This window comes from Acomys russatus, chromosome 13, assembly GCF_903995435.1.
Source record: "Acomys russatus chromosome 13, mAcoRus1.1, whole genome shotgun sequence".
Taxonomy (NCBI): domain Eukaryota; kingdom Metazoa; phylum Chordata; class Mammalia; order Rodentia; family Muridae; genus Acomys; species Acomys russatus.
Window position 1 is genome coordinate 69467523 of NC_067149.1, and position 144179 is coordinate 69611701.

The 144179-nt window shown below is 47.6% G+C and overlaps 1 protein-coding gene across 1 annotated transcript; it reads right to left on the reverse strand.

The window, feature by feature from the left end:
* Positions 1-7112: 7112 nt before the first annotated feature.
* Pthlh (parathyroid hormone like hormone) lies at positions 7113-70727 on the reverse strand. Its single transcript, XM_051155696.1, has 6 exons — positions 70057-70727; positions 69737-69861; positions 63889-64305; positions 16037-16097; positions 9277-9366; positions 7113-7433 (listed from the first exon to the last, which is right to left on the reverse strand). The coding sequence occupies exons 2-6, from the start codon at positions 69838-69840 to the stop codon at positions 7113-7115; spliced, it is 993 nt and encodes a 330-aa protein (XP_051011653.1). The 5' UTR covers positions 69841-69861; positions 70057-70727.
* Positions 70728-144179: the final 73452 nt, after the last annotated feature.

The following is a 144179-nucleotide window of genomic DNA, read 5'->3' on the forward strand; positions in this document are numbered from 1 at the left end:
CTTGGGAATGATTTATTCTAGTGAGCTCCTAATCATTTCATATTTATCTGCTGTATTTGCTGTGCTTCACCTTTAGAGCTATTCTTAGTAGAGTTAACATAACAATAAGATTTTCTCCATAGTCAGGCATTAAAAAACCCTTTTCTGTTTAAGTAAAATCCTGCTGTGACGTTATATTAGGACACCATTATGTTTTGGGTGTTTTTTCTTTCTCCCGTCCCTTAGGTCCCAGAATAATGACTCATGAGATTCATTAAATAGTATACAAATACCTAGCCCATACAGCTAGACTCATCTCTGACTGGCTCATAACTTAAAATAGCCCATTATGCTACTAATCTACGTTCAGCCACGTGACCGGCTACCTGAGCTCAGGCACCATGTATCTGTCTTCCTCACATCTGGGCAGCGGAATCTCCCATGCCTGGCTCTCTCCCAGAATCCCTTCTGCCTGCCAGAAGTCCTACCTGTTTCCTGCCTCAGCCACAGGCCATACGGTTTGTTTTTAATTGGCAAGTGTTGCATCCACACAATACACAAGAGATTCCTTCTGCATGCTGTTTGATCAGTTCTCAATAGTGCGCTCTCTCTTTCTCTCTCTCTCTCTCTCTCTCTCTCTCTCTCTCTCTCTGAGCCCAGAGTCCAGTATACACCAGCAGGACTTACCATTTATACCTCCAGGCTGATGCTAAATTATTTAAACTCATTTGTTTGCTGGAATTTGCAATCCATTTTTTTTTTTTAAGAAAGAAAAGGAAGTAGCATCAATATTAAGATGTCTTACTGAACTAGTTTTGAGAAGAAATGAGGTAACAGGAAAAAAATTGAGAGCACGCTAAGATAAGTCAATAGTCAAGTCTGTTCTCAAGGAGACTCTCCAGAGTTCTGTGTTATTGTTGATATTTTAGATTTTATGAATGTTGGCCATTTTCTTTAAACCAAGGTGTTTGTGTGCCTTGTGTTTTTGAGTAGATCTGTTGGTGCTGTTAGGGTCCTTTAGGCAAGCTTGGAGATGGACAAACCCAGGAGGGAATCTCAGAGCCATGGTTACCGTCCTCCAACCCTACAAACCCAGGAGGGAATCTCAGAGCCATGGTTACCGTCCTCCAACCCTACAAACCCGGGAGGGAATCTCAGAGCCATGGTTACCATCCTCCAACCCTACAAACCCAGGAGGGAATCTCAGAGCCATGGTTATAGTCCTCCAACCCTACAAACCCAGGAGGGAATATTAGAGTCATGGTTACCGTCCTCCAACCTGTGAATGTTTGCTATGAAAACCTTACAATGTAAAAACAAAAACAAAACCAAAAACCCCAAAACATTACAACATGGCTGGGGAGATAGCTCAGAGGTTGCGTGGTTGCTATGTAGGTACCAGGCCCAGTAGGAATTCAGATCCCAGCACCCTTGTAAATGCTGGACGCTGCAGGCAGAGACAGGGAACCCCCAAGAAACTAGCCATATGGTTGAGCCCTGGGCTTATTGAGATCCTGCCTTAACGAATAAGACAAAGACCTTGAATCTCCAGTTGGCACTCACACACAACTGTGTTCCTACACATGCACCACACACTACACACCACACACACTGTACACACTACACATGCCCACACCCACATGCAATGCACGCTCATACACACTCGCATATACATGCACACACAAACCACATGTCACACACCACAAATGCATACCACTCCCATACCCCCATGCATGCACACACATGCACTTGTGCCACACACACGTAAGAAAACATGGAAGAAGAAAAGAAAGGGCCCTTTGAGGTGTGCCAGAATCGGAGAAATTCAAGCGGGAGTTTCTTCACTTTTCAGGACATGGGGCTTTGGCTCAGAGGTGAGGTGCGATGGCATTCTTGAAGCTGACAGCAGTGAAGGCTGGAACCTGCTTCTTGGCTGTGCTAGGTCCACTGCCCCCAGTGTGCTCTGTACCAGCGGTAGGATGCTGAGGCAGATTAGGTGACGTCCCATTCCGGTGAAATAACAGTTCTCCCCAGTTGCTTATTTCCAATGGAAAAGCTTTCTTTTGAAAGAAATTTTGAAACCCCAGTGGACTTTAATGATTATCTGTTGCCACTGGCTCATTAATGTGACAAACACCCTATGCTCGATCTTCGCAGAGCCAGGGAGGCTGGAGAGGTGGCTCGGTGGTTAAGAGCACTGGGACTAGGGTTTGGGTGCCAGCACCAGTGTGTGACCATCTGCAACTACGATTCTGGGGCCGTGATTTCCTATTGTGAGGCACCAAGCACACCACATAGATGCAGGCAAAACAATCACACACAAAATAAGTAAATCCAATACAAAATTAAAAGTAGGGTAAATAAATTAAAAGTCTGTCTTTAAAAACTTACAGCCAGGCATTGTATCCTATACCTGTGATCCACACCAGTATTCTGGAGGCTGAGGCAAGTGGGTGCCTGCAAGTATGAGACTAGGACTAGCCTGGGATAATAGTAGATTTCAGGATAGCCTGGCCTTCAGTGTGAATCCCATCTGAACAAACACCACCCAAACCCTTTAAAGCGTTTGTGCTTGTACTGAGCATGTGCGGAATCTTTTCATCTTTGTTCCTCAAGCTGTGTGGTGTGGCAGCCATTTCTAGGATGATGCGTTCTGTTCTGTTAGCATAAGCCAGCCATCAGTTTAAAGCGCCCAGGGGAACGGGCAATGGTTGCAGGCACTGACTGTGGGAGCCACAGGTGTCCTAACCCAGCTCTTAAGGAATGAATGGATGTTGTTGAGATATTAGTAAGAATCTTTACTTTTGCCTTTAGTGTTTTCTGAGGAAACAGTAGAAGAATGTGTAGGTCCCAAATGGAGGCTAAGAAGGCGAAAATTCCAATCATTAACCTTCCATTTTCTCCTTGTGCCATCACAAGGGTTCCAGGCAATCGTGTTTGGAGCAGTATTGTCTTGATAGCCTGATAATGCCACCACTGTGCTGTCGAACATTTAAAAACCATCTTCATGGGCCTGGAGAGAGGCTCAGGGGCTAACAGCATGTAATAGTCCTGCAGAGGACACGAGTTCCGTTCCCAGCACCCACATGGTCACTCACAACCTTCTCTGGCCTTCTCCTGGGCCTTCCTCTGGCTCTGCAGGCTCCTGCTAGGAAGTGGCACACATGGCTCACACACAGGTGCACACCCCTACAATGAAACAAGTGACTCCTCGAAGGCCTGCTTTAAAGCACAGAGGCTGGGAGTGTTGCAGTTGCGATTGTAGCGACTTCATGGGTAAGATCCTGGTATCTGATTTACAGGTGATAAGATCTAAAGCTTATTTTATTTCTCCCTGAAGTTTGGGCTGGCTGCTTCCCATAGCAGCAGCTTCTCACCTCTGGTGAGAGGAGGCAGTGATGAGATAGGCTTTTTTCCCTGAGGCCCAGAAAGAACTATCCACCCGGAGCTCCATCCTACTGAACAGGGCTTTTAAAACCACCTAAAATCATAGACTGACCTTCGTACAGAATTCAAATACATCTCAAAGTGAGGATTGCTTTCTTTGCACAGGTTTGAACTTTTCACTGGGTCAGGTTCCCTGATGCACCATGTAGCATGAAGCTGGCCCCAGGTCCCCCCCTCCCCCTTCCCTCTCCGTCCCCACCCCCTCCCTCGCTCCCACCCCCACTTCCACCCCCCCCCTCCCACCCCCACCCCTGCTCTCACCCCAACCCCCGCCCCCACTTCCACCCCTGCTTCCCACCCCCTGCCCTCACTCCCACCCCTGCTCCCACCTCCACCCCCCCCACTCCTACCCCGCCCCCACCAACATCGTGGGCTTATGCCCTTGCATAGTGTTTTTGCTTGTCTCTGTCGACCACACAAGCACTGCCTGGGTTGTTTTTTTGTGTGGATTCCTCTTCAGTGTGGACCTGAAAGCTGGCGGCAGCCCCTCAGTGCTCTCACTAAGGGGGAGGAGGGCTGCATGGCTTGGATTCCAGCCATATGCTCAGAGGCTGGGACTGTGACGACTCATCCATGCATGTTGTGGCTCAAGAGGTAGAAAACAACCCAGGTTTTGTCAACACTACTAGGCCCCGCCCCCCGTGTGTCTGTGTGTGTCTGTGTGTCTGCGTGTGTCTGTGTGTCTGTGTGTGTCTGTGTGTCTGTGTGTGTCTGTGTGTGTCTGTGTGTGTGTTGGGGACGGGGAAATTACTTTTCTGCCTCCTTATTACGGCCTCATCAACAAACTTTGCTTTCTTGTTCTAAGCCGCCTTTCCCAGACTCAGTGTTATTTATTTATTTTTTTTTTACTGTGTATCTTGCTGTGATTTGAATTTTTGTCCCTAAGAACTCAATGTGCCAGGCTCTCAATCTTCAGAGTCGAGTCATATGGCAAATGTATTCTCAGACCAGATCTTTTTGAGTTCTTTCCTCATGAATGAATTCATTTATTGGTAGGTTAATGTATGTCCCAAGTTAGCTTTGTCAATTTGACACATCCTAGAGTTATTGGAGAGGACAGTTTTGGTTGAGTAATTGACTATATTAGATTGCCTTATCTTAATTGTTGATTGGTGTAGGAGGGCCCAGCCCTCTGTGGGCAGCACCATTCCCTGGGCTGAATAAGAAACCCAGCTAACTGTGAGCCTGTGAGTGAGCAGGAGAGAGGGAAAGCCGACAAGCAGCGGTCCTCTGTGGGTCCTGCCTCAACTTCGCTCAGTGACGGATCGCAATGTGGATATATAGAAGCCGGTATGTCCTCTTCTCGCCAAGTTGCTCTTGGTCATAATGTTTAATTAAGAAGCTAGAACAACAGGTTATAAAGAGAGTGGTTTTGTCCTAACGATGAGCTCTGTGGCAGGCTGCTTCCAACTCACCATGAATATCAGTATACACACACACACACACATACACAGACATCACACACACACCACACACACATGCACAAACACACCATACATACACCCCCCCCCCACACACATACCCCACACACACATACACAGACATACCCCACACACACACCACACACACAGACATCACACACACACCACACACACATGCACAAACACACCATACATACACCCCCCCACACACACACATACCCCACACACACATACACAGACATACCCCACACACACACCACACACACACAGACATCACACACACACCACACACACATGCACAAACACACCATACATACACCCCCCCACACACACACATACCCCACACACACATACACACACATACCCCACACACACACCACACACACAGACATCACACACACACCACACACACATGCACAAACACACCACACATACACCACACACACATACACACACATACCCCCCCCCACACACGCATACACAGACATCACACACACACCACACACACATACACACACATACCATACACACACCATACACATAGCACACACACAGCACACACACCCCACACCCACACCACACACACAGCATACACACTCACATACACACCACACACATACCATACACACCCAGACACACAGACACACCACACACACACCATACACACACCCTGCACACATACACACACACTCAAATACACATGCACCACACACACACACATTACCACACAGACACACACACACACACACACACACACACACACACATTCTCTGATTGTGTGTAAGATTAAGAAGTCCCTTAGCAGATGTGGCCCCATATTGCTGACCCTGCCAGAATCTAGCACTGTGAGAAATAAGTTTCTTTTCTGTATAAGTTACCTAGCCTCAGACTTTCTGATATCAATAGAAGACAAACTGAGACAGGGTTTGCTTTTAGAATAAGACTTAGACTTAAACTATGGCAAAGTTTAACTCTGGCAAATAATTGTCATGTGTTTTCTAGAAAAGATAGGAAATATATGAAGAAACCAGAATCTGATCCACAGGGTGATTAATTCAATCATTAAAAAAATGTCATGGGCACCCATCATCCACAGCATCATCTTAGGTGCTGTTCCTTGTGAACAAAGTCTGCTCGCCCCAGATAGGGAGCCGGTGACAGACCAACATGTGGGTAGCACGAAGGTTCAACTTGGTGCACCAGAGAGTTTTACTGTGCTTACTTACCAGAATATGGGTCAAGGGTAAAATTACAGGAGCAGAAATGACTCAGAGACAGCTGCGTCCCTTAAAGCCCACCCCAGCATGGGTGACAGCTCATGCCGGCTGGGACCAGGGAGCACACTGCACAGCTTGCACTCAGCTCAGGGTGTCCTTTCCCAGTGCACAGCCTCCCAGGCAGCCTGACTGGTCACTATTTACCCAGACTGCTGGATCTGAGCTGCTTCTAAATAGCTCAGCTTGCCTGAGAGTGACGTTTTGCCTTTACTGCTTACATAGGCTAGGGGAAGGAGGGCCCTAGTAAGTCTGATCAGCTTCAGGCACTTCCTGAAGCTATTCTGAGTGGCTCCTTTTTTCTGTTACAGAGCTCTCCTGTGGGACGGTACATCCCCTCCCCTGAGAGCATCTTGTCTCCTCTCCGGCTCACGTCCTGTGTCTTAGAGGGAGAGAAGAAGTTTCCTTCTAAGATGGAAGGATTTAGTTTAACCTTGAAGGAACCTGCCACACAGCCTGCACTTAGTAAATTGAGCTTGTTTCTTTAATATTATGGCCTCAAACCTCCAGGTTTGAGGGAAGCTTTCATCTTCCAGGTCCCATTGTCTGGCTGGTTAAATGCTCTGGCAGGAGGCTAGAGAGAGGAGAGGGAGTGTGGATCATCAGACAGCCTCGCCTTAGCTTGGGATTGCAGCTCCTGTTAGAGCAGAGCTCCACAGTCTTCCCTCAGTGGTTCCTCAAGACGAAGGGCGTGACCGCTGCCACCATTACCAGCCTGGAGGCACTGCACCGTCCTTGAAGGTATGCCTGTCCTGCTTAAAGTCTTAATTATGGCATCTTCTAATGCCCGCTTCCTTCAAAATGCCTGACTCATTGTCAGCTCACACTGAACACATGCCAGGAGCGGCTATTAACACATCCAGACATCCTGCTTGATTTGATGGTCTCCTAAACCTACATTAACCTTGACAAATGGAGAAGCTGCGTTTGGGAAGGTCTTGTAATTTCCCCAGAGGCTGTAGAGGGAGTTACTGGCAGAATCAGGAGCTGTTCACTGCCAGCCTGTTAAACGACCCCCAGGGCTCCCTTTCTGGTGTTCGCGCACAAGCAGAGGAGGGCTGCCCGACCCTCTCTGTTCCTTTTCAGACATCAGTGCCAATAGCTCTTTCTTGTCGATCCCGTGAAGATATGGGAGTAAGAGCATGCATCCGCCTGCGTTAGCTACCAGGACCTCTCGGAATGCGTGAGCCCAGGTCCCAGTCCGTAGGATACGTCTCATTGCCAGGGAGGTTGGCAGACGTAAGGGCTTCTCTCTCTCTGCAGCCTCACCTTCCACATCAGCAGAGCCAAGAGCAGAAGTGATCTGTGGTGACTGCATGGGTGAGTGCAGATGTGAGATTGGCACACAACAGCCCACACTTCATGTGGCTTGGGTGACGTGAGTTTCAGCGTGGAGGTTCTGTTTATGTCTGCCATGCTCCTGGGCATAGCGGCCAAGGGTGGTCGCACCACAGCCATGACATCACCGCTTTCCCTCTCAGAGGATCTCCAGGGTGCTCTTTGCATATTTGTTTAATGATTTTTTTTCTATGCCTGCTACTGGAGTTTTTAAGGTCAAAGCCTGGGCCCCGACACCTTAACAAGCTAGCTTTGGCCACCCGTCCTCAATAGGCCAATTAAAGAGACAAATAACAGCAAAAGGCAGAGAAAGGAGATTTGTCCAATGTGGAGACACCGGGAAGAGGAACAGACAGCCCAGTGACCGGCCCCCTTCCCCAGCCTCATATAAATTAATCTTTTAAATTCATTTCTTAAGCTTGCCAAGCAAAGAACAGATTAAAGGATTTTTTTGTGAGTATTTAACAAAAGCATATTTTTAAAATTTAGTTACTCTTTTAACGTAGGACATTAGTTTTCATTTCTTTGTTGGCAAGATTTGGCGATATAGCCTTTTTCTGTCACAGGGAGAGCTTATTGGTCCTAAGTGATGCTGTCGGTGCAGTTGAGTTTTCTGTGACTCCTGTTGTGGAAAAGAAATTTAACATAACAATATCTGACAAACATGTACACCCATCACTAAAAATTATTGCGACCTTAATGAAATGACACATAAATAAGTTGCATAGTCAAGAATATTTCTAGAAAAGAATGGTAATAATCTAGTGGTTTTAATGTATATTGCCTAGAGATATCTTATTTGATATAATTTTTTTTATTTCTTTCCATTTTCTTTGCCTATTTAAAATAATTTATAAGTTCTTTCGAGAATCTTTTGAGGGGAGATCTATCAACAGGTACGCAGTTGATATAAAATTTTATAATGTAACAACACTTTATGACTAAATGTATTCTCATTTTGAAAGGTCTAGGACGTAGGTTCAGGGGGAAAGAAATTGGTTAGAAAAGTTACTAGCAAAAAAAAAAAAAGTTATTAGTGCCATGGGAAGACAGACAGACAGACAGACAACAGCATGGCAGGGACTCAGAAGAAGAGTTAGGGCTGGAGAGGTGGGAATGGAGGGGTCCTCTCTTCCTAAGCTCCCCCAGGAGGAGGGGTTCACAGTATGAGTCCATAAACAAGCTCTCCTGTCCCTGGGCAGGAGGCAGGGAACAAAGTGGGAGCCAGACAGACAGCCACCAGCACCCCAGTGTCAAGCAGTCAGCCCTGAAAATACACATACAAGCAACGTTAGAAAGTCTCAACAGGCTACATTTAGGAATGTGTATGTATATTAAATACATATATACAATAACGATAGATAAAAAAAGAGGTCATGAATCTGAAGAAGAGTGGGAAAGGGCATATGGGAAAGTTCGGAGGAGGAAAGAGAAGGGAGAAATGGAATTAAAATACAATCTCAAAAGTAAAACAGCATCTATTAAAATATTACCCAGGAGTTATAAACACCAGGCCGATGTAATGAACCTTATGAGTGTCTAATAACACACTTGCAGGCTGTTCTAGCGTAGCCAGAGGGCTGGTAGGGACTGTACTTACCCTCGCCTTCTAAGTCACTGAGGTCCCAGGGGGTTGGGGCTCATGCCTAGACAAGCTCTGCGTCTATGCAAAGTCACCTGTCCTCTTGTCCTCGGCGGCCACGGAGAGCACACTCTGAGTTCTGAGCAGTGTCCAGTCTAGACAGGGGAGGAAGTTTGCTCATGATGGCTAGGGGAAGCCACGGCCAGGCCAAGCAAGGCCTTCCACGTAGCCTCACGTACACGGACGACGGGTAAAAGAAGGCTCGGGGAACCTCGGAGTCCTCACAAGCCACAGTGACCCCGAAGGACCAGAACCTCACCTGGCCCTGCCAGCATAAAAACACGAATGAGTTCTGACTCCCACGTGGTCTTAGCCCCAGCAGAAAAATATAACCAGGATTAAAATGTTTACCAGCTCAGGGGACAGCAGACCACTAGAGATTATACTTAACACATGAGCATTATTACTTGGGTAACTATTTCTCACTGGCAATTTTCTTCATCACACACACACACACACACACACACACACACACACACACACACACACACGTATGTACATATATACACACACATATATGTATATATATTGTATAATGTAGTGCACATATAATGCAATAGGGCAAGTCAGTGCAGAGGCTTCTCCATTGTCTATTCTTGCTGAGGCCATTTCAGGTTTGACTAGAATTGAATCTCCTTGACAGGGAATCCCGTGGAAAATGACCCAGCACTACTCTAGGAACCTGAGGGCAAGATGCCCAGCTAGCCACTTACCTTAGCTGCTGTTAAACTGCTTGCTCTTGCAAACCTCCCTCTGGGGCTGCTGAACAAGGTAACAGAATATGGATTTGAAAGCCCTTTGATCTAAATGCTCATGGCTACAAGGTCCCCATACCTGAGTATTAGTTCCTGCTGACTGCAGTAAAGACTTTCAATTGGCTATAAGCTGTCTGAGTGCCATCCCTGGTGGGCTCCCCACAACAATCCAGCCCAGATATAGGATAAGACTTCCCTTGCCTTACTTCAGCACTGCAGTGTTTATCTGAAGCTGGCGCTAAGGCCATATGGGCCAGGTGAGGTCACTGGGGCTTGTGAGGACTCCCAGGCTCCTCGAGCCTTCTTTACTCATGTCCACCTACGTGAGGATAAGGAAAAGATAAGAAGATAAGTATCTTTTTCATACCAACACAGAATCTAAACGCTACATTTACCAACTATGGAACACAGGCTCTTTCTGGAAGATAGCGTCTCACAGCTGTGACATGCCTGTAACTACCAATGTTCCCTGATTAGAGGAGACAGCTATGCACTCTGTTGTCAAACTCACAGGTCTAGGAAAGTAGATAAAAGCTTAGGTCCAGGCATGGTGGTACACGCCTTTAATCCCAAACAATGAAGGCAAAGTTAGTTTGTGGAAGGAAGCACCAATGTTTGAAAGTGATATCAAATTGAGTGGCAGAACAAAAAAAGATGAATCAGAGCAAGATTTGGCAGAATAGGACATGCCCAATTATCAGGAGAAGAGAGAGGAAAGGGAAGCTACTTAAGGGGCAATGGAGAGAGAGAGAGAGAGAGAGAGAGAGAGAGAGAGAGAGAGAGAGAGAGAGAGAGAGAGAGAGGAAGGGAGGGAGGGAGGGAGGGAAGGAGGGGGAGAGGAGGTAGTTTTACCAGGACAGAAATGGAGAGACATTGCAGAGAGAAAACTCAGGTGAAGACAAAATGTGCCAAAGAATGAGAAGAAGAAGCCAGATTAGAAAAGATTGCTGGAGTTAGTTTGAGGCCAAGCAGAACAATTCAGAGGCCGAGGGAAAAAAAATCCAGATTGAAAGATTGAATAAGTCAGCTGGGAGAAGAGTTAGAGCCAGAACAGCTGAGTTGAACCAGCAGCCCAGAGCTCAGTAAGAACTAGAAAGGGTGAGCTTATTCAGTAAGTCTCAGAGGCTGAAAACTTTCTAGGCCTAGGTTAGATTGTAAGGAGGCTAGAAGCTTCCAGAACTAGGCCTAGGTTAGCAGAAGGAGGCAGTGAGCCTCCCAGGTATCAACTGAGCCAGGAGAACAAAGTTCCTTCTGCAGCTCAATGGGTGAGGTGAGTGCCTGGGGCACACAGAACCCTGAGGCCAGTCCTGTTTTCCTTCTCCCTTTTTTCTCTCACCTTAGCTCTCTTGCAGGTGTTATCTCTGTCACAGCTCTGCCCTGTGTGTGCCCCTGTTTCTGATTGTTTGCACACCTTTTCCTGGTCACAACTTAATTTGGCATGTATGCGTAAAAGATGCCATGGAAAGCAGCTGCTCTGGGAAAAGGAAACGCTGATGATGATGGTGATGATTTGCAGTGCTGGGGATGGAACCCAGGGCCTGGGACATGCCAGGCCAGCCCTCTGCCACTTGCCTCCCTGGTCCCTTCTTGTCACTGTTTGCTGTTTTACAGTATGACAGGCCTAAGCTCACACACCCATCACAGGAGGAGGGGACTTCTAAATACAATCAACACTAGGCCTCTGACCGTCCAGCCAGTTATTTTCCATGCTCAGGGCTTCCCCCAGCTGCCCTGGCTTGTGTGCACTGTAGGTTGGGTTTCTAAGGTTCGTATTGGAAGTTACTCTTTGGGTTTTTCCCTTGGCAATTTCAAAGGCAGGAAGGAATTTCTCACCTCCACAGTTCTCCTCTGCTGCAGGTAAGCAATTTAGCGGCTGTGGGTGCAATAACTCAGTCGTCAGAGGGTGTCTGATGCATCGTCAGTTAAGATGATCCACTTTAATGTTTTAAGGTGGTTAATTTTTAAATTTAATTAAAAAGTGTGTGTGTGTGTGTGTGTGTGTGTGTGGTGTGCAGGGACTCAGGGGAACCAGAAGAGGGCATGGGGTCTGCTGGTACTGGAGCTGCAGATGATTGTGAGCTGCCTACCCTGGGTGCTGGGGACTGAGTCCTTCAGAAGAGAAACCTACCAGCCTGGTCTAACAGCTAAGCCTCCTACTTATGTAGCTTAAGAAATCAAAGTCACCGATAAAGTCACCTGAAAGAATGTTGCCCACGTAGAGGTTGGTGGTGAGATGCACATTGCCTGGGAAAAGTTATTTTCAAATAACTTAAGAATATCACCTCTTAGCCAGGCGGTGGAGGCACATGCCCTTCATCCCAGCACTTGGGAGGCAGAGGCAAGTGGATCTTTGTGAGTTTGAGGCCAGCCTGGTCTACAAAGTGAAGCCAGGACAGCCAAGGCTACACAGAGAAACCCTGTCTTGAAAAAGAAAACAACCAAACAAAAGAATATCACGTCTTAAATATATTTGGATAGTAGAGACTTCAGAGGCTTATCTGGTTAGCTCAGGGGTAATGGGCAAAGCTTGGGATCCTGGTTCACAGAAGGAGGCCAGCAGCATTAGAGGACGCCAGTGAAGACAGACACTGGGTTTCTGCAGCCAAGCCCGAGGATCATCTGTGGTTTCTCCCCTTTTGTTGCTCTCAGGTACAATGCCATCTCTGAAATTCATCTGGTATTTCCCTGTCCTCACAGCTACAGTAACACAGGACTCACTGATGTTCTGTTCTGTCGTTTGTGGCCCCAGGACAGTGAATGGTCAGGGTCTTACACTTTTCATGCTGCTATGAAAATACCACGCACTGAATGCCTCGTAAACCACTGCAGAGACCACAGCTCCCAGTTCTGGGGCCTGGGAGGTTTGGCAGCAGGATGCTCGCGTGTCTGGTATCTGGTCCTTGGAAGCCATATTTTCACCTCTTGTTCTTCCTCATGAGGAAGGAAGGAAGGAAGGAAGGAAGGAAGGAAAGAAAGAAAGAAAGAAGGAAGGGAAATTTCCCTGTGGCGTATTTTACAAGGGTTCTCAGTCTATCTGACCTAGTCACCTCCTAGAGGCCCCATCATCGCCCTTGGGGATTAGGGTTCAATACAGACTCCCAGGGAGAGGTCCCTTCAGTTCCTAGTGTCAGTCCCTAGCAGAGATGTTTCCTGGCCCTGCCTTCCGAGGTCCCTGGGGGACGGCAGGTTCTTCGCCTTGTTTGCACCCTTGCTGCAGAGACATGTGACCTGCTCACAGCTGTTGCAGTGAACTTGGCTCACGGTTTGAGAGGGCCCAGCCCATCCTTGTATGGAGGGGATGGCAGGCTTATGGCTGTGGACTGTGTGCCTGGGACTTCTCTCATCACAGCGGACTCAGAAGCAAAGCTGAGCTCATCCCTGGTGCTTGGCCCTCAGCAGCCTGCTTCCTCCAACTAGGATTTACATCCTAAAGGTTGCACAGCCCCTTAAAACAGCGCTGGAACCTGGGATCCAAGAATCCAACATACCAGCCTTGTGCTGACTAGCTTGTTTTATCAACGTGACACAAGCTAGAGTCATCTGAGAAAAGGAAACCCCAGATGATGAAATGCCCGTGGGCAAGCTTTTAGGACATTTTCGTGGCGGATGATTGGTGTAGAGGGGGCCATCTCACTGTGAGCAGGGCCATCCCCGGGGAAGTGAGCCTAGGTGTGTAAGAAAGCAAACTGAGCAAGCCGGGAGGAATGGACCAAATAGCGGTGCTCTTCCACGCCGTCTGGTTCAGTTCCTGCCGTGAGCCCGTTTCCTGACTCTCCTCAATGATGGATGTGAAAGTTGTGAGATGAAGCAAGTCCTTTCCTTCCCACGTGGCTTTTGGTCATATTCTTTATTGTTACGACAAACCCCTAACCAGGAGGAGCCTCTAGGGGACATCCATACCGAAGGCCAGCACTCTGACCCTGGTCCCCAGGGGCACATGGCCGCCTCCTAGTGAACAATACACGTAGCCCAGTCACACAGGCTCTCATCGCCTCGCCACTTCCGCGCTGTCAAAGTACAGATTTAGAAGTCTCTCGAAGACTCACGGTAACTTAACTGAAAGCCCGTGTACGATGAAAACACGAGTTACTTACTTTCCGCACATGACGGCACAAAGTAAACACGCCCCCATTTCAAAGAGGAGGAAAGACTGGAATGAAGCAAGTTTAAAAATGCACAAGAGCAAACCCAAGGCCCCGAGGGCGCATGCTCAGAATCCGATGCTCTCGATGACGTCACACTACGGCTCCAGGGGGCTCTGCTGCATGCAGCGCAAGTGCTTCACGGACACTACGCTTGCAACCTGGGGTCTCCACGGCAACCCGGCTTCAGATTTCAGCTCCACCCATGTTCAGCCCACTCAGGAACTCCACATGGGGCACTGACCCCTTGGCGCGAGCCTCACTTTTTTTACTTTGTCCTGTTCTGCTGCCAGGTTTGATGTAGCCTCTCACCACCCGGGCTGTGGCCTCGGTGCCCCTTCAAGGCTGAACATGGGGAAAAAACTTGTCTTTTGGCACTCCTCAAGCGAGAGCTTTGGCGGGTTGTTGTTGTGTTTTAGTCACTCCCTTGTCATGCAAGTCTACATTTTTGCACCCTAGAGCTTGTGATGGATTGACTCTCTTGCCTTTGAGAAACCTTTCCTGGTGTCCGGTTGCATAGCGTGTGCGCTCTTTAATGGCATCGATCTCAACAATCACAGCCACGTGTCCTCCCCAGCCATTTCTGAAACCCCAGTTCGAAGTCCTCTTCTCACTAACCTGCAAGCTTTTGGACATGTTTCTACACCTTCCCGCTGGGGATCTGGATAATCCAGTGACCGGCATCCATGGCACAGCTGTGGGCTTGGCATTTCTCCTGCCAAAGAGTCTAGCCCCTGCCCTTTGGATTCAGCCGCAATCAGACGTTCAGGGCAGGCAGTGTGGCAAGGTTATTTGCCAGCACGTCACAAGAACGGCCTCTAGCCACGCCCCCAGAAGAACCCTTGTTACTGTACGGATTGGTTTGAGTTTGAAGAATTTTGAAGAATTGACGCAAGTTTCACCACCACCACCACCACCACAACAACACAGCGGTACCAGAATCAGACGTGGTCACGTGACTTGCCTGTACCGGCATCGGCAGCTCTGACAGCTATTGTCTTCAGGGCCCGTGTCTAATGGGGCACTAGAAAGTTTTATGTGGTCTCCTTTCCTTCTTTTTTCTTTTATCGTGGTCTTTTTAATTTATAAGGTTCCTGGGACCACTCAGACAGGATCCTCCATCTTGACCCAGTGGCCATCGGTTTGTATTTAGGATTTCCACACAGAAATCCTTGAATCTCATACGCCAACCTGCACAGACTTGCAGGCCACCTGCCTGACTAGTATGGAAAGTTGCCCAGGTGTAGCATGTGGCAGGCAACGACAGAAGGGAGCTGAGGCCTTTAGAGAGTAAGTGAGAGGAGGGTGAAACTGAACTGCAAGCAACCTTTTAAAGGGGTTCTAGAAGGCAGCAGCCAGGGGGGTGGTTTCTGTGGGAAATGAGGTTCTGGTGAGGGCGTGGCACGTGAGCTGGATCAGAAAGTTTGCCGACCAGGACAAACGGAGACCATGAGCAGGTTCAGGAGCAGTTGGAGAGGGAGAGAGATAGGTGTTCCTAGGATGCAGCGTCCATGACTCAGCCACAGAGAGTGCGAGGAGAGAGAGCGAGCAAGCGAGCTCGGGGCTGAAGTTCCCGGCTTTCACTGTTGGCTAGATGCCTCATATGCATGGGAGCTTCCTAGATACTTCCAGACAAAATGACTGCAATCGGCTTCATTTGCCAGGATAGAGGAATATGGAAAATCCATGAAAAGTATGTGTGCGCACCACATGCTTCTGTCTGTCTTGTATACATGCACCCATGGGTCTGTGTGTTAGAGTTGGAGAAAAAAAGGTGAAATCTTGAAGATTTACGTTTGCATTTGGTGGTGTTGTTTATTTTCCAGATACAGTTCTAGCAAGGAAAATCAATATACACATATACATGGATATATATATTTAGATATTGCTAGCATACAGGCAAATGAAAATGTAGGATACCCAATGCCAGAGTGCAGACTGAGGAGAAAAGGTTGGGGCAGATGGACTTTCATAAGGACTCAGGGAAAGAGAAGGAAGCGTCTCTGGTGCTTGCAGGCACACTCAGGTATAGTCTTACTGCAGGTGTGACCAGGCTCTGAGAGGTGGGGCCCAGGGCGTTAACGTTCTTATGTTTGAGCCTGGGGAGAATAAGAAGAGACGTGGGTTTCGGATAAGAGTTAAAAATAAATAAATAAATAAATAAAATTGCTGTTACCACAGCAAATTGATGGTGCATGCCTGTAATCTCAGCAGTCAGGACTGCTGCTGCAGGAGCACTCATAAATGTGAGGTTAAATAGCAAAACTCTGTCTCAAAAAGCCACCACACAGCGCTGCCCCCCCCCACATATACACACACAGACACCGCACACACCTGTAATCGCAACACTCGAGAGGTAAAGGCATGAAGTTCAAGGTCATCAGCTACGCTGCAAGTTTGAGACCAGCCTGGGCTCCATGGAACCGTGTCTCAAAACACTAAAACTTCGCTCCTGCCACCACTGTCACCACCACCCTGTTAGCCGAACTTTTCTTGCCGCAAGTCGAGATACACTGCCAGAGAGGTGTTCGTCAGCTTGTGTATTGTGCTGCTCGGAAGCTGTGACCTGCCTCTCGCGGCAGCTGTGCAAGTTAGGATACCTGTTTGCGTTTCCGCAGGAAGAAAACTGCTCCCTGAAGTCAGTACTGCGCTTACTCAGGGAGTCATTCTGTGAGCCATTTGAGCCCTGGGCTAACGGGTTCCCAAGTCAGGTGTCACACCAGCACCTGTGTTCTTTCTAAAGCTCTGTTCCGAATGGGAGGATCAGACAGGGCAGGAGGAGGAGGTGTGTAAGTAGCTCATCCGACAGACGTTGGAGGAGACAGGACTGATGATGGCAGCTGACATCTTTGGGTTTCTCACCACACGCTAAGGGGTGGGGTGTTTATAAATGAACCCAGCACCTCGGTGTAGTTACGGGTGCTCCCAGGCTACTGGTGAGGAAATGGGCCTTCCAGAAGCCTGCGCGCGCCCGCCTTCCGCTCCACAGCTGAGGCAGAGGCAGCTGTCCCTCAGGCACTCTGACAGACACCAAAGCTCAGGCTCTCTTAGAGCCTTGGAGAAAGCTCATGGGATTCGGAATGTAAGGGAGAGCCTGGAGCTCTCAGAAAAAGAAAGAAAGAAAGAAAAAAAAAAGAAGTAAAAGTAAGAAATGTAGGCTAACTGTCTGAGTTGATGGTGTTGGGTGCAAAGCCCTGCCTGGTGGTGTTAATTTTCTTCGTGAACCGATACGCGGTCACCAGCGGGGAACGAGAGGATGCGGTTGCCTCTACGGCCCCTGGTTACTCCAGCCGCTGCCACTGGACCCCTGCACAGGGCCGGCTCTTCAGGGACTTCCTCTCCACCCCTCACTGAATCCGATGGTCTCACTTCTGCACCCAGCGTATCCTCCTCTGTTAGGAACTTCCGTAGTTGTGGCCCCGCCTCCCCATTCTAGGTCTGAAGAAAGAGCGAACCCTGACCTCTGGCCTGTTTCCAGCTCCAGTTCGTGCCTGGTGTCCAGAACACTGGTGGCTAATCTTTAAAAAAGTGAATGGATATAGCCAAGGGGTGGCGCACCCACGCCTTTAATCCTGGTACTTGGGAGGAGAGGCAGGTGGATCCCTGAGTTTGAGGCTAGCCTGGTCTACAGAGTGAATTCCAGGACAGCCAGAGCTACACAAAGAAACTGTCTAGAAAAAACAAAAAAAGCAAAACGTTGAATAATAAGTGAATGACCCAAGGCTCTGTCGCTAGCGCGAGTATTACAAGATGCAGAGCATCCTTTAAACTTCCAAGGTATTTTGTGGATGAAAGGAAATCGTCTTTAGCTCTCACCTATGAGTTTTTCACACTGAGTGGGACTTCATGTGCCAAGAGATCATGCCATGTTTCTAGGCCTTGGACATCATGACATCATGCTAAGGACTCAGCTCTTAATTTTAGGAAACAGATGAAACTTGACTTAGAAAAAGTAAAATTATATTCCGGAATGAAAAAAAAATTCCCCTGAGACAGGGTTTCTCTGTATGTAGCCCTGGCTGTCGTGGAATCACTCTGTAGGCCAGGCTGGCCTTGAACTCACAGAGACCCATTTGCCTCTGCTTTCCAAGTGCTAGGATTAAAGGTATGCACTGTCACTGCCCAGCTGGAAAGAAACTTTTAAAAGTAGTTTACGTTAACTAGTGCTTTCGAGGTGTGTGAGGGAGGACCATCCAATAGCTTGAAGAAACGCAATAAGGTGTGTGTGTGTGTGTGTGTGTGTGTGTGTGTGTGTGTGTGTGTGTCCTGATGTGAATGAAAATATATGACAAGTGTAATAAGAACTTGTTTTCAGTGCCAGAAACCTGAGACTTGTAGCTGGCTTCACTTAGGAAGAAGGACACAGGGGAATATTTTTAGAAGATGTCTGAGAACTGAGGGTCGACTTATTCACAGATGTGTTAGCTGGTGAGAGAAGTGCATTTGTTGCTAGTCTCTGCTAGAGGGCAAACACTTATAAATAAATACTATTTCACTATGTGGGGGATTGACATGCAGAAGAGAAAAGATATCAGGCTCTCTCCTCGAATGGTACGTGGCTGCCGCTCGGCCTCCCTTCGCCAGGGCTGCTGGAGTCTGAGCAGCCTCACTTGGCAAATGTGGCCTGGGTGCTGATCTCAAACACACCCATTACTCCCTCCCTCACCCTGCCCCCCTCTGCTTCTTGCCTCTCTTCTCCTACCCAGGCTGTGCACAACGTCTGTGGACTCACACCTGGGAGCTTTCCACTGAGCCTCACACCATGGTTGTTCCCAGACAGGAAATCAAAATTGCTCGTTCTTTCTTTTTAAGGACCAGGTTGGGTGGGTCAGATGTTGAAATTCCCCACAGGCTCATGTGTTTGCGCATCTGGTCACCAGCCAGCAGAGCTGGTTGGAACTTGAGACTGTACGGCTTCCTTTTTACCCTGTTTTTTTGTTTTTTGTTTTTTTAGTGTGGACACAATATGAGCATCTAGCCTCTTGTTCCCTCGACCATGCCCTCCTTTTCCGCTACTGTGTCTTCTCAGCTATGATGGGTTTTGGTCCTCTTGAACTGTGAGCCAAAACAAACCCTTTATAAGTTGCTTTTGCCAGAGCATTTTATCACAGAAAAACAAAAACAAAAACAAAAAACCAGTAACTAAGACCAAAATGTTTTTAACTGTAGTTTTTTTTCTTAAAGATACAGGTTGGTTTCTTCTTCTTCTTTTTCTTCTTCTCCCTCCTCCTCCTCTTCCTCCTCCTCCTCTTCCTCCTCCTCCTCTTTTTTTTTTTTTTTCTCCTCTTCTTAAGACATGGTGTAGTGTATCCCTCATTGGCCTTGAACTGGGGATCTTCCAGCCTCCTCTCCCTGAGTGCTGGGATTACAGGTCAGCGCCATCACACCTAATAAGATAATTATAACTTTCAACCCCCAATTTTAAAAAATATGCAGCACCTTCACAACCATTGTGCTCTGGTGTGATCTTAGTGTCCCCTGGCCTCCGACATTGCTGGGTGGTGGGGCTGAGGGTGGCAGGCATCTCTGTGGGGCCTTGACTGATGTGTGTGGATGGTGGATGCCCAGGAGTGACACTGCTGGGTGACGGACGCAGACCTGCTTTCACTGTCTCTGGGAGGGAACAGTGTTCATAACCCTCCTTGCTGTGCGCCTGCACTTCTGTACCATCCTCTGTGAGGTCTGTGGCCGAGGGTACCGAGGTAGGATGAGGACCCACGGCAGACCTTGCCCCACCCACACTTCCCAGGACTGTGGCCTTATTCTCTGTGACACAGCTTTGACTCCAGTCCCTTCCCTGACATTCCTCAAAGACCCAGGGAGCAAAGCTGCTGAAAACCGGGGCCACTGCAGCTAGTGGGTCACGGTAGTGCGCTGATGTCTGTATGTCTCTCCATCCATCTCAGCTGGGCACCATCCTTCCACCAGGACCTTTCCCCTCCCTATCCCCGTATCTGTTTTGTGGGCCCAGTCTCTGGTCCGCTACCCCAGAGTGCAGCTTGGGTGCTCCAAGCCCACATTACTCTGCAGTGGGGGATGCAGCTCTGGACTCTCCCACAGTCCTAGAGCAAACACTGATGAGCTCAAAAAGGCCTGCTAACACACGGCTTTACAGACAAACGGGAGACTTGGTAGGTTTCAAAAGCAATGGGAAGTGTCCCCTTAGGTCCGGTTCAGCTTGTCCAGGTCTTCCCATGTCCACTGTCCACTCTCCTTCCTCACTAGGAGGGCGTGCTTCCAGACTCAGAGACACTGCTGTCATCGGCTACCGGAAGAAATGTAAGGTTTTGTGGAATACAAATTCCAGATAGAATTTTCTTATTAAGTTATCCTCTCTCCCTCCGCTCCCTCCCCCGCTTCCCTGCCTTTCCTTTCCTCTCTCCCTTTCCTTCCCTTCTCTCAGGCACGGTCTCTCTATGGAGCCTAGGCTGACCTCAAACTTTCCATATTTTTTACCGCAGCCTCCCAAGTAGCTAGGGTTCTGGGAACCCAGCCCGTAGCTTTTTTTTTTTTTTTTTTTCTTTCCAGTCCTGAGTCTGAAATCTGAAAGTCAGACAATTCTGTTTCCTTTTCACCGGGCAGGTGACCTGGACAGCACTCTCTGTCCCTCAGCCTCTGTAGTTGTGAAACAGCGACTGCAGTTCTCCATCTGAGAGTTCCGCTGAGGAGCAAGCCTACCAGGGATGTCCCCAGCACAGAGTGAGAGTATTTCCAGCATTTAAAAGTAAAGATGAATGTGTTTTTCTAGAAAAATGTACACATGCAATATGCATTAAAATTCAAAACATTGAGAGGATAAACAAAGTTTTCCAGTTATGAAGAATGGGAGAGGACACATATAAATGATTATCATATGATTCAAAACTGTGGAACCATTTCCCATAGCCAGATAACAGAATTAGGTTAATAAAACCAATTCTTAGACAGTAAAGATTAGATGAAGCAAAATCGCATTATGTCTGGAGTTTTGGCAGAGAATAACTGTATGGAATGCCTTTAAGCGTGGCCCTGAATGGGGGCCCCCAGTGGGAAGCACGCTGAGCGGAGGGAATAGAAAATGGCGTTTCTATACATTGTTTCTGAAAGTTCTCTGGCTGGTTGATGTCGGTCACCTGCAGGTGGAGAGGCCAAGGCAATGCTCAGTTGTGTAACATTGTCAATCACGCTGTGCTCGGATAAAAGTAGTTAAGAGAAAATCCCAGTTCTCTGAATATCTACAAGAGGAGTTTGTTTTGAAAGAATGGAATCCTATCCCCTTAGAAGCCTCAGCAAACGCCAAGCTAGCAGCAAACGCTCTCCTATCTAGACTATAGTGTCTAAATATCACAGCAGTGGGAGCCGTGGCCCTCAGTAGAAAAGCCTGGTGCCACAAGACAGAAAGGGAGTCCCGGGCCTGGGTTCCTGGACAGAACTGCGGCACCTGGGGTTTCCCGAAACACGGAGCTTCTCAGTGGTGCAGTGACTCTTCCACTCACGCCTGAGCTGATGCTCACAGAGCAACCGTGCTGGCTTCCTGGATGCTGGTGGATGGGACCTAGTTTCTAGCAGAACAGAAGGTTTGGTGTCACAGACTTATTGCCACTCCCATGGGGCATTTGATGGGTTCTGGGGATCTGAATGCCGGTTGCCATGTGCTCACATGGCAGACCCTTTAATTCTTGAACCATTTCGCTTGCCCAACACCTACCTTTTAAATGAGCAAGTATTTGATTATGGAAGTACTTTTGGTCTTGAGTGGAGACAGGTGTAAAGTTGTACTGTGTGGCCCAGTGCAGCTTAGGTCACAGCCTTGTCTCTGCTGGTGAGTGCTTCCTCTTGGCTCAGCCCCTCAGCCACACAGCAGTAGTTTGTCCTTTTAGGGACTTAGCAGAAGGGCTGAGCTTGGGGATTACCAGCTTCTTTGAAATCTACTGAAAAATTTGGAACTCCTCCTGGGAATAATTCATATACTCGTACACCCACAAATTTTTGCCTAAAATGACATGGGATTAAAAAAAATTCACTAATATATTTTGTAGTAAAAGGAACCATGAAAGTGCAGTGTGTGTCCCTTGAATGAATTTATTAGTAAGTGTTCCTCAGGCTTCCTCAGGAAAGCACAGTGCTGGTGTCTTAGCTTGGTATACACTCCTGTGATAAGGGGGAGTGCTGCTGACTGGCTTGCCCCCCATGGCTGCTTTCTCCTACACCAGAGGCCCAGCTGCTCTGGAGTGGTCCCCCTGCACATTCAACACTAGCTGCAGATTTCCCCCATAGGCCTGCTCACAGCTCAGTCTGAGGGAGGCATTCTCTCAAGCGAGGTTCCCTTTTCCCAAATAACTAGCTTGTGTCAAATTGATAACAAAACAAAACAAACAAGAAACCAACCAAACAAACAACGCCCCCAAAACCCCAAAAAACAAAAACAAACTAAACAAAAACAAACAAAACCCACAAAACCCCAAACCAAACCAAACAAACAACCCCCCCCAAAACCCCAAAAAACAAAAAACCCCCAGCACAGCTGGCTCTAATGATGCTTTCTGCAGCCAGAACAGCACCATGTAATATTATAAAAGTCAAGAAGAGGCTGTGCAGTAGGAGGAGGCTAAGCTATACCACAGGGCGGCTTGTTTCTTCAAGTGTCAGTATAGAGGGTAGGTGACTCGAGATGTCCCCATAGACTCATGTTTAAACAGCTGGCGGTGCTGTTGGAAAATGACAGAACCTTTAGGAGGAGGCAGGGAGGAGGGAGGAGGGAGGGGGAGGGAGGAGGAGGGGGGGGAGGGAGGAGGGAGGAGGAGGGAGGAGGAGGAAGGAGGAGGAGGAAGAGGGAGGAGGAGGAGGAGGAGAGAAGAAGACTCCTTCTTCCCATCCTCCTCCATCAATTTTACGTTTGGGGAAAATCAGGAATCTGCACAACCTACGGACCAGTGAGGAAGGTAGGAAGATGAAGGCTGCTCCCTGTGAGGGAGACTCTGTGACAAAGAATGCCATGTAGGGTTTTACTGCTGAGTCCTCTCGAGATCAGCACTGCATTGCTTGGACAGAGAAGTTAGGTAGATACTCTGTTTACCTCATGGCCTTTGCCCCCTGCCTCACTGGATGGCTCTTCAGGGCGTCTCTAGCAAGCAAGGTCATGGCCTTGTGCTATAGAAAATGTACTGACTGGCTGTGGCCCGTCCCAGGGAAAGGTGTGCATCCCTGAGCGAAAGACTGAAGAGCTGATGGCCGATGGCTGGCATCACACAGCTGACTGGGTCGCACACTAGGACGGATGCTCAGTATAACTCAGTGCCCCTGCCGATGCTGGGGAAGGTTTGAGGAAACCTAGAATGACTTTTGCTTTCCTGTCCCCTGTGAGTCCTTACAGTAATGCTTGAAAGGTTAGTCATAGTGAAGTGTGGGGGAGGGGCAGAACTGGGGTCTCAGCCGTGGGGAGGCCGAGGCAGGAGGGTCAAGACTTCAGGGTTGTCTTTGGCTCCCTGATGTGTTAGAGCTAGCTGGGGCTACACGAGACCCTACGTCAGCATCACCCTCCAAACAGACCAAGCAAAACCGTTTTGGTTTTTTTTAGGCACCAGAGACACAAATATTTCTTAATGAAATGGTATCACAGATGGGATTTACTTCAAAATAGTATGTATAAGGGGAAATAAGAGGCAAAAATTAACTGTGAGTTGGTAATTGTTGAGTTTGGTGATGGTATGAACTTTAGAATACTGTTTTCTACGCTTCAGATATATTGACGTTTTCCACAATTAGAAAAGAAAAAGAAAGATGATACAGTTACAGTTTTCTAAATACAAGTCTGTCCACACTACAGCTTCCATAATGAGATTTTTTTCTCTGTTGGGAGGAGGTTGCAAGTATGGTGGATGTAGAGGAGATGAGCGGGACTGGGGTACATAATGTGAAATTCACAAAGAACCACGAAAAACATAACAAAACATGAAGAGGCCTGTCAGCAGGCAACTGGTGGGCTTCCTGTGACTAGGGGTCAGCGCTGTCTAACCTGGCTCTTCCTTCCCGTGTACGTCTTATGAGGTAGGCTGTCCCTTTAGATCTGAGCTTCGCAGTGAAGCTGGTAATGAGCCAGCTACTTTGGAGAGGGTCGCACCTGGGTTGGAATGAGGGACCAACCAGAGCCCTGGGAAGCAGAGTGTTGTTAGGTGTCAGGCCAGACCACTAGGAAAAGTCCTGTGGTCACCTTAAAAGTGGCGCTGACACAAGCAGTACCTGGATGCAGCCTCTGCGGCCTCCCATGCAGTCAAGCTGTCTGCCTTTTCAGCACAGGCTGACTTCTCTCCTCTTGGAAGGTGCGAGGTGCTGCGGCATGTGCTCCAGACAAAAGAGATTTTTTTTTTTTTTTGTTCTTGGAAACAAAAGGTTTGTACATCCTGTTTCAGAATCTGTACTAGATGAAGCCAAGTTAAAAATAACAGAGTATTAATGTCTGCATCTTATTTCTTAAAATGAAATTCTTACCCACAGAATGTTTCCTGGATGTGGTCTCTAATGACTGTCATTTATCCGAATTGAGACATCATGTCATTGTGTAAAGTGGGTCATATGAACCACAGCAAGAAGTGTGTGTGTGTGAGTCTGTGTGTGAGAGTGTGTGTGTGAGTGTGTGAGTATGTGTATGTGTGAGTGTGTGTGAGTGTGTGTGTGAGTGTGTGTGAGTGTGTGTGTGAGTGTGTGAGAGAGTGTGAGTATGTGTGTGTGTGAGTGTGTGTGTGTGTGAGTGTGAGTGAGTGTGTGAGTGTGTGTATGTGTGAGTGTGTGAGTGAGTATGTGAGTGTGTGTATGTGTGAGTGTGTGAGTGAGTGTGTGCGTATGTATGAGTGTGTGAGTATGTGTGAGTGTGTGTATGTGTGAGTGTGTGTATGTGTGAGTGTGTGAGTATGTGTGTGTGTGAGTGTGAGTGAGTGTGTGAGTATGTGTATGTGTGAGTGTGTGAGTGAGTGTGTGAGTGTGTGAGTGAGTGTGTGCGTATGTATGAGTGTGTGAGTATGTGTGAGTGTGTGTATGTGTGAGTGTGTGAGTGAGTGTGTGAGTGTGTGTATGTGTGAGTGAGTGTGTGCGTATGTATGAGTGTGTGAGTGAGTGTGTGAGTGTGTGTATGTGTGAGTGTGTGTATGTGTGAGTGTGTGTATGTGTGAGTGTGTGAGTGAGTGTGTGAGTGTGTGTATGTGTGAGTGTGTGAGTATGTGTATGTGTGAATGTGAGTGTGTGTGAGTGTGTGCATATGTATGAGTGTGTGAGTGTGTATGTGTGTGAGTGTGAGTGAGTGTGTGAGTGTGTGTATGTGTGAGTGTGTGAGTGAGTGTGTGCGTATGTATGAGTGTGTGAGTGTGTATGTGTGTGTGTGAGTGAGAGAGAGAAAGGCTGAAAACCTTTGCTTTTAAAGTTTTAATTAAGCTTGTAACTCACACAGCAATCTCCCTTGTGCACCCCACATCTGTCACTAATAATTGGAAAATACAGTACTGCGTAGGCTTTGTGTCACTCCATGTGGGGACTCGTCTCCAGCAGAAGGGTAAAGGGACATCTGTTCTAGGCAGCACTGCTCCCGGGGCCTGGTTTGGCTCTTCTTGTTTGGACTAGATTCCTACCAAAATGGAACGTGGGCCTCGGATCGTCCAGTTAGCCTTGCGTGCGTCTTGCCCTTTGCAGGGTGTGTCTCTTCTCGCCTTCCTTCCGGGTCCCTGTCTTGGATGTTGGCCAGAACAAGGTGCGCACCCACTGGGAGGCCAGAAGAAACTACAGGTGTCATGGAGTTTCTGAGGAGTTCAGCTTAGACATGGCTGTGCAGCTCAGGGGATACTGATGCCCAGCTGAGCAACATGGCTGCCCGCCATTATTGCAGACGCCCTGGCTGTCATTAAGGCAGTCACTGGAGCAGACAGTGGGTTCTCCCAAATGAACTCCTTAACCTGGAAGCACTTTGCATTGACATCATATCCTGGTGGGCAGTCTTCAGTCCTTTGCTTACGCGAGTCCTTCACTCTCCTGTCGGTTCCCTCTTCCACATTCCTGTTTATCCACCCTGTGTCATGTCACTAACTCCCCATGGCTAGCCGGAGTGTGAACCCAAGGAACCGGCCTTCATCGATGCTTCCTTGTTTTTGTCCAATGAGTCTGCTCCTTGCAACCCCACTCGATCCACCGTGGCAGTGGCATGTCACCCCTTTCCACCATTTATTCCAAAGGGATGGCAGGATGCAGTTGTTTTTTTTTTTATTCTCTGACACTTTCATATGTGTGTATGATGTGTTTGACCGTGTCCGTTCCCCAGTCTTCTCGTCTGCCTCCCCAGGATCCTGCCGCATTTCCTTCCCAACTCCGTGCCTTCCTTATTGGTATACTGTCGCCCATGGCTTCCTTTCTGTACGGTCATGATATCCTAAAGTCTTTGACCTCAAAAAGCAAATCTGTGCATGAGTCAAAGAAAAAGAAAACCTTTTTCCCCCCTTTGTAATTTGTTCTCCAGAAACTTACAGCGGCCGAGGTGCTGGTGGTGGAGAGAAAGGAGCCACACACCCTCCAGAGAGACGTCGCCAGTCACCCGGCTCCTCTAGCTTTGTAGTGTGGGACCCCCACATCCCAGAATACTACCAGCCAGGGCCAAGTGGCCTTCAACACCTAGTCCTTTGGGAGGATGTTTGGTATCTAGCCACGACACCTGAGGGCTGAGCCAGTCCACTGTAAGTGCTTTTCATACACCGACTAATTCAACCCTCACAGGTCAGTAGAGGCAGGAAGAGAAGGGTGCTGAGGCATAGAGACGTCAGTTAGGATACCCAAGAGGACACAGCCGGCCCTGTATGGCAGCGTCAGAGTTCAAGCCTGGCAATGCTCCGATGCACAGGGTAGCATATACTTGGCTCCGTGTATGCATGTGGGAGTGGGTGTGCTTGCCATGTGGAGGCCAGAGGGTAGCCTAGGTGTAGTTCCTCAGGCGGCCTCTACCTTGCTTTTTGAGACCGGGTCTCTCACTGAACGTAGAGCCCACCGATTCAGCTGAGCCGGCTTGTCAGGCAACACCAGGGACCTGCCTGGCTCTGCCTCTCCAACACTGGAATTACAAGCATTTGCCACCACAACATCTGCCTTTTACACAAATGCTTAGGAACTAAACTTAGAACTTCATGGCCGGCAAGGCAAATGCTTTACCAGTTGAGCTCATCTCCCTGGCCCTGTCTGCCTCTTTATACTAAAAAATTACTCAAAGATAGGTATTTTAGATTTTACTTGTTGCGTGTGGGTGTGTGTTCCTGTGTGTATGAATATGGACCATGTGCATCCCCGGTGCCCGTGAGGGTCAGAAGAGAGGGTATCAGATGTCCTGGATCCTCTGCAGGAGCAGCAAGCGCTGCTGAGCCACATCTTCAACCCCTCAGTGACGAGTGTTTTAAAGAAAACACAGGGCTCTGATGACCTTGCCAGTCAGAGACATGTTAAGTGACAGTTAACACTCCCCGACACATAGGCTCAGCTCGGGGAGGCTGACAATACCTGTCCCCCTTCAGATGGGACAGCTGAGATGCACAAGGCACTGACACACAGAGGCCGGCTGGCATCCGGTGCAGCCCAGTGCCCGGATGGACTTCCCGAGGACAGTTATTCGAAAGCCCTTGGGTTTATTTTTAGTTGCCTGCAGAGTCCTTCCCAGAGCACATCTCAGCAGTGTCTCTTCCTGACACGCCTTCACTTTTCCAAAATGGAGAGACACTGAGCCCTCTCTCCTCCACACTAAAACGTCTTTGTCTGAAACCACACATGTCGATTTTAAACAGAAAATAATATGAAAACACAGAGATTCCTTTATGAGGCTCCTGCAGCGCTCAGCCCCAGCGTCCCTGGATTTACGACGTGCTCTTCCCTTCCCACCTTCTCAGTGCTGCTCTCCCACATTTGAAGGAGAAATGATCAAGAGATTTGTGCAGGGAGTAAATTTATTCTGTCTGGAGCCGGGTGAGGTTCCAAGTTCACCACAGCATGGAAAATATAAATGCCGTGCGCGGGAACTGGCCAGGCTGAGGGCTCGCACCCTGTAACCAACATGCCCTGCTCACAGTCAGGGGGCTCTTCAGAGAGATGGTAGGACCACGGTGCTTCTCAACGCCCTCCTCTCTCGAATGAGAGAGAGTGGCGAGCTTTGGCGGTGACAGACACTGTTGAGGGGCCAGCTGGGGCATATTGAGGAGGTAGCTCACTGCTGTCTTTCACAAAATTAAACTGGTGTCATTTAATCATTTTCCACGTGGAGGCCTGCTGGAGGTCAGGGAGATTGCCTCCCAGGTGTGTTGGGTACCCTGGCCCTAGTGCGGTCTCCTCCCAAGTGTTGTGTGCATGTCTGCTTTCTCCTATCATAGCAAGAAACATCCTTAGCCGTGGGACTTGATGCCACAGCAGGCTTACTTGGGGCTCAGTGGCCACAGAATCCTCCCAGCAGAAGCAGACTTTTAAACTATTCTATTAGTACAGGTCAGTTGCGTGAAGTGGATGTGGGTTTTGTTGTGCGATCTTCGTGCATTTAACCCTTTGACCTCTCTACCATGTCACACTGGTTCCCAGCCTCTTCCTGAACAGCACTCCTACCTTTACACCTTAAAAAAAAAAAACCCAAAACAAAAACAACCTCTACATCTCATGTGTGGCAGAAAACATAAAATATTTGGACTTCTGAGTCTGGTTTATTTTGCCTATTATGAAGATATATATTTTATATATTTTCATGAAAGTGACACAATTTTATTCTTTTATATTGCCAATGATACTCCAATTTTTTTTTTTTTTGAGACAAGGTTTCTATGTGTAACAGCTCTAGCTATCCTGGAACTTGAATTGTAGGCCAGGCTGGCTCTAACTCACAAGAGATTCACCTGCCTCAGTCTCCTGAGTGCTGGGATTAAAGGCATGTGACACCATGCCTGGCCTAACAACACTCCAATGTACCACATTTTAAAAAAATGTATTATTATTTTCTGTGTATGAATATTTAGCCTGGACGTATGTGTGTGTACCACGTCAGTGCTGGGTTAATGCCTGTAGAGGTCAGAGGTCAGATCCCCTGAAGCGGGCGTTACTGATGGTTGTCAGCCTCCATGTGGGTGTGCAAAGAATAGAACTGTGGACTTGTGGGGAGCAAATGATGTCTGAATGAATGAGTTTGTTGTTGACATGGGCCCAGGCACCTCAGGGACTTAAGCCTCCGACCCATGGTAGTGGCAAAGCTTTTCTCCCCTGCGTGAGGCTCAGAGGGATGGCAAAGCCTGACTCTGGCCGAGTGTGAATGGAGGTCCCCCTCCCTCACACTGAGCTTCTGGGGTGCTGAGGCTTCTCGTCTGACAAGCCTAGATCACTCGAACCCAGTGTTCCTGTGTGAGTGTGCCTGTCTGCCATTTCTTCATGCCTGCCTCCCTCGGTGACCCTCGTCTTGGTTCTAGGACACAAGCTGTGCAAGGACAAATTAGGGTCCTTTGCAAGGGCAACAAGTTCTCTTAAGTGCTGAGCCATCTCCCCAGCCTCAGCGTTTTTTCTGTTCTTCCCTCAGTGGGCATGTAGGCTGACTCCATAACTTGGGTATTACGGGCAGTGCTGCGTGAAGAGAGGCTCCTTCTGTAGTGAGCAACACACCCAGACACTGCTGATGGTCACTAGAGAGTGCTTTTATCTTCCCTCACTGAGGACTCTCTCTCCATTTCCATGGTGTCTAGATGGACTGAGATCGCACCAGTGCCGTGTGAGCACCGCTCTCTGCTGGCGTCCTTCCCTCCCTCCAGCGATACTGGCTGAGACGTGGTCTCTCTGTAGTTTTGATTTACATCTCCCTGGTAGATAATGATGTTGAGCACTTTTGCGGCGCATGTTGGCTATCTGCCCTGGAATTGTCTGCTCATTCTGATCGCATTCATTGTTTCTTTTGTTGTTTGGCTTCTCGGGTTCTCTGTAAAGTCTGGACACGAACCTGTTGGGTGAACAGCTGAAACCCTTTTGTGCTGCTCTGTAGAGCAGGGTTCACTCTGGTGATTGCTCCCTTTGGCACACAAAGACTTTTGATTTGATGTAAAGCATTCATCAACCATGTTAGTACTTTTCTGAGCTTTTAGAGTCTTACGCAGAAGAATCCTCACATACATGTCTGCTTGCTTTCCCTGCTGTCCTTGGCAGCTTTGTCTCCCATCGTCTTCAGTTGAGTTTTGTGCAGCGTAAGAGATGAGGTTCAGGTGTGTTCTATATACAAATAACCCAAATAACCAGTGTTTCCAGTACCATTTATTAAAGAGTCCACTTTTTCTCTGTCTCTACTTTTGGCATCATAGGTAAGAACTGGGTGGCTTAACTGACTGTATTTATTTGTAGGCTCAATTCCATTCCACTGGCTGATTCACCTGGGGGGTGTGTGTGCATGTGCGTGTATATATGTGTGTGTGTGCATGTGCATGTATGTGTGCATGCATGTATGTATGTACATGTGCTCACACACACACTTCAATCAACCTTAAACAGTTGGAAGAAGAGATTACACTCTCCCCCTTCCCCCATGGCTAACCTTCTTTCTCTCATAACTACTGTTTAGGTGTAGGAGGAATTGGGGTGAAGAAAGGAGGCAGAGACACTAAATACCTCAAATAAACCAGCATTAAAAACTAGCAGCAACAGACATTATTCATTTAGCACAGTGTTGGCTGCAGGGTTGCTGTGTGTAAACTTTGCTATGCTGAAGCATCATCTTTCTGTTACTATTTTTCAGGAATTTCATAATGATATTTTTGGATTTATTATTGTAACCACGTGATGCTTGTCACTGACCTATTTATGTGCTGTACTGTATGTAATGGCGTCGTATGTTGAACCATCCTTGCATTCCTAGAGTGAAGACAACTTGGTCATGGTGTTGTGAGCTTTAGAAAATGTCACAGAGTTCAATGCGCAGGCGTTACATTGATTTCTGTGTCTATTTTCTGTGATGAAATTGGTCAGTAGTTTTCTCCTCTGTTGTGTCCTTAGTCTTGTTTTAGGATCAGGTAATACAGGTTTTGTGGATTGGTTTTGGAAGCAGTTCTTCCCTTTCTGATTTTTGGACTTTTTGAAGAGTTTTGGTTACTAACCTTTCCTTAGAGACCAGGTAGAATTCAAGAGCAAGTCCACATGGTCCTTGTTTGCTGTTTTGTTTAGAGACATTGTTACCTCTGTTTTCCCCCAATCTCTGTAGGCTGTTCATATCCTCTTGGTTTAATTTTAGTAGGTGAATTATGTCTAGAAATATGTAAAAATTTTCAAGATTTTTGAGTTTATTAAAATGTTATCAAAATATTCACTCACTGTTGTTCAGATTTCAGCATTACCTGGTGCATCTCTTCTTCATCTTTAATTTTGTCCAATTAGGTTTTATGTTTCTGGTGATTGGCCAAGATTTGTCAATCTTGTTCATCTTTTCAAAGAATCAGCTCTTTGTCTCATTGCTCCTTTATATATTTTTAGTCTTCATTTCACTGATGTTGGGTTTGGCTTTTTCTAGTTTCACAACTTCAGCTGCCCTTGACGTGGCTCCTGCTTCTCCTGACTTTCTTGTTCCCACCAATTGGGCTTCCTTCCTACTTCTGGAAGCCATGAAGCACCCTCTCTCCAGAGAGAGAGAGAGAGAGAGAGAGAGAGAGAGAGAGAGAGAGAGAGAGAGAGAGACTTTGTTCTTGCTTTCCTCACAGCGTGGAGTGACTGAGAACCTCACTCCCCCTAAGTCTTTGCTTACTTCCCCTTCAAGGCACTTCCTGTCCTCTACACTTCCTGTCCTCTGCACTTCCTGTTCTCTCTACTTCCTGTCCTACCCATGTCTCCTGTCCTGTTCCCTCCACTTCCTTTCCCACCTACTTCCTGTCCCCTGGGTCCCACTGTACATTTCATCCCGTGGGGGCCCTGCGTATGCATGTGTCTAGTATGTATGTGTGCTGTGCCTCTTGGGGGCAGAGGCCGTTCTCTGTATTGTTCACGGATATGCCTCCGATTCCTAGAGTAGGGGATGAACTTTCCTTCTTCCCCCAAAATTGTAGAGTTGTGCTGACCTGTTTGTCAGAACCTGTTACCAGGTTGCAAAGGAATTAGAGATGGGCTGAGACACCGCCACCTCCTCCCGGCTGCTGCCTTGCATCTTGGCAGCTAAAGGTCTGGGGACAATCGTGTCCTGCTTCAAGCAGCGGGATGGATTTATACCTTATCAAATTCCCATTTTCTAGGCATGCCAAGGCATTGGGAGCTTGAGACACTGCGTCTTGGCTATGTTAATTGCACATGCCGTACACGCACTTTTCAGCTGGTTCCGTGCAATGCCTGTGTTCTTCCCGTGTTGAGATCAGTATTTCCTAGAGAAGCATTGGTCCAGGAACAATGTCTCCTGTTGATCAATGACATATAGTTTTTCAGTACATGATTTTGTGGCATAAACGGTATATTTTGAAATATTGAGAACCTATTATTACATGAATGAATTAGTGAATGCAAAACAGGAGAGCGAGGAAAATCATTCAAAGCTTTGAAATGACTGAAAGTTTTGAAAAAAAAAATAGAGATCTGAAAGGGGTTCTAATGGGTTCTGTCTTGAGCATTCTGCCCAGTTGCTCTGCAGTGGCAGTTCCTCTAGGCAGAAGGGAGGAAAGGGGCACCAGGAGGCTTTCTACAAAGGCTTTGAAGTCCGGATAATAGGTTCCCCAAATATTTCTCCTCATTCCTCTTTTCCTAAGTCACAGACCTCTTAATGTCCCTTCCAGGTTATTCCTCCTGGCTGTGGTGCCCAGAGGACTCGCCATGCTGGCTCTGCCTGCTCCAGGGTGTCTAGGGAACATTTCAGTGCAGAGGAGGCACAGCCTTGGCTGCTTGGCGACTGGGCATCACACCAGAACAACAAAGTACCGAGACTCCAGGCTTGAAACATTAGGCCCAGCAGAGGCCTGGGAAGCCGAGAGGGGAGCTCAGGCCAGATGAGGCACTTGGCTTGGCTGCGGGTGCCTGGAGCCTGGCAAGGAGGGTGAAATTGGAGCCGGGAGTTAGAATAGGCCAGGAAGTTCTGGTTCATGAGGTGAAAGCTAAGTGGAGTAGGGAGAGAGGGTCAGGACCAAAGCAAGGGTAGCCAGCAAAGGCACGCCTTGCAACCAACACAACAGCTGTGGCCAGAAGCTGCACGTGCGCCTCTGGCCACGGCAAGTTGCAGTACGCAGCGCACAGGTGAGTCGGGCAACGAGGCTGACCCCGTAGAATGACCAGGGTGGAAACAGCCAAGGGGACGTTCTAGCCTCCCTCCCTGACGAAGTGACATCACCCTGTTCGCCTTCTAGAGATTATATGGATGCTTTGGCCTACACACCCCGGGAGAAACAGGCCGGAAGCCCCAGCGCGCATGCGTGAGCTCTGAAATCCCTTTACCATCAGGATCAGGGCAGAGGAAGTAAAACCTGCCATGCTGAGGTGTCAGGGAGAGGGTGGCCGCTCAAGGCGGCTCACCCAGGACGGTCTACGTATCAGGGCTTCATGGTGGAGTGCCCCACCACATCGAGGGCCTCAGCTCCACGCCAGCGGCTTTGACTCCTGTCGGCCTGTCCTGGCCAGTGCCAGATGATAGTATTCGGTTGTTGACTTCCCCCGTCCATCCCTGTAACTCGGACGTGGCTCCACTGAGGGTGTTTTCCAATGTTTCAGTTTCCTTGCTGATTTCTTCCTCCATATTCTGGTTTTTGTTTCCCTCCCTCTAGTTTAACACCTGTTTCACAGACTTTGAAGACCGTCATGTCATGGCCTCCTAAGCTTCTCATATGTGCATCTCTGTGAATCTCTGTGCATCTTCTGTGAGATTGACATCTCTTAAAAAAAAAAAAAAAAGATTGACATCTCTTTCAGAAAATCAAGACTCTTGACTTCTCAGGCATTTCCACTCCCTGGATTTAGGAGAACCCTAATTCTAAGATCCTAAGTGGCAAGAAGCAGGGAAGTTGGCCAGTTGAGGATGGTGGGCCCATGGGTGGCGGTTATGTCATTGTTTTGTATTTCCTTGTCATATTTTACACTTCTGTTGGCTTCATCTTTATGTTTTTATTACTTTCTCCTTTCCCCAACTATATTTAGATGTCTTGCTTTCTGAGGTTCGTGAGAGCTAAGCCGGGCGAGGGTGACAGAAGCAAAATTAACTTAGCCATGTGAACCTTGGCTTCGAGTAGCTATGGTGACTCAAAGACACAGGGTCCCTGTCCTGTTTCACTGGAAGAAGCTGCCTCCTCAGGGTTGTACTGGAGGGAGGGAGGAGTCCAGCCTAGATCTGTCCATTCCCACGGCTTCCTATTGTGCCACTGAGAAGAGAGCATTAGGTCTTCACTTTGTCCATCACAAGATGAAAGATAAACTTCCACGGAGAGCCGATTCCGGCCCTGGGAGCTGACGGATACCCGCCTCCCCTCTGCCGTTCGCTTTCACTCTTGTCTACTCTGATGAAGTGCGGTGTGATGGGCCCCTCTAGGGCCAACTAAGACACAAGCCACGAGGCACGCCTGTGAAGACATTGATCAGATTATCCGAGGCAGGAAGACCCCTGCTCCCTAAATCTGGGAGCACTTTCTAGTGGCAGCCCAGTTAAAAGGACATGGAGGCCCACAGCCCATGTACCTTTAACCAAAACCTCTTTTTGTCCGCTTGCCCTCATCTTACCGGCAAGTTCTCTCATGCTTTCCTTTGCTGATATTAGAACCAACTTCCCAGCCCTCCAGGAACCTTCCAGGCCTTCAGCACCAGGTTGGGACTGCTGAGGCATCCAGATTCTCCGCCTCTCCAGCATGAGGTAGCCATTACTGAACTACGAAGACCACACCCTGTAGCCAACTTACTAAACACCCTGTATTCATATATATACATATGTATATTACATATTCACTCTATTAGGTTTTTTTTCCTTTAGAGAACCCTGGGTGATACACAGAGCGTGTCTTGTGTCATCCCTGTGGTTGCTCCTGATGCCTGGCTATGCAGCAGCTGTAGCTGGTGGAGGTGACTTGGTCAAGCAGATGGTCTCTGTACACTAGACCAAACTCTAAGAGTGACTAAGAAAATCTTTTGAGAAGCAGAGTATTTCTTTCTTTTTTCTTTTTTTTTTTTTTGTAAAAAGATATAAATAACAAGATATAAGCAATAAGAGAAAGAAACTCAAGTTAGCTGATACCATGTGGGCTGGCCTTCTCACTGTGTCCCTCACCTCCCCCTCCCGCAGGATGCTTCCCTTCTGACTTGGAATCTTCCAGAGCGTGGAGATATGGGAGGTGGGACTCTTCCTGAGTGACTGCTACGACAGGAAGCAGGATGGCAGGGAATCAGAAGAGGAGCAAGCTTTTTATTTAAAAAAAAGTACACTTCATTCATTCATTCATTCATTCATTGTGTGTGTGTGTGCATTCATGTGCATGTGTTGTGGTGTGTGTTGTGTGTGTGTGTGTGTGTGTGTGTCTGTCTGTCTGTCCGTCTGTCCACGCAGCACCATGCCGTGCCATGTGTGGATGTCTGAGGGAGTCAGTGCTCTGCTTCTGCCATGTGGGTCTTGAGGATAGAACGCAGGTACCTGGATTTGCAGTGGGCACCTTTACCTACTCGCTCATCAGCCGGAGAATAAGACGCTCTGATGGAAAGTGCCACCCTGTTTTCCCCACGTGTCTCGGAGAGAGCAGTAGGGTTACCTGGAGATGAGCAGGAACTGAAGTGTGGACTGGACTGGGGAGTTGTTTTCGTCTGTGGGAACTCAGTAAACGCTTCTGGAGTGTCAGTGACGTCAGATGGAACCTAGCAGGGGGCCACGCCCACGTGAGGCGCATGCGCTCTAACGGGGGCGGGGGGGGGGGGGGGAGGAGGGGCACAGAGCTTTGCCAAACTAATGAAATAAATGCTGTAGCTTGGAGTTTGAGAAGGCAACATGCAGAATGGGGACAAAATGAAAAGATGTCAGGGCATGGGATGCTAACGCAATTCTGACAGGGCAGGGGTATGCCTTATTGTGAAAAGTTTTCTTATGAGGAGACAGAGGCTGAGAAGGGGTCTGAGTGGTGGCGATTCTGTGGAAAGCCAGGTCTTCACCCACCTCACTTTCCTTTCCACAGCCCTCTGCTCTGGCTGGAAGTTTTCATTTGTTTGTTTGTTTTGAGATAATGTCCCATGCAGTCCTGGCTGGGACTTGAACTCCCTTTATAGTTGAAGGACTACGCTGAACCTTTGCTCCTCTGCCTCTACCTCCCAAGTGCTGGGGTCACAGGCATGCACCACCATCACACCAGCTTCTTTGGCTGGATGTTGAAAAAAAAAAAAGGAAGACTGCAAAGTGTAGAACAGGCTGCAATTGTTTTCCCTAATAAATGGACCAGAATTCCCCAGTGTGTGGCCATCTAGAAGGTGTGTGGGCTGTGTGCTCCATTGAGAAGCATTCGCCCTCTGCTAGGAGCAAGGATGGTTTTGAGGTCAGCATTTCGGCCTTAGAGCTGAGCATAAGGAGACTAAAGCTTTTATTTCCTTATTAAGGAGGGGAATCTATATTAACGCTGGGTACAAAGCCACCCCAGAGCGTGCATGATGCTGTGCCCTTCATCATGGGCGAGCATTGTTACCAGTCAGTTGCCCACTTCCAGCAGTGTGGTAATTATTTGATCTTTTATTAAATAAAATTCTTCCAAAAATATTAATTTAAAAAATTATTGTCAACACTTTCTGACATTCCATCCCTGGATGTTGAAGAAGAAAAAAGCTTTAGAGTTTTTTAATAATCTTGGTAAATATTATTTGAACTTTACTTCAAGCCAAAACAAGTTTCATGGGGGAAAAATCCTTTCTTCAGCCATGGGCAATAAATCTGGCCAGGAGGATCTGGAAGCAAGAAATCCAACAAGCTAAACACTAAGTGGGCATTCATGCTGTGGGCACTGTGAGTACAGGGGCCGCTATTCTGTCTCCCCAAGTGAGAAACATTAAAAAAAAAAACCCCTCTTAATTCTTATTTATCATTTTGTTTCTTCTGAGAATCTCTCTCCCCTCTCCCCAACCCCTCTCTCCCCTCTCTCTCTTGATCAGTGTTTAATGAAAACTGCTTTTTGGATAGAGTCTCTCTAATTTTTGGTGGAAAGAAGAAAGGCGTAGGAAGCTAATGCTTCTCTCTGAAGCCACACATGTCCCAAGCCCAAGGTTTCTTACTGAAAGAGAGGTGTGCCATGTCTCTGGGAGGAGAGTTCAGTATTAGCTCCTTACTTGTACCTTCCTTCTCCCCTGTGAGTGGAATTTCTTTCCTTTTCCTCTACTGTGCCTTAGCGAGATGTATCAAGACTTTGAGGAGAGCATATTTACCTCTTGTTTTGTAATTTCTTGAGGGCGTGACAGGGAAAGTCAACAGGGAAAGCAGAGCAAGAGCTGAGGGGGTCCTTCAGTCTTTGAGTTGGTTCAAAAAGGAGGAATTAAAGCACCCCAAACAGTAGAATAGTGAACCTCTCAAACCAAGGCCCCAACTAAAACCAACCCAAGAGAACAAGACACAGAAGAGGAAGTGAAGTCAGCTCAGTAACTGAAGGAGAAACCAAAGCCACTGCTTTTTTCACTTAGCACAAGCCTGGGCTAAGGACAGCCGGGGCTTCACCTGGCTTCTCTCTGCGTGAACTTGGCTGAGGCTCTGAGGGTCCTTGAACTATGCATGCTGACTGACAGCCATCTCACTTTTCATTTCTAACCCAGCTCTAACCAGAATTCTCCAGCAATGGCCATGGACAGGGTGTGTGCTTCCGAGAAGGCCCCGCGCTTCATTAAGAAGCATTCTTCCCTCCATTAGCCACAAAGCTGGGTCAGCCTTTCAGCCTTGGAGCTGAAGATGAACCTTTAAAACTCTTCTTTAAGGGGCTGGCGGGAAGCTCAGCAGTTGAGAGCGCTGGCTGATCTCCCAGAGGACCCAGGGTTGATTCTCCCAACACCTGTAACTCCAGTTCCAGGGGATTCAACGCTCTCTTCTGGGCTTCTTGGGCAGCAGGCGTGCAGTTCAGAGGCAGACATATAGGCAAACACACACACACACAGAAAATCTGCCTTTTCATGGATGTACAAATCTGCATGTGTTTTACCACGGGCAAGCACTGTTAGCGATCAGCGGCCTGCTTTCTACATTGTGATGATATGAATATTTGACTTTTGGTAAAATCCAAATGATTACCTTGAGCGAATGAAATACTGTATTACATACACATTCTTTCAGTCAATACGTATCAAAAGCTTACTCTAAGATGGACAAGTTTTGCTTTATGAAACTTACACTGTAGGTGTGTTCTAAAAGAGTATCTGAAATGTGTGTGTATGTGTGTGTATGTACACATACATAGGCACATATTGATGAGAATGAATTCCTATGGGTCATGCCTACATAAAGCTGTGTGTAGATGTGAGTTGACATTTAAGCTGAGCGCTGTGTGGTTGGTGCACGCTTGGCCACACCTGTCTTATCTCTGTAATCTAGACTTTCTGACAGACAGCAGATGCTGCCAGAATACTCCAAAGAGAGCAAGGACATTTGATGGTACCATTTGCTTCAGTTTGCACAGAATGCTCTTACCCAGATTCCCTCACAGCAGGAATGTCCAGCAGATCTGATGCTGCAGACTAAGACTTTCTGGAGGGGGCGGGGAGCTGGCTACAGTTCTGGACTCGGAATTCCATGTATCAGGATCTGTCCTTGCTTCACCTTCTAGACAAGGGCCTCAGCCTTCATCATCGTCATCATCTTCTCCTCTTCCTCCTTCCTCTTCTTTTTCTTCTTTTCTTCTTCTTCTCCTCCTCCTCCCCTTCTCCTTCTCTTCTTCCTCCTCCTCCCCTCCTCCTCCTCCCCCTCCTCCCCCTTCTCCCCGTCCTCCTCCTCTGTCCTCTCTTCTTCCAGTGTTGTTTAGATAACTAACAGTGAGGCAGATAGCCAGGGCAGGGGAGACGGGAGTGCTTCTGTGTGCCACAATCTGTCTCCCAGAGGGCAGGATATAGTTCGGCCAAACAGCAGCTTAGCGGCCAGCCTGACAAACCTGCTTCAGGCTTGATTGCCATCCTGCCCTGGGCAGTCGCAGCTGTTGAGATGGAGGAAAGAAGACTTGATGCTCTCAGAGATGCAGAGCTGTCACATGGAAAGCAAACCTTTAATTTCTATTCTATATAGAAGGGGAATAAGACCTCTAATTAAAAATCTTAGGAAAATTATTGGCAAGAGACACTTTCCTCTAATTTTCTTCTTCCTTGTGTGTGGTCCCTGCGCTTGTTTATGACCTTTGTACTTCTTCTGCTTCTTGCCTTAGTTCGCCTGAGCTCCTGCACCAAGGAGCCACAGGTCAGGTGGCTTATAAACAGCGTAGACTGCTTTTCTCCGGTCTGGAAGCTTTGCTATCTGTGAGAATAAGCTTCCTGTTTATTGATGCCTGTTCTGTCACTGTGTCCCTCATGGTGGGAAGGTTAAAGGAGCTTTCTGGTCCTTTTTTATTTGTGCACTCATCCAGCTTATGAAAATTCAACCCTTACGAGCAACTGCCTCTCAAAGACTCCACTTCCATCACATTGGCTGTGAGCCTCTGGGAAGAACGTGAGCATTCAGCTTGTGGTGTTCTAAAAGCTTCCTTCCTTTTATTTTATTATTTTATTTTATTTTTAAATTTTATGCATGGATATTGTATTTATATTATTTCTGTCCATCTTATGTACTTTTCTATTTGTGTGCTAAAACACCTGGCCAAGGCAACTTATGAAAGAAAGTGTTTAATTTGCCTTACAGTTTCGGAGGCTTAGAGTCCATGACGGCCAATGGAAGGAAGAGCTGGGGGAGCTCACATCTTGATCTACAACCCTGAGGCAGAGAGAGGCACCCTGAGAATGGTGCTGGTCTTTTGAAACCTCAAAGCCCTTGCCCGGTTACACACCTCTTTCAACGGGGCCACACCCCTACTCCGTCCCAGAAAAGTACTGCAAACTGAGGACCAAGCAGTCAAATATACAAGACTCTGGGGGCCATTTTTCTACACCGTTCTCCCCCTCCCCTTCCAGCTCTTCCTGGGACCCCGACTCCTTTTCAAAGGCATGGCCTCTTATTCTTTGATTAAAATTAGCGCACACACACACACACACACACACACACACACACACACACACACACACACACTGAGTTTCTCTGTCCAGTTGAGTGTTCACCTTACTGACCACACAGGCTAGGTGAGGGTCATTCCCATGTACAGTAGAGGAGATAGGGCTGAAAGGTCGAGTCCCTTGTACCACGGGCGTGCCTGAGTCTGCGCTGCAGAGTCCTGACTGGACGGCGCGCTCTCTGCTGGCTTGCCATTCAGCTTTTGGGTTTCTTCTTTCCCTGGCACCATAGCAGTTTTTCTTTCCTTCGGCCCCACTCCTCTTTTCACTCCATCCTCTCCACCAGATAATTATAGAAACCAAATGGTAACATTTCATTAAAAATCTACCAGCTAAGAAGGCAAAAGCTAAGAATACTGACAGCATTAATGTTTTTCTCACTCTCATGTGTTTGGAAACGTATGTGTCAGTTTTACGACGGCCTGAGAGCTGAGCCAGCGCTCTCCCTTAGGCATTTTGCACAAGGCCTCCTCCAGGTTTAAATGGTGACAATGTTTCTTGGACACCCTCAAAGATTCCAGGCATGGCAGAGAGCTGGCATTTTATTAGAGAGCTGGTTCCTCGTGGCTCGCTGCTTGCCAACAGCAGCAGCATCGGTGGTCCCCCGCAGCTGCCCTAGCGGACCGCGCACTGCCACCCCTCCCCCGGTGCCAGAGAGCGAGTGTCCAGAGACGACCGTGGCCAAGAATGCTCAATAAAGTAGAAACAGAGGAATAGTGCTGCGGATCTGTGGAGGAAGATGGGACAGATGGGACAGCCCTGAGAGGGAGGGGCGCAGTGCCTCGGGTGCTGTGATTCCGGGCGCTTCAGCTGGTTCCGCTGGGTCAGGGTGGTCTGTGAAAGGGAAGGGCCTCCGAGTTTCAGGGTGTGTGTGAAGAGCGTGGCGGCTCTGGCTGAGGGACCCAGCAAAAGCAACACAAATTTACAATGCGCTAATCCCACCTACAGGCCTTTCGAGATGCCTGGCCCGCATTAAATTATCCTGGAAAATTCTGACCTGTTCAGCCCATGGCAGCTCTTCTGAGTGGGGCATTTACAGTGCAGCCCCAGCAGATGGGCTGGGACTGTTACGAGGGGTTTTCTGTGAATACACAGTATCGATCTAAAATACTAGCAGTTAACCTTTTCCGCAGCGCTGCACTGCAAAAGTACCATTCACCAAGCTAGAAATGAGCTCTTTCTCCACAGGCTTGGGTAGAGGCGCCTGCAGCCTGCGGCCTCCAGGCCCCACCTCAGGTGTCAGCTTTCTCCTGTTGCCTCTTTGCTTGCCGGCCTCTGGAATGGATTTTTGGGTTGGCTTCCACCTCGGGGTGACTGCTTACAGTTCCGTGCTATTGTCGGAATCCATTTAAAGAGGTCATCATGAGCTTGGATCCAGCTCGTGGGAGGATGGGTACTTATCGCACAGGCCCTGGCTTCCCTTCACAATGCAAAAGAAACTGAGGAATAAATATAATAATACACAAATAAATTTTGGTGGTGGTTTTCTGTGTGCCTCACAGTTGGAGTTAACCCTGCCTGTTTCCAAGGTCAGATCTCGGACTTCCTTAGACGTATGCGCTTGTGTGTGGGCATGACATGTGTGTGCAGGTGCCCTGGGAAGCCAGAGGAGGATGTCCAGTGCCGTGGGCTGGAGTTTATCAGCCTTCATGTGGGTGCTGGGAATTGACCTCAAATCCTCTGCAAGAGCAACAAGCTTATTCTTAACCATAGAACCATCTATCCAGCCCCCCAAAGCATTTTAAAAGCATACTTCATTAAAGCATGCAGGAGAATGACTCTGAGCCCTTTTTTCACACTGCATATAAGATTAACTCGAAATGGGCCTTAAAATAATCTTAAGAGCTAAAAGTCTGAAATCATTAAAAGGTAGATGTATTTTTGCCAACTTACATTAGGCAGTAGTTTCTTTGAAATGACACAAACACCTGAAAAAAATAGCTAAATTGCTCTTCATAGAAATAGGAAATAAATTCCATGTCACTACTGCCTTTTCATATTGAAAAGCTGATTTTCATACCAATTTTTTTTTTTTAACTGATTTTTATGCAGTAAATCCTGGCTCAAGCAATAAAACACCATGGACAAACTCATACAAAATGAGGTAAGAGGCCCAGATTGGGAAGGGGAGCAGAACCCATCTTTGGTTGCAGAGCTAGAGGCGGGAGTGACAGCGCAGATGGAGGGAAGATTCCGGCCATCTTTGTTTTGTCAGAGTCTTTCCCTTCTTCACAGAGACAGGGAACGGAACCAGGGCAGTGACTGAAACACCATGCCCAAACAGGAAATGTCACCTGGCAAACGCAAGGCACATTTCAAAGCCAATCAAAAAGGCTACATGGTGGATGAATTCAACAATATGATACCCCAGAAAAGACTCAACTACGGGGAACATGGAGGGACCCTTGCTTTTCCTGATGGGCAGGTGAAGATGCAGTTAGGGCTGTGAAACTAGCCCTGGGTTACCGTCGGGACTCAGAGAACACCTAGCACAAAGGTGACTGACAGTCATGCAGACTCTGGGTGAGGCTGTGCTACTTTCAGTACCCATGACAATCACCATACTGTGACGGAGGGTGGCTCGTAAAGGGTTGGGGTGCTTCTCCTGTGCATAAAGGGGGGACTGCTCATGTGCATAAGAGGGGAGCTGCTCATGTGCATGGCGGGTTTATGGGAAATCCTTGTGATCTCTCAATCCGGTGGTGAATGTAAGATTTCTCTAAGCATATAAAACCTATTGAAAAGAAATCTTCTTGGTCAGATATGCCCGGGAACTCACATGAAAGGCTCTAAAGAGACCCACAAAAGTGCCAGCACAGACCACTGACTCTCCACAGACACTGGGGTGCAGTTGCTCTGCCTCATGGGGAGCCCGCGTGTCCAAGGGAACTTGCACCTGGCAGTGATCACTTGGACCTTGTGATAACCACGCGCTCCAGGTTTCCTGATCACATAGGTACAAAACAGGGAGATGTGGGAAGCAGGGACAGGCTCGCCCTTTTCTGTCCTCAGACTTTCTTCCCCTTCGTAGGCAGAGGCTCCTCTATGGGATGGACAGCGCTCTGGTCCGTCCGTCACTCCCATGGATGGATTGTGCAGAGGAAAGCATGCTAGGCTCAGGGCTCATATGCCTGTAAGCCATTATCACCTCTTCACGGCCTTAACTAGAGACTTTGAACACCGGGCTCTCATCTTCACAACCACAGCTGAGCATGAAAGAGAAGACACATTCTGTGGAGGCCAAAAGGTTCTTGTGTACACATGTCACAAAGGATTAGTTTTGTGTGTGTGTGTGTGTGTGTGTGTGTGTGTGTGTGTGTCCCTGTAGGTTTCCTGGATGGTGGGAGACTGGTCCCCAAAGTGACAATAATGAGACTCAGTTTGGTGCCGTGGAGCTCTGCTGGATAGGGCTGAAGTCTGACATCTCCGGTTAGCTGTCTGGTGGTGGACTCCCTTCTCTCAACAGGGTCCTCTCTCCACCTGATCTGGTAACCCCAGATCTTGTAAGGGTGTCATGCAGCCCTCAGGGAAGATTACAGGCCCAACTCTTTCTGGATAAGAAACCTATTTAGGGGGCTGGAGAGATGGCTCAGAGGTTAAGAGCACTGGCTGTTCTTCCAAAGGTCCTGAGTTCAATTCCCAGCAACCACATGGTAGTTCACAACCATCTATACTGAGATCTGGTGCCTTCTTCTGGCATACAGGCACACATAATAAATAAATAAATCTTTTTTAAAAATTAAAAAAAAAAAAAAGAAACCTATTTAGCGAACACCTGTGGATTCCTGGAGTGCCCCACCCTGGGCTAATGCTAATTGCCTTCCGCAAATGACCTTTAATTGTACCTAGAAGTTCTTTCCTTACATATAGCATAGTTAAGTACTGTGCTCTCCTTCTTGTGATAGGACCCCTGCTACTGCATGTAAATGAAATATCGTACCACTGCGTGCAGGTTAAGTATCATGACCCTCTTAGCCCTAGCGATGTTCACACTCAAACCCCTCCAAGGTTTATAAATAAAGGCTGGCGTGCTTGCGTTCCTCCATCATGAATGTCTGAGACTCCATTCATTCTGGGGAAGAATCCGCACTGGATACCTGCGGCTTGACTGCTGGTCAGGGCAGCGATGGAGGAGCTGCCCGAGCAGTTGCTGGAGCCTACTCCATTGCCACCTCTAGCTCGGTGCTGAGCGCTGGTGAAGCACCCACCTGGGCTTGCCTCTCACTGGACCTGCCTGCTGGCCAGATTCCTCTGCCATGCTTAGTGCAGCAGCTCAAGAAAGGCCTGAGACACTGTTGGTCTCATCACGGGCTTGTGGAGCTCCAGAGTCTCTACTACCGTCTGATCCCAGCATCTCATTCTAAAAGAGCAAAACTGTAACACCCTGGTGGGAAACTCATTTTCTACTTCCCCTGCTGAGGCCTGGTCCCTGGCCTAGTGCCTGGGCCTCACGCTGAATGAGAAACGGGACCTTGGGACCTTTGATCTCAAGGTCCATCTGTTCTTATCCCATGGGACGTGGCACCCAGGCCACCTGCTGGACTCTGAATGACACAGGCAAACTTCAATACTGGTGCCGGGACAAACTTTGAGAGTCTGACTCTACTTCATTTATTTCAGCTACATTTAAGTGCAACACAATTTTGGAAGAAAGTTTTCTGATTAACAATGAACTCAGCCCCATGAGTACAACAAAGGTTAAGAAGCCATAGTCCACGTGGCTTCATCTTAAGACGGGGTCTACTGATTTAGAAACAGTGCTCAAGACACTGGTCTAACCTGAGGTAAACATGGCATGTGGCCCTAAGATAACACAGGCCACTCAGGCTGCTGTGAAATACAGATGACGTCACTCATGAGGACGGGTTTTATGGCCTGGAAGTGATGCTTAAGGCTTTAGGGAAAGGGTCTGGGATAAACAAAAATACTACTCTGGGGGTTATGGGCGGAGCCTGGCCCAACAGGTAGCAGAGGGTTGCCAGGTTGTAAACTACATTTCCCAGAATTCCAGGAGAAACAGCCAACTGTCTTTCACTTTCCCTGGCTTCTCCTGGGCTTACCTGTGAGCACAAGGACCATTCGCCTTCGGCAACTTCCCATTTGCGAAAGGACAGTCATGATTTGCACATGTCCGTTTATAGTTTCACTAGACATTTGCAGAAAAAATACAGTGAATTTACAGACAAAATACAGTGAAGAGTAATTAAGCCTCTGACTTGAATTTTCCTGTTACAATTTTATTGGGCTCTATGATAGTAATGTGTTGTGAATCTATTTAAGTCTACTATATTTGAACTCAGAATGCTGACAGTATTTAAATGAAGCTTTTGTTTTATATATTTTATATATTACACAACTATCTTATCTGTCATCTATCTATCTCTATCTATCTATCTATCCATCCATCCATCCATCCATCTATCTGAAGCCTTCGGTCTCCCTGCCTCAACTCCTGAGTGCTGGGTGACAGCTATGAGCCCACGTGCTTGGCAAACAGTGGTAACATTAATCTTTCAACTGTCTAAAGACCACAGCTTCTGATTGGTAGCCGATTCTCAACTCCCTAATCTAACATGCTCAGCTGTGGTTCAGGTGCTCATGGGAGTATGTCTCCTCCTGAGGACAAGTTCCTTTTATCACAAGGCAGACTAGAGACAAAAACCTTACCCTACCTGACACACAGGCAGGTCCCCAAGCAGAAAGGTGGAATGGCTCAGCTGAACTTTCTCTCAACTCATTGGTCAGTTAAGGTGTCAGAGGAGAGGGGCCAGCCACAGACAGGCAAATTGAAGACATTTGTTCTCCGAAAGAAGAAAGTGGGAACGGAAGGCAAGTCAGGCATGGTGGTAAGGGGCTCATGTCTGTTAAGGGGCTCAGAATATACCGTTTGCCTTTGAAACTCAGCATTACACAGCCAGACTGAGAAGCCAGCAAAAGCTTAGCTTGTCTCCAGAGGACAGGAATAAACGACTAGGAAGTCCTCAAGAGATGCTGAGCACCGCAGCCATTACAGATGTGCAAACACCAACAAAAAGCAAGTGCACATTCGTATGTGTGGCTAAGAATAAAAAGGAAGAGCGCTGGTGACGATGTGGGAAAGACAGTGCCTTTTCTCACTCCGGGTGGCCGTGTAAAATGGTTCTACTGCTTTGGAACATAGTTTGAAAGTCCCACAGGAAGCCAGCCACACAACAGGTGTCACTGTGCACACCTGTGAGCCCAGCACTAGAGGCAGAGCCAGAAGGGCCATGGGTAGTTCAAGGCCCACCTGGGCTACATGGCAGGTTTCTCCAGGCCAGCTAGAGCTGTATGCACAGAAAGGCCTTGAAAACCCTGTCTCAAAACATACATGGACACAGGTAGACTTGGCATCCAGTGCTAATTCCAGCAGTGACTGTCTGTGCTGTCTTGGAAGCTGATAGGACTTTTCTCAGTCTATGTGTGTACTTGATTTAATTAGCCATAGACAGCGGTGATCCCTACCTTGCACCCTTGGTATAAGAATTAACAACCTGTGAGAGAACACAGTTGAGGGCTTTACAGTATACATTAAACAGGCCACAACTATTATAGTATAGTTGATTATAGAGCTTAATAGAAAATAAATTTAGTAATATGCATCAAAGCCATAAAGCGTTCACATTATTTGATCCCAAAGTTGACCTCTGGGTTACAAGCACATGGAAGAAACTGTTTTTATGCACAAAACTATTGTGTAGCAGTACCAAGAATAAGGAATGGTGGTGTTCCGTGAAAGGGAGGGCTAAGGAAAGCACAGTGCTACGTGATGAGGTAAAGGACGCTGTAGGTTCTACAAAGCATGGTCATTATGCGGTCAGCAGTTTCCCTTTAAAAGGTGTTCCAGGCCTTTAATCGCAGCCTCAAGAGGCAGAGGCAGGCAGATCTCTGTGAGCTTGAAGACAGCCGGGTCAACTGAGTGAGTTCTAGGCCAGTCAGGGTTACATAGTGAGATTCTGTTTCTTTTTTAAATGTCTTCCTTTAATGCTGTGCACCGAAGGACAGAATTAGCCGAGTGAGCAAATAGAATGCAGGTGGGAGATGATAGTTGGAAATCACATATTTGGCAGGGGGCTAACAGCAACAACATTATCAGCAACAGCAGCAGCAACAGCAGCAGCAACAGCAGCAGCAACAACAGCAACAACAGCAGCAACAACAGCAACAACCACCACCAAAGGATGCTACAACCCAGCAACAGAAAGATGACTTACCAGACACAAGCAAGGACCGAGGGATGGACAATTTCTCTAGAAGATATACAGAAGGACAGCAAGCACACGGATCAGTATTTAATGTCTTTTCTATAATCTCAGAAATACAAACGGAAGCCATCGCCATTCATTGCCCGAATTATCAAAAAGTGAAAGATGAGGTGACGAAGGCTTGTAGAAACTAGAATCCGTGTATGTGTTGGTGGGAATGAAAATGGCTGAGTTGCTAACAAAGGAGTGTGACCCACCCCCCTCCCCCTCCCAAGTCTGACCATGACACTGCGAGGCCATGATGGCTATCTGTAAGGATCAACATGACTCGGATTTCTTTCCTGAGTGGGCCTGTGAGCATGTCTGTGAGGAATATCTTGATCACGTTGAGAAAGGAAGCCCCAGCCCACTGTGGGTGACACCAGTCCCTAGTCAGGGGACCCAAACAGTAAGAGTGGAAAACTAGCCAAACACCAGCAGGCACGAGTGTGCGCACTTGTTTCTCTGTACTTCTGACTACGGGTGTGATGGGACCAGCTCTTTGCAGTGAGGCATGTTCATTGATGGATGAGCAAATAAACAGAATGTGGCAGTTATCCCCAAAGTGGGCGACAGCGCTGCCACCACGATAGCCTGGAGTGCCTGAGCATGCTGAGTAAAGCGAGCTGGTCACAAAAGGCAAGCACTGCATGACTCAGCACGTAGACTGCCAGGCTCAGGGGCAGGGGGAAGAGTTTGGGTGCTGGACTTACCTGTGTCTGTGACTCGTACACAGCAACACAAGTCACAGAATTGGCTGCATACTTAGACATGGGTGAGATGATTAAAGTGTGTTCTGTGTTTGCTAGAATTACTAACAAAACTATGTAGAGAGATGAGACCAATAGGAATTGAGTGCTTTGTAATGCAAGACGGGAAGACAGATCTGAAAAAGAGATGGCTGAAAGCGTCCATCAGATTCCACTGTGAGGGATACAGAGATGGGGAAAGACAGACCTTCCCGGGGTGTTTATTGCTCAGCCTGATAGCAGCCTTGGAAGGATCAGAAACAAATATGCCTGCACAGGAAAAGCAGAGGGACCAGCATATGAGCAGTTTTTATTCCCCCCTTAAACATTTTCTTGTTTTTGTCTTATATAAACTGCCTAAGCGTGGGGCTAGCAAGAAGATACGGAAATCTACCAAGTTTGGGTCTTTCCAGGCTGGCTGACTCCTGTGCTGCCACCTACTGGTCACTCTCAGGCCGTCACAGATTTAAGCCTGCCAAAACCATTTTGTGTCACGCCAACTAATTGCAGTTTAAGAATATGGCTGAGATTATTCTAGTAGATTATCTTAAGGGCAAATTAACTGGGCCTGGTGGCTTCTGCCTGTAAGACCAGCTCTTCTCTGGAGGTTGATGTGGCATGGCTCTTTAAGTTCAGCCCTTTGCCTGAGAGCAAGGGCAGCCGGGGCAACTTTGTGAGCGTCTGTCTCAAAATCATAAGAAGGAAGCTGTCTGTGTAGCGCAGAGGTGGAGCATTTGTCTAGCATGTGGGAGGCCCCGAGTTGTTGGGTTTTGTTTTTGTATCTAGGCAACATATAAATCACATTACAAAAAACCCAGAGAAATGTATAAATGAACAAGGCCATTTTCTGCAGAATTCCTCAGAAATTTCCCCAGCTGATAACAGGAACCTTGCACCAGGCCATGCCTTTTGGGGACACTGACAGTGTCATCCTTCTGCCTGAGCTCCAGAAAAATACCAGAAACGTGTTAGTTTTCATGCCATTCCAAGAGGGCTGGTTAACTTCAAGTGTTAGGTTAAAAAGCAGGGATTAATAATCTTAGTGGCAAGTTAAACGGAGCCGATGTGCATCTCAGCTGCCATAACCACAGCGCTGTGTGGATGGATTTGTGTATGTGCTAATTTTCTCCACAATACTGCCATTTAGTCCGTCCACGGTTTCCCTGCTCTTGACCAGTTTCTCTTGTATTGTGGCTGTGCTGTTGTGATCTCTCCGAGATCCCTGGAGGGAGCTCGGTAGGGAACAAATTCATTAATCTCAAGAACAGCCCCTAACAGTCTGCTGTGCTGACTCAATAACTATCGACCGTTGCTTTGGTTCTTTCTCCAAGTTAACATTGATTAATCCTGAGATTAGGCATCTAGTATTTACGCAAGCCAGAAACTGAGCCCCGTCATCTCAAGGCTGTCCTGTGGTAGAAGGCTGGGTCGGTGATGATGTGATGGACTGGAGGACGGGAGGGAAAACATTCTGAAACAGCTGGACCTTGAGTGTGATTCAGAGGCGAAGGCTGTGGTCGAGTTGCTGTTCCAGAGATATGGAAGAAATCGAGCAAAGGCTCAGAGCCAGACGAGAAAGAGCCCCCGCGCTGGTCTGGAAGGTGAAGGCCAGGATGGAGGGGGATTCCAAGATGACCAGAAAGGGCTGTGACAGAAAGCCTCAGAAATTTGCATTTGGCTGGGGGTGTAATCACAGTACGCTCCAGGTCATTAGAGGGTGAGGTCAAAATGGTAAACAAGGAAAACAGAGAAAAAGAGTCTGTAGCCCTGTGAGCCCTGATGCACTCACAATAGATTTGAAATTGACTAAGTGGTGTGTGTGTGTGTGTGTGTGTGTGTGTGTGCGCGCGCACACACGCCTGTGTGTGAATGAGGCAAATGCAACGCCAGCCACTACTGCCGTGATGAAATCAGTAACAGAGGGAGTGTGGATAAGGTCCTTGCTTAGGAAGATGACACATGCGTGCTCGCCCACAATTTCTTACCCGATGTGGTTGTGTTGGTAGAGTAAATGTAGAGTCCCTGTAAAATGTGAGCTCCCTCGAGACATGGGGAGACCGCCGGCAGTTAACAGTGCAAAAAGAGCGCCTGTGGGAAGTGCAGAGCCAGCCTGGAGGGGTGGATGGGAACATGCAGAAGGGGAGAGGCGAGTGTGAGCCTTAGCAGCTGCAGTGCAACAGGCATGACTAGGATGCAGTGCCGTCCAATCACCGCAGACATCACCGCCTTCTCTCTCAGGAAGCCTGGCTTTCTTCATAGCTTCTTTCTGGCATCACTGGGGATGGCAATCAAGTCAGTTTCTGGGGGGAACTGGTCACAGACCTGGAAGAGGAGCTGGATCCTGACCACCTCAGAGCTTCACCCTGCTCTTCCCCCATGTGGCACGCATGCTCGGAGACTGCTGATTTGAGGAAAGCTAGTGGTTGGCGCATACGTGTTTTAGAATATTTTCATGACAGTTATGTGCTCGCTGGCGGAGGTTGGAGGACAACTTCTGAAGGTCGATTCTCTTCCATCACATGGATCTTAGGGATTGTTGTTTGCTGAGAGAGGGTCTCTCTGTGTAGCCCAGGCTGGCCCAGAACTCAACTGTGGCTTCAAACCCACGGAGATCTATCTGCTTCTAATCCAGAGAGTTGAGACTGGAGGAGTGTGCCACCATGCCGGACAGTATTGCTGTTTTTATTGTTATTTATCAATTATATACACAATAATGCACTTTCTTATAACATTCTTATACACATACGATGTATTTTTATTATAGTCACCCCCACTTTGCCCTCTATTTCCCCTTCTTAACACCCATCGATCCCTTTCTCTTCCCACTGAGTCCCCCCTTTTCCTTCCAAGTCTTTTTGTTTGTTGGTGACTCGGTGAGTTGAGTTAAGTTTGTCTTCAGGAACATGAGCGCCTCACCGTTGTCATACTAAAGAAAGCCTCCCCCCCCCCCGCACCCCCTGCAGTCATGAGCTGCTTATAACTCTTAGAAGAGTGGGGTCTTGTCAGCTGCTCCGTCCCCCATGGCTGCAGGACATGGTAGAGAGGTTCTCAAGGGCAGCACCCAAAGGTCACTTATCCTCAGCATTTTAGTCAGTGATGATTCCCTGCAGTAATCACACCCACTGCAGTGCTCTGCTGACAGCAGCACTGGGATTGGGCACTTTTGATCATGCACTCACCCCTCAGCCAATCACTGTGGTTGGACATAAAACACTTCCTTTTGTGACTAATGTCAGGCCGTTTCTCACTCTGTAGCTTAGAACATTTTGTGGAGTGAAAGGTTTGTTATCTAGCTGGCTTTGAAAAGTGCATGAAATGAGAAAATGGTAGAACTCCCACAAGGAGAAAGTATTAATTAAAAAGTAAATCATAGGCTATACTGATATATACATGGACCTGTGTCAAAGATTTACCTTACTCAATGATCAATGAACGACCCAGGTGCTGAGGAAGGGGAAACTGACTAAAGATATTGAAGTGAATGTTTAAATGGAGGCACAAGTGTTTTCTTCACAGTGGGGGAAATAAAGGCAATTAAACCTTTACCAGACAGGAGAAATGTGGCAAGAATCACCTGCAAATTGGGGAGTTGTGGGTTAGCCTATATCGCCCACTCTGACAATGCTGGCAGTTTTCCTACAGGGCCGAGGTACACAGATGTTTTGCCTACACCAGGCAGATGCATCACACATTCCCCTAAAAGAGACTCGGCATCTAGAGGAGAGTTCCTTCCTTCCTAACTCTAGGAGGCACCAGCAGACAGCACACCTAAATTTGGGTACCATGGGGGAATCTACTGGTTCTTGGAGTCAGGTCTGTGCCTCTGGATCTTTCTCGAGCTCTGCAGGCTGAACTCATGAGTAATGCCTGTTAAATGTGCAAGATTTCCGTCACACCAAACACCTGCTGTATGTGTCAGACACCTGCTGTGTGTGTCTCCTCTGTCACAACCGTGGGCGGCCTTACCTTTGTGTTGCTCACACAGATACAGTTGTCAGGATCACTTTACCCTGAGCTGCAGGGAAAGGCCATGGCTTTAAAAGGGAGATCTATCTATCTATCTATCATCTATCTATCTATCTATCTATCTATCTATCTATCTATCTATCTATCTAATGTGTGTGCCTGAGTGTATCTATGCGCACCACACAAATGCAGTGCCCACAGAGGCCATAAGAGGGCATTGCATCCCCTGGAGCTGGGCTTATAGACAGCTGCCCAGTGTGGGTGTTGGGCACTAAACACGGGTCTTCTGAAATTAGCCACTGAGTCACCTCTCTTGCCCGCAAAGCCATTCTCTTACTGCTAAGAAACAACTAGTCAAGGGCCAGAGGGTAAAGGTGCTGGACGCCATGCACAACAGCTTGAGCGCGATCCCCAGAGTCAACATGGGAGAAGGAAGGAAAGAGCCACCTACCCCAACAAGCTGTCCTCTGACCTCCACACATGCACTGTGGCCACACATGTTCACACACACACACACACACACACACACACACACACACACACACACACACGAGAGAGAGAGAGAGAGAGAGAGAGAGAGAGAGAGAGAGAGAGAGAGATTAAGTGATTAATCTTTTTAAAGAATTGTGTTGCCTGTGCACAGCATGTGAGATGTTGGGTACTTGGTTTTTATTACAGAGTTCCTAGGGCTAACTTTGGTTCTACATAGACATGTGTCTGTGGTGGTTGGTTACGGTTATGCTAATGTGAATAATTACAACTCCTTCTTGTTACGTAATGACATCACACTACATTTGCTCCTACTTGGTAAAAGCAACGGAAAGTCATGAGAGGTGGGCGCAGAGGTTTGTAACACGTTAAGAGGCAGCCCAATCCCAGCTCTGATGAGCAAGATGATGATTCTCCATAGGACAGCGAGCTACTGCTGAGCACCTCTGTGAGCAAACCATCAACCAGATAGTAAGCAGCAGCTGGACATGTGCAGACACGAAGAATATAGACCCCCGAGCTTCATGTAAGCCACACTGACCTTTGCTTTCTACCGGATGGACTCTCGCCTGTGACAGTGTGGACAATGTGATGTGTCTGAGTGAGAAGGGCACAGGGGCAGCAGAAACCGTGCAGGCTGTAAGCATAGGCTTCCTGATTGAGGCAGGTAGGTGGTTGCAACTCTTCAGACAATGCAGGGAGAACGTGACAACGATAAGCTTGTTTGATGGGTGCTGCCTTTTACTGCAGTTAAAGGCACACATATCCCCCCCCCCCCCCCCCCCCGCCCATGCAGTGAGTCAAGAGAAAGCCGATCCTCCATTTCCCAAGCCTCTGTCTTCCTTTGGGAGGCAATGGCATCTGTTTGGGCCTTTTCTTTAAGCAAGCACTCAGCGGGAAGTGGGAAGACAGGCAGCTTTGAGCAGCTGAGAGTCCTTACCTGAGACACACAGAGAAGAGCATGTCGCTGATTTTACAGCTGGGGAGGGTTAGGTTTCCCCAGGGAAGTGTGAATGACTCAGTCTATTCTCCCACCACGGGGCACCTCCAAAACAGAGCCTAGTGGTCTGCTAACAGTCCCTGGCTGGTTTCTAAAAGGGAAAAATGTCCACCCCGACCCCCTGCACCCTGGTGACAGAAGGTGGCCTTTCTCCTAAATCAAGTAGATCTGAACGGAAGCCTTTTACCTTAAATGATTGATGTGTCTGTAGAGGTGACAGACAATGCCATAGTCTACCGTGGAAGTGGACAGAAGACACTCTTCTCCCTTTTCTCTGTGTCCTGTAGAAGTAAATAAGTCACCCAAAGCCAACCCAGAAGCAGGAACCTTGTGAAAGAGTGTTTGATGCACTGTCATTGTTTGTCCCTGTGTGGCAGTGGGCACACACATCTGCGGGCTGGTGGAGGGGGCAGTGGGCTGGCTGGGGGAGGGGGCAGTGGCCAGCAGTGTTTCTCAGTGTCTGTGGAGGAGTGGAAGGGCTCTGCAAGAAGCTGAGCATTCAGCAGAAAGCCAGGCTGCAGGGGCGGGGGGGGGGGGGGGTGGCAGGGAGAGTGGGCCTTGGAAAAACTGAATGCTGAAGTTTTGGAGCAGGTTGAAAGGTAACAGGAGGGGAACGGTCTCCTCTCCAAGGTGGTCCCATTTTAAATATGTTTTAACCTTCTTACAAAAAGTGGCTCTCTGTGTATGCTTACACACTGCCTGCCAGCCAGAGCTCCCGCCCTCGCCACCTCCCTGAGAGCCATAGCTGCTCACTCCTGGGTTCTGTAGACACCTGGGAGTCCTGGTGCTCCCTCCCTCCCTCCCTCCCTCCCCCCCCCTCTCTCTCTCTGTGTGTGTGTGTAGAGAAAGACACAGAGACAGAGAAAGAGAGAAAATGAGAGAAAGACACAGAAACACACAGAGAAAGAGTTAGAGGGAGAAAGACAGGGAGAAAGAGTGCAACACAGACAGAAACAGAGACAAGACAGAAGGAAAGACTGACACACAGAGAGAGAGACAAATGAAGAGACCTTTAGGGACAGAAAGAGAAAAAGAAAGCTAGGGACAGAGGGAACCAAAGAGGAGATGACAAAGAGACAGAGATAAAGATGAGAGAGAGGGAGGAGGGGAGGGAGAGAGAGAGAGCACCAGCAAGCCTTGGAAGAGTCCCTTCAGGCAGAAGCTAGCAGGAAGTGCCCTGGGGGAACAGGAAGCAGGAACTGACTAGAAGTTTGATTCTCAGACCCACTATTTCCCTGAACTCAATGACGAGCAGCCAGAACTCAGCTCTCCTGTGAAAGTGGCAAGCTTTTGTCACAGGGCTCTCTGGCATGGAGTGGAGCTTGCTGTGAACCTGGCAAGTCTAGTCTAAGGTGGAGTTGCACAGCTTGCAAGACAGACCAAACACCCGTTTCTGTGGCTGTTTGCACAGATTGTGGTGGATCGCAAACAAGGCCGGTGCACACACATAGCAGGCTCCCAGGAACAATGAATATTCACTCCACAACGGTGCCAATTTGTTCTCTTTGACACAATAGTTTTTATAACATTGTAAAATGCCATTAAGATACATGACTTTCGTTCTAGAAGAAGAGGACTATTATGGATAAGGCAGCCTGCTCTCTTCTTCCACGTGTGGGGCGGCCAGCTCCTGTCTCTTCAGCCCTTGCTGTTCATGTTGATGCCTGGTTTCACCAGCCCTTGGGATGAAGGAAGGGTGACTGATGGGGGCACGGAGTTACTACGTGCAGCGAGGTTCTGCTTGTGATTGTCCTGCGTTTGTTTTGTGGGCTATGGGCCTCAACAGAGCCCTTTCCCAGCAGCTTCTCAGTAACAACTTTGCTATTTGTGACTATTAATTATCTTACTCAAATGGAAGATGGATGGACTAGTTTTCCTTTCAGACCCCCAAGGCTGTGTGTGCTCGGCAGGGAGCAGGAGTCTTTAGCAAACAATCCATTTTTCAAGGGTGACACACCTCATGTTTATTCCGATTTATAAATGTCTTTCAGCTCTTAGGAAGAAGTTTTGAAGTTTAATTAAAATGCAATTTTAAAAACATAAACCATTCGCATTGCACGCGTGCTAGGGACTTACACAGAAGCATGAACGCTCGCATCCTGATGCCGGCGGGGTCTGGTTTGGGATCTGTGTACATTAATCTTCTGTCAAAAGAGCAGCGTGCCTCGTCTGCACAGCTGGGCCCTGTGGGTGACTTCTATGCTGGGTATTCACGGGAAGAGAACATGATATTTTAAATTCTCCTCCCTTCCTGTGGGAGGTGGCTGTACCCTCAACACAAGCCCTTACTCTTGGGCTTGTGGAACTGGAAAAGTCCCTGTGAAATCAGAGGCTGAGGAACAGAGGGCACTCTGGTGCGTGGTGGCAAGCTGGGAGCTGCTACTCCCTAAATTTCCTGTTACTGCAACGAGAGAAGGGTGCGAGGTGGGAGTCGGAAACAGCACAAGCTCAGAACCATCTCCTGACTCCAGAGGCTTTGTTTAGTCTTCTCATGAGAGCTTATTGGATGCTCTTGTTTGTGTGTTAAGGTTGCTGCATGCTGTTGGGTGTTGGGAGTTGAACCAAGGAGCCTACCAGGGGATTAGGGAGCCAGCAAGGCACAGTGCTCCTCGTGAGACGTGAACCCCGCCACGTGGAGGCAGAATTCCATTCTAGCTCCTGCCTTTGAAGAGCCCAGGTGAGACCTCACGAGTGACCTGGAACCTGGCATCTCTATGGTAGAGAGTCCTTCATAGTAGGCGGCCTTGTGTGTAATACTGGGTCAAGACAGGAAGGGGAACAGGAAGTTCTGGCTCTTGGGATGGACTTCGTTCTCAGTTTCAGGAAGTGCTCTTGGAATACCTCCTAGCTGGAGCTCCCATCAAGTCTCCTGCACTTACAGAAGATGAAGGCCCTGCTGGCTCGGCCTCTGTCCGCAGAGAGTCCTGTCTTACCGTGAACTCTGTGGGCAGAGGGGAAAGTAGCAACTGAACTATAAGGAAGTCGCTCTAGAACTCAGCTGGCCATTGGAGGTGACACCTTGGGGTTGGAATAAAAATTTTAGCATAAGTTCAGGTGTGTTGAGGGTGGCTGGGCACCGGTGATGGGCAGCTCAGTGTTTAGTCAAGGGACAGATTCAGGGTAGAAAGGAAAGGCCCATGACATGGTGTGTGAGAGCATTTTGGATTTGGAAATGTCGGCTGACTTTGTCCTTGTGTGAAGCAGGCGTACAGCGTTTGTAGGTGTACAGCGCTTGAGGGATCCCTAGGTTTCTTTGCAGAGTCTTCTAGACACCCCAACCATCACGTACATACTCTTGCCTGCTCCCAAGAAAAGGAGGTTTCTCTATGTCTTCAACTTGACACTGTCAGTAGGCCAAACTAACATTTGTAACAAGGAAGGGCGATGCCAATGTGGACTTTTAATGTTTCTAAGGTGATACTGTTAACCTGAGTTTTCTGTTTGTAACGGAGCTCAGGATAGCTAAGCTGTGTCACAAAATCACACTTCACAACAACAGCTAAGGAAGCGGGGGCTGTGTATACAGCTTTACAGGCTAGTGTCCTTTAGAGTGAACGCTACATTTATAAATATACTAGATTTTTAATTAACCCCAGATCTCTGTATGACTAAAGATCAAGCAGTCCACTGGCAGACTTAGCTTCTTTTGCTGAATTTCAGAGTGCCCGGGCCAGCTCGCCTCCCTGAAACTGTCACTGCTTCTTGGACACTATCAGGGTCAAGATTAAGCTGTGGCGGGCAGAGTGCAACTTGCTGCATTTATTTATGTTGATTTTATTTTAGTCTTAATTTTATATTTGCGTGTTTCTGAAGGTAATCTTGTCCCCTTTATATTCCCATCACATCATCCTACAATGGTATTTTGGACCACTGCCAGGAAGCCAGCCTACCTAAGATAACAATGGTGTCAAGAAAGGTTTGGTAGGAATTGGTGTCAGAAGCGGCCACACAGTTCCTTTTTCTGTTCCTAGGATTGGGCCGCATGGAGATGGCTTCAACCATACCTCATTATCTCAGTCTCTGCCAAATGATCATTCTAAAAAACTATTCTTTTCTCTTCTCTCTCCTTTAAAAAAAAAAAAAAAGACATTTAGCCAGGGTCCCTCTATGCAGCCCTGGTTATTCTAGAACATACTACGTAGAACAGGCTGGCCTTGAACTCATACCGGTGTTTACCTCCCAGGTTCTGTGATTGGAAGCAAGTGCCACCATGCCTGGCTTGGGAAGACACCTTTCATGGGAGCAACTTGTAAAGACTGGGCACAGTTTTACTAAGATTTAGACTCTCAGATGAAGTTTGAGGTGTTTCAATGTACTTGCACTAGACAGGGCTAGAGCACAGCCCTTAGCCTCTGAGTACTCCTTAGGTGTGAAAACCATCTCTGATGGCATAAGTAGAAGTAAGTTCGGTTGCTCTCATTTACCTGCCAAGATGGCCTTGTGATCCTCATAGATGGCGAGAAGATGGCCATGAGACTCGAGACAGTATTGATAAACTTGGTCCAAATGCATCATTTCATAGTTTCCTGTAGACAGTGTTGTGTTGGTGCATGCGATCTGCACACTGGTGTGGAAGAACCCTGGGGGAAGTTACTGCGCTGTACTTCCTAAATGCCTTGAAGCATCTCATAGACATGGAATAGGATGCTGGGTGTTGACAGAACATTCCTGGGCGTGCGTGTGTCTGACTCATAGGGTGCCTTATGCTGAACACAGTTAAAGAGCACATTTCAAGCCAGGGGGCAGTATGGACGCCTTTAATCCTAGCACTCAGGGAAGGGAGAGGCAGGCAGATCTCTGAGAGAGTCCCAGGACAGCAGGAGCTACACAGAGAAATCCTGTCCTGAGAAAAACAACAAAACAGAACACAATTTCCCAAGTTCCCAAGCAGATCTGCTATTGTTGTTAAGAACGAGAGAAAGCCCTTTGCAAACTAAGCTTTACAGTGGCGGATCTTGTTCAGAGTCTCAAGGTCTCGGGCCTGCTTCTCTCTCTGGGTTTTAACTCTGGAAAACCTTCTTCAGTCCTTTCTCCTGACTCCTCCTCCTCCTCTGATGATGATGATGACAATGATGATGATGATTTTTTGACATTTCTTAACTTAATTTCAACTTGAAGTCCAGGCTGTTCAGCCACTCTGTTGACTCGAACTGAAATATTGGACAAAATGCATTTTAAGTAGTTTTAAACTAAAAGCTAATGTGGACATACCAGAACAGATGCCCCCATAAACATAGTCAGCATAGGGCCATGTTCAAGTAGAATTAAAAGAGGTATATTGTGTTTCTCTGTCTAAAGGAAAAATTTCACATCATGATCCATGGTGTAATTAGATTATATTTTATTAGACATTTCTTTACAAATCTAAAATACTGCCATTTTTACACGCACAGAAGGAAATCAGTCTAGATAATTACATTTCAGCACTCATTAAAACCAACCACAAAATAGAGACACTTTTTTGAGTTGAATTCATCAACGTACTTGATATGTATACCTAAAGTGCATTATGTTACAAAAAAAAATAGGATCAGCAGCACCGAGATACCTTTCTTTACAAATAAATACATCAGTTGACAAAATAAATTATGGTAACAGTGACAAGAATAATTGGATTAGCCTTGGCAAAAAAGAAAAAAAGAATATTCACATGACCAATGTGCAGTTTCCTGGGGAGACAGCTTGATCCCAGCGCATTTACAGTATGTACAGGCAATAAATATGTCACATACTTCCCATATGTTTACTATTACAAAATCCTGTAACGTGTCCTTGGAAGATCTGCGGGGAAAGTTTCAATGCGTCCTGTGAAGACAAAAGAAGAAAAGAGAGAGAGAGGTTAATCTCCCTTACAGATGGGGCAGCATGCAATAAAAAAAAAAAAACATGAATGAGAACAGCAGGGTCTCAGCGGAGGACGATGGAGGGACTCCAAGCATTCCCTGTGGATGGCATTGCTTGGGAGTCCACCAAATAGGAAGTTTAGTGTGGCACGGACAGAAAAGGGAGAGCCACAGCTGTGTGGCAGCCAGTGTGGCAGCAAAGCAGCACGGTGGAGGGCCTGTAGGTGAGGCGAGACCGGGACAGCCGTCCCCAGCACTCCTCACTTACTTCTCACTTCTCAGTGATACTGCGTGGTCGAGAGTCTGTTTACTCTGCTTGGCGCTCACTTAGCTGTAGATGTATGTGACCACGGGTAAGAACGTGCTGCGCTCACACGGATGGGATCTGTTGGTCTTTGAGCTGTCTTTACACACTCGTAACAAAGCTGATACTGGATTTTAGTCTTCAAAGACAAAAACCAAGAAGTACTTGTCTCTCGTGTTCTGTCTGGTATGTTTGGGTGGATTTTTCAAAAGAAACAAAAAAAAAAAAATTTTTTTTTTTTTTAAATTTTAAGAGAGGCTGTCACAGCCGGGTGGTGGTGGCACACGCCTTTAATCCCAGCACTTGGGAGGCAGAGGCAGGCGGATCGCTGTGAGTTCGAGGCCAGCCTGGTCTACAAAGTGAGTCTAGGACAGCCAAGGCTACACAGAGAGACCCTGTCTCGAAAAAACAAACAAACAAAAAACCCAAAAAACAAAGAGAGGCTGTCACTAGTATAGCCCAGATCAGTCTTAAACTTGCAATGCCCCTGTCTCAGCCTCCCAAGTACTGGGCTGGCAGGTGTGTGCCACCACACTCTGCATAAAAGTCTATTTTAAACGACAAGAGGTCTGAATAAACTGAGTTTCTATTGCTGTGTCTGCGTGATCATTCAGAGCTAGTGGTGGGTTCATGTATTTTTAGTTAGTGCGGTGACTGTAGTGACAGTGTGCACGGGGGTGGGGGAACTCTGAGGGCGTCCTGCGTGCGGTGACTGTAGTGACAGTGTGTGCACGGGGGCGGGGGAACTCTGAGGGCGTCCTGCTCCCTCTCCCTCATCTTTGTAAAGTCTATTTCAGTGAACACATACTCATTTATAAGGAAATTGTTACGGGTAGGAATTGACTGTGTCATTGAATTCACAGGCGGATGTGTGGGTGGGATCTTCTGCTGCAGACATGTGTGGGCGTAAGAATCAAAGTCTTGACCAGTGTGGGCGTCATGTGCAACTGAAAGAAAGAAAAGTTGCTAACATGTAGGGGCTTACGGAGTGGACTCTTTAGTAGTTTTGGTTGGAATATTTAAACAGCTTCTAACGGCAGAGAAAAAGAGGGCGTAAGACAGATATTTGAACTGGATAGATGTCAGGAAAGCAAAATAATAATAATAATAATAATAATAATAATAATAATAATAATGATAATAATAATAATAAACAACTTCAAAATTCACTAGTGTGTCATGCATTGACTGAAATGTGTCTTACTTTACTCAGTGGCAGTTACTGAATTGAGTTCAAGAGAAACAAAAGTGGGAATTAATTTTGAACAATTATTTTTCTCAAAAAAAAAAAAAAAAAAAAAAGGAAAAGGTAAGGTATCAAGGAGTAAATTTTTACCCTAACTGGGCTTTACTTGACTCTTTTTTTCTGAATTGGTCTTTATTAAAGGTACATATTGGAAAAGTGAAATAAAATATATCATATGGTCAGTATGAGTGTGTGAGTGTGTGTGTGTGTGTGTGTGTGTGTGAGAGAGAGAGAGAGAGAGAGAGAGAGAGAGAGAGAGAGAGAGAGAGAGAGAGAGAGAGAGAATATGCTTAGAATTTTAGTTTTTTGACCACTGGAAAGCTTTCATATTTTTCTAACAGCATTTTTCAAGTCAGAGCATGATTTTCAGACATGAGTCCTTACTGTATCTGGGCATCTCATGTTAAACATCAAAAATGTTAATGTCATCTTAAAACTGAAAGTTTTATATATATACATATATATTTTTTTTCTGAACAGCTTGTAGAAGAGGAAATATGTAATTTCCTTGGTAGTTACCCTTAAGAAAAAATATATATATATACTAAAGCTCACACCTGCCACTTCGTCATACCTCTGACACATACACATTATATATATGTATATATGTGTGTATATATGTATATATATATATGTATGTATTCACACACACACACACACACACACACACACCATATAGCCCTGACTTAAATGATGTCCTTAAAAGGTTGCTCACGCACAGTCCTAGTGTGAAGATGCCATGTGGACCCCTGTGTGTGCGTGTCCATGCCCATTCTGAGTGTGTAACTCCTGGACCCTACCCGCCTTTGTGGCTACTCTCAGCCTGTGCCTGGCTTTGCTTAGGATGCTGCCTCATTTTTGCTAGATGCGTTTTAACAAAGGCTTAGCCCTGGGCACAAGAGTTGATGAATGTTGACTGTCAACAACTTTTCAGAGACCTGAAGACAGATGCAGACTTTCAAGGAAGAAAAAAGCATTTGTAAAAACTATTTATGCTTCTGTTTCTGCGGTTCTAGTGTGGACACGAGTACATTGTAAGATAATTGATGGGAGTAGGACTTAGCCAGAGAGTCGTTTGCATTAATTATAGATACATACATTATATTCACATCTTAACGTACACTGTGTAGGTCAGTGAGCAGGCCCTGTTAACCAGGCGCAGAGCACACCACTCAGTGTGCTTGAGAGATCACAAATGCTGCTACCCATCAAATAATGAGCCTGTAACATATTCAGTGTAACTTCTGTTTTAGTTACTGTTTTTAAATGGGTTTGTTGAGAGAGAGAAAAATGGCTGGGCATTTCTTCAGACTCCCCCTTGAACTGTGTGAACTCTGTAGCCCTGTCTGCACTGAGGGACAGCTCAGCCGGGGGACTTGGGCTGGTGAGATCACAAATGGCGTAGGATGTGTTCCTGTGTGGCTTTCCTCTCTCTGTCAAGCCCCACAGAAGTAAAACAGCCAAACAAAACTGCAGCTCCTCTCAGTGGGTGTATGTGGAGGAGTCTGCACCAACACAACGCTTGCCCTGGCTCGGGAAAGGGAGTGAACCCCGTTAGGGTGAGGCGGGGGTGGGGTGCACAGCCCAGTTCCACAGACTAACTCAGGTTCTCCAGTGCTGAAGTGTTTTGGTTTCCCGTGTTGTCAAATGAAGCTAATACCTGTCCCCCTTTGCCTGGTAGACACTTGGCTGCTTGACACATAAAACACACAGCACATACACACACACACACACACCCCTACACCTACACGAAGTAGACAAAGCTAAGTCTCTGGATGCCACACCAACAGCTTGCCAGCAGGTAACTGCATCCACTTTTCTCTTAACTCCATGAGCTTGGCATTTTGTCACAGAAGACAAAAGCACGTGTTAGGGTGAGTCTTCATTTGCTCAAGGTGGTGAACGTTGTTAATGTTAGACCGACCCTAAGTCAATCAGCTCTGTAAACAGTGCCTGTATCTGGGGGCGACGATGAGTGGGCTGCGGGGTTGTTACTAGGGGAAAGTCATGCCAACTTGCTGTGCAGGACATGAGAAAACCTAAAATCTAAGCTAAGACTGGAACCTGTAAGAGAGTTCTGTTTTCTTGAGGTGCTAGGAACCAGCTCAGCTAGTTAAAAGTAGTTAAAAATCAAATAAATACAAGGTATGTGTTTCAAAAAATAACTTAATGTCTTTCTATTAAAATAAGGTAGAAATTTAGTGAAATGCATTTAATTAAATAATGTGTGAATGGCTCAGAAGTTCTTACGTAACGTATTGCCTGGCCACGTTGGTGACAACTCCTTCTGAGTCCCTCTTTGAAAAGAATGAAAGAAAAACAGGGTGGGGGGGGGGGATTAGCAGGACAGTTTTACAAGATGCTGACTCGAGGAGCAGCTATGATGTTTGCTAGGTTCAGAAACTCAGGCAAGGAATGGGGTTTCTTTCTCCTTTCTTTCTTTCTTTCTCCTTTCTCTTCTCCCCCCCCCGCCCCCCGCCCCGAGACAGGACTTTTCTGTGTAGCTTTGACTGTCCTGGACTTACTTTGTAGATCAGGCTGGCCTCGAACTTACAATGATCCACCTTCTATGGCTCTGCTGCTGGGCAACACTTAGAACCTCTGAGTTTTCTAGCCTAGGGCAGGAGATTGCTTTGAGCTCATAGTCAGCCTGGGCTATGAGGAAGACACTGCTGGGGCTGGGGGGGGGGTGGGGCAGAGGAAGGAAGGAAGAAGGGAAGGGGAGGGCAGGAAGAGGAAAGGAAGAAAGGAGGAAGGAAGGAAGGACGGACGGAAGTTGGGCTGGGCATGTGGCCTACACTGGGATCAACACATAGAAGATGGCTTGGTCTCCTGGACCAGGGCAGAGGGAGGCAGGGGAAGCCGGTTGCGCACAGCAGCTGGTACCTCGAGCTGGGCTCCAGTGCGGTCCTGGAGGTGTGGGGCAGGGCGTCCTCCAGCAGGCCACTCCCCGCAGTGTCCGGCCAGGTGGACCGAGTCCTTCGCTTCTTCTTCTCCTGCTCCTTGCGTTTGCCGGGCTTGCCTTTCTTCTTCTTCCCAGGCGTCTTGTGCGGCTGTTCTTTGTACGTCTCCACCTTGTTGGTTTCCTGAGTTAGGTATCTGCCCTCGTCGTCTGAGCCGAACCGCACGGGGTGGTTTTTGGTGTTGGGAGCAGGTTTGGAGTTGGGGGACACCTCCGAGGTAGCTCTGATTTCGGCTGTGTGGATCTCTGCGATCAGGTGGTGGAGGAAGAAACGGCGGCGCAGGTCCTGGATGGATTTGCCCTTGTCATGCAGCAGCTGATGCTCCGACACTGCGCGCTTGCTGTCGGGAGAGAACACAGTCAGCGGAGGCCGCAGGGCCCTGCCCGTGGGTTCCTTGCAGAAATAAGCTGGGGAGTAGGGGGCGGCTAGCGCGTAGGGAAGGGAGATAGGAACAGGAGACCTAGGAGCCAGTGCCCAGGTCTCGCCATGGTAGGAACAGGAGAATTCTTGGGCGTCATTTGTATAAAGGGGTCATCAAATTCGGCTCCCATGCTTGCTCAGAAAAGAGGCTCAGTCACAAAGCCTTGCTCAGCATGTGCGAGGCCCTGGGTTCAGTCCTCAGCACTGCAAGTACATAATAAAGAATAAAATAAGTTGCTCAGAGGCATTGCTGCAGAAGATCTAATTAGGCGACCAACCCTAACTGGGGCCTGCCTAGTCACATTTCCCAGAATTCTGCTGGAGAAACAAACCCTTTCCCCCTGGCTTTTCTGGAACAGGCAGAATCCCAGGAAACGCAGATTAAGTTGCTCTAAGCAAGCACCCTCCAATCTCATGTGCGCACGCACACTGTAAGATAGTGCTAACACAAACAGCTGAACACAGCAAATGTGAGAGTAAGGCAAGAAACCTGATGGAGAATGGAAAGGGAATGCTGCCTGGGGAAACATAGAACCAAGATGCAAGAATGTACCAGAATGGCTCAGCAGGAACCTGTATGAGAAGGTGGGGGAGGGGTGGGGGTGAGGGTGGCAAGAAGATAAGTTTTCCCCTAAAGTAGTGGCCTCTGCCTGGATAAGAGCCCTCTGTCTCGGGTGCTTCAATGTTTGTTTTTTCATTAAAAATCTCAGAGGGGCCAAGTGTGACAGTGAACAACCGTAATTCTGGGGCCCAGGAGGCCAAGGCATGTAGACTGCCCTGAGTTTAGGCCGTCTGTATTTTGGGATGACACACACTACTCTGTCATACCTGTCTTCAGACTTGCTTGAACTTACATATTCTTTTCTCCTCCCTCCCTCCCTCCCTCCCTCCCTCCCTTCCTTCCTTCCTTCCTTATTTCCCTCCTTCAGCCTCCTGAGTGCTGGGATCCAGGCATGCAGCATCATATAAAGCTTTTAATTAAGTTTTAGACCAAGTGCAGAGTTCCCCACTGGGCTGTCCTTCTGAAATGGCTTCTCTTTAGAAGTGTCTGAGTGCGTTTCACAGGCCTGCTTCCTAAGCATTCTTACTTGACTCCCACAAGAATGCCCCCCCCCCTTTTGCCTTCTTAATAGGGCTTGGCGAACCACTCAGAGAAACAGCATCATTAGGCCCATTTTAAAGATGGGAAAGACAGGTGTGGAGGTATGAGATGACTTTTCCCAGTCTACAAAGTTCACAAAGCAGGGTTCTGATTCTTGAAAGTCAAGATTATCTTTTTAATGCTCCCAACACATTCTCCAGCACAACCAAGGCAGAAGGGAGTGCTACAGAAAGGGGACAAGAAGCTCAGGGCACAGCACAGCAGGCCCCATGAGGATGATGATGGGCCGGCCACAAGGAAGCCAACCCTAACCCTTGAAGACCAACTCCACCCTAAGTCGTTTTCATCAGCAAAATGAGGAGATTCCCAGAGCTCGTCTCACTGTGGGGGTGGGCTGGGCTCAGAATGCAGGCTTCCTTGTAGCATTTTGGTGTGGGGACTGACTTTAAACCATATAGCTTGTTTTAAAAAAAAGGCATGACTTCATAGAAAGGAATTTAATAGGAGCCTGGCTTAAATGAGGCATGAAGGAGGCTCTCTTCCTTTCTGAAGGTGCCACGTGTGAAGAGATTAAAATCCTCTTATTCTGGCAACAGTTAGTAATCTGGTAACTTTTAATAGTTTGCAAATGTGAGGTTTGAGTACAGTGTATTCATATCCTCTGGTAACATTGTAAGGGACAGAGCCACTCTAATGGTGCCTTTCAAAGTATCACAATTTAGTATCTTTTACCAAAATATCCCACTAAATAGAAACTTTTCTTGATAATCAGTTGTTCTGGGGACTTTTATTTCTTGGACAATTCCTGACTGATGTCCCTGTCTTCAAACTTATTGTACCGCTCACCTGTCCCTGAACTTGGAGACAGCCTTTTACTGGTTGGTCTGTTTGAACCAAGTAAGCCTTGCTTCTGCCTCTCGACTGGCATGGGTGTCTGTCATCTTGGCCATCCTGTCCACTGTGAGTCATGGCACCTTCACAACTCAAGATCTGTTCTTCCCTTGTGTTTTATAAAATGCAAGTAGCAGTGGTACCTCTCCCATGGGTCCGTGCTCCCTATCTTCCTTTGAGAAGATATTGTTGATGTAGTAGAAAACACATTGACATTTTTTTGGGTGTATTTTTTTTCTATGTAGCCGGGAATGACCCAGACCCAGACTGATCATCCTGCCCCTGTCTCTCCAGTGCTGGAGTTAAAAGGTTCGCCCTGCCCGGCTTACATGGTGCTGGGGATTGAACCCAGGGCTTCATGCATCTGAGTCTCTTCCCCAGCCTAGAAAATGCAAATGTTCTTAGATGCTGACCTTACATATGCTTAGACAAAGTACTTAGTATCTTTAAGACAGCTGCCTTTAAAATACCATGGAGCACACATATCTATTTGGGAAATTGTGCTGAGCAGTGAAAGAACCCACGGGAAATAAGGTCCATACAATGATCTACTTCCCCCAAACACAAAAGATGACACAGATAATTGACTTGAACAAACAGGATAGATCTTGGTTGTGAGAAATAAATTAAGGGCTTTTCAATGTAGATATCACTGAAGCATTTTAGCTGCAAATATGGCATCAATCATCACTGTTACTCATGATGTCTGTAAACATTTCATAGCACAGCAGCTCACATGGCTCTTATTACAAACTGTAGTGCCAGCATGGAAAAACAAGTCCGGTATTACTTGTCATCTTCTTCTATTATTGTAAAAGAAGAAGAAGAAGAAGAAGAAGAAGAAGAAGAAGAAGAAGAAGAAGAAGAAGAAGAAGAAGAAGAAGAAAAATGGGCAAAATGTCCTTCAGAGATAACCCGGTTAAAACATGGCTGTTCTGCTAGAAAGAAAAGCCTCTCTCAAGGGAGTTTTCACGGAGGGAAAGGAAACTTCTCAGGAGCTGTCAAGGAACGGGGGAACCGCAGGCATGGGAGTTTGAGTGTGCTAATGTGACACTCGCGGATGCATTAGGAGTCTGAGAAAAGGTCTGTGGTCCCCAGAGCAGACAGGGCTAGGGTGTTAGAGGCAGCGTGACTCACAGCCCCCGTGACTCAGTAGAAGGCTATTCCTTCATTCTGTGGAGCAGACCCAATCTGGCCTAAGCAAAGCAGCCGATGATGCCCGGGCTTCTCCGTCTCCCGGCATTCCCTTGCTGTGGCAAACATGGAGAGCCACTGGCCACTGTGCTCGGCTACACAGCAGCATCTGTTCACCCCAACTTTCCAGTAGCCAATCTGATCACGAGCTAGCCATAACTACTCACTTCCAGTCGGCTTAGGAAGCACACTTACAATAGTCTCCTGTCTCTCAAAAGGTACCCATCTGTAGCTTAAAATAAAACCAATATGTCTTAAGCAGAGTCCCTCAGATTAGATGTTAGGGTTTGATGGTTAAGTTAAAATTTCTTTCAAGGAACTAGCCTGATCATGGGGAGTAGAAGGTACATGTTTTCTCCAGCACACATACAAAAGCCTCTGTTTGGCTGTGGTGATTTCAACTCCCTCACTTGTTATAGGATGAGCTACAAGGCACCAGGTATGTGAGCACCTCGTAGTTTATAACCGTAGCTCTGTGTGAGGATTTAGTTATGCTATTGTATTTCATCTACAAACAGAACTAAAACAGAGTCCCTAGCTGCCAAATGGTTTCTGATGGGCAGTTCTGTAAGGTGCAAAAAAGAAGGAGTTAAGAAGAACCGTAAGGGCAGCCCGGTGCTATTTTTATGCTGTCATTGTAGACTCAAGCATGGCTCATTTACTCTCTCTCAAAAGAGAAAATAGGTATTAAGCAACTTTAAAGAAGAAGTAGGCTCTGTTCCAAGACAGAAATTCTTAGCCAAATAAATACAGTATGTAAGTGTGCCTTAAAAAAAAATCCAGTTCATCTGTATTTATATTTGGATGTTAGGTAATTGAATTTCACACAAGTCTCAAAATGAGCGAAAAGTCTGAAGACAATTTTCAGAAACGCGCCAGCAGAACACTCACTCTCAGGACAATACTGCCTTATCTGCAATACAGAGCTCCACACAACTCGCCTTAGGAGATTCATAATAGAGTTTCGTTTTCGTGCCAAGATCCAGACATGTCTAAAGTAATTTCATTTAAAGATTTTTCTGCCGAGCTAATAAGAATAGACCCAAAGCAGGCACTGAACAGTTGCCTTTTTATATACCCTCGGGAGTTGACAAGAAGCACCAGGAGCCTGGCTGTGAATATTAGGTAGATATTGCTACTTCCATTGTGAGGCGCACAAGTCCTCCTAATGTCTTCTCCAGAGCCAAACAGCTCGGTTCTTAAACTTTATGGCTTTCCCATCCTGAGTAGAGTCTGCTGCTCAGAGAGCAGCCCGAAGGCACTGCATGCACACTTGCACACTGATGAACTGCCATGCCCGGTAGGCTGTCAAGCCCTGCAGCTTCCCAAATACTACAGTGCTGTGTTGCAGGTCTACTTAGATGTGTGCTTATCTCAAAGTCATAATCACTCTTCTTAAAACAAACAAACAACAACAACAACAAACCCTTGCCAGCTGAGAATGCCTAATACAAGCTTTCAGTCCACAATGCAAATATTTTGACTCCAGATTGAAGAACTGTTAGCAGTAATTCCAGGAAAAAGAAAGTTTCCACGCCTGAAGTCCATTTTGGACGCAAGCACACCCGCCTTTCCTGAATGGTATCGATACTAAAGTTGGAAGTTTGCCACTAAAAAGTTATTACTACCAAATTATATAATATTCTTTGTTATGTAACACAGTCCTGTTTTATATGCCTAAAATTATGTCATTGATAATAAAACTAGACGAAAGGTTTTTTGTTTTGCTTTTCACATGCAAACTGCCACCCACGTTTAGACGTATTGTAGCTTACACACAAGTACACAGATAGTTGCTGAATCCCTTGGCTTTCTACTGACTTCCAGAGCCTCCCTGGGTGGGTAAAGGAACCCTGGTGGTTCCCTGCAGGCAGATATCCTGCTGGTGGGGGATTCTGAGAAACATTCCTCTTAGAGAAAAGCACATCAAACTCGTCTCTATCCTGTCCTTTTTGGAGTCTCACCAGTTCTCCAGATGGCTCTACTGGGCTTAATCCCTTGGTAGCAGGTACCGCAGTGATTGTGTCTAGCTCAGGCTGGGAGCGTCAGAGAAGTCTCCCAACCCTCCCAGCCCTGGGCATGGGCATCGGCATTGCCCCAGCCTGGCCACCTCTGGCGCGGGCCTTCCCCACCCCTCGCCATGGGACATGGACCAGGTACTTACAGCCTGCGGCTGAGCCCCTCCACAGAGCGCCCGCAGGAGGGCACGGAGTAGCTGAGCAGCAATACCAGGACGCTCCACCGCTGAACCAGCCTCCGCAGCATCATGCCGCTCGCGGCTCCGGGGACCTGCAAGAGTGGAATCGGAGGGTCAGTCCCGGCTCTCCATCTCTTCCTCGCACTGCCCGCTCCCTCTTCTGGAAGCCCGTGGCTTTCCAACAGCCACTCCAAAGTCGAGGGCATCTTACAAGTTACAAGGAAAAGAAAACAAGAAAAAGAAAAAGAAAGAAAAAAAAAGTTTTCTCTGAGCCCCAGAGCACTTACTTCTGTAGCAATCAGCGCCTCCAACTGTGCCTCTCCCAAACCACACAGGCAAAAAAGGGACCCGAGAGGGGGGAAAAAAGCAACCAGAGAGCTTCCACTTGAAAGAAGAGCAAAAACTGAGCGTTTTACATAGAAGTCCGGGATGCGTGGCGTGTTGCCGTGGCTCCCATAGCAATGTTTAGTCTTGGCGGCAGCGCTTTGGGGTTCGGGGGGCAGTGTGAACCGCTTCTTCAAACGCGAGTGTCCCGCAGGAGTCAGCTGCCCTGTACCCTGGGCTTCTGGGTGCACAGCCACTTGCGGCAGAGCGCGTATATATACATAGCTGTCGGTCTACCTCCTCCGGTGGGCTGGTTGCTTCCGGAAAGTTGATTCCACAACGCCCTTGAACAAGTTGCAGGCGCGCGTGTCGTGGATGCGAGGGCCAGGTGGCCGCGAGGGCGGGTTCCGGCGGCGGGGCGGAGCGGAGCGGCCCAGCTGGGGCGGCGCAGGTTGGAGAGGAGCTGTGAGTCCAGCCCGGGAAGGTTCACACGCTCCCCGGGCCAACCTGCTGAGAAGTGAGCGAGTCGCAAAGAGGTGGCGCCCGAGGAACGCGCGCTGGCTGAGCAAGGGTGAGCGGGCCGGTGGGGGCGGGGAGCGCAGCGAAGTCCGGAGCCACAGAGCCCCACCCCAGCCTCAGCCCGCGTGGGCCGATCTGAAGCTCTCCTCCTCCTGAACCGGTCTGCTGCCTCCTGACTCGCAGGTCCAGGAGCTCAGGTCCCCAAGGGCGGGACCGGCGGGCGGCAAGAGGAATCCCGGGTGGCCCGAGAATCACAGAAGTCCCAAGCGCGCCTACAAGCTCGCGCGCAGGCAGTGCTCCAAGCCAGCATTGCTGCCTGGCCTGGCCTTCTTCTGGGGAGGGGACCATGCACTAGCACCCAGGATAGCAAAGGCGATTTCTGACCTTCCTCTTTGGGAAGGGCCAGGACATCACATCTGGAGCCAGTCCAAGAAGGGGTGCTGTGCTAGGATGGGGACCCACTTTGCGATCTCAGAGGACCAAAGCACACAGCGTCCTTCCTACCCACCCTCCTCTGATAACCTACCCTATGCGCACCTATAGATTCACCAAGTGACCCTATCCCAGTTGCTTCAGAGCCAGGGAGAAAGTTTGTTACTGGGTCTCATCACGTAGGAAAGGGCCCAGCCAATGTGGGCGTGGATCCTAGAACCCACTGAAATGAACGAACTCAGGAGCCACTCAAAGAAGTTTGCCTTCTAGACAATCCTACTGGAAGGTTTCATCTGTCTCTCTAGGAGGCTGGTATGATTCACAGATTTTAGACGATTAGCCAGCCTGACCTTTGTCAGGCTTGGGCCATCCCCTGATGCTCAACAGACTTCTGGGGCGGGTAAAGCCAGGACTTCTCCCCCCACCCCCACCCCCACCCCCAGGCATTGGGGCTGGCCAGCAGTTAAGGCTTTCAGCTGTCTTGGGTGGGGTCCCCTCTCATCAGAAGGCCTTGGTCTCCTTCCCTTGATTCCTTTAAACTTCATACTTGTTAAAAAAAAAAAAAAAAACTTTTGGCTTCCTCCCACCTTAAAAAGAAACCCGGGAATTTCCACAACGTCCTTTAAGAAGTTAAGAATTTGTAACTGTTAGACTTGTTTTCATGGCATGAAAATACAACCTTTGAACCTGTGACACTTGCTCGGCTCTGTGATAACCCTCCCCCAAAGACGCTGGGACCCTAATTGTTCTGAAGTGGGGGAGCCCAGTGAGAGGAAAAGAGGGGACTCACAAGTGAACAACTCTGTTGTGGTTCCTGAGACGTGTTTAATATTAAAATGATAATATTTGCTTCCACACCAAGAAAAAAATTCAAAGGTACTTTGCCAAGTCTCAAATTACTCTGACTTAAAAAAAAAAAAAAAAAAAAAAATCTATCCTCCCCCAATAAAAGGTTGAAACAAAACTTAGGCATACTGTGAGTTGAGTCTGGAATCCATACAGTACTTTGATTTAGGCTGCTTTTTCATTTTTTTTTTTTCAAATTAGACAAAATTGACCCTCTTCTCTCTCCCTCCTTTCTTTACCCCCTCACCCACCCCTTTCCTGAGGTTAATGGAAAAACATCATTGATTTTTAAAGAATTTCCTCTCCTCCACATGCAGAAAAGAAACTATAGAGAAGACACAGCTGAGAACACGTGAGCAGTTTGTCTCCTCAGAGCCCAGCACTGCTCTTGCTGAGTCCTCCTCCTCTTCCCTGTGTTACAGACAGCCTCCTCCACGGCCTGGCAAAGAAGTGGACTCCTGCTGGTCTCTTTCAGGAACATTTTCCCCCCTGTAAAATCAAGTCTTTAAGTGGCAAGTGGTCTTTTCAGCCACTGGACAGCAGGCCGTCCTCCCAGGCCCTCCTCCCAGGCCTTCCTCCCAGGCCCTCCTCCCAGGCTCTCCTCCCAGGCCGTCCTCCCAGGCCCTCCTCCCAGGCCCTCCTCCCAGGCCCTCCTCCCGGGCCCTCCTCCCAGGCTCTCCTCCCAGGCTCTCCTCCCAGGCCCTCCTCCCAGGCTCTCCTCCCAGGTGGACCCTCTTCATTTCTGGCTGTGGAACTTTTCTTCAGCGTCTGCCCAGCACCTGATTCTCTGCCTTGGCAGCAAAGGGCGTTTTATGATGTCAGAATGGAACTCCTGATCCTACTAAGGAAACACAGTGGGAGCCCAGAGCCTGGTGTATGAGCAGGTCACGTGCCTGATCAGGTTTGCTTAGGCGTCCTGTCACACAAGTGCACCTTGGCAGGCAGGTGGCCCTGAAGGCCCCTCTCTGCCAGTCCACACTGATAGGAATGCCTAGCTCACGAGCAGTCTCTAGGCTCCCTGCTCACATTGTTGCTCGTGACAGTTTTCCAAATCCAGCTTTGACAGAGGGGTCCCACAGCCACTAGGCTCGTATTGCTCACCACTTACAGGTATTACTCAGAGATTTCGACTTTGGAGAGAAACAAACGGAAAACTCAAAGTTGCCCTTGTATTCTGTACTTAGCTTCCCCTGTCTTCCTTTTTGGGTTAAGCAAAGACATAAACATTTGATTTGTGTGTTTGAGTCATGCGTAGGACTAGCCACCGAATCTCACATCTGTCTTTCTAAAGTCCCATAGAACCAAAGCGTGCACCCTTTCTTTCCTCTCACCACTTGGCTGTTGAGAAAGAGAAGCTGCCATTTTGAGAAGGGTCCACATTTGACTGCATGGGATTATGGCTCTGATGACTACCTCCCTGAGATGGGCGGAGAAGGCTTGGACAGCCATATGGCGCCTGCTCATCGCACCATGAGCTTGGACTTATGGAGCCTGCGCACCGTGAGCTTGCACTTAGGTGAGGATGGAACTCGGCTACTCTGTGGAGGGGCTGGAGAGTGCGTCGGGCTGCTGGGACCCCACACCTTCCTTACCCACTACAACCTGGGCAGTGCTGTTTCCTCCAAATGGACCTGAAAGCCCATGTAGGAGACACTTTTCCTGGGCGGAGCCCAAGATGAATGAGATGAAAAAGTCTTAGGAAAATGGGTTCCAAGGTTCCACACTTGTGTACCCTCACACCCATGGCTAGCAAGACATATTGGGGTGGGGGGAGAGAGAGAGAGAGAGAGAGAGAGAGAGAGAGAGAGAGAGAGAGAGAGAGAGAGAGAGAGAGAGAGAGAGACTCATTGTTTGGACTGCTGCTCACTGGAAGGTCCTTTGCTGAGTCAAGTTCTTGGCTCCCCTGAGCAGACAGCTCTGAACTTGCATGTTGCCACAAAGAGGATTCAAAGACACCCCCTCAAAAGCACAGTCCCACAGTCACATCACTTGCCCTATTGTAGAAAGTTCCAGCTGTGGCCCAGTTCCATGTGAACCTGGTGGCCCCACTGGGCTGCCTAGAAGGCCTCACCCCCAGGTGATACTGGGACCTTGGAAACATTTACTTTTCAACCTCATTGTCTGTCCTGGTCCCCTGACACCAGTCACTTCGCAGACTCTCCTCGGGGCAGCCATCCCTCGGGCCGCCTGTCTTCTCAGGCAGAAAGACTTCTAGATAGGGAATGTAGGTGAGGCCTTGCCTTGCATCTGTTTTGTTTTCAGCAGCTGGTTGTATGGTGGTGGGGCCTGCCTGCTTTTTCTGTTTTTCAGAACTAAGGCCATGACAGAGCCTGCCCCCTTCTCTGGGTTCCTCTGTTGTCCTGAGCCAGATATAGCAAGAAGGGGCCAAGTGTCCTAGGGAGTGCATCTGGGGGTAACCCCATCTGTAGAGAGGGGCCAAGTTTGGCTTTCAGAGATCTTAGGCCAAATGGAAGTTTTAGGGGCCTGAGGTCCATTGCTTTCACATACCCAAGGTTTACCCAGGGTTCCTGCGCTTTCTTGGCCCCACCTCCAGAGCTTCTAGACTCCTCATGGCCAAAGTTTCTCCCAGAGCAGAGCTGAGGCATTCTCGCTCCCTTCCATCTTGCAAAGGGGTGGGGAATGTTGGGTGCCTGGTGATGTCATAGCCCTTATGGGAGTCGCTAGCCTAATACCCCCATGGCTCTCTGGCTTGCCAGAGAAGACTTGGGGGAAACAGTGTGACCTGGGGACAGAGGCTCAGGCTGTTTTCCAAATCCTCTGTGCTGGGTTGTCTTGCTCCAAGTTAGATGTGTAATAAACCCCAGGAAGATGGCGAGGGTGAGGTTTTGACAGGCTGGGGCTGAGAAAAGGATGCGTAGGCTGCTTCCCTTCTCCCAGCCCAAGGAGTGCGCCTTCCACTACCCTACCCAGCTCCTTAAAGCTCACGGTTGCCCATGGTCCAGGGCTGCCTGCTTCATGTCATTTAACACAAGGTGGGGTGAGGGGCTGCACGGCAGAGTAGAGGAAATAAAGGGGTGGTTGGAGGTTCTCTGTGCCAGAAGTCTCATTCTGATGCTTAAAACACAGAGAGTGGCTCTTGAAAAGACTGCGTCCCATCTCACAGGCAAGGATCTGGCTATCCAGTCCTGCAGCCTGCTCTATTTGCATGCAGATGGCAGGAGGGTGCAGGGTGAGGAGCAGGCTTGGAATCCCTGTGGGTGGCTCCTTTGGAGTTAGTTAACTGCACAAAGCTGGTTGGGGCAGCAGTGAGCTGTCCATGGTGGTTAGGACGGCTCGACACTCGACGTGCTTGTGGGTGATCCTTAGCCCCCCCCCCCCCCAGCACAGCTTGGGACATTGCCAGCAACTGCACTGGCTGCCTGTGTGCCTATGGGCAGCTTCAGCGGGATTGCTCTCTTCTTTGACCCACCCTTGGCTGGAGTTGAGACCAAGGTCAATGATCTCGTCACACATGGGACACACCCACCACCTGACCATTGCGTTTGTGCAGTGTGTGACCTGTCCACAGCTCCTTCTTTCAGAGAGGTGGAAACTGAGTCCCAGAGTTGGCCAGCTAGCTCTGGGATTTTAGTCTGGTCATTTCCTGGGAGTGATGGATGCTGTAGACATCACTGACCATAGGTGGTCCCCACCTTCCACCTTTGCTTGGCACAGGGTCTTGCTGGTTGCTGCTGCGTTGTACACACTGCACTAGCTGGCCGAGGTCATTTCCTTAGGTGTTTGAGTGCCCAGGCTTCGGTTCCCTCTCTTAGCAGTACAGCGAACACATGACCATGGAAGACAAGACATAGGCCTATTTTGCATGGTGTTCCAAGAGACTTTTAAGCCAAACCTGAATTGAGTTCTTATTCATGATAAGGCAAAGGATATATCAACTTTTAATAATTTCCACATCTCACTTTTTGTCTTTTTTTTTTTTTTTTGGCGTTGCTGTTAAAGAGTCATTCCCCTCTGAATAATAAATTGTATGCTGCAAAAACTCTACACATTGCTGTAAACACTGGCGACTTATGCTTGTGTTCTGCACCTTTGTCTGTGGACTATTGATATGAACATCCAGTCCACGAGAGACCTTCCATACAAGACTGTACTCAGAACACGCATTTAATACTTTTCTTCCCTCTATAGTCATGATAAGGAGCCCAGTGAGGTAGCTCTTGGATAAGGCGCCTGCTGCCGAGCCTGAGGGCTGAGTACAGCTCCTAGACCTAGTAGGAAGTGCCAGGTAAAACAACATGATACTTTATTCTTGTTTTACAATTTACAGGGTTAACTTTTTTCTGAAAAATCTTTTTAAATTTAATTGTTGAAGTCTCTGTGAGCATTTGTATGTGCATGCATACTTTTGTCTGTGTGAGTACAGGAGTATGTGTGCGTGCATGCGTGCATGCGTGTGTGTGTGTGTGTGTGTGTGTGTGTGTGTGTGTGTGTGTGTGTGTGTGTGTGTGTTCAGAGCACTGCCTCATTGTTGGTCCCCGCCTTCCACCTTTGCCTGACACAGGGTCTTGCTGGTTGCTGCTGTGTTGGTCACACTGCACTAGCTGGGCGAGGACCTTCAGGGCATTATTTGTCTGCCCTTCAGTCCTGCCGCTCCAGGATTGCAGGCGCTCTGCTGCTGCGGCCGCTGACTTTTTGAGTGGGTATGAGCCTGACTCAGGTCTTCATATACCCACACAGCAAAGCGCTTTACCAACCGAGCTGCCCTCCCGACTCCTGTTGTTATTTTGTGCCCTGTCTGGTGACTTTCCGCTTTCACTCAGCGCTCCCCCACCGTGGTTCCTCTCATCCCTCTGCTTTCTGTGTTTTTGGCAGCGAGGACCCCAAGGCCTCATTCATGCTGAAGCCTTGCCTGCCACTGAGTTGTGCCTTAGCCCTCAGTTTCTTTCTTTTTTCTCTCTTTTTAAAGTCTTTCCTAACAAGTTGTTAACTTAGTTTTGAGGTCTCATTCTTTTATCTTCTTAAACTCAAACCACACTTATCAGAGAGCCCGACTCGTGTGCCACCAGCAGCTTGTTTGTGGCCCCTGCCTTGAAGAAGAAAAAAAGAAACCCACTCAGATGTCTTTCCCGTGGACTAACGCAAGCGTGTAAATGCAAGTGCCCGCTCCCCGAGTTCTGCTCGCCTTCCCAGGGTACCCTGCTCCAGTCACTGCAGCCCCCTGATGGTTCGAGTTCTGTGTTCTCTCCCTGATTGCTTTTTGAGAGATGAAAACACACGTAAAATCGCTTTAGACGTTGCCCAAAATTCTTAGGCAAAGCCCTTTGATCTGCTCCCGGAGGCTCTTGGAGACATTTGCTACCTAAAGTGTATGGCAAGAGGCTGGGGAGAGCCTCTATGGCTAAAACACTTGGAACACAGACAACAAGTGTGAAGACGAGAGTTCAGTACCCACGCACATGCCCACACACATGCCCAGTGCATACAGCCCCACCCCAGACCAGCATTCGGAAGCCCAAGACAGGATCACCTGAGTAAGCTGGCTACACTGCCTGTCTTAGTGATCTCTCTGGGGTCAGTTGAGAGGCCCCGGCTTAGTAAATGTACTAGGAAGTGAGGAAGGAAGCTGTCAGCCTTACATGCATGCACACATATGCGGATGTACACACACACACACACAAACACACACACAAACACACACAAACACACACACACACAAACACACACACATACACACACACGCCAAACGCATGCCATTTCATTTCTTTTTTATCTCATCTGTTTCTCTCTCTAGAAACTGGCAATTGGGAAATATTTATATAAACTATTGGTGTCTCATAGTATATTTGGGTTGGTAATATGGGGCTAGGAATATGTCCTCAGTGGTAGAGTGTTTGCCTGGAGTATTCAAGGCCCTGGGTTTGATCCTTAGCACCAGAAAAACTCCAACAAAACACTTTATTAGGTGAAAATATTTACGTTTAAAATTTTTCAACCAGTCTCAGCAGAAGTCTTCACACATTGCTTCTACCATTTATCCTGCTGAGCTAGTAATTAACAAAGGCCCACCAAGGAGTGCTTTTTGGTTAAAAAGAGGAAACTGGTTTTTGTAAAAAGAATTAAAAAAAAATATATGTATGTATCTTTGTTCTATAGAGATAGTCACACTTGTTGTAAACCTGTTTTCTTATAGGTAAAAATGTCCATGTCTGTAGTGGTTAAACTGATCCTTAAAAGCCCGTGATGACCTTACACAGAGTGAGAACTCCAGTGTGGTTGACAGGGTTCCAAAAACCCCATGTCTCAAAAAGAGTTCCACTGTCAAGTTCCCTGGGGTGTGCTTTTTGGTCTCGAATACACGGGCTGGGCATCACAGCCTCGTATTTCCCTCATCTCATTCCAACCCCTGTGTGGTAAAACCAAAGACACTCTGGACCAGGGAGGATGGAAGACTTGGGCAGAAGGACCAAGCAGCTCTCCCTAGCCTCCAACACAGCTGAGGGGTGGCCTGCCTGCTAAGTAGTGCAAAGTGTCTCAAGGGCTGTCGTTGGGGCTGCGGACATAATTTATGACCTCATCTGGAGGCTGAAAGAGGGTTCTTGTGTCCCTCTGGCACGGGCGGGCCACGTCCATGTCCAAGCTTTAATACTTGGGGTTGATTTTAGCTAACAACACCGTTAGGGCCTCTTCTTACACACCCAAAACACGAAAGGTAAATGTTACATTAGGCTGTAATGTTGCCACGCTGTGAGGAGGGAGCCGCGTCCAGAGTGCATGAACGGCCACCGTCATCTGGAGACAGATTGCACTTGAGAATGGAGCTGTCACTTGGTCAGACTGAGAGAATGAGAAACTGTGAAACATCCCGCTTGACTCACCTCCTTGAAATACCGTGGCTTTCCACTCAGACCTTATATGCAAAAAGGGATTTTTTTTTTTGTCCTGTCTTATACAGTGAGATTAATGGCAACCCTTGAAAGTTAATTACGGCACTGAAAGGCTTCAGTCGCGTTTCTGCTAAAAATAAGTTGGAGGCAGGATAGTGCCCTGGCTTCTCAATTGCTTTACATCTGGTTCCTGTTTCTGAGAGGCATGTTTGGTTCTTAGACAGTTCACTCACAGCCGCTGGGGGCCCAGTGTCCTCTCCTGTGATGGGGAGAGCTGGTGATCACCCACAGGTTTGGATGTTTTGCTCGTGAGTCCATTCTATAAGAGCTGAGCTGTCTCTCCAGCCAGATACATGGAGCTTTATTTTCATGTCAGTACTGCAATTTCCTGCATAAGGAGATGAGATAAGCTTCATCAGATTTAATCCAAGCATTCTGGAGCCAGAAGATGTGGTGGTTGTGCTGGTGGTAGAGGTGGTGGTGGTGGTGATGGTGGTGGTGATGGTGGTGGTGGTGGTGGTGGTGGTGATGGTGATGGTGGTGGTGGTCGTGGAGGTGGTGATGGTGGTGGTCGTGGAGGTGGTGATGGTGGTGGTGGCGGTGATAGAGGTGGTGGTGGTGGTGGTGATGGTGATGGTGATGGTGGTGTTGGTGATGGTGGTGGTGATGGTGGTGATGGTGGTGATGGTGATGGTGGTGGTGGTGATGGTGGTGGTGGTGGTGGTGATGGTGGTGGTGGTCGTGGAGGTGGTGATGGTGGTGGTGGTGATGGTGATGGTGATGGTGGTGGTGATGGTGGTGGTGGTGGTGGTGGTGCTTCAGAACGAGGGTCAGAGAAAGCACCCCAGCTTACACTGCTTTAAAACAAGGTAACAGAGTTAAAAATGGAGAGGAAGGCAACATAGAAGAAGAGAGGTGAGGAATGGAGAAAGAAGAAAGTAAAGAAAAGAACTTTCCTTTCTTTCTTTCTTTCTTTCTTTTTTTCCAGCATGGAAAGTCTTACACACACACACACACACACACACACACACACACACACACACACACACACGTCAGACTATACAGACAAAGAGTTGCACTGTATGGGCTGCTGGCTGAAAAAAATCTCTGGAATTCCTGCTCACATGTGGGGAGGCCAGGGCGTGTGTGATGACGTGGGCCATGATTGCTCATCTGGATGGATATAGAACAGTGAGACTCCAGCTCATAACCCGTCTCCTGCCTCCGTCCGGACTCTAAGGGTGTTCTCCGTGTGAGCAACATCTAACCACTTCCCAATGGACAGGTCTATCAGAAGATCCTACAGGCAGGTGTAATGGCAAATGCCTGGGGTCTCAACAACCAGGAGGCTCAGGAGTTAGCTGTGGGCCAGCCTGGACTACACAGTGAAACTGTCTCAGTGCAAAGCAAAGCAATAAGTAAACAAGTAAGCGATAGACATCCTCTGTAGGTGATGCGCCGGTCTCCTGACATCTGTACTTTTGGCCTAATACATGATTTTTCTAATTCTCCCTATTAATTTACCAGTAACCAAATATCTAAAGTATTCCAGGTATGTGCCTTGCACCATAATGACTTCAAAACAGTATTAGTTCACTCGCAATAGGTTGTTTCTATCTTCCCCAGCTGGATAAGTGACGACTACGCTGAGAACTTGCTCAGTTTTGTCTGGCACCATATTTTCTCATTGTGTAGATCAGGCTTTCAGGAACTTTTGAACCTTCTGCTCTCATCTTCCAAGTGCTGGGGTGATAGGTGTGTGCCAACATGCCTGGCTTTATTTGGCTTTGCCTGGCTTTACATGGTACAATGCAGGATTCGCAGGCATTGTTTTGGCTCCTCTGGTTGCGTTAGCAATCGGTGCACTGTCTCCTTCATTACAGTGGGTTCCTGAGAGCGAAGCCCTCAGTTGAAAGTAGTCAGCAGGGACCGTTCTTTGATGAAGATGCTGGGCTCTCCTGCTGGAAGGTGTGTCACAGGGCACTTTACTTTTACAGAATGGGACAGGAGGAGCCTCAATGCTGCCCATCACACAGCCTGTCGCCACACTGTAGTAGTCTGGAGAGTCACCTTGACTTTGGAGGTCTTACATCAACAATCACTTGGAGTTTATTTGACGCCAGGTCATATTACCAGGACTTTACAGAAAGACACGTACTTCTGAGGGAGACCCTGGCCTCACAGATGGACTTAAATGAGGACAGACTTTACAGCTCTCTCAAAAAAACAAAACAAAACAAAACAAAAAACCCCCATTCATATTTACCCATCACCGTCCTCCGTTCAAGGACATGTAGTGTATTTTTGAAAAAGTCATGTGAAAAACCACACGTTATCTTCTGAGACGTTGAGAGCCTGTATACTTTATCTGAAGCTATTGGCCTCCCCGAGGTCTGCATCAAAGAAACCAGAAAAGACTGTACACCGAAGTGACATTGCTTTCTTTGTGGCTTGGCTACATTCTCTGTAACTGGTGACATCATAAGATCCCTTTTAGGAAGAAGCAGACACAGAAAGGAAAGATGGAGGGTGGAGGGCTGAAGGGGTGGGCGTTGAGAGGCCGCGTCTGGTCATTTGTAGAAAGCAAGGCCTCATGTATCCCCTGAGTCATTCAGACGATAATAGAAGAAGCCCGTGTCTCTCGTGTGTCTCGGGTCTGAGCACTGAGCTCGGCCCCAGGTTCTCATGGCAGCCTGGCGTTGGCAGCCTCTTTACACCTGTGTGTCTTTAAGTTTGCAGTTTCTAATATACTTCATTAATTTTAAAGGTGTCAGTTTGAGTAATAGCATAATAATATTTCAGTCCCGTTGCTCTATTGTCTCTCTTTTCCCACTGAAGTAAACATAGACCCTCAAGAAGGCAAATAAGTTTATCCAACCTGCCCAGGCACCCAGCCAGCAAACAGCCCAAAGAATCAAAGAGCAAACGAAGGTTAAGTGGTGCCGACTTGTCCTCTAAACACGTATCTTTGTGGACGCACATTTCTTCGATAAGGCATACTTTTACCCTTCAGGATTGCTGTGCCCTTATTATTATTATCTTATGTCAATAATTTCAAGAATTATTGATAAAATAACAGTAATGTCAGGTTAAATGTAATTTTAAAAAAATTCTCTTTGACAACTAAATAGACTTGCGCAGAAATAAACTACCTCTGGCATCAAAGGCAACTTCCTTTTGCGCATTCATCTTCTGCAGTTGGTTTGAGTTCAGTCGTCAGACCTGCGGCCGGAGTGGAGACGCACTGTTCCACACTTCAGTCGTTCTAATTCCTGTGAATTAGTAAAACGACTGTTGTCTTCTAGGCAAAACCGCCGTAGCTGAAGCCCTACACAGGTGGACTTTCCCCTGCAGTGAGCAAACGGCGATGAGTAGTGCAGAGCACAATCACGCCTGAGTCAGAGCTTGACTCTGTTCTCGGACTGCCACATTCAACTCTGTCATAACGCTCACAATGCAGTTTCAGGAATTTTTCAAAACCACAATTTCCCCCTCACAGAACCTGCCTTAGCCATGGCTTCGATGCTGCGTTTTCCTTACAATAGCTCTGAGCTACCCACTTCCACGCCACCAGGACCCAGATGCTTGGTGTAGCTATATTGCCTTAGAATAATGACAACGTGTATCAGAGACCTGAAATAAGCCTAAGCCGAAATCCTTACAGCTTATAATTTTACATATTATCATCTGTTCAAAGCCTCAGGCACTTCTGAATGCGTGAGACCTAATTATCCGGGTCCTATCAGACCCGTCAAGAAAGGTCACTGCAAAGCCAATCGGCTGAAACCTCACGTGCTCCAATATTACTGTTAGAAACATGTCATTGAGTCAGACTTGAAAATCATAGCTGCTGTACTGCTCAGCCATTCAAGATCTTGGCCCAGAGTTCTTGGCAGAGAGCGTGTTTGAATGGGGCCTATCTCAAGCTCTAATAGAAGCATTGGAGGGAGAAATGTTGGCAACTTTTTGGCCGAGCACCAAGGGTAGAAGGTACTTTCATCTTAAAAATCAGACGCAGCAGAGCAGTGAGGCCCGGGAGCTGCTTTGAAAAGTGACAACAGCCTTTGTTTCAATGGCCACATTCTCCACGTAGAAGCCGGGTCTCAATCAGTGAGGGTGCCGAGGGTGGGCAAAATGAACAGGATGAGCTTAGCTCAGCAAGATGGCATCCCCTGGTCTCCCTCAGCCAAGCAAGCAGGGCACCTGCACTGCTTCAGTCTCACCGGGCACATTCCTTGTTCGTCAGAATGTCCCAAGTCATCTGTGAAGACACGTGCCTGCCATCTCATACTGAGCCAAAGAGAAGTTACAAGAAAGCAAAGCCACAGGCCTCATGCGCAGGAAGCAGCTGTTGAGTTGCAACTGACTGGCTTCCGACTCTTGCTACATTTTAGGTGCCAAGGTCTGTCTTTCTAGGTACGGTGGGCCAAGGTGTGGTGATTTGAGTGAGAAATGTCCCTGATTGGCTCATGGATATGGTTACTAGTAGTGACACTGTTTGATAAGGCTCTGGAACCTTAAGGAGGTGGAGCCTTGCTGGGGGAGCGCCAGTTTTGAGGGCTTGTAGTCTGGCCCTACTTCCTGCTCTTTCTGTTTCCTGTGTGTGGATAAAATGTAACGAAACAGGTCCCTGATCCTGCCACCATGCCGAGCTGTCCCGGCCACGAGGCCTATAGCCCCTGGGAACCATAAACCAAAATAAACCCCTTTTCTTCCTTCTGTTGCTTTTGCCCACAGAATTTTATCACAGCAACAGAAAAGCAGCAGAGAGAGTTGAGGTTTCGACTTTAGAGCTGAGGATTTTCTTTTCCTTTTTACCAGCTACTTGTATAAACCTAGAAATGACACACAACTTCTCAAAATTAAATCGATTCCCTTATAAAGTGGGGATGGAATTTACACTCACTTCCTAGAGATGTGATAATGACGCAACAGAATAACACGGGGAGAGATGCTTCATGGGCTGTGATGATTTCCTGACTCTGTTCATGCACCACAAGGGACCACGGTTCTATGCAGACACGTGTAGCACGGTCTTGTGCAGCTAAAGACATGCTTAGACACTTAGACAACGAAAAGTACGTAACATCCAGGATTCTAGTTTTTCTTCTCACCCTTCCAGTATTTTTCCTTTCTCTATGTGACAAGTCAACATTAGCACATGCAGATCGCTTCCGGAAATACCAAGCTACCTGATAGGCAGTGTGAACACATCAGGCAGAATGTCACTCGGAGAGGGATAGCAAATTGATTTGTAACAGGGTGTTATCTTTCACAATGACTGCTAGTTTCTAAACGTCTTTGTTTGGACAGCTATCGCAGCTGTGGCTATTACAATTCCTGTGGTATCCAATCGTCAGCAGTATTCAGTTTTTGGGGGGTGTCGCTTTAACCCTCTGGGTAACTAAGGGCTTTTCAGGCACCCCTGGCAAGTCCGAGGCTAGAGTCGGAATTCAGAGATGGGAAGGAACGGTAAAGGGATGTGAAGAGAACGCTAATTGGGACATCCCATAAATATACTGTAACGCAGGAGGAGGGGAACCACTCAAAAGATCCTTACAGAGGAGATTAAAGGAGGCACAGGGAGACTTGCAAATCCCTCTGAAAAGCTTCTGTAAGCTTTGCATCTGTGTTTTCTGAACTCGTTCAAATTCATGATTCTCTTGATGGGGTCTTTAGATCAGTTGACAGTTGGGCGTGTCTCTCCATCTTGACAGGAGAAGCTAGAAGCACAATCCTGTCAAGACTGGACTTTCTCCAGACCATTCTTGTCTGACGTTGGGTCTGTGCTTTTCTCCCACTTCTGCTCATCGCATGATATTAAAGCATACTAAAATTACAGTTGGAGGGTCCTTGACACTGGGTAATGATTCTGATTTTGACTGTAGAGAGGAAGGCATCCTAAAGCCATGGACCTCTGCAGATGAGGATGGCATCCTAAAGCCATGGACCTCTGCAGATGAGGATGGCATCCTAAAGCCATAGTCCTCTGCAGATGAGGATGGCATCCTAAAGCCATGGACCTCTGCAGATGAGGATGGCATCCTAAAGCCATGGTCCTCTGCAGATGAGGATGGCATCCTAAAGCCATGGACCTCTGCAGATGAGGATGGCATCCTAAAGCCATGGACCTCTGCAGATGAGGATGGCATACTAAAGCCATGGACCCCTGCACACGAGGATGGCGTACTAACAGCCAGGGACTTTGCAGATATCTTTTGCTAATGAATGCTGCCAGGACATGGACCATTTCTAGCTCAATTCTAGCTGTCATAAAAGTTTATAATAGGCCTGGAAGACATTAATGAGGTTCATAACTCATCATCTATTTAAAGAACTGAGCTCCACAGAACGCATAAACATGAAAAGGGCATTTTCTCTTTATTTAGAGAGAGAGAGAGAGTTCACAGTTTCATGTGTCTGAGAGTCAATAAGCTTACAGAAAATAACCAAACTTCCCACTTTGATTTCTTCCTAGAGTAAAATTAAATGCCAGAGAACTGCATTGAAAAGGCACTCAATCTTGGGCTGCCATTTCTCTAGTTAGAAAGTGCGTGGAAAAGCTTCCTGCTGCTTGTGTTGATCTCTGGTTTCCCAGGGACAGAAGACTGCACCAAAGCAGGTTCTTGAGGAGAAGGTCGCTCTGTTGTTCAGTCAGTGGTGGTTGAAATGTAACCCCGCTAAGAAAAACCAGCACTTTAGGGTGATTACTTCGAAGGGACTTTTGGTCATTTCTCACACAGCCTTCCTCCTCCTTAATAAGACTCTACTCTGTTCAGATATCCACCCAAGGAAGTGATACCGTTCTTCAGGGCAAGCAGGCTCCAACCTTGGGCTCAGCTCCTTTCACCCCCTTAAGTCCCTCCCCTGACACTCCCCCCCCCCCCACTGCAGTGCCTCTATGGTGGTTAAACCAATCACGGCCTTCGGCACCTTTTGTCAAGGATTGGCTAGGCATAGGCATATCATCTGATTCCACGAATAGTCTTGAGCGATGAGGGAGTGCTGGCAGATTCTGGAAGGTTCTTTGTTCTTCCCTTCCTTCTATGAAACACTACTGTGTCATGTGTGGCTGCCAGGCTCACTGGCAGCTATCTTACTTTCAGCTGAGCAGGAACCTTGCTGAGAAAGAAAGATGTAAGACTCTCTTATGGGAGCAGAGGCAAGGCCACTAAAGGCCACACAGAGGGTAACCTGATGATGGATTTTTGTTCTGAAGTAGCAAATGTCTTGTTCTGGCTGTTTTGTTGTCAACCTGACACAAACTAGAGTCACCTGAGATGAGGAAACGTCCATCAGGAACTGTATCCATTGGACTGGACTGTGGGCGTGCCTGTTGGGCATTTTCTTGACTGGAGATTAATATTGGGAGGCCCCACCCCCACCCTGGTCCTGTCTAATGTGGACAGTACCAGTCCTGGATAGGGGGACCTGGGAGTGTAAGAAATTAAGGCCATGGAGAGTCATTCAGTGAGTAGTGCTCTTCCCTGGCCTGCACCTCAGATCCTGCCGCAGGTTTCTCCCTTGAGTTCCTGCCCTGACTTTCTACCAGGCTCTAGAAATACTAGGATTGTAAATGTGCACCACCATTTGCAGGTTTATGTGAGTTCTGCATTTCCTAACTCAGGACGATATGGCCTGTTAGCTGCCTCGGCGCTTCGCTTGGGGAACCATGATGAACATCTCCCAGTGCCCTCCCCTCAGCCAGGTGGCTGATTTGATGTGGGTTCAGGCTCTGCCTTTTAGGGCCTCCACCCTCTAAGAGAATTGAAGGTTTGGGGTTTAGAAGAAAGGCGGGAAGACATGATAAAGCTTGCCAGTTTTCAATAATCATATGAATGTTGCCACAACAATATCGTGTACTTTCCCCCTCTTGGCTGTCAAACTGTAATTCTTATTTCATGCTACAAAAATGGGGTGAAGCTCCTCTCTTAGGGGAATGGGCTTATGTCAGGGGCAGACGTAGCCCTGAAGAGCTGAATCTCATTCATTTTCTCTCAAAGTAAAGCGACTGAGAGGACACAGTGACTGACAGAGCATCATGGTCCAGGGTTCTATATCTTGGCCTCTAGAGTTTTCCAACTGTGCAGTTGGCACTCCGTGTTGCTGCTTTCCTTGCATATGAGCATCTGCCGTGGCAGCTGGCTAGTCTCTGCCTTTCTTCATGTGGTGGTTAATATCACCCACTTGGCAGAGCCTGCACTCTCCTGGGAGACCAGCCTCCATGGACACCTCCACAGACACCTCCACGGACACCTCCACGGACACCTCCCGTGGACACCTCCTGTGGACACCTCCTGTGGACACGTCCCGTGGACACCTCCCGTGGACACCTCCCGTGGACACCTCCCATGGACACCTCCGTGGACACCTCAATGCATACCTCCCAGGGATAATCTTGGTTAGATGAGCTGACGTAGGAGGGCTAATCTTAACCATGCCTTGCACCATTCTGTGAGCTGTGTCCTGACTAATCAGACAGCCCAGTTAGCACTGGAAGTTGTCATCTCCTTCCCTGCTTCCTGGCTGCAGATCTGTTGTGACCAGCCGCCTCTAGATTCTGCTTTTGTGACTTCCCTACTCTGATGGACTCTGACCTCGAACTGTGAGCCCAGGAAACCTGCCATTCTTTCAGATGCACCTGCCAGTTATTTCATTACAGCAGCAAGGCAACTACCCAACCTGCTCTCTGTCTCCTTAGGCATAGTTACTACATTATTTACATGGTGTGTGTGGAGGGGCACAATATACCCACAGCATTCCCGTCTTCCACTGTGGTGGACTCAGCTTGGTGGGCGTGGTAGCAGATGTCCTTACCGTGGGCCAGCCCAGTCCTTCTCTTTAACACTCAGACAAGTAAGTGCACCTTGAGCAAGGGGCACTGCAAGGAGCAAAGGGATCTTTGGCTTTATTTGGATGTGTCGAGAGTCCGTGGGCCTTTTGGGAGTCAGACAGCTGCCATAACTTTTAAAGTTATGCCCTGCACAAAGTCACATGTGTTAGCAGGGTATGGGCACTGTTCTCAATGGATCTCACTATCCCAGCGAGGTTCCTGCCACAGAAAAATCTCTGTATGTTCTTTAGACAAGGCAGACATGTCACACTTAAAGGGTCTTCGAATCTCACCTGTATCAACTGCACAGTGAGGTAGAAACCTCTGGATTCAACACCTTTTGGGGAAATAAAAACACTCAATGGAGTATGGAAGGAATTTATTTGAGCGTAGAAAAGCATATGTCTAGCGTAGTAAGACACAGAAATCCTGAAAGCTTTCTCACAGAGTCAGGGACAAGGCCACTCTAATCAGAGTACCTGAAAGCTTAACTTGGAACAACTGGATGGGGAAAATAGAGTTATGTGTGGGAAGGGAGAAAGCCAGGGATTTCATGGAGGATAGCCTCTTACATGCATCGAACTCTCCGCCACCTCCCCCATCCTCGTTAAAGCAGGACATACAACCAACTTACGGAATTAGCAATGTGTATACCCACTAATATTAAACTACCCAAAAAGAAGCTAAGAGAATACAATTTGTAATAGTATCAAAAGTGTAAAATACTCAGAAATAGCTAAACTGAGGAGGTCAAAGACTGAAAGTTTAAACGCCAGTGGAAAAAAAACCAGGCAAACGGAAAGATCTTCCATGTTCACAGACTGGAAGACAGAAGCTTAGTACAACAAATGTAGTACCCTAAAGCACTTAGTCTCTCTAACAACAATTCCAAAGGCCTTCCACAGATTATTAAGATAAAGTGTATCACGCCAAAGCAACACATAAATTAGTTTCTATAATGATCCCAAAGGCATTCCTTTTCACAGAAACAGAAAAATGGATCTTAAGTTTATATGAAGCTGCAAAAAGCTCAGAACAGCCGACGGAAAGGGTGCTGGAGCCATTGTACGGCCCAGTGCCAACATATATTGCTAGTCAAAACTGTGCGCTGCTGGCACTAGGTAGACATGCAGATCAGCAAAACAGAATGGAGCCCAGAAACGGACTGGTGCGTTCAGTCGTCTGGCCTTGACTGAGGTGACGCTAAGAGCACACAATGGTGGTGGATAAAATCTTCAGCAGATATTATCGGAAAGCCTGAAGTAATTGGCCTGCATCACACATACCAACCTTAGGCAGAGGGGATTAAAGATTTAAGTGGCAAACCTGGGCCAGAGTGGGAAAGTGTCATGACAGTACTTGGTAATGACTCTTGGTTTCCAGTCAGAAAGCACAAACAACAAACCTGAAAACAGGCGCGGGGGATGTGTCATGTGCAAAACCTTCTGCACATAAGGCAAAAAAAAAAAAAAAAAAAAAAAAAAAAAAAGCAGATTAAAATAGCTACCCAAAGAAAGGGAGGGAATATCTGCAAGATATGAAGATGCTGGTTTCCAAATAGTATGGAAACTCTTGCCACTCAATAGCAACAAAGCAGATACAACTTTAGAGGTGGCCAAACGACCTGAATAGACACTCCCCCCAAGGAAAACAAAGGAATGGCTGGTATGTGTGTCAAGATGTGAGGCAGTACTAAACATGAGCCAACTGCAAAATCAGTCACAGGGAGCCATCACTCCGTACCCGTGCTGGTGCCCGTCAGGAAGACTGAGACATAACAAATGTTGGTGAAAATTTTGAGAGGTTGGGATGTGAAATAGGAGGGTCCAGTCACTAAGGAAACCAGCATGTGTATGCAGAGTCCATCAAAAGGTAAACAGAAGGACTTCCTTATGATCTAGTCATCCCACCCCAGGCCTGTGTGTCAGAAAGACGCCATAGCAGGGTCTCCAGGAGACACCGGCACCATATGCAGCTTTGTTTATTCCCAGGAGCCAGGAACAGAAGCAAACTGAAGGCCTACTGTTGATGGACAGAGGAGAAAAAAAAAGGTGGCATGAACTTTAAAATTAGACTGCTTTTGAGTCTTTTCCAAAAGAAGGAAATAGTGTTGTCCTTGGGAACATGAGGGGACCTGGAGACATTATGTCAAGAGAAATAAGCCACATCCAAGAAGTCCAGTGCTGCCCAACTCACTTGAACAAGCCATTCCAAGCACCCAGACTCACAGAAACTGAGAGGAGAGACAGGGTGGGAGGCAGTGGGATCAGAGAGTTGCTCGATGTGCATATAGTTTGGGCTATACAAGATGGGTGTTTCTAGAGATCTCCCATGCAGCCCAGAGCCCGGAGTTAACAATACTGTTTTGTGCACTTATATATATACTTTTAATCAGCCTAGTACATCTTACAAAGTATTCTTGCCACAATAATTTTTAATAAAACCAGAAGACAAACTCCTTTCACACCTTACTCTTAGGGTTGTCATGAGAATCAGATGATATAATTCCCATGAAATCTTTGAAAAAACGATCCATGCCACGAGATGACTCATCTGTTGGTGTTGCTCTTTCATTCCGTCTTATACTGATGGACGACTTACGCTGTATTTCAAAATCTCCTTGTGATGGTCAAGCCCTTGCGGTGCTGAGGATCACTCAGCATGACGAAACTCTCCAGGAAGGTAGTATAATGTGTTTATTGCGATTATTCAATCAAACAGGTATTTGCTAAGCTTCTGTTTGTCCACCATGGTTCTAGACACCGTGGGAAACAAGCTAACTGGACGGGCCCATCCGGTCTCTTAGCGGCTGGACAACTTAGTTAGGAAAACCAAGCAGGTCATGAACCTCTGGACGAAACAGCACTGTGCCAAACGGTGCCTGTGTGTGGCGCCTGGCGGCACGTGAAGATGAGGCAGGCCCTGCGTGTGTGCGCAGGTTCCACAGGGCTTCCTGGCAAACTTGTCCTTGGAGGATCGTGCACTGGAGAAGGTGGCTGCACTGTATGGGGTTGTTCCGTGGGGTTTGTACTGGGTCACCACGTAGGCCCTCCCCAGATGATAAGATTATTTAATTGTCGGTTGTCAGAAGGTGCATATGTTTCTCTGTATGCGCTGTTTCCTGGGTCTGGCTTTCTGGTGGCCTTGGCCCTTGTGAGGTTGCAGGCTGTCTGTGGCGTTTTGCAGCTAGGCATAGTTTCTGACAGGAGGTCGGCACCAGCGCTCTGCTCCCTGCGCTGCCTTCTGAAGAGGCAGTTACTCAGACTCAGCAGTGTACACGCCAGCCAGCAGCTAGATCAGTTAATCAGCACCTTCCTCTCACACTTCTTCCCTCAGAGGTTCCTCATCCCGGGGGCCTTCGGCAGCCTTCGCCGCTCTGAAGGCGTCGACGAAAGCTGTGTTCCTGAGGTCCGAGAGCTGGCTCGGCACTGCACGCAAGACACCCGCTGTTCTTCCAGAGGACCTGAGTTTAGTTCTAAGCACCCAAATGGGGTGCCTCCTAACTGCCTGTACCTCCAGTTCCATGTCACCTAAGCCCCTGTTCTGGCTTCCATGGGTGCACACCTGTAAATCATGTACACGCACAGACATACACATGTATACATAAAATTAAAAAAAAATTCTTTCAGAAAGAAACGTGTGGGTTCCAGAGACCAGATACAAGTCTCTGCCGCGAGTCTCTGGGTGTGCATGGGACGTTATAAACACACAAAGGCTCTCAGGTGATTTTGTTCTTCATTTGCCTTGTGCTTGGCGACCTTACGACACCCAGCGTCTGCCAGTCCCTTGTGCTTCATGGGCTTAGAGTGTCTTGTGCCTCACGGTGCTTGCAGTGTCATGGGCACCTGGTGACCCCGGCTCCCAGGCAAATCTGATCTCCGAATTTGAGACCCAAGCATGGGAGCTCCCGATGTACAGTCAAGGTGGGTGACCGAGGCATGTGGAAGCATTTTCCAAGTTGTGATACGTGTATGAAGGGCCTGGGCAATCTCACTAAAATGTGACTCTGACTTGTCTGGAGTGAGGGCTTAAATTCTGCATTTCTGTTAAGTCCTCAGACAATACTGATAATGCCAGCCCATGGACTGTACTTTGTAGCGAGAGCTTACATAAGACACATTTAATTATTAAGTTGCTCCATCTGCATATCTTACAGATGATCAAATAAATAATTTCATATTAAATAATCTTGTGGGCTTTATCTTATTATTTTGCCTCAGGCATCACTACGAGGACCAGATTGGCCTTGAACTCAAGATCCCCCTGTATCAGTCTCCTGAGTTCCGGGTCACAGGCACGAGCCATCAGAGCTCACATGAGATAGACTGGTTTAAGGCAGAGCCAACACTATGTTCTAAAGGAGCATGTTTCCACTGGCCTATTATAAAGGGTAAATATTTTTTAAACTTAAGGTTAAGTGAAAAAGATCCCCAACAATGTCAAAGAGGCAACAGGCAGGAAGTAGGTGAACACGAGACTCAGGCCCTGAAGAGCAGTGGCCGGGGTGACAAGCAGAGATATCCATGGGCTGAGGTAGTGGGAACTTCCTGTCAGCCAACACAGGCAGTAAAGAAGCGTGTCTGTGGTCCCGTCAGTCCTAGCACACACACCCTCTCATACACACACACACACACACACACACACACACACACACACACACACACATACACATACATACACACATACAAAGACACATTTGCAGGCACACACAACCCAAACACACAGGTACACACACATGCAGACTTACATATGCACGTGTTCATATATGTGTACACATAACACTTGCATACACATGCATATATGCATATACACTCACGTACACACACACACACACACACACACACACTGTATTAGATACAGTCAGTGTATCCAAAGATTAGTGTGTGCTCATGGTCTTCTTGTCTCTACCTCACAGGTGCTGGGATTACAGGCCTGTGGCGCCACACGTCTCAGACATCTTCCGCCATCCAGGAGGGCTTGTACCTCTACTCCTGTCTCAGCCCTAATTTCATTGTCTCCTTGCACACTTTTTGTTTATCACGGATGCCGGCTTATCCCTACTCACAGATTTGCCTCACGGTTTTCTGGGAGACACAGTTCTTTTCAGAACTGAGCTCATGTGCAGGCTGTCTCCTTATTTTTTTCCACTCTACCCCAAAGGCGGACTCTATCACTCTGTGTCAGCCGACTTTGTTTTCCTGCAAGACCTCACTGTTTGAAATTCCTGTTTATTATTAGCACTTTGCTTCTTAACCTGCATATTTCTAAGGAGACTGCTTGAGAATATAGGCCTGATTTATCACGTCCACAGCCCAGTGTCTAAAACTGCAGGGAGCACGTGGATAACCACTGGATATGGCGAGGAAGGAGTGGCGGTCAGGAAAGAACTCTAGGGAGGCAAATGCAGACGATGTTGTTTTATCTGCTTAAAATGCTCACGCTATGTGCTACCCTCAGAATTTGTTCCAGTCACTTTGGGAAGGGCTCTGTAGACCACAGGTTAAGAAATAGAGTCCTAAAATACATTTTCCCAGCTGGCTGAAATTTGTAGTCTAATAGCCATGGATGGAGGACACTGTCTAGCAAGATGCGTTTTGCAGCCGTAATTCATATTTTGGGTTCTTTATGGGCTGTGTGGATGCTGGCATCTCTCTTCAGCCACAAAGTTGTATTTCTCATTGTCTGAGTGACATTTCTGCACATTCACCTCAGGTGTCTCTGTGCTCTAAAGGACCTCAGGGAATCTGCACAAGTACCCAGTCTGTGCAGCTCGAGGGTAGGAGGGGCGACTTGGAGATGCAGCAAACAGGGATACGTGCTCTGCACAGTCATCTATGCGATGCCCGGGCAGAAGAAGCCGTATCTGATGGAGGTGCTTTTGAGCAAGCAACAACAATAATGAAAGTCTGATTGATGGTAGATTAAACAATAGGTTTTTTTTTTTTTGCCTTGCATAATAAGAAGCCTGATTTAAGCACTTGCTGGCGCTGGTTCAACGGCAGAGCCATCAGGAGCTGCGCTTGTCTCTCCTGCATCTTCCCCATCCTCATGTGCCGCCTTCCTCCTCACCTGTGACTCTGTGTTTGCATGGAGCCAACATGGCCTCAGGCATTGTATTCACATCCAAGGCAACATGAAGAGGGAAGGCCTCATCTTTTTTTATCTGAGCAGAGACTTGCAGACTCTTTGTTTTCCCTTGGCCAGAGCTCAGCATTGTACCCACCTGTGAGGGCGTCTGAGCCATGACCGAGTCCTCTTGGTGGGAGGTGTCTGTGAGAGGGAGATGAGAAGAGGGTAAGAGTGGTCTTCAAATAACCAAGGGAAAACACCTTCCACGTGTGCTTTTTTTGGACCCTGTCAGGCTGCCACGACATCACGGAGGGTAATGTCTACCCTCTCTGGTCTATTCGGCTTTTGTTTTTCTAGGATTATTTCCCCCTCTGCCTGGAGTTCTTTCCCCAACTGGTCTGTTCCTGCTTCCAAAGTGGTCATCTGCCTCAGCTGGTGAGGGCAGATTGTTAAACACCTGGCACAGTTTATAAGCTTTGCAAAGACTCGTTTGGTCCTTGTAGCAAGTGTGTCTTGTGTGTCTTCTCCTTCCCAGCAAACAGACAAGGAAGTTTAGGCACAGAAGCATTAAGTAATGGGGCCAATGCTACCAGCCTAGTGAGGAGCAGACGGGGATCCAAACCCAGGCTAGCTGGCTCTAAGTCCAGGCCTGAGCACAGGTCCCTAGTCCATCTCTGTCACCATTGCACATGGGTCGAAGCCTGGAGCACTGGAACACAGCCAATCATTCACTGCTGTGGAAAGCAAACGTACATAAAAGGAAGAGCAAGGGTTGTGGAGCTGCCTTCCAGGAGTGACTTGGCCATTAGCCTCTAGAACTCTGAGGAGGCCCTTCCCATCCCCCAAGGACATAAGCAGTTAAACTTTTCTGGGAGGGAGATAATTTTTCTTCAGTGGTTAACTACTCATAAGTTACCCACACTCTTGTAGTAGCTCCTCACCCAGAACCTGCAAGTTGCACCCACTAAATATACTGGCTCACCGAGCTATGCTCAGTCTCTGTGGTGTTGCCCTGTCTGGGATGAATAGATGTTTGCTCCTCTTCCCAGAAAATGTTCACTCAACAGTGCGACACCTCAGGAAAGAAAATGAAGGGGCTAGTGAGGTGGCTTAGTGGTTAAGAGTGGTTTTTGCTGCTACAGAGGACCTGGGTTTGATTTCCAGCACCCATGTTGGACAGCTCAGTCATCTCTACCTTCAGTCCAGAGGATCTAGTGCCCTCTTCTGGCCTCCACAGCACTACACTCACACACACACACACACACACACACACACACACACACACACACACACACATAATTAAAATTAATCTCTAGAAAAGGAAAGGAAAGCAAAGAAAGATGGTCAGAGGCTTTTGTGAGGTGGAGTTAGTCACACGGTGGCTTAAGCAGGGAAAGCTCGGATTAGCAAAGCTGACTGATTTCCAGAGAGTCCAGACAGACCTTGGCCTGGGGTCTTGAGTCCATGTGTAGCCATGTGCACTGTCTGTGCTGGAGCTGAGCAGACTCCTGCTAAGAGCATTTCAACTTGGTCTGCCTTTATAGTAGGCAGGCAGTTTGCCTGCCGTGTGAGTTGTGCATTCCTGAAAGTTGTGACTTTCATTTCAGCTTTGAGTTTCCTCCCCAGAGCTATCAGGCCCCGAACTGGAGGGCTGGAGTGTCCCGCTTTGGGATGGTGGCGGCTCCAGAGCTGACTTTTAACTGTGCTAGTTACCTCAGCACAGCCCTGACTCTTTCTGCTGAGGAGCCTTTTGTGGATCTTCTAGAGTAAAGCCTAGCCCTGGAACAATTCACATCTAGTGGTGTGACGCTGAAACACAGGCCCAGAGTCGCTGTAAAACGGCTCGTGTGTCCACTAAGCTACTTGTATCCTGTTTAGATAACCAAAAGCGTTCTTCATTGGTTTGCTAGGTAGTTTAGCTTGGCCAGTGTCTGGAGAGAAAAGCCCCTTTCTAACAAGTGTTGGTGGTAAGCACACCTGGAGCACATGACTGAAGGACAGAGGGGTCCACTATTAATTATGAATCCTGCACCAACAGAGGACAGAAATAATCACTGGAATAACAAGCAAGGGACTTGAAAAATAAATGTCCAATGACCAGTAGCTGTGGGCATCTATGGGGATCCGTGTCACAGTGTGTTCTTCCCTTGGTTCAAACAACCAGCAAGATGTCCACTCAGCCATGAGAAATGTCCAAGGAGATGGGGAGGCCCCACGTAGCAGTGGTCCTCCACTGGAGTTCTGTACTGTTTCCTTCCAGAAGCCTTGTTCTCTGAGTACCTCAGCCTCCTCAAGGTGGATGGAGGCCTTGGCAAAGCGAGGGCATAACTCCTCAGAGCCGAGAAGCAGCCGAGTTCACATTCTGTGTACTGAGGGTCAGAATTACCTCAGCACAAGTGTACAGCTGCCTATTTGAATACACAACATACAAGGGCAAGCCGTCCTTAGTTTCCTCTCAAACACTTGCACCTGCAGACTTCCTGGAGCTTCCTCCTCTTAGGTACCCCTCCCCTCAGGAGGAACATCCTGGAAGCACCTGGAGGCCAACAGCTGCAGATGTCTGCCTGAGGGCCAAGATCGCATCAGGTTTATGGAACCAGTGTGGTATGTCCTAACAAAACAATCCTCTACAGAGACTACAAAGCTCGAGGTGTTTTTAATTCTGGAGATATGCAAACCTTATGCCTACAAAAGTGAGGGGAGATTCCACAACAGTAGTGCGGACGGTTTCCAATCATGTTCCATCCAAAGCAAGAATTTTGGTTGGCATTTAAGGTTGTGTACATTAATTATATATTGTTTGAAGCCACAAGAGACTCTGTGGTTATGGATGCAGATTTGGTAAAGTAGAAAACAATGGTTTTGTTTTCTATTTTTATTTTTTGAAGTGCCACACATTCATTAAAAGGAGGGTTCTAATTGTTTTCTTCAGAATTGAAAAGAGCACTAGATTTTTCAAAAATAAAACAGAAGCTTTAAAAGTCCCTGCTAAAGAGCTTTTTGGCTATCTAAAGCACAATGAAGAACAGTTTTGCAGTAAATCAGAGCTATAAGATGAATTTCTCTTGATTGAAGGGTTGCCCTGAAGCTACTGAGCCATTCGTGCCCGTGCATCCATTCCTGACTCGCAAGGAAGCCTAACCCTGTTGTTCGCAGACCCGACCATTTTGCTAAATTGCCATGGTCGCACAATCAGAATCTTTATAGTGCAATGTAAAAAGTGAAGTGTTTACCAGACTTAGCCATGCCCCATAATTGTAAAAGTGCTCAAGCCTAGGTCAAGTTAAACAAGTTTGTTCTTGACTGACCCGCTCCCTCCAAGACTACGGGAAGGTGTTTGTTTCCTCTCAGAATGGTGTGCGCCTCCCTTTAGAGCCTTGAGGCGAACATAGACTGTGCATGCTACCTGCCCACCCACCCACCCACCATCACTGGAGCTGCTTTTGAGACTCTGGCTGCATCAGTTTTGAAACCCTAGCCCTGGTGGAGGTGTGTCAGCTCCTGATATTGGTTTCTCAGCTTTGTTCCTGGAAATAACAAGAGCCACAAAGGTCGGAGCTGTCCCCGTCCTACCCAGCTTCATGTAGGCAACATAGGTGTCGATGTTCCTTCGGGCAGGCTTGGACTCTGCAGACGTGAGGTGCAGGCTCTTCTGGGTTTGGGGTTGTCACTGTGAACCTCCTGACTCATATTACAGGGTCTTAAGACATGCTTAACTGGAAAAAATTCCTCCCAAGGTTTGGGCCAGTGATCACATAATTTCCTCACTTGTTGTACACCCAGAAGCTATGGTTTTGTTTAGTATAGTACACTGTAGGGCAGACCGGCGAGAACTTCTCTTAGTTAGTCTCAGGAAGATGAAGTAGACTCTTGCATGGAAAAAGACAAAACTTTTTTTTTTTTTTTTTTTTTTTTTGTGGTTGTGTTTGCATGTGTGCATGGCTACACAAGACCAGGCAGGCGCACAAAGGACGGAGGAAGACCAGGGATCTGGCATTGTCACTCTTCATCTGTCTTGACAACAGGGTCCCTCACCAAATCTGGAGCTCACAACTTTCCAGCTGTGCCTGTAGCCACTAAGGCCCAATTACCGTCCGTCCCCCCTTCCTTCCCAGCCCTGAGGTCACAGGCTTTTTATGTGGGTTCTGGGGACCTCAACTCAGGTCCTCATGTTTCCACAGAAAGGGCCACTACCCACCAGGTCATCTTTGCATCCCTGGGAAGGAGCGAATACTCAGTTTCCCCGACTCACGCCCTATTTCTTCACCTTGCTTAACATAACCTGAGCCCACTGCTCCTTGGAGCTTACTGATCTCTCCAGAGAATGAACACGTGCCCACCCAACAAAGAAAACTTTCAGGAAGGACCTTATTTTCAAGGAGGATTTTAAAAGCTCAGATTTATTCCACAATGTTTGCAGATTCTCTTTTCTCTTCTCGCTGTGTGGGGTACGGTGGGGTTGACGCTCACGCTTGCATTGTGGGGCAGATGCCAGTATTCGGGAGGAGTGCGAATGGTAGGCCATAAGAGAGCCTCACATGGAAGTGAGAAAACTCAGGAGCTAACTGTGTTCAACCCATGGAAGCCATGAGGTGGACTCAGTGCTGCTTCTCTAAGAGCCAAGGCTTTTCCTCGAGCAGTTGTTGATGGACCAAACAGAGAATGTTTGCCAGCCTTGTCTTGAGGAGAACACTGGGGAGTCTTATTTAAGATAGGCTTCAGTATAGTTTTGGTTTTCCTTTCATAGACAGCAGCCGTACTAGACAGGTGCTATGCACTCAGCGTCTTCCCCAGATCACGCACAAGTGGAAACCCAGCTCCTCATAACATGCCTGGCTGCATCAACGTCTCATCTTCTCAGTGTATTTTGCTATGAAGTTCCAGTCTGCCGTGTTCTGGGCTCCATGCGTTTAGTGGTGTCCGTTTTTGTAGAGGACAAGGCCACAGTGGTAGAGGCGTATAGTAACCACAGGTTTCCCTCCACACCAGCTTCAGGAAGCTTCTTTTTACCTGTGCCTAGTTGACGGTTCCAGATTCTTTTCTTTGTTCTGCTTGCCCTCAGCCCCAGAGCTTTTCCCTGCCTCTCACACACAGCGATTCTTCTGGGTGACTCTTTCCACTGGGGCTCCTCTCTCACGGTCTTCACACCTCACACAGTCCCTCCTCTGAGGACTCTGCCCCTTGTCTTGGCCCTCACATTTTCACTCAAGAACAAAATTAATCCATGCCTTGAAGTTGCCACACGTTTTCCATCATTCACCTGTCGGTCCCGTCATGTTATGAAGCATTTGACAAAAATGCTCTCTTGTCACTGTTTACTCTCTGGCACCCAGTGCGTTGTGCAGATGTGGGAGCGTGTTTGGGTAGGACATGGGACAGATGTGGCTGATAAGGGCTTTAAAATACTGACATTTATTTTTGGTTCCCATTACTTATTCTGCTAGAGCGGTACTTCCAATACAAATACGATGTAAGCCATGTATATAATTAAAACATTTCCAGCAGTCCATTTTAAAATGTTAAAAAAAAAAAAAGCCAGAAACCAGTAGCATTAATTTTGAAGATATTTTATTTAGTTCATTGTATCTAAAATGCCATCACCTGAATGTGTATTAATCTAAGAAATGATTAAAGAGATGGTTTGCACTTTTTGTTTGTTCAAGTGTTCTTTAAATCTCCCCCAAAGCTCTTTTGTGTGTCAGTCTGGACGAGCCACACTTCTGATGCCTCTCAGCCTTGTGTAGCTCATGGCTGTCGTAGCACGCACAGCAGTTTTAGGGCTTTCTGTCTCCCCCTGAGATGCAGCAACTGCTTCAGGAGAGAGATGACAAACAGAAAAGAATAGAACAAGGAGCTTTTTTTCTCTGGCTCTGAAAACCCTAGGCCCTTGGTGTGTAGGGGCAGCAGGGCACTTCATGCACCGAAAATGAAGTAGATCCAGGAGAAAGTTTGTCTCAAAAATGCTTCCTGCCAGGACTTTCCTCTCGGTGGTCACAGACGACACAGGGCACCCTGATAGCCCAGTATGCGCTCTACACTCAGCAAAGGTGCCTATGAGCCGGGAGTCGGAGGGAGTGGGGGAAGGCGCAGTGGGTTGCGTGGAGTGGTGTGGTCCTGAGCAACAGAGCATTCCGAGGTCCACGCCTGCTTAGGTCTGTGCCTGTGTCCAGGTTGATGGCCCTGTGATGGCCTCATGACCTTCCTTGTGTTCTGGAGCCTTATAGTGACTGTGAACTGGGGAGCACCTCAGATACGGGGCACGTTATAAAGGCAGAAAGAGAGAAAACCACAGCTGACATCAGATGGGTGCACAGACAGGCGAGTGACAGGCAAAGTACAGACACAGCAGGCCTTGTGTTAGGGCAGGGAGAAGCAGGGCGACACTGACAATTTTGGCAGAAACTCGAGGACTTTTAATTAAAATCAAGTTTAGTTGTAGAAAAATAAAGCAAGCTACATATCTTGTGTGCCTGATTTTGAGGACTGAGATGGTTAAGCACCACCCAAAGGGTGTTTGGGGCCCACAGTGACTCGCATATGTTTTTAATGGATTTACTATTATCTTTTTAAAATTATTATTGAAGAAGTCCATACAGTCATAAAAATAACCTGAAAATATATTAAGTTGAACATTGTAATTAACTATCATTAACTAAATTACTATTAGATTCAGAAAACCTAAAAGCTAGAGAACAGAGATTTCACCATGTAGCCAAGGAACCTGAGACTAGAACCTAGACAGTATTGAATGTTGAGAAACGTGGGGCAGGTGACTGTAACAACCATGTCCCCGAAGTCCTAGAAAGGGACGCTCACGCACAGACGTTATCTTTCTGTACTGTGGCAGGGCACCCAATCCTCCTGTAGAAGTCTCATAAGGAAAGAACAGAGGATGTGAGGCCCAGATTCCAGATGAAGGAGAGGGCCCAATACCTGTCAAGGAAGTGAATGAACAAATACAGTGGTCTGTCTAACCATTGTGGGTGTTTGGAGCTTTAGCGGCTTGGAAAGGGATGCAGATAAATTAAGTCTAGATTAATGATGAGAGCTACTTGGGGACTAATATTTGGCAAGAGAAAAGAGGAACACAGAAGTTTCCAACTGGTAACTCACTGGGCTCACGGATGACACAAGTGTGATATCCTCTCCTCTCCTAAAATGAGGAGCGAGAGGAAGGCTGGCACCTTCTCGGCTTCAGCATAAAGATCTTCGACTGTGGCCTCCAGAGGAAGCAAATCTCTAGTTGTTCTAGAAGTCTACCTGACCCAGTGGTCAAATTCAGAGCTTCTGTCAAGCCTTGAAAAGTGTGTGAGGTGCCAAGCATGGTGGCGCATGCCTTTAATCCCAGCACTCAGGAGGCAGAGGCAGGCGGATTGCTTTGAGTTCGAGGCCAGCCTGGTCTACAAAGTGAGTCCAGGACAGCCAAGGCTACACAGAGACACCCTGTCTCAAAAAAAAAAAAAAAAAAAAAAAAAAAAAAAAAAAAAAGTGAGTGAGAACACAGAAAGACCTGCTAAGCAAACTTACTTCAAACGACATGGCTTCTCGGGGAGTCAAAGAGCAACCTTGAGTGCTGTTGCTGTTTCTTGGGAGGCATCCACCTTGTGTTTTGTGGTAGGGCTTTACAATGTCTGAGCCTTGCTGACTTGACTGGACTGCTTGGCCAATGCGTCCCAATGTCTGCCTGCTCTCCTGCTGCCCACTGCCAGCTTTACATGCATGTTCTGAAATTGGGTTCTTGGGAATCAAACTCAGGGAGTCCTGTTTGCAAGACAAGCAGTTTACCAAGCCAGCCATCTCTAGCCCCGGAATAGATCTAGAAAAAGAGATCACCAAGAGAAACGCCGTCCTTGGGTAACAGCGTGCACAAGTGCCTCTGCTCACACTCCGGCCTCTGGAAATGCTTGGAACTCATTCTGAGCCCAGAAATGGAATCGCGGCCTTAGTTGGCCCTTTCTTCCTCGACTCCTTTCTTTCTTTCTCTCTTTATTTCACAGACTGAGATACATGCCAAAGGAGACTGAGGGGTAGAGAGAAAGAGCTGGCTATGCCATTACCCGACACACTGTGGGGAGGAAGCGCTTCAGATCTGTGTTTAAATGAGCTTGCTTTCAGAATGCCACTCAGGGAGAAAGCTGGCTCCCTGGCCCCTGGGCAACTAGACCCCTGTATACTGCCCTTATAGAGAAGACCTGCCTGTCCTGTCGGTGGGCACATGAAACAGAGAGCACCAGGGCTGCTTGGAGTGCTTGTCAACCGATAGGAGCTGTCAGGTATCGGGAAAAGGCCCTGTATGGGTCACGAGGAAGAAGGGGTGTTGGTTTTCCCACAGCAGATTTTTCATGCGTTCCTCTCTGGTTGCCTTTGGTACTAGCAATGAGTCCCAGAGCGTCATGCTTGCCAGGGAAGCGCGCAGCTGGCACAGTTCAGGGTGACACTCCTTGCCTGAAGTAGACCGGCTCATATTTTAAGTAAGATGAGCACCAACCTTGACAGCCAGATGTCTCACAGGGCCACCCAGCGGGATGGCAGTGGGCTCCTGTTGAGTGCCGTGGCTCTTCTTCTAAGTCTGGAGACACGAGGATAAGTCTGGAGACACGAGGCTTTAATCAGGGTGCTGGTCTCCCTGTGCTTCAGCCTCAGAGTCCACACCAACTTTCCTTTCCCTGGGCAGCAGGAAGTGTCTCATTCATCCGCACGAAGGCAAAAGCCTCAATGTTAGCAACACTGGCCTGGACAGAGACAGACAAAGTTCATAATCAGGGATTATTATATGGACAGTTAGTCAGGAAACAAAGACTCTACAATCTTAGGCCACAGTGGGATTAATCTTCCCTTCTTTTTACACAGATAAAACACATTTTGTGTTTATTTGTCTGCTTGCCGATTGTGTGAGACTATTCCAAGGGCAGCTTCCTGCTCTCTCTGTGTATCTTGGATAGGATCTTTCAGTGTGAATATTGAACCAGCTGTACCGTAATTGCCCAGGGGACTGATTCACAGTGTTTGTCCATAACTCCACACTCCTAAGGCTGAAGAAGTCCAAGTGCATATATACACGCATATGTGCATATAAAAGTGAGTGTGCGTACAGATATTCAAGTCTGTGTTTGTATGTATGTACGTGTAAAGCATATGTGTATGTATATCTGTGTGGTAAAGTGTCTACCTGTTATCTACCTGTCAATCACTTGTTATCCTTTCATAGCTCCCTCCCTCCCTCTCTCTCTCTCGTTCACTCCCTCTTCCGTCCCTTCTGTCTCTCCTTCGATAAATCTCTTACAAATTGGAGTTTTGAGGCCCAGAAGTTGATTTAAAATAATTCATCTCTGAGGAGAGGTGATGATGTTGGACGGCTTGGAAGGAGGAGGAGGCCTTTGCTCTGCTGGGTGGAGGAAGGAAAACAGACTTCGACGGAAGGTCAGAAGGACATCTGTCCGGAGTGGGGCAAGAGCAGGGGGAGGGGAAGGTTGGTGAGTTCTCTCAGCAGATGGGTCTGCAGTTCATTTCTGGGTGGGGCGGGAGGCTGGAAGAGGAGTCTGTGAATCATGGGTCTTTTCTGTAGTTTTCTCATTCCTAACTTAGAGTTCAAAACAGCCGGTCACTCACTGGCCTACGCTGCAGTCACTCCTGGTCCTGTGTGCCTGGGATAGTGAGCAGGCAAAGATGGAGGCATGTGTTCCCCGAGGAAAACCCCGCTGGAGATGAAGGAGAGGCGAGGGGCTGTCAGGCCTACCACAGCCCTTTGCCCCTGAACCTCTGTGGTTGTGAGAACAGACACAGGAAAGGCACTCACTCGGGTTTTTTTTTTTTTTTTTACAGCCGCCACCTTGGGCTTTCAGTAGCTTCTCATTGGAGAGTTTAATTTTGTTCTCACTCAGTACCCCAAATCCACCTTCCCAGGGCACCTCCTGTCACCTCACAGCCCACCTGGTACGCAGACCTCAGGCCGTTCTGGGGTACACTCAAAGCTGGTCTGTCAGTCAGCAGGATGAAGGCTGGTAAAATAAACTTGCAAACCAATGAAATGCATGTTAAACTGCATTTACAGGATTCCCCAACCCCTCCCTCTTCATCTGGGAGATTTTTACCCCGACTGTTTTGGTTATAAATCCATTAGGAAGAGTAAAGACACAGAGGAAACTATATTTTTGCTTTGACATTATCTTGAAATATAGCACGTTATTAAATTTATATAGAAGAAATGTGTTTTTTACTGCAGATAATGAGCCTCGGGGTGAGTTCCAGTTAAACATTTTTAAACAAGCTTGGGGGAGCGTCCTCGCCTTGCGCAGGTGCCAGACACTGAGATGGCGCTTGACGTGTGAGCCGGAGACCAATGACCCTGAGAGGCACCCCGCTCCCTTTCTCCACATCCCTATCTGTAGCCTCTTTAGTATGGTGAAACCCACGTGGTCCACCCACCTGCAACCAGGGAGGTCAGATCAATGAGGCCAGTGAAGGAGGAAGGAAACCCCACAAGGAACCTGATATCTCAGTTTACTCAAGAGTTTCCTAAAAAGTTGGCTCCTGCCCTGGGCCCACGTGGACTGTCACACTTCAGCCTCTTCCTTCTTTATATATGTTGGACCTTAATCTGATTCCTCTTCTCAACTTCTACCAATGTGTCATTGGAGGGAGGTGACGAGCTCAGGGTGGCGGGAAGAGACAGGAGATGGAGAGCGGTGGGAAAGGAGCCTCTGGCTGAGAGAAAGCCGGATGCAGAGACCCGACACTCCCAGGTGAATCATCCTGACTGCTGGTGTCTGCGGTCGGTGGCAATTCTGGCTTTAGGCAGAAGTTAGTGTAAGGCAGCTTGTCTCTGCATTCTCTGTGTGTTTCTACCTTATACTCCCAGAGCTCTCTGGGTCTCTCTCCTGTCAGACATACCAAGAGAACACATGGTCCAACACAATGGCATTTCTGTGAGCTAACCCCTCGCCACGGTGTCCAACTCCACAAGGAGCAGATTTGGCCCACTGTTGACCCACGATGCTCAGTGTCTGTACCGCAGACCAAAGCAGAGCCTGATGTTCAGAAAATGTGTGTTTACGGAGAGCCGTGCTAAGTTTAACCCACGGAGCACAGTCTCTCAGCGGAGTGAACTTTCAATTCCTTTAAAATGAAGGTGCAAGGTATTCTGAAGAGATGGAGCCTTCCGTTCAGCAAGGGTGGCGGTGCACACCTTGCATGGCGGCGCTGGGAGCTAGAAAGCAGGCAGTGACTTCTAGGAGGCCCTGAGCCACGTGGTGAATCACAGACTAGCCAGAGCTGCACGACGAGCCTCTGTCATGTAACACGTGACCCCGTTGGTGTGTGTGGTGGTCCTATAAAGGCAATAGGGAGCAGAGAGCCAGAAAATTCTCAGAACTATTAAGATGCGTGCAGTGGCCAGGGCTTCCAGGGCTCCCAGGGCTCCCAGGGCTCCCAGGGCTCCCAGGGCTCCCAGGGCTCCCAGGGCTCCCAGGGCTCCCAGGGCTCCCTGGGCTCCCAGGGCTCCCAGGGCTCCCAGGGCTCCCAGGGCTCCCAGAGCTCCCATCCTGCAATGGCAACAGTTAATAAGAGGTCTGGGCACAGGGCAGGGAATATAAAAAGGCTATGGGTCTTCTAAAGATAATTTCTTCTTCTTCTTCTTCTTCTTCTTCTTCTTCTTCTTCTTCTTCTTCTTCTTCTTCTTCTTCTTCTTCTTCTTCTTCTTCTTCTTCTTCTTCTTCTTCTTCTTCTTCTGTTTTAACAGCTAAAACTTTCTTAGAATTTGGGGCCAGAGAGATGACAGAGCAGTTAGCAGCACTGGCTACTCTCCCAGAGCACCTAGGTGTGGTTCCCAGCACCCACAAAGCAGCTTTGTAACTACGGTTCTAGGAGATGTGGTGCCCTCTTCTGGCCTCCACGGGCACTGCATATGAGTGGTGCACAGGCACCTGCACACATAAAATAAATGGATCTTTCTGAGGATCAGAGCTTTGTGAACACGTGCTGACACCCACCCCTTGTGCTAAGTCTTCGTGGGAAGAAGGGAGTTTCTTTGGTGAAGTACTGGAGTTTAGGCTGGCGCTGGCCCTGGTGTGTGGTGGCGGCTAGCGAACTATACCCCAGCTCTCCTGTGAGTTCTGTATTTTGAGTCAAGGTCTCACTGAGTTGTCCAGGCTGGCCTTGAACCTACACTGTAGTCAGGGGAGATCTTGAGCTTGTGATCCTCCTGCCTCAACTCCCTCAGCTGCTGTGATTGAGCCTGTACCAACTAGGCCTATGTGAAACGGGAACTTTTACAGTGATTTTGTTTTTATACCAAACTCAGAAAATGTTTTTTCAAAGTGTCATACTTTCATAGTTCTAATTAGTATAATTAATTATTATCCAACTTTTCCATTGTTGAAATATTATTTTTATCACAAGCTAAAATTACTATTTTCATTTGCATCACAGAGTACTTTGGTGAAATATCAAAACATTACCGAACTTCCCCCGAGATACACTGGGTTCATAATAGAGTAATTTTTATTCCTCTGGGTCAAACACAGAGAATTTGGCTGTTTTATTAATTCTTGCCTCAGCATATTTTTTTTAGGAGGATAATCTCCATAACAGAAGTTATTTTTTTCTGCTCTATAATAAGCCGTTTCTGGTGTGGAGTTTATTCCTGGGTTATATATTGCGTTGCAGAACGAGCTCTCTCTGGGTACTTCTCAGCAGCTCATCCGGGACCACCTGCCACCAGAGAGGAAAGAACCGTCTAAGAAGAAGAACGGCCACATATTTCCTTTCAGGCATGCGACGCTAATTGCAAATGGAAAGATACCTTCTGATTTTTTTTTTTTTTATAACTTCTGATGGTTTCTAAGTTCAGTTTTAAAAGGGAAGAAGTCCCTCATAGCTCTTCTTAGAACTGAGAATTTTGCAATTAGAACGAGAAAAGTAGGAGAAATGAGTTAAAAGCAGCAGTGTCTGATCTAAGCGATGAGTGCCATTCATCTCTTTGGCCCCTCTCTCTCCTTGTTCCTGGCCAGGACCAGTGACATGCCTCCAGATTGGCTGCTTCTGGATGGTGAGCACAGCCACACCCTGTGACCCATAACGACCTGTGCTTCTGCCCCCTAGCTCTTCTCTTCCCACATATCCTTCCAGAAACCCATTCCAGAACATACCAGAGTGAGGAAAATATTTTTGTATTGTCTTAACAATGTCCCATATGAAGTTCTGTCTTACAAGGGCCTGGAAGACCCTGGAGGCTGAGCCTCTGGGCCCGAGCTATCCTGGTGCCTGGGGATGACCAGGGTGTGTTCAGTTTTTGAAGGAGAAAGGGCGGAGACACTGTCAGGGCCATGCACGGAGAGCGTATGGCAAGAGGAAAGGTCAACAGTGGCTGACCTGGGGAGCGACTTGGAAACACTGAGCTAATGGGGACCTTTGGAAAGAAACGCTGTATGCTGAGTGATGGGGCTCCCACGCTCAGTCGACTCCAATTCCCAGGCAAGTTTCACATGCTGAGCTGGTGCTCCATGTGGTAGCTTTCCTCTTGAGGAAGATTGTGTGTGCAGAATCTTCCTTTAAGCTTGGCACAGGGCAAAACACAAACCTGCCCTATGTCTATCCTTTTAAGCTCAGCCAAAGCCTCAGAGGAACACATTCCAGGTTGGCAAGCCAGGACCACTGGGGTGAGCTTCTGAGTTCAAGCCTTGGGATCAAGGTGCTTTTTAAAGGCTGAGCCTGGTGGCATGCACATATGACTCTTCCGGCAGAGAGACAAAGACAGGCAGGTCCCTGGGCCTGCTGAGTAGTTAGCCCTGGCAACATCCAGGTAAGCAAGAGATCCCGCCGTGAGAAACAAGCAGCCAAAAGCAAACCACAACAAACCAACCAGGTGGATCACACAAGCAGTGAGTTCAAGGGTGTCACCGACATGCCACGCCCGGAACTCAGCAGTCCACGCTGCCCGCCCCTACAGTCTTTCTGCCCCTTCTTCTGCAATGTTCCGGGAGTGTAGGGAGAGTCATGTGGACGTCCCATTTGTGGCTGGGCATTCAACATCGCTTCTCCTAACACTGACCAGTCGTGGGTCTCTACCTTCCCTGCTGATGTGAAGAGAAGCTCCTTAGACCAAAGCTGAGAGCAGACACAATCAGTTGGCAGAAAAAATAACTATTTAGGAAGTTATTTGATAAACACATGGTGTCCACTTAGCAAAACAACAATAGTGGCACCGCCACGAGGGCCTGTGACCTCCCTTTCCTGCGGCAGTTGTGATTTCCCTCCTGTGGTGTGGGCGTCAAATCCCATTGGAAGGAGGTTGGTTTTCTCTCTGAACCTCTCTGTCCTGTGAGCAAGGACAAAGATGTTGTCTCAAGATTAGTCTGGACAACACCCTGGCATGAGAAGGGGAGACGCTCTTGCCCATTCCCCACCCCCTGAGGCGAAGAAGAGCCATTTTCTTCAGTGGTGTAGCCAACAGCAAGATGCTCGGGCCCCGGTAAATAACACTAATGAGAATTTATTGTGACACACACACACACACACACACACATATACACACACACACATATACACACACATATACACACACACACATACACACACACACATATACACACACACACATATACACACATATATACACACACACACATACACACACACATATACACACACACACACACACACACACACACATACCCATACATACACACATATTACATTAAAATGTATCAGTTAGGCCCAAGAAACAAATAACTGACACAGGGAGACTGAAACGTACTTTAAGGCTGCCAGCACCACAAGCAGGGCAGAATCTAAACTGATTATACTTTACTTGTAAACTAGCCTAAACTACTCTAAACCTCATAACACACATATATCCCAAGTACTTGCCACTATGATCCTTGGGCCGTTTGTCTCCTCGTCCCCTCCCCTCTTAACTGTCTATCTCTACTCCACCCTCTCTCCAGGAAGTCCCGCCTTCCACTTCCTGTCCTTCTGCCCAGCTGATTGGCTAAACAACACTTTATTGACAGTTGTTACATCCACTCAAGACATTCCTCCACACATACATTTATATGCATATACATATCCAGACATACACACGCATATACAGATATATACACACATACATGCACGCACACACGCACACATATACACACACACAGGACATGAAAGCAGAAACACTATTGGGAAGAGGAAGAAGAAGGTCAGTTGGAGGAGAGGAGCCAAGAAAGGGAAATGGGGTAGCTGAGGTTGTCTTCTGGCCTTCACACGCATGCATACATACCTGCATACACATGACAATGTATGTGCGCAGATACTCACACCGAGTGACCTGACGAGGGTCTCTACTTCTTCACCTCTAAGTGCTAAATACATTTCCCATGGACAATTCTACCTCTCTGTGGCCTGAACCATGGATAAAAAGGTTTCCAGATGATTCTCAGGTCTGTCTGTGAGCCAGTCTCCTCTGCAGATCTTTATGCTGACGTTAGTTACCGAATGCTGCAGAGGCCTGAGCTTCATCTTGAAGAGTTTACTGATGTCACTGTCAGAGTTGAATGGCCCTGTCTCCCCCTCTTCCCACGCCTGCTCCTCTTCCCGGTTTCTCTGACGGGATGTTCTCAGTGTTCATTATCCTAGCATGCTGCCCACCGTCCCCAACTCTCCAGCCAGCCACCAGACCCAAGGGAGTGAACAGCAATAACTTAGAGAGAAATCTACAGCTGTGTTGAGAGAATGCACATACTACAAAACTTACTAGAAAACGTAAATTGGTGTTTTTGCTTTAGCTATTTAGAGAACACACACCATGGCCGTCACCTGACTACAGAATATCTCATCACTCTTAAAAGAATTCCACTAGCAGTTACCACACCACCCTACTCTCCCATGGCCCCTGGCAAACATCACCTAATTTCTATATCTCTCTAGGATTTTCACATAAATGGAAACATACCATAGTTTTCTTATTGATTATTGTATTTTCTCCATTCAGTGCTCAACACCCCGATTTCTTGGTTAATGGAGCCCCGCTATAGCCTGGGGCTGCCACTGCAATGGAAAGATCTAGAATGTTAAGAATAGGGCCCCATTGTGTGGGTGGACTGCGCTTGTTGCTGACAACGTCACATGTTAAGTATACAGTATTGTGGGTGGGCTGCTGTGATTGCCACCTCCCCTGAGGGATTGCACTGTGCCACAGGGAGGGGACCGCTGCTGTATCTGCAATGTCTTGAGTTAGCTCCTTGTCATGTCTCACTTAGAAAATGGCACCAAGCAAGAAGCCATGGTTGGGGAGATCACAGAAGCTGCTACTGCTGTTTTGCTAGAGGGCACAGTATAAATCTGCCCTCCAAAGCCACGTTCTCCACCCGTAGCTTAGCCACTCTCACTCTTCCTCAGAGAAATTCCTTCCTGCAGGGAATGGGAGCCTAGTGAATAAACTCACAACTGGCCGAGTAAGTGTCACAGGAGTGCTCAGCCGCAATGGGCATCTACATTACCCCAGCCTCCTCAAGGCTCCGGGGTCGTCTTTGAAGAAGGGCAGAAAGATTCCAAGAGCCGAGGTGGGAAGGACAGAATGAGACAGAGTCTTCCTGACATGACTGGATGCCTGCACCCGTGGACTCACGGGCACCGGTAGCTGCCTGCACCAAACCTGCCCAAGACCAAGCTGTCAGCACCCCAGCATGGAGGAGTGAAGGGTTCACACGCACCTAGTAGGTCAAACAGCCTCCTGTAGATGCCGCACACTCAAGAGTGCATGAAAAGCCGAGCTCGATTCAGTGGCTTATTTTTAGGAGAAAGCTGGGAGAGAGGGAGAATTTGGGGAGTAGATTTTGGAGGACTTATGGGGAAGAACAGAGAACCAATATGATTAAAATACATCACATAAAGCCACACGTAGTGTTTTGTACTTTTAATCCCAGCACCTGAGAAGCAGGGTCAGGCAGATTTCCGAATTCTAGGCCAGCAAGGGTTACATAATGAGACCATGTCTAACAAACTACATAGCTAGCATCCAAAGATTGATAAAGTATTACATTAAAATGGCCTCGAGCTATCACTGTGTGGTAGACAGTTTCTCATGTGTAAGTTCCTTACTGCGTATGGTCTGTGACTCCTCTCTTCCCTCGGTGATTTCTCTATATGGACTAACATATACTAGTGGATCCCTTCTCTCTCAGTACTTAAGAAGCCACCCCAATTCTAATGGCTGCAAACCACACCTTTTTGCATGCTCAGGAGTCTGTGGGTCAACACAGCTCAGCACAGGCATTGTCTCAGATGAGCACTCCCTCCGTGGTACGGGCTGAGCTCATCATGCGTTTGAGGTCAGTTGGCACCAGTGCTGGGGACTGGGCTGGTCTCGTTTAGCCCTGTGTGCTTGTCTGGTACGTGGCTGGGCTGTTGGCTGCGGGATCTTGGCTCTCTGCCACATAGCTTCTCATCTTCAACCCGCCTTGCCCAGGCGTCTTGGCATGGCAGTCTCCCAGTAGCAAGAGCAAGAGTGAGAAGCTGCAGGGTGTCTGGAGGCTGCGTTTAGAGGCTGTGCAGTATCACTTCGCAGCACTTTAGAAGTCAAAGCAAGACCCAAGGTCAGCCCTGATTCAGTGGGTTGGGAAAGAAGCTATCTCCTGATGGGGGGCAATGGGAAACTCAGAAGTAGAGGAGGGTAGAAAGGCAGGCGTGACTCACCAGGGCCACATACTGTTTCTGGCACAGTCACATGTCACAGCTGCCTGTAAAGTGGGCGGCACAGCTGGGTGGGCAGCAGGTAGAATGGTGGACAAGGCCAGGTAGCCCACTGCTGAGCACTAGATTAGGGCCCCTACCTGCAAACCATTTTACTTTCTCCCAGGTTTCTTCATATACAGAAGGAATAAAGAAAAAATGGGTGTAGACTAAAGTCTTCCTTGAGCTGAATCTCGTGACTTGATGGTTGTCAGTCAGCCTATTAGACCACGGCTACTAAGAGCTGCCTGCTTGAGTCACCCGTGGGCACACACTGCTAATGGAGACTCACAAGTGTTGCTTTTGTGGGGTGTCTCAAACGGTGCTTCCATTGTTAGTCGGACAGTTACATGCAAGGACTTGAGGCATTCCCTGTCACTTCCTGTCTTATTGGTTCCTTTGAAGTGACTCTGAAGACTTTTTGTAACAGTTTCAGACATGCAATCCCCGAAACACAAGCTGGGCTGGAAGAGCTTCCTCTCCACTCGTCCTATCCTAAGGAAGGCACTTTGGAGAACATTCTCGCTCCTTAGAGGGATTAGGCCTCCTCATGCTGGTGTTAACGTAGCAAAGCGTATTCTTCCAACTCTCTTCAGCCCCTTTGTCTCTGTTTGGTATAAATTAAATAAAACATTCCAGCCCTTGAGTTTGCAAAGGCTTAATTGCCAGGTGTCAAGTAAGTTATTTCCTTTGCTCAGTGAAAATAATATTTAATCTTTCAAGCCCCTGAAAGATCTTTAAATTACACAGTAGGACAGAATTGGACGATAGAAATATTGTTTGGGTCTTTCTGTGCCAATTCCTTCTTACTGTGAACTGGCTTAAAATGCTATTGATTCCTTCCCCTCCCCATTCCACTTTCTAGTCAGTATCAGTTCATACCAATGGTAACAGACGGTGTGGAAGGGTGGAAAGTAAAGTTGGAAAGAACCCCGTGGGTTAAGGCCAATCCAGACAATGGGCCTTCAATGCTCTACCTCAGGTTGTCTCTTCCTGCGTTGGACAGCATTTTGCTTGACTACTGTTTCTTTTGAAGGGCCCCATATAAGAAGGGGTGTCGGTAAATCTCCCATGAGAATCAGATATGCAGATTCACATCAACTGTTGTACTGGCTGAGACTATGGCTAAAGCGAGCAACTTGGTTTTATGAGTTGAGTCACTTACGGAACGAATAGCCATGCGATCTGTCTCTGGCTTTAAGTGATACGACATCTAAAAATACAAAGCATTAAAATGGAGTAAGGAGGATTAAGGCCCAGGTCACATCCTGAGAGAAAAAGAACTTGTGGGGGATGAGGGGGTGGTGCATGGAAGGGGGTGTCATGTTGTGGCGACGAACTGGCCACTGACACCACAGCACATCCTGAGATGAGGTGGGCACCGTTGTTAGAGACTTAAAAATAAAAAGAGCATCACGGGAAAGTGATGTGGTGGGGCCTGTTGGAAGGACACCCAACCTTCTGAGGGCAGGAAGGGGCTGTGAGGGTTGGAAGTATAGCTTAGCTTTAATTACCATTTAAGTAGTCACTCTCAATGTCTAATGGCACAGCTTAATTCCTCAAATAATGTTGTGGTTACCATTTTATAATGTGTATTGTTATTTATTTTTAATTCTCCTGCTTCCCAAAAGGATCCAAACAGCTTATTGTAGAAGGCATACATATAATTAACTCTACAGACCATTAAAAGAAGAATGAAAGCTCAGAGCTAAGTATTGAGGGAGGCAGAGGTGAGGGCAATAATTAATTTTGAAAGAAATGCCACCGCTCTAAACTTGCCAATGGCCAAGACAGGAGTTTTGACAACTCCATTTTTTTCTTGGTGGTACAGGTTCTTTTCCTGGACACGACTAGAAGCAACTTAGTAACTTCATCAATGCGACTATGAGAAATGCTTGTTGAAAACCATAATCTTCCCTTTCTCACAGAGCCATCCATTCTTAGCATATTCATTTCTAGACTTTGTCCTGTGCAAGCATTTTAGCATGCGAATAATCTTGTATATTTTGTGTTAATCTTTTCCCCAAAATGGCTAAAGACTCCCCGGGTTTCCACCAATGACTGCTGCTTTAGACTGAAAGAATTGCCCAACGTGTCGCCATCTTGTTTTTTATTTAACTGCTTCTGTTGTATGGCTCTTGTCACTAATATCTTATTCTTGTGAGGAATTCTGTAATGAAAGCCTCCTGTCTGTGACTCGTCCTCTTTTGGTACATTGTTCCTCCATTAGTCAATAACAGTTCTTAAGAAGGTTTTGGTATGTGTCGGTCTCTCGCAGTATGTTGAGGACACAGAGGTGAGCAGCTCCAAAGCTCCATCTGGGCCTGGGGACACCAGGAGATGCCTCCCAGTGAATGTGACAGATGGACAGTCACAGTGCAGATGCACTACAACCATTATATTTTATTTTTCAGAAAATGACTCACTGTATAGCCCAGGCTTGCCTTGAATTCACAAGTCTCCTGCCTCAGTCTCCCAAATGATGGACGGCAGCCCACAGACCACAATCCCTGCTGTTTCTCAATGGTTGAAAAACAATAATTTCTTGCTGAAATTCTTTCCAGATAGGTTTTGCCAAATAATGACACCAGTGTGACAACGTTCCTCCTTTTCTACGTTTAAAAAAAATGTCTAAAACTCACCTCAAATTTGTCTTCGTTTGCTTAGACTATAACTGGAGCTAACACGCACGGTTGTATTTGCTGGCTCGGTTTACAGCTTTCATGCCTCACTTGTGTGCTGAGACCCAGCAGGGTAAAACCAGACCTTCAAGTCTCATTTAGAAGCCAGCTTTGCTACAGGAACAAAACCAGCATGATATTGGCACAAAAACAGAAATGTAGATGAACAGAATAGAACAGAGAATCCAGCTATGAGCTCACACTGCTACAGTCTTGGGAAAATAGTCTGGGATGTATACACGCAGAACAATGAAACTAGACCCCTGCTTCTTACATGGTATAAAAATCAGCTCCAAATGGATCAAGAGGTTAAGAAAGACCCGAGACCATAAAACAGAGGAAAAAGCAGGAACAACACTTCAAAGCTGGGACTTCCCGAGTGGGACCCCAGTCACTCGGGAAAAATATGTGTGATTGGCAAACAGGTCCTAAAGTTAAAGGGCTTCTACACAGCCAAGAAAAGGCCAGTGACGAGATGGCCACCGGGTGGGAGGAACTCACCGCTAAGCACACATCTAACGGAGAATTAGTGCTTAAAATACACAGAAAATAACCAAAATAATCCTCTCAGTAAAGGGGCCTAATCAAATACAAAGATAAATCTGAAAAAAGTAAGTACAGGTGACTAATAAACCTCACCTTTGTTAACAACTCCTGAGAGAAATGCAAAGTCAAGCCTACGCTGAGATTTCGTCTGAATAGCAGTGAGTTTGTGGGAAGAGGGAGGCTCCCACACACGGTGACAACGGAAAGGACTTTCGCCACTGTGGATGCCAAGTTGAGCCTTCCTGAAGACTGAGAGCAGGCCTACCGCATGGCCCGGCTGCCGCTCTCGGTGTTCACCCGAAGGCCTCCAGTTGGCGCATCTCAGAGCTCCACATGCAGCTTATTGCAGTGCAAGTCACAATAGCTGGACTGTGGTGCAGTCTGGGTGTCCAACAGCAGGAGCTGGGTAAAGACAACGTGGCATGCATGCACAGTGAAATCCTGTTCAGTCATAAGAAAGAAGTCAGTGATGTCATCTGCAGGAATATGGGCCTCGCTGGGGACCACTGTCTCAAAGATACGTACTGTACGCTTCTTGCTTGGGCTTTCTTGTTGTTGTTGTTGTTTTTTTTTTTAAATGCAGATAAGCAAAATCACTTATGTTCATATGACATGGAAGCAGAAGTAAAACTGTCAAGGGGACGATGGGGACTAGTGGAGGAGGGGGTCACAAAAGGGAGGGAGCAGAGGGAATGTGGTCAAGGTAGGATGCACTGATGGATGCACTGTCCTTATGTAACACAGCGCTGTGCACAGTCAATCAAATAATGGAAATGTATATGTACTTAAAAGCTGAAGTTGGCCCTGCCGGCCACTAAGCTCCACCAAGCTTCTGTTACGCTACAGCTGTTTTCCAGCAGCCAAGCTAGAATAACAATGGCAGTTGTGTAAGAATTAAAATGATTACGGCAGAAGATGGCTGAACACCTGGGCCTTGATAGGCATCTCTGGAGCGACGCGGCCACATGTTAACGCTCTGAAAGTCTTCCTACAGACAGAAACCAGGGCTTCTTCAGATGTATCAACCCCACCTCCTCGCTGAGGAAAAGAACTCCTCCAGCACGTCGTCTTTCTTGGCTCAATTCACAGCAGGAGAATTTCTGAATTTCAACTGAGCAGCAGCTCATGCCTGTGCTTCTAGCGTGTAAGGCATTGAAACGTGAACATTGCCGGCTGACTGAGGCTACATTGTGAGACAAAACAAATGACATTTTTTCATGTTTTAAAAAGTGTACCTTTGCTTTTATTTCCTTTATGTTTTAAGCTAGGTAAATTACTTTTTCTCAACAGTTCTTTTAAATATTCCTTTCCCCCCGTATAGTTTTCCTATTGCAGCGCCATCTGAGGCCTATTTGAATAGGTAAAATTCAGGGGTTGGTGTGACAAAAAGCAGTTGGAATGTTATGCATGTTTCCCTAGACAAAAGCTTCCACCTCAAGATGCGGCGTTTGGTGTTGCAATGCTTTGAACTCTTCGGTCCCCAGCCCCAGAGCTCCAGGCCGGACACGATGAATCCGAAGGTTGTTGACTTATAAGACGCACACCCGATATGAGATCAATGAAATCATAAAGGCTGAGGTAATATTTACAGAGTTATTCATGTTGGCAAACAGCAAACTCTATTCACCGTGTGTTTGCTTGTCACAGAGCAGCGTAAGTGAGGAAAGTAAATATTTCTCAGGGTTGTTGCTACCTAGTCTGAAGCCAAAATCTCAGAGGAAAACCCTGCAGCCATCACGCCTCAGCAAGAACATCTAAGCTATGTGTGAGTATGTGTATGTGTGTGGGTGTGTGCTGTGTGTGTGTGTGCACACGTACATATGTGTGTGTGTGCTTGTGTGTTGTGCTTGGGGACAGAGTGTTACTCCATAGCCTAGGGTGTCCTAGAATTGCTTGTGTAGTTCAGGATCCCTTTAACTCATGGCGATCTTCTATCTTAGCTGCTCAACCTAGACTCCAGATCCTTGACATCATCTTGAGACAGCGTCCAGTTATTTATATTTGAGCAGATGGAAAGAAAGGGCGGTGAAAAGCACAGGTCAGCTCAGTATGTTTGCTTCCCGAGAGAATGCCCCCTGCAGCCTTCCCAACCTTATCTTCTGCGGCTTTCAGACTTAAACCAGATTTTCCAGTTGGGAAATCTACTCTGTACACCACGTAAGTCTTTCTGTCTCTAACAGGCCTCTAACGTTTGGGATGGCTTCTCACCCTTATAGACCCAATAGAAACACAAAACCATGTCTGCAGCCTTCAGGGACCTTACCCGACTCTGGTGCTGACCTGAAGCATTGTGAGGGTGCATGAGATGATTCCTGGCCCATGATAAAGACCATGCGTGTGCTGGCTTCCTGCTGATGTAACTGTTGCGCCCTTAGCTATCTATTGCCACATAATGACTGCCTGTCTTGCAGCCTGCTTCCTTCTCCCTGTGTCACTCTGCCTGCCGATGTGTCAGACCACAGAGACAAAAATGACAGTCTTTTCCTGGTCCTATGCCCCACAGCCATAGGGGAACAGAAGGGATTTGGGAATTACCAAACTGTTGAGAATTTGATGAGTATCAGGGTACTCCAGACTGTTCCCTGGACTTCCCCAGGAGAGGCAGGGCAGAGTGGAGAGGGGCGCCAAAGCAAGGTCCTCCCTAGTGTCCTTGATCTGTACAGAGTTTCTCTGCAGAGGACCTCTGCTGAGCGCTCTGGAGCCATGCACCCTTGGAAATGGAACGACCGTGCTTTGAGTCTTAGCAGACACAGTCGTGACGAGCTGCACAGAGAATCCCAAGCTCAGCCTCTGTAAGAAAGGCACAGTGAGGCTGATGTCACTGTGGCCACTGCCAAACCTCTGTATAGTGGGGATGGATCAGCACATGTGATCCAGGAGATCAGGGACTCCAAAGGGTTAACACAGACATGTACAGAACTGAGGAGGGAATTAGAACAAAGAGACCAACTAAGAGGAAACATGTTCCTCCCACTGAGGTGTGTGACGATAAGATGAGGGTGCAGGTCTGGCATGTTGACCTGAAAAGGGACACAGTGACACTTCAAGAAATTGACAGTGACGGGCAAAGTAAAACTTGGAAGACAAAACTGGGATTTCTGGAGCTGTATTCCCAGAGGGCTCTGAGAGTCTGGCTGTGAGGACTCTTTTAATTTCCTCTTCTCAGCCTCTGAACAGCAAACCCAGCACAGCTGCTCTGGCCTAAAGGGCAGCTATGTGGGGCAGTGTTCCCAGAAGCCTTCTATGCATTCAGATCAGCTCTACAAAACAGTAAGCGTGCCAGGGACCAGGCCATCCGTGTCGACGCCACAGCAGACCCAGAGCCGAGCGGTTTTTCTTGTTGCGGCAGATGGTGGCCTGCAGTGGAGCATCCCAGAGCGAGGGTGCCCTTCAACACTTGAGATTAATAGCCAGATATTCATCCCCCTTCAAACAAGAGGCAGCGACAGCCCTGAGACAGACTCGGGGCAGCCTAACTGGATGCTGAAGCTGCCTAAGCTGACCCGCGTGGGTGGGCTGCTGTCCTTTCCTTCGCTGGCTGTTGTCAGCTAACTTGGCGGCTTGATGTTGCCTGACCACTGTCTCTGACCTGGACACAGTGACAGGGGCCTTCTGTCAATGCAGCTTCTCCAGGATGTAGCTAATAACTTCACAGTACATGTTGGGGGCAGGAAAACCATTCTTCAGGGTGGACCGGTAGGCACAGCGGTTAGATTCACCGTGCCCAGGTTACCTAGCAGAAGCAAATATGGTGACCTTAACCACCACACCGTAGTGTCAAATGAGGAATGAGGGTGAGCAGGTTGGAGACGAGAGACCAAATGATGGGACCTGTGATTAGGAGCTGTGAGAGATATCGGCAGAACTCTCCCCACCGCAGAGGGCAGAGAGAAAGCCACAGCAGCATCTGAACGAGAAGGCTGGCTCTTAGGAGGAAGTCAGGCTTTGTTCATGTCTCCCATCTCTGTTCAGCATCAGCTTCTCACAGTTTCTAGTGTAGGGCGAGGAGGGTTGCCTTTCACTGGGCCTGGATTTGGATTCTATTACCCACCCTCCTATCCTGCGAAGGACAAGATGGAATATTCTGGTTCACTGTCTGTGGATATGACCTCAGGGACAAGGCTGTGGGTGCGGTCCAGCATAGCCAGTGGTCAGTAGGCAGTGCTCGGCCAACATCCAGCCTGCCCACTCAGAGCTGAAACTTCTACCCTGGAAGAGGACTCTGAGAGCAGGAGCAGCTGTGTGACCCTGTGACCCTCCGGTAGCACCATGAGGTGAGGCTATGTGAGGCTAGGCTGACCCTCCTCAGGGTAGTGTGTGACCTCACTGTGGAGACTGGGAAGAAGTGTAACAGGCAGTAAATGGCCTTCTTGTCTCAAGGAAGGGAACCCAGGACCGGCATTTCAAGGTAACAGTAGACATAGGACCAAAGTTCTCTCCACTTAAGCTTTGTCCTCCTGATGCCGGAAGTCTCCTCAACATCCTGGAGCGTTGCTCTCTACCATCCTGGCTTCTCTAGTTAGATCTGCTTTCCCCCAGGCGTGAGCGGTAAAAACAAATAAAGCCAGTTATTCAGTAATATTTTTAGCATGGTTTACTTACAATCGTATGAGCCCACTCTAGAAATCATTAAGATATGGCTTTGGATATTTATGTGATATTTTCGGATATTCAACAGGACCTCTTTTATTTTGCACTATATTTCATGTCCATGTGACTGAAATCACTTGGGGAAGACGCTTGCATAGGAAATAAGCACTTTTGTGATGCTGCTTTGGAAAATACTGGAGACCAGAGTGTCTGCCTGATTAAGTGCTGGGGCGACATTCACGCATGGAAGTGCTTGTGACTTCCTGATTGCTGGCCTCTCCGCAATCCAGGGGGACCTGTGGACTGGCCGCTGCTCTCTCTATCATGAAAGGCTGAGTAGCTCAAGCACTCTCGAAGCCAATGAGTTTTTTCACATTGGGGGTGGGATGGGGCGGTTTTCGTGGCTTGCTTATGATGTTTTAGCGGCCGTGGGAACAAAACAGTCAATATTTGTATAATTATAAACAGATCTCTTACAGCTCAGTTAATCTGAGCAGGGAGAGCACTCTATTTTTTCTCAAGGGATCAGAGCCTTGCCTCCTGGCTCTGCAACTCTCTTTAGATTCTGTGGAGTGCATGTTCATCTGTTTTGTAGAGCAAATGATCATAAAAGTGCATGAAAAAATTAGTGAAAAGGAAAAGAAAGGAATATGACTGCCCCTAGGTGTGGTGGAGGAGAAAGTTTATGATAGACTTGTGGGAGAGCACAGGAAGAGGCAGGGACAGGGACATCTGGGAGAGTCCAGAGTGGACATGACCAGACTGAGCTGTGCCATGTGAGGAGAGGGGGAGGGCAGGGGAGGGCAGAGGGGAACCAGCTGCAGCAGCAGACGGCCAAAGGAAGAGAGCAGGCAACCCAAATGGTTAGAAGCAGAGATAGTGCAGTAATCTATTGTCGATGTCTGCACAGGTGGGCTAGGCAGAGTCCTTGGAGACAAGCATAGATGTAGGCATTTAGGAAGTAGGCTCTGACCACAGCCTTGGCCTGGCCATATTCATTTTTAGTAAAATTCTTCCTGGTTTATTAACTGTAGTGCAGGTTTTCACATGAGGCAAAGGATAACGTCAAGTTTGATGGCTCTGAACACCAGATCTGAAGCCAGCTTTCTGAGCTCTCCTTGGGTGTTGGTGCTGAGTAGCTTTGTTACCTTCAGCAACCCACTTAGTCCAACACCTCAGTTTCGGGAAACAGGCATAAGTGGCTGTGAATATTCATAGGTTAATAGAGCCTGGTAAATGGCCAACTGTATAAATAAGTGTCTCTTACTGCTGTTGTTTTCCTATATTCTAGAAATATAATTTAATATTTGTTTAAATTGTTTAAATATTTGAAGTTGAAAGTCATCTTAAAGCATGTTGGCTTTTATAAATTTTTTTATGTCTGTCTCTCCCTCCCCCCACCCCTCCCCCTCCCTCTTCCCCTCCCTCCTCCGTCCCTCCCCTCCCTGCTCCCCTCCCTGCTCCCCTCCCTCCCCCTCCCTCCCCTCCCTCCCCTCCCTGCTCCCCTCCCTGCTCCCCTCCCTCCCCCTCCCTCCCCTCCCTCCCCTCCCTGCTCCCCTCCCTGCTCCCCTCCCTCCCCCTCCCTCCCCTCCCTCCCCTCCCTGCTCCCTCCCCCTCTCCCTCCCTCCTCCCTCCCCCTCACTCTGTATTCTATGTGTGTGCAGGTTTCTGTGGAGATTAGAAGAGGGGAGCAAATCCCCTGGAGCTGGAGTTACAGGCAGTTTTGACCATGGATGTGGGGGCTGGAACTGAACTTGGGTCCTCTGGAAGAGCAGGTTAACTGCTGAGTCATCTTTCTAGCCTTTAACGTGTGCTTTTTATTGCTAAGAGTGACATGTAAACTGGGCATGGGGTCTTATGCTTGCAATCTCAGCATTCTCAGGAAAATTTGGAATCTGAGGCAGGAGGATTGCTGGGTTCAAGGCCAGTTTAGGCCGTAGAATGGGCCTTGGGCCATGCAAACAGAAAGCGTCACCTGTCAGTTTACCCCATACCAAGTGTCTGCCCTGTGCTCTTTAGCTCTCTTATTGTGAAGGACAAAATCATTTTTGCCAGAGCATATTGCTATCAGGTAAGGGGCTTGTGTGAAATCCAGCCCCGTGTCGAGAGCCTCAGGGGGAAATTGACTAGGAAACTCCGGCACATGCCATAGCCTCTGTGAACCACCAGAAGACCAGCTAGGCTGCACACCTCAGTGGCTCACTGCAGGGTTGCTGCTCTTTAGGAGCTAGCCATTGGCATGCCGTGGTTTACATGTATGTTCGTATGTTTCTTCATATCATATCTGTGGTGTCATGTGGCTCACAGAATGTAGAACATGATTCACGTGTGCATATGTGGTTTGGCAGACTTTCTGCCCTTCATGAGCTTTGGATGCTTCTCATGGCTTTGTGCATGTCATGACGAGTGGGTGTGACAGGGTCTGGGATTTGATATTGAAATGAACAGGCCCTGGTTTCCTTCTTCGGACAGGCCGGGCTGATAGACAGAGCCCCAAGCTTATTATACAACCTGACCAAACAGCTGCAAGGGTTTCTACACAGAGAGATGTTTTCACATGTCCTGGGAGCAGCCCCCGCTCTCAGCAGGACTCACTCCTTTCTTTTGCAGTGGAAATGGCCTTACTTCCATTGACTGGATTAATAATAAGTGAGAATTACGGATGTATATTTATAAATAGGTTTTCACTAGCAAACAGAAGATTTGCATATATTATAATTAGACAACAGATGGTGCTGGCTTAATATCATGGGGCTGCCCCTAGTTCAACAGCAATCTTCCTTCTTTCTCTCTTTCTTTTTTCCCTTTTTATAAAATTTAAAAAAAAAATTATTTATTTGAGACAGTCCCTGCTATACAGCTCAGGCTATCCTGGAACTCACGACCCTTCTGCCTCAGCCTTCCGAGTGCTGGGGTTACAGCTGTACGGCACCACACCCTACCCTGGAACTGACGATCCTCCTGCCTCAGCCTTCCCAGTGCTGGGGTTACAGCTGTACGGCACCACACCAGGCTCCTCAACCTTCAGTCTGGACCCCCTCATCACTCTGATAGAATTGAGATGCTGGTCACCTTCAGTGACCACAGAGTGCTGTATGAGACAGCCTGAAAACAGGATTTGATCCTCCTCCGCCCAGTGGACAGAAGATTTGCTGTCTAACCCTGGGTCCCCTGGAGAGACGCACATGATGCGGGTGCCTAGCGGGCCCACATCTAAGGGCTTCCCCATGTTGGCGTGCTTTTTAACTGCTGGCCAGGCACCTTCCAGGAGAAATCATCCTAGTTCCTCATGCAATCATGCCCGAGGATCGATCACGAGCCATGTGTGCATGCAGAGTCGATATTTCATGCGCTGGACCTCGGGTAGGTCAGAGAAAGCTCCTTGTTAGTACCCAGTGGTGTCTCGGCGCTGGGAGGTGAAGGAGAGAGCTCCCTGGCTTCAAGTGATTCACTTAGTTTCTCATCGAAGCTAAATGGAAAGGGGAAAAAATGATAATTGGCAGTTGTCGTTAGACTCCTGCTGACTAAAGCTCTGCTTTGTCTAAGCCAGTCTCTTGGATGACTACACGAAACTACTCCATGAAAGAGCAATTCATGTGACTTCTCACCTCTGGGTAATCCCAAGGAGTGAACAATGCTTTAAAGCTCAGTGACGCGTCATCCTCCTGTCTCCAGACGGGCTGGAGAGGGGTGGGATGCTGTAGGTCACAGCACTGCTGCCCCTCAAGTTCCACCGCAGCTGCAGAGCAGTTTCAGGAAGCTGTTCCCCACAGTGTGCCTCACGGCATCCCATGCGCATGCGCGTAGCCCCTCTGCCTCAAGTCTTAGCTAGAAAACGTTAAACCCACCTCACCCCTTTTCCATGCAGGGATGCTCAGAGTCACCTGGACATTTCAAGTAAGGTGGACACAGGCAGGCTCCAGCAGATAAGGTATCATTCATGGTCCTGGGGTGACTTGGGGCCTTGCCTACTCAGTCCTTCTCCTGACCCGTGATTAGAACGCTCGGCACGCTGTAAAGGAACATTTGTGTTCGGCCTACCAAGACTGCAGACTCTGGATGGCAGCAAGTTGTGTAAAGTTGGCGCTTTTAAGATTTCCAAAAACTGCAGCCCTCTGATCTTTGAGCGATGTGTGTATGTGTGTGTGTGGGTGGTTATATGACTGAGAACACTGTTTTCTTTTGTAGTCCCACAAGCTGGCACAGCCTTGCATTTGCTGTGCAGACACCTCGAGCTTGAGGTGCATCTGCAGAGTTTCCCTTTCGGCATGGTTGGTGAGACCATGGCAAAAAGGAGGATGGGGCGGGGCGGGACCTCATTCTGAGGACTTGTGTATAAGCACACACTCCAACTGACACGCCATTTCGGATCCTAGTGTTGGTGGACTAGCTCACACATAAGGAAAAGCACCCACTTATGGAGTGACTGTTCTACACACTCGGGTTCTAGCAGCACGGCATGGCAGGTCAGGACTCCAACACAAGATCTCTGACCACAGGAAACAGGGATCAGATGACCAGCTCTCCCCATTTGCTTAAGACTGAGGTGGGCCTCAATAAAGGGCCTTTCAGAGCGGAAATTGGGAAAATCCCCAGCAAACTGGGGTGAATGGGCCACACCCTAGGCAGGACCTTCTCAGAGGCCCAGAAGCCGGCCTTCCAGGGTTACACCCCATCCTGCCTCTCTCTGGAGGATTCAGCTGGAAGCTTCACTGAGCAGTGGGTGTGCCTCAGCTTTCTCCCAGAGCAAACAGCTGGGACAAGGCATGGGTGCCGGCAGGCATGAGAGCACCCTGGTGATAAAGCTCCCAATTACCTTTTTAAGTGCGTTGACCTGAGCGTAAGAATGTTTTTATGTGAGTCGGGTTTGCAACCATCATGCCTTCCTCTCGGGCCCCTTCTCTCATTTTCCCTATCTTAAAAGTCCCAATTCTTGAACTGTAGTGTTCTCACACTTCCCCCACTGACTCGGAAGAACTTTTGCAGAGCTACAGTGGGCTCCAGAGCCGCACCACACAGCAGGCAGAAAGGTCTGGCTTTATGTGGCTTTAATCTCCTGATTTGCATTCAATCATGCAGATCACTTAAGGGAAAACGTCTCAAAAATCCCGGAAGGAGGAAGGCCAAAGTGCTGTCTTCTTCTCCAGAAGGGCCTCCTCCAGGATGCTGAGCTCTGAGTTGCTCCCAGAGGAGGCCAGATTGCAGGGAACACCTTATAGGTCCCGGCTTTGGCTGCATACCCGCCCCTGGGCTGCCAGGGCTCACTCTGCTTCAGAAAGAATTAACCCCAGGGAAGCTCTTCCAGATATCACACCAACATTTTTTCACATGCAACTTCCACACTCATTTTTTTCTGAAGCAACAAAATAAAATTTTCATTCAGATATCTGAAATCTTAGTGAATGACTCCCCCTAACTTTTCTTCTTTATACTAAAGACCCTGGTTCCTTATTCGTGTGGTGTGTGTGTATGTGTGTGTGTGTGTGTGTGTGTGTGTGTGCAAATGAAATGTTGTATTAAAACGAGGGGGTGATATGAGTGTGTATAATATTTCCTTAGTAGGAAGCTAAGGAGAGTGATGGGACTGTTTACTAGAAGCCGACACACAGCAGCACTGAACAGGAGGCATTAGAATCCAGTTCTCTTCTGCACAGAGGAAGTTCTCAGATGCAAAATCTACTCATGATCAAAGCCATTCTGCTTGCGATATTGGGTTTCTCGTGTGTGTTAATGAGAAAGTAAATGAAAGGGGATTACTAGAAGTTTTTATTTCAATTTAGTTGCTAATATCTATCAGCTCCTTGCTTTTCTTAGGATACCTATGTGTGATATGAAAAGCTTATAATTTGGGTCCAAACTGTCTCTAACAAAATTCCACCATGACTCAGCTGCGACCAAGCCATCTTTGCATACGTATCATGACGAGGACGTGCGCTGACTAGCCACTGCCGCAGCCTTAGTAATCATCTTTTAGAGTATGACACACTCAGTTTTGCATGTAGTGTGCTCATAGTTGTATGCACGTGTGTGTGCACGAACATAATATATTATATCTGTACGGCTTTGAGTGCTTTTAGTTTATGCTTTTCTAATATGCTTCACAGTAAACAGTTTTTGAATAGATGCTTCTCCCCCCAAGTATTATATAGTCTTCATTTTCATTGTAAAGCCCCGGCTGGTCTTAAACTCACAGAAAGTCAACTGCTTCAGTGTCCCCGGTGCTAGGATTAAAGGTGTGCCACCACACCTGGATTATTCTATAGGTTTGACCGTCAGAACATTCTCCTGTTCCTTCTGTTTTCTTTGCTGCATGATCTCACTATGTTACTTCCAGTGTGGTGCCCTTCCTTCCCAGCCTAACTACTACATATCTTCCCTCCAGTAATGTAAAGACTGTCAAATAGAAAACAGCAGAGAAATGTCAGAAATGAAAGAAGTGGCAAGCCTGCGGGAATGCCTTTCCTACCTCATTTACAGGAACATTTTTTTTGATGCTCCCCTTTCTTTCTTAATGGTAAAACTAAAGAGCTGCCACCAAAAGGTGGGGCTTGGTGTAGAATACATGCTCTTTAAAACGCCTACTGAAAACCTCAGGATTTCTAATAAATTTCACCAGTAATATGAGGGGCAGCTCAGTTCTAAGAGCTCCACAGTAGTGCAGCAAAGAGTGTGGCCATGTGTGCTAGTGGGAGGAAGGCTTAGAGTGGGTCATATTTTAATACCTGATATATTTAAACTTCTAAGTTATCATTAAAATATCTAAATGATCATTTAAGGAAAGCTCAAATTAAGCATTTTCAAATCGATCAAGTATTTGAAAAGCCATGGTTAGTCCTGTTGTGTCTGGAAGACGCTGTCCTTGCAGTCACCGGTCACCTCTGCATCTTAAGTCTTTCTTCCCCCTCTTCCGTACGGTTGTTCCATGAGCCTTGAGGGGGAGGGGAGGATTCTGATGAACACATACCACTTAGAGGCTTCTCAGGTGAGGGCTGAGTGAGGCACTGATCTCGGGTGAGGGCTGAGTGAGGCACAGATCTCAGGTGAGGGCTGAGTGAGGCGCTGATCTCAGGGGAGGGCTGAGTGAGGCGCTGATCTCAGGTGAGGGCTGAGTGAGGTGCTGATCTCAGGGGAGGGCTGAGTGAGGCGCTGATCTCAGGGGAGGGCTGAGTGAGGCGCTGATCTCAGGGGAGGGCTGAGTGAGGCGCTGATCTCAGGGGAGGGCTGAGTGAGGTGCTGTCTCAGGGGAGGGCTGAGTGAGACGCTGATCTATGGCTGTAGAAGAGTGCGGGCAGGAGTCATTTTACACTGTCTTCTTTTAACAAAATATTAGTGTCCTATTTCCCCTCAGGCCTATGTCTAGTCTAAGCCACTCCCCTGGGTTTTAAATCACAGAGTGGACCTGAAACACAACCCAAACTGCTTGGTCACTGCCTAACCTTTGTGCCACTACTGCACCGGGACGTCTTGCCGGCAGGTCACGGCTGTGGGTCACAGGGTCTGTAGCTGGGCTGTACACAGAGTCCCTTCCAGCACCATGAATGCTGGTCAGTAGGGGGTGGGGCTTCCAGTTTGGCAGCACCTCGACTTCTCTGCCTTCAGTGACACAATAAGTAAGTACCGTCTGCATCCGCATGGCTTTACCACTAGGCTGTACAGAGTGGCCATTAGCCTTGGCAATCGCCTGCGATGTTTAGGGCGAGGATGCCAACGTGCGCATTGGTTCACAGAGACTGTGGCAGCATGCACAAGACCTGCACAAGTTCAGGCCAGACACACGGGCTCCCAGCGTTAACCAAGAAGCCACTTGAAGTTGATTCCTGAGGGCAAAGGGAGAATTCATTTTTCTCCAGTGAAGTGTCACCGGGTATACAAGCCACACTCCAGGGCAAGTCCTACGTACAGCAGTAGTGAGTCAGCACAAAATGAATTCCATGTTGTGTTTTTGTGGGCTTTTTGTTTCATTTTGACATTTTGTGGTGTGTTTGTATATGTGTGTGTGTGTGTGTGTGTTATTGGTTTTGTATTTATTTGTTTTTGTTTTTATTCTGTTTATTGTTTGTGAGTGTGTGTGGGAGGGAGGGACAGAACATGAATTTGGGTAAGGAAGTGAACAGGATCTGGAGGGAGTTTGGAGATGGAAAAACATGATCAAAATATACTGTCTTAGTTAAGGTTTTATTGTTGTGAAAAGACACCATGACCACAACAATTGTCATAGAGGGAAATGCTTAACTGGAGCTGGCTTGCAATTCAGAGGTTTAGACATAGCAAAAAGCACGGCAGCGTGCAGGCAGACGTGGTGCTGGAGGAGGAGCTGAGAGCTCTGCGTCTGGATCCACAGGCAGCAGAGGAGAGACTGTGTGCCACACTGGACGTAGCTTGAGCATATGAGACCTCGAGCCCGCCCCCACAGTGACACACTTCCTCCAACAAGGCCACACCTCCTAGTGGCCATGCACTCACACATATGAGTCTATGGCTGCTGTTTTTATTCGAACCACCACATATAACGTTTAAATTTTTAGGTTAAAAATAAGAGAGGAAAAAGAAAAGCCAGAGTCTTCCAGTACAACGCAAGCTATTTAACCCATCAGATAACACAATTTACACTTCACATGCCCAGCTACATTTAGACTGGAAAGCATATTACTTTTCTGTGGTCACCCTAGTAAACGGCTGCGGGCCGCTCAGGTGTGTGGAAATTTATCCTCTCTGGTTCCGGAGGCTGGAAGTTGAAGATGAAGATGTCGCCGAGGGTGCCTTCCTCTGTGGCCTGTCCTTCGTGTGCAGGTGGCCGTTCTCGTGTCTGTGTGGTCTTCTCTCTCTTTCTCTTGCACTGTGTCCAAACTTGTTCTTCCTGCAAGGACAGCAGTCACACTGAAGCTGGGCTCTTCTAATGACCTCATTTCAGCTAATTGCCTCTTGAAAGATGCTATCTCTGGATGTCCCACTCGGAGACACCGAGAATCAGGCCTTCAACACATGAGTTTTGAAATGACATAATTAAGCCCGTAGCATGGAATTTCCATTATTATGTTCTTCTTACAGAAGTGTCTTCCTTTTACAGAAAAAAAGACAGCACCCGACTTAAGTTTTCTTTAGTTATATGTGAAGACAGATTTCTAGAAGTAAGCTGTAGGCACGTTTATGTATAATGCATTCTGTACTGTATTAAACTGCTCGGTGTCTTTGAAGAATCTTGACATGCTCAGAGGAAAACTGTCTGGTGGGGGTTGTGGAAGGGTTCCACCTTTGGCTATTTGCAATTATCACACGGACTTGTGCAAACCGACCAGTATCAAGTTAAAAGAAAATCAGATCAATGGTTGGAAAAATCAAAACAGATGCTCATTAGGTTCGTCGGAGGCAGAATTAACTCCACCTTTCAGATTTTGTGGCGATGTTGTTTAACATCTGCAGAACAAAGCCAGTGCATTTAACTCACCACAGACTCTAGTTTATAGTCCGTCTTCGGCTCCTCTGATCTCTCCTATTTGTCCTAAAGGGCTAAGGAAGTTAGTTACAGAATCAGAGAAACTAGAAATATTAATTTTTCTAGTCCAAGATAATCACCCTCCTTAAGTTTCACTGTGCATATCCTGGGGAGACTTCTGGTCACAGAGTGAAATCCTGTCTGTGCTCACTGTACAAACCAGCTGTGTTCTGAACTGTCTTTTGGAAGTCAGTTATTAGAAACTGTCAAGACATTTTCCCATAGAAATGATGTTATTTGTGACAATTAAACTCCTGGTCCAGCCTTAAAACTCTACTCAATTCCCATCACAAAAATATGGTATTGATAATATAGCATTCTGCAGCCCCCTTACCAACAGGGCACTGGCTTTGTAGAGAGAGGCACAATGTCACGAGTGTAATAAATGGTCCTAAGGGTGTCAGTGTGCTTTGCTCATTTGTATTTCTCTCCGTTTTATCTTTGGCTTCTATTTGTATCAAGGAGGCTGAAGTCTGTGACCGCAGGAATGCAGTCTGTATTGAACTCTTGACAAGTAGGTAGAACCTTCAAGACCACAGCCACACAACTGTCTTAAAAATCTAGAGTATATCTAGAGAGGAGGGCTCTGTGACACTCTAGAAAGAGTGAGATCTGGAAGACCTTGTTAGCCAGGGCTGGAGAGAACTCAGAGTGCTGCAGAAGAGGCCAGGGCAAAGTGGGCCGGGCCTTGTCCAGTCAGCTCTGATGAGCTTGCCCAGTAGGAGGAACACCTGGGGCAAGGGGTGTACAACTCAGAGTTCAAACACCAGGGAGGGAGTTAGCAGGGCCAGAGGAAAAGGCAGCAGAGGAAGTTGGTTTGTTAACAGGCGTAATCTGTAGGCTAAGCAGGAAGCTATCCATGCAGGGCAGGCCTAGCCAAGAGAGGTAGCCATCGCCAGTCTCAGAGCAGGTGAAGCCTAGCAGAAACACGCCTGACACTCACCCTCAACCAGCGGCCCCAGCGTGACAGTTCTCAAGGGGACACCAGAAAACCAATGGTTTGAATAGATCCAAGATTGCTAGAAGCAACAAGGTAACAATAAAGCAACAAAGTCCCTGGGCCAAGGCCACTCTCTACTTCTCTTCACCTCAGCCCAGTAGCGTGGCTGTTCACTTGAGGTATCAGTTACAGGAAATGCAGGAGCGGTGCTCTCAGTCTATCTCTGTCCCACACCTCCTCCCCCCTCCCCCCACAGCCCCATACCCCTCCCCCCCATGGCCCCTTCCCCCTCTGCTCCCCACTCTGCTCTCTTATGCAGAGGGTCAAATCCAGGGCCACATGCAAGCTAAACAGCACTTTTATAACTGAGTCATATCCCTGGCCCAGGAGATTGATTTTTCTCTTGAAAAAAAATCTTTGTTTCATAAGTGCTTAAACCCATAATCATTTTTAAATCAGATATTCCAAACACTACTATATGCACTTCCTCATTTTTGGAAGAGGGTGATGAGATAAAAGAGGAAACTGATGGGCAGGGACGAGTGTCACAGCTCCTTAGGCCAGGTGAGAGCCCTTTTTTTTTTTTATAATTTCTTTTATTAATGTATTCAGATTACATCTCAGTTGTTATTCCCTCACTTTTACCTTCCCATTCCTCCCTCCCTCCCTCTTTCACCTTATTCCCCTCCCCTAGGTCTGTGACAGAAGGGGACCTTACAGCCTATCAGGTCTCATCCTGGTAGCCCATGCGCGTATCCTTTCTCTGAGTGCCACCAGGCTTTCCCACCAAGGGGACGTGGTCAAATATGGGGCACCAGAGTTCATGTCAGAGTCAGGCCCCGCTCTCCGCACACCTGTGGAGAACGTCCTGTCCATTGGCTAGATCTGAATAGGGGTTCAATGTTTACTGCATGCATTGTCCTTGGTTGGTGCAGTAGTTTGAGCAGACCCCTCCTGGGTCCAGATCCAGTCGTCATGTTGTTTTTCTTGTGGGTTTCTAGGACCCTCTGGATCCTTCCATATTTCTCTCACCTAGAGTCCCAGTAGGAAGTCCCCGCATCTACCCTCACCTAGAGTCCCAGTAGGAAGTCCCCGCATCTATCCTGATCTCCTGGTAAGTGAAGCAAGCAAAGCCATGCGCTAACATCTTCTGGGCAGTTCATCTGGAAACCACGCCCTCCAGGCCCCAACCCCGCCCTCCCATGAGGCCATGCGGCTCCAGTGGGGGTCTCTGGATCTGGGGCTGAATGAGATGCTGGTGTGCTGTGCATGAGGATCCAGGCTGGCAACCCCGCCCAGCGGCCTGATTTGGGGTCATGCCTGTGCTCTTGTCCACTGCCACCACCTGACCAGGGCCTTTCTCTTCTCCTTGTGTTCCTAAGCTCACTTCCTTAGTCGCCATTTTTAAATGTGACCGTGTTCTGAAGGATATGCAACGGCACATGATAATTTGGTGCATGTTTCTTGATGTTCAGTTTTACTCAAGGATAACTGAGCCATCCATTCCCCCTCAGAGAAGACAGCTACCTTCTGAGGCAGCGCGGAGCAATTGGTGAAACATCTCAGTGCAAGGCAGGACAGCCACTTTGAGCTGCCCAGACCTTAGCCCTGGATGACTGGGGAATGCACTTAATTAGCTCTGTTGTTTTGGGTTGTGCGTTGGCGGTGGAAAACAGAAAGAATCATGCTAATGGAAGCATTCTTGAGGTTTTCTGAGGGGCTTTTCTGCTAAGAATAGAAGGCATGCTTGGCTTTCCCTGGAGAAGGAATGGGCGTTGGGGGGTGGGTGGGGGGGCAGAGATTTACCCCAGGAAATCAAAATACAGAGGCAGGGTGGTAAAAACAAAGCAAAACAAAATTGAACAATGATTTTAAAAGCTTAGCACTTACTTAGCAAGAATAATTAGCTAAAATCGGAAGCTACCAGATGGCTCAGCTTGTTATTAAAACCCATCTGCGAGCCACCTTTTCAGCTGGAGAGCTTATTTGAGGGGCTTTGTGTCACATCAGCTGCTCTGCTCCAAATCCGGAACTGCCAGTGATGACTGTGCCCTGATCCTTCCGGGCCCCACTTCCACCTCTTCCTACCCTGCCAACCCCAACCTTTTTTTTTTCCCCCCCTGAAAGGTTTGTAAAGATATGGTAATCTCTCCATGCACAGAGGCCCTGAGTCATTTAGCTATCACATACAGAAAAAGGCCGGGACTTGGAACTGAGGGGCTGTGAGGCAGAGACACTGAAGTTACTGCTGCAACCAGTGACACTGGCTTTAGATGGGCTCGCAAGTCCTTCCTCACCCCAATCTCTCCCTCTGGTTTCACATCCATTCTGTCATCACAGAAGGGACATGGCGGTACCGAAACGACCCCCAGGCTTAGCAGCCTCATGACATAGGATAGCTTGTAACCAGAAAGATGACACATCTTTCCTCATTGTGATAGAGCCAGCAGCTTGCCCTTGCAGAAGCGCACAGGCTCATGTGGAGAGAGCTCTGATGATGTAATACCTGCTGCCCCCCAAACGCATGAAATTAGGAACACCTCAGATCTTTTGAGAGATACTTTATACACTCAATTTGAATATTCTCGGAGCCAGGTGATGCTCCGCTGCTCAACATATTTACTTTTTTTGTGGTTTTGTTTTGTTTTGTTTTTCTTGCACACTCTCCTTTCCTTTCTGATACCAAAAATGCTGAGTGTGAGTGTGAGGCCCATTGCTCCCTGGGTGCTGCGATTACAGAGGTGAAACAGTGCTGGTCAAGTGTCTGCGGAGCCTCTGCCCAGAGGGAGCTCAAGGGGCGTTGGCGATGCGCGGCTCATTCATAGCGAGAGCCTGTGAATGTCAGTGGCACAAAAGAAAATGCTCACCGCATCATAGTCATTGTTATGATTATGTCATCGTTAAAGCTTTCTATAGCCATGAAAACATGCATGTCCTGCAGGCCAGAGTACCGGCCAGTGCTGTACGCGTGCTTGGGAAGCCTCCAAGCCGTTTGACATGTGTGTGCTTCCGGGTATGTTGACTACAGAGATTGCTGTAGTAAAAGTCTAGTTAGCAAACTCAGCAATGTGGCAAGTGAGGTGTAAACGCATGACCACCTACCTGTTCATGGAGGCAAGAACGGTCAGTTCGGATTCTAAAGGGCTGCAAAGAGAACGGGGGTCGTGAATTCAGAAAGAACATGAAAACCTGGCTCTGCAAATACTCAGGTTGACTGTATAAAGTTTCTCGAAGTGTCTGTCAAACGGACGTAGGAAATGCGACTTGGTAGCCGGGCAGAAGGACGTAAATTGTCCAGATTTCCACTAGATACCACTTTACACACGAGAATGGTGTGTGCTTGGTGGGCTACGAAGCCCAATGAGGACTCAGGACAAGTGAGTGGACGGACTGGGCAAGACTTGCGGACTTGGGGGTGTAAACAGAGATGGCGGTCTTTGGAATATTTGGGTAGGAGCACCATGAAAGCATTACATATTTCGGTTATGAGGTCTTGCTAGGGACTCTCAGTGTGGATCCCTATGTTGCCCAGAGTTGTCAAGAAGAGTTCAGACACTACCCAGGCCAGATGTCTGGTGGAGGCCTTGGGTCAGGTGGCCAGGAGGCACACCCACAGGGCAGACTTAGCACCAGTTGGAGATGCTGAGAGAACCAAATAGTATTAATACTTTCACAAAAAATTTGATATGCACATTAGTCTTGCTGAGTTGAAGAATATTTTGGCTTCTTGCAGTAATAGAGTAGTCTTGGCACTCTGATGTAAAATACACAATTATATAAGTAATTTAAATTTGTGCTTTTAGGGGAACACTTACCAAGCTTATTTAGATTATTGGAAAAGCTGAGAAAACACAAAATCTATTGTATTTATAGGTTTAATTTACTAGAATAATGTGGTTCAAATGGAACCCAGAAAAGTCATCATAATAGCTGTACTTAACAAAGAGCATAAAGTATATTAAAATTGTGAACAAAATTTAAATTATTGTATTTAAGCAACAACATTTATAAGTAGAAAAACTATTATTCTAAATGATTTCCAAAAAATTGCTACCTTGTTTTGCATTACAAATAAGACAAAATTTCTAAGATGAATTTAAATTAATTAAAAGCAATTTTATTTCAATGTTAAGGGCTCATACTCATAAGGTTTTAGTTCAGCAAGATATCTGAATACTCAAAAATGGTAATTCTATGTACATTTACAAGCAAAACTGTGGATTTGCAAGAAGTAAAGATATTCTTGTAAATTAAAAAAGTGCAAGAAATACATCTTTGGGCAGATTAATGGAGAAATTAGAGCCAGCTGCCTGGTGCCTCATGTAAAAAATCTGTGTTGTGGAAAATTCTGTCATGTCTGACACCTAGCTCTTTCCTCTGTGACTGACACCTAGAACTGCATCCACATGATGACACCTAGCCCTGTATCCTCCATGACTGACACCTAGCACTGTATCGTCCGTGACTGACACCTAGCACTGTATCCACAGGACTGACACCTAGCACTGTATCCACATGACTGACACCTAGCACTGTATCTACATGACTGACACCTAGCACTGTATCCTCTGTGACTGACACCTAGCACTGTATCCTCCGTGACTGACACCTAGCACTGTATCCTCCGTGACTGACACCTAGCACTGTATCCTCCGTGACTGACACCTAGCACTGTATCCTCCGTGACTGACACCTAGCACTGTATCCTCCGTGACTGACACCTAGCACTGCATCCTCCGTGTCTGACACCTAGCACTGTATCCTCTGTGACTGACACCTAGCACTGTATCCACATGACTGACACCTAGCACTGTATCTACATGACTGACACCTAGCACTGTATCCTCCGTGACTGACACCTAGCACTGTATCCTCCGTGACTGACACCTAGCACTGTATTCTCATGACTGATACCTAGCACTGTATCCTCCGTGACTGACACCTAGCACTGTATCCTCCGTGACTGACACCTAGCACTGTATCCACAGGACTGACACCTAGCACTGTATCCACATGACTGACACCTAGCACTGTATTCTCATGACTGATACCTAGCACTGTATCCTCCGTGACTGACACCTAGCACTGTATCCTCCGTGACTGACACCTAGCACTGTATCCTCCGTGACTGACACCTAGCACTGTATTCTCATGACTGACACCTAGCACTGTATCCTCCGTGACTGACACCTAGCACTGTATTCTCATGACTGATACCTAGCACTGTATCCTCCGTGACTGACACCTAGCACTGTATCCTCCGTGACTGACACCTAGCACTGTATCCACAGGACTGACACCTAGCACTGTATCCTCCGTGACTGACACCTAGCCCTGTATCCTCCATGACTGACACCTAGCACTGTATCCTCTGTGACTGACACCTAGCACTGTATCCTCCGTGACTGACACCTAGCACTGTATCCTCCGTGACTGACACCTAGCACTGTATCCTCCATGACTGACACCTAGCACTGTATCCTCCGTGACTGACACCTAGCACTGTATCCTCCGTGACTGACACCTAGCCCTGTATCCTCCATGACTGACACCTAGCACTGTATCCTCTGTGACTGACACCTAGCACTGTATCCTCCGTGACTGACACCTAGCACTGTATCCTCCGTGACTGACACCTAGCACTGTATCCTCCGTGACTGACACCTAGCACTGTATCCTCCGTGACTGACACCTAGCACTGTATTCTCATGACTGATACCTAGCACTGTATCCTCCGTGACTGACACCTAGCACTGTATCCTCCGTGACTGACACCTAGCACTGTATCCTCCATGACTGACACCTAGCACTGTATCCTCCGTGACTGACACCTAGCACTGTATCCTCCATGACTGACACCTAGCACTGTATCCTCCGTGACTGACACCTAGCACTGTATCCTCCGTGACTGACACCTAGCACTGTATCCTCCGTGACTGACACCTAGCACTGTATCCACAGGACTGACACCTAGCACTGTATCCTCCGTGACTGACACCTAGCACTGTATCCTCCGTGACTGACACCTAGCACTGTATCCACAGGACTGACACCTAGCACTGTATCCTCCGTGATTGACACCTAGCACTGTATCCTCCGTGACTGACACCTAGCACTGTATCCTCCGTGACTGACACCTAGCACTGTATCCTCCGTGACTGACACCTAGCACTGTATCCACAGGACTGACACCTAGCACTGTATCCTCTGTGACTGACACCTAGCACTGTGTCCTCCGTGACTGACACCTAGCACTGTATCCTCCGTGACTGACACCTAGCACTGTATCCTCCGTGACTGACACCTAGCACTGTATCCTCCGTGACTGACACCTAGCACTGTATCCACAGGACTGACACCTAGCACTGTATCCTCCGTGACTGACACCTAGCACTGTATCCTCCGTGACTGACACCTAGCACTGTATCCTCCGTGACTGACACCTAGCACTGTATCCTCCGTGACTGACACCTAGCACTGTATCCTCCGTGACTGACACCTAGCACTGTATCCACAGGACTGACACCTAGCACTGTATCCTCCGTGACTGACACCTAGGTCTGTATCTTCTGTGATTGGCACCTAGCACTGTATCATTGGAAGAAATTGGGATAACTAGGCGTCACCAGTGGCAAACCTGAACTGGCACCTCTTCTGGAATAATTTGGCAAGGTTCTTAAGGAGCCATAAAACATTCCTACTTTGTTTATCTTTCCTGGCCCACGCACTGGCATTTATCCTAAGGAAATAATTTGAGAAAGGAAATTTTGTATACATGAAGGCATTAATTATCAAGCTGTATAGGAGGAGAAAACAGAATTATTCTAAACATCCGTGAGAGTCAATAAGCAAACAACACAGAAATAAAGCACATGATGCTAGGAACAGTTTTAAAATACTGTGACACTGCCTCAGCAAATGTACACGACATGAAAAGGGGGATACTGAAAATACAACCATATTCTCATACATAATCAAGTCTTGGAAGAGAACCTAGGAAAAACTGAGCAGGTTTGTTTTGTAAAATGTTTTTTTTTAAATTTTTTTTTTTGCTATTCCATGGGCTGTTTTCTTTCTTTTTGGTTCAAGTTAGGCCACATCTTACAGTGTTTACTTTGTTACCATCCTGCTTTAGATCACCAAATATGAATATATGTATATTTAAACCTACAAATTTCCAGGCAAGTTTTCCTGAAACAGTCGACAAACCCACAGCTATACACTCGCTCATTTGTGTGGGCGCCTTTGTATGATGTACCGCATGGTAGCATTGGCTAGGGTTATTATTATTATTTTTTTGTTACCAGGCAGTAGAGTGATACCAACACTGAGGAGGTAATTTAGCCTCAGGAGCCTTGGGTGAGGGCTCCCCAGATAGGACTGAGCAATGAGCTCCACTGCACACATTTTAATGGCTGTCGTGCCCCAGGTATGCAGAGCCTGGCCCAGAAGTTCTGAGCATGGTACTTCAGTAGCTGTGAGCAGCTCCAAGTTACCTCTCACCCTCCCCCCCCCCCCCCCTTCCCTGTGATTCCAATGAACAGTAAAGCTCTGGTGAGGAAGATCTCAGAATCCGCGCTTCCTCCCACTCTTTCTTTGCTCTAGTGAGAATAAACAACCGAGTCTGTGGTTCCAGCAGTTGAGAGGCAGAGGCGGGAAGATAGAACTCAACTTCAGGGTCAGCCTAGACTCCGTGGTGAGTTCTAGGCCAGCCTGATCTATATAGTGAGACTCTCATCTAAAATTACATACACACATACATATGTACATATACACATGCATACACACATACATACATGCACACACACATACATACATGCACACACACATGCATACACACATGCATGCACATGTACATACATGCATACACACATACATACATACACACATACATACACATGTACATACATGCACACACATGCACACACATACATACATGCATACACACATACATACATGCATACACACATGCATACACACATACATACATACACACACGCATACACACATACATACATACACACACGCATACACACATACATACATACACACATGCATACACACATGCATACACACATACATACATGCATACACACATGCATACACATGTACATACATGAGTAGGACATTATAGACATGGAGATGATTGCTCACTTCTCCATGTGAGATGTGGTGGGCTGACACGCATGCACAGCCACCAGGGACATAAGAGGGGCGTAGCTGTGGGGCGAACCCTCCTTGCTGGAGGAGAAAAGTGCCCTGCCAAATATGGCGAATCTGTTTACTGGGACACTGTGGAACCTAACATCACTCCCCCGGCAGGAAAGGCAAACGAAAGACGGAAACGGACTGAATAGCTGTGGACGAGTTAGCTTGGCCCAGACGGTAAATATGAATCTCTTTTTAACCTAGTTTTACTGTACAGTTTGGATCAAGAGGGAGACATCTGTGAGAGCAGAAACGTATTTCTGCAGCTTTTCAGTTTAAAACACTGTCTGTGTTGAATTCTTTAATTTTATAGGTTTGTATGTTAGGTGGCCAGGCCGGGGTGGGAGCCAGGAATGTACCCTGAGGTAATCATGACACTTCGAAGCGATGTGTTGCAGGAAGGCTTAGCATGTGCATTTTAACCTTTTTTGGCTAATAGTATGACAATTTTAAAACTATTTGTTTGTTAGCAGAGTCTCATTGTACAGTGCTGTGTAGCTTCAAACTCAGCACCCCTTGTTTCAGCCTCCCACAGGTAGTGACTGTAGCCGTGCCTCTTAAGATGAGTGCTTTTAAGTGAGCTACTTAGGTCTGAGTTGGCAGTGCCTGTGATCACAGCAGCCAGGGTCGTCCCTGACAGTAGGGGTCTCAAATACTGCCCCAGCAATGGCTCTGGAATTCCGCTTGGGAGTCCGTGGTGGGCTCCGTGTGGTCCTGCCCAGACCTTTAGCCCTCTTTGTCTCTTGTGAGCTGCCCCAGCTGCCCTGGAGAGGAGGAAGGCTCCTCACGCCACTTCCCCAGGACCAGTGCTCCGGGATAGCTCAATGGCGGCTTCTTTCTTCGGGCTTAGCACTGCGACAGTCACTGAGCAGCCTGATTGATACTGGGCCCTCCACGTTCCTCTCCCAGGTCATGCATGTGCCTCCTGGGAACACTCAACCCTGAAGAGTGACTCACGGGGTGGGGTGCTCAGCACACACCACTATGGGAAGGTATTTCGCCTCAAAGGCTTCCAAATCAGAGGTTCCTGCCTCTTAGCGAGGAAACTGTAACAGTGGAAAGTGTGGTTGTCCTTTCTACTCTCTGCGCCTTTTATGTCCACAGAGGCTTTGCCCACAGTTCCTCATTTTTTTTTTTTTACAGTGAGGGTTGCCCCTTGCCTCTCTGTCCATCCCCAACTGGCTGATTCGGAAGCTGAAAATGGGCAGCAAACAAAGACAACTGCCTAACTGCCGCATCCCAGGGTAGGTCGCGTTAGTCTCCAGTCCCACCCTGAGCTTCGATTATCCCTCCTGGTGTAACTCTGCCTCCTTAGATGAGTTTCATGGCTCTTAGGGTTGTATCAGAAGTATTTGGCTTGGGTAGCAGCTGACAGGTCTAGATTGTGGGAAGGAATTAAGTGGCTTATGTTGTATCTTGGCGATGGGGCACTTGGAACTCGCAGCTGGCTCAGAGCTCTGATTAATCCAGCAGAATGAGTTGTCTCCCCATCGGGTGCGCCTTCCGCCCTGGCAAGCTGACTCCTGATTCAGAACCTGATCTTAGTAAATTTTTTTTTTTTTGGTCCTTTTTTTTCCCCTGCCCTCTGTTGTTGTTTTCTTAGAAGATTGAACTAAGCACTCCAGTCATGGCAATTTTCCTGTATTGAATTAGGGGTGTGCTTTCATTTTCTCTGCACTCCCTTTGATCTGCATGCTCCGACTGCCCTTGGGCTGAGGGCTGAGCAGCTGTGGCTTGCTGAGGGCTGAGCGCTGAGATGCTACCTGCTCCCTGGCTGCCTGGCCCATAGTTGAAAAACACATAGCATGGGACCCATAGTTGAAAAACACATAGCCACCGTCTGTGGTAGCACACTGTAACTCTGTTCTAAGAAGAGTTATTTAGACTGTGGCTGTTACAGTTGGGGCTAAATCTTACCAGATGATGTAAAGAAGAAAAAAAATGAGTTAAAATGAATAGACACAAGCCCATGGGTCCTCACTGAGAATGATGGGTTATAGAAGGGGCACTATTTGTGGACTCGGAATATCACTGGTGTCATCTCTTCTACAAAAATGGCACTTTATTAGCTCATCTCTGCTGTGAATCCATTCTAGAAAGATCTCTGCACAAATGAGAACCAATAGGAAGGCTGGTACTCTGTGAGCGTCACGTCAGGAGACATCAGTTGGCAGAGCATCTGTTTTGGAAATGACTTGGTGTGTTGGAAAGTATACACTGGGCTTCCATGAGAAGGCCATCCGTTTAAACCCAGCACAGCCAGCAGTAGACAAATGTCACTTCCCGTATGGCTTGACTCCTTTGGAAGGGTCTGCCACCTCTGGCCTCAGGGGACAAGCATGCATGAATGCTGTGCTGCAGAGAGCAGTGTGGGGTCTCAGGGCTTTGCCTTTCTTGTCTGTCTGCACATGTACAGTCTGCCATTGTGGGGTCAGATCATTAGCACTTACAAGTGAAGACGAAGAAGTCTCGTGGGAAAGGTATGACCAGCCCGAGGCAACAAAGCAGCATACCCATGTCCACATGGCTGTGGGGTACAGATGCGGTCAGGTCTGAAGCATCTACATGCCTGTCCCGGCTCACGTACAACCACGTCAAGTGCGATGTTTCTTCTGCACTCTGCGCTTCTCAGCATAAGAGCTGATTCAAGCCTCTGACCCACTGGTAGGCTGGTAAAATGCCTGCTGTGCAAACCTGAGGATTCCAGCTCAGAGTTTTAGTAGCCACATAAAAATTCTGGGTGTGGCAATATGTACCTTCCAGCCCCGCTATGGGCAAGTGGATCCCTGGGGCTTGCTGGCTCGCCCATCTAGCCAGCAGGTGAGCTCTTGGTTCACAAGAGACGCTATCTGAAAAATTATAGTAGAGAGCCATTGAGGAAGGCATGCAACATTGACCGCCAGCCTCCACACGTGAACATGCACATACATGCAGGCAAGTTATAAATTCATTTAAAGGCATGTTAGTGCACAGCATCGTCTGAAATCTGTCTCTTTTCTAACTAGTATTTACAGTGTTGCTGCATATGGGTGTGTGTGTGTTTACACTACTGCACATACATGTATCTTTTATCGCAAAACTGTATTTTGTGTATGAAACCATCGGCAAGTCCTGCTTATATTCTAATTTCGTGGAATTAGACATTGGATTTTTGCTGCTTGCAAGTAGAAAATTTAGTTCTTTCCAATGGAGTCTCACTAGAGATACAAAGTCCTGCTGAGGGCAGGCTCTATGGCCAGAATCAGGTGGCCGTCCCAAGACAAACTCAGTGGTGTCTTTGGAGGGCCTTTGTCTCATAATGTTTTGTCAGGACATTTAATTTTTTCTAACCTTACAAGTCCTTTGCAGACGTCGTGGCTTCCACATTTGTGTTCTTCTCGGGGTCTAGGTGTGTGGACGTGTGTCTCTGTGTCCGCGTGCACTTCTTCTTCTTTGTCTTCGTCTCCTTTTCCGAGTTTTGTTTGTTTGTCCTATTCTGCTTTGTTTGTTTTTTATGTTATTTTATTGTTTTTATTCAGATGCTGTTTGTTTTCTAAGGAGACACAGAAAGGATGTGGATTAGGATGGAAGGAAAGACGGTGAGGACCTCGGGGGAGGGGAAAGTATAGTCAGAACGTAGTGGCGGAAATAAAAATCTATTTTCAATAAAGGAAAAGTAGAAGAGAAAAAAATAAATTGAAGTTTTGATTGAATGTCTGGTTTTGTTGCCCAAGTCAAGGAGGAAGTTGTAATCTCTATTTCCACGGAAATGCTCCATTGTCCAGCACTGGCAAGTCAGTCACTCAGGCCTGGGCAGCCAGTCAGAAGAGATTGCCCATGCCCTCTGTGAGCAGCTGGAAGTACGCTGGGGAAAGTGGATACCCGCCAAACCACAGCCCTCCACAGCTCCGTCACGGACCGTCCTGCCCTTCAGCTCGCCTAACACAGGAAGCAGAGGGCGGGCCCCAAGGAAGGGCCAACAGTCTCAGGATCAGACAAATAAACGGGAGATGAGTGGGCAAAGAGCCAGAATGTGTCCATTCAAATGACCTGGTAGAGTTGTTGTCTCCAAATTAATGTTTGATAACTTTTCTCTGTGGGGCGATCATGGGCAATGGCAGTGACTCTTGAGTTCCAGGACTAGAAAGATGGAGATCTTTCAAAGGGGCGTCCGATGTTTTGATGTTAAGGGCTCTATGTGGAAATGTGGGTGTGTTGTATTAACAAAGATAGGAGAAAAGTGCTACACCCAAAAATCAGCTTAAATCATGACTCGGGACACCCACACAGGAGCGAAGACTCGAGAAGGCTCACGGGAAAGGTGTAGGATTCCTCAAGACTTCCAGGACAAAAGCCACCTGTTCCGAGATTCCCAGAGCCTAAGTGGATAAGAGAAAACCCTGCTCACTGACCCGAGTCCATAAAGGACCTGAGAAGGTGCGGCTCTTGGCTTGAGTGTCACTCCAGTTTGACCTTCCCCCTCTGTGATGTCAACCTCCTTCACACAGGGTGTCACCGATCTCAGGGGAGCCGCGGCAGGTGGCTGTCTCCTGGCTTGTGCTGTGAATGGAGGAAGTGGCTAGCCTAGACCGCCCTGTGAGAAGATCAGCTGTAAGGACTTGGGTTTTCAGAGCACATTCTCCTCCTGTTTTCCTCTCTAAGCAGGGTCTGTCTCTGCTCTGCTGCTCTGCTCGCTGCCAATTCCCCAGCACCTGTAAAATTTACCAGCCCTGGCACATAACTGGTTGAATTGGAAAACTGAGTCCGTCCTAATCACACACATTGTCCTATGGTGACAAGGATAGGACTGGCATCTACCATCAGCTGAGCTGGCCTCTGCTGGCGATCTCATTGACGAGGAGAGGATAATTGACTGACACAGTTGCTTGGTGTATATTTATCTCTCACCAACATTTTTATTTAACCTTTTTTCCTTTTTTCTTTTTCTTTTTCTTTTGCCGGGGATCAAATCAGGTAAGATAGAGAGTAATTGAACAAATGTCAGTGGACATTGAGTTTCTGGTTTTGAGCTCTCCTGGGCTCTCATATGTGGGCTCATGTTCAGAACCAGCCTAGAGGGATCTGGGCTTCGTTTGGTACTGGAAATATTTGCAGAGAATTAAAGTCTTATGGTTTATTTATTTATTTGCTATTTATAAATAGCAACTGTTGTAGTTCAAAGTCCATCACTGAGGGAAACCAGAGCAGGAGTCAAAGCAGAACCCTGGAAACAGTGCCTTGTTGGTAGCTCCGTAGCTCCCTGCTCAGCTAATGGAGACAGCCCAGGAGCCCACAGTGGGCTGGGCCTTTCTGCATCAATAGCAAAAAAGAAAATACCCCACGCATATGTTTTCAGGCCACTCTGGCCTCAGCAGTACCCTAACTGAGACACCTCAGGTGATTCTGGACTATGTTGAGGAGCTAATTTGGAGACTAACCCAGCCAGAACCACCCCATCAGTGAGTGATTTCATTTGTTCTTAGGCATTATCATATTTTCTAAATTAATTATACCAAGAATGTGCTTTTCTAGCCACTAAAGTATAGGCAAGACAGTTCTTTCTTCCTAGGGTTTGAACTGCAATATGCTATTTAGAAGTTATGGCCTGATTTTCTCTTTGGGTGACCTAAATCCAGCTGTACAAAATGCTGTTAATAAAACATGCCTTGTGAACGAACACGAGGCGGGCAGGCATGACAGCGGCTGGCCTGACACTGTTACTGCGTCTTCTGCTCAAGGAAGCCCGTGCAGTGGACAGTGGGCTGATCCACATGTGGTCCCTCATCTGCATGTTGGGGAAACCCATATTAGACAGAATATATTGCCTTATTTTTCTCATCAAGCCTTATCAATTAACATTTAAATACAAGAAAATAACCAGTCAGGTGCTTCTTATTTGGAAACCTAATAATCAAGCAACCCCTGCAGAGGGGGAAGGATAGAAGGACGGTGCCAATTAACTCCACTCCTGGTCAATTACATGGATTCTCATTCTTTAGCTCACAAAATGATGATAAGGAGACTGAAATCTACAAACGGTCTAGTAAGTTGAGGCCAGTGACTGCAGTGGCTTTTACCATGTTTTAAAATGGACAGAAAAAAAAAAAAAAAAAAAAAAAAAGGTGAAAGCAATAACGAAACCAGGGGACCGGATAGGATGAACACATCCAGTGTGCTGGAGGTACTGGTCCAGCCGAGGCTTCAATTTGTGGGAGAATTGTCAAAAATTAAGATGTCTCAACTTATAGTAAGTGACTACATATAGAATTGAAGGTTTTAAAATGTTTTGGTATTTGAGTGTGTTCCTCTGAGTACAAACCCCTCCATTAGGGCTCAGTTGGCTAGGACTCCCTCCCTGTATGACCTAAACCAAGCCACCTGGGATTTCTACCT

Bases quoted from the DNA above. Each gene is read 5' to 3' on its own strand.
- Pthlh (XM_051155696.1), bottom strand. From the start codon at position 69,840: ATGATGCTGCGGAGGCTGGTTCAGCGGTGGAGCGTCCTGGTATTGCTG. The intron at 64,306-69,736 runs GTAAGTACCTGG...CTCTCCCGACAG, and splicing joins GAGGGGCTCAGCCGCAGGCT to CAAGCGCGCAGTGTCGGAGC. The intron at 7,434-9,276 runs GTGAGGCTACGT...TCACCCATGCAG, and splicing joins TTTACCCGTCGTCCGTGTAC to TCACCACAGATCACTTCTGC.